Here is a 144179-nt window from a genome sequence, read left to right as displayed (position 1 = left end):
ATAAAAGAACCAACAACGTGTTTACCCAATGCCTTATGAGCGATTGGATCTATGAGTGTCTTGTACATTAAATGAGCTCAAGGTATATCATTATAATAACACAGCATGGTGATCAGTGGTGGTAAGACAGGTGGCAGCAAGATTAAGTACAGGTACAACATGGTGAACAGCCTTGGATCATGCTACATGGCCTGAGATGACCCTCAACGATTTGGTCAGGTGACAACGAAGTCGCAGCATTGGAGAGTATTGAAAACACAGTGTGGTGTGGACTGTGAAGAAAAGCTTTGGGGACACTGCGCCGAACTAATGCTCAAGTAAAGAGCTGGTAAGCAGATGGATCCCTCGTGATGAGATTGTAGCGCATAGCCTGTCAGCTCTATGAGTGGGACAGCTCGTCGAGAGGACCAGCACCAGGTTAGCTCAGTCGGGAAAGGCAAGTGACCAGGGTGTGGGTTGGATTGATTTAAAGAAAGGGAGAGACAAACAAAAAAAACCTGTCATAAAAATTGGGCCAGAGAAGGTGGCAATTATAATAGGCAGCTGTGGGAGTTGCTGAACAATAAATAGAATAAAAAACAAAGATGCCATCACTCTGTGGTGCGTTCCCACCACAACTTGTCTTTGTGAGTGGAGCTTTAGAAAAGCTTGTGAAAATGGCTCCAGCGACATTCATCTCAGGTACCACAGAAGAGGGAAGATCAAAGGGATTTTGTCAGAATGCCCACAAAATTCTCCAGTTTGAATTGGGATGCAGCTAATCTACTATCCAAATTCAAAATGTGCAAACAGTGTACTGAGCTATGGTTTCTTGATTCAGATATGTCTGAACCAGACAAGCAAGCCATAAAAATTCACCTAGCAATTGGGAATAAAGATCTGCACAGGCTGAACACATTAGGATTAACAGAAGAAGAGTGAAAGGATCCCCAAAATATATGGGCTACATTGGAAAACCAGTTCAGGATCAGAATAAACTTCTGTATTCATCAATCAGAGTTCATTTAATTTTGTCAACAGCCTATAGAATCCATAGGCCACTTTGTCAGCAGATGCTGAAAAAAAGATGTATACTGTGATTTTCCTTATAAAATATCGACATTAGAAGAGTTAAGTCTGAGATTTGCAGGTGCAAGATTCTTCTCAAAGCTTGATGCCAAGCATGGTTATTGGTCAGTGCATCTTGAGATGAAATTCCAAGAGTACATTTTGCACCACATTCAGATGTTACTGTTATCAATGATTTTCTTTCAGGTTATCTGTTAGCCAGGATCTCTTTCAAGCCCACATGGACTGTGTTACATGCACTGTACCAGGATGCATCAGTATCGCAGATGATACAGTTGTTGTAGGAAGAACAAAGCAAGAACATGGCCGTAATCTGCATTTTTTGACATAAATGGCACACAATGAAGGACTGGTGTTCAACAGGCTGAAATGTGACATCAATGTGCAGCAGATCGATTTTCATTCTATTTATTCCAGTGCTGGCACATGTCCTGATCCAAGTAAAATAGAAGCTATTAAGGCCATGGCAATTCCTCAAGATAAGGATGATCTTTGAAGATGTCTTGATCTCTTTAATTTCTTCTCTCCATACATTCCCAATTTTGCTCAAATACCATCATCGCTAAGGGAATTGTTAAGAAAGGATGTGCCTTTCTTGTGGCACAAAGACTATCAATACCTCATTGAAGCACTGAAACAATCATTACCAGAAGCATCGACACTGTAATTTTATGATCCTCGGGAGAGAACTACCCTGGAGATAGGTACCTCACAGAAAGGCCTGGGAGCAAGCATTCTATAAAAAGGCAAACTCAATTGCATTTGCTTCAAAACCTTTGCCCGTAACACAATCCAAATACTCCAACATCGAGCAGGAAACATTAGATTTAATATTTGGAATCATGCGTTTTCATATCTATCTACTTGGCAAAAGATTTGTGGTAGAGACCGACCACAGGCTGCTGGAGATGATTTGGTGACCGGTGCATCGCCAAGATTGCAATGTCTCTTGATAAAGATTCAAGGTTATGACTATGAGATTAGGTACAAGCCAGGTAACTTGATGAGTACATCACATTCACTTAGCAGATTGCCTAAGCCAGCAAAACAGAAGACATATCCTTAGATCTACAAGTTGACTTTATTGACATTGAACTTGAAAATGTTCTCCAAATTTATCTGGTACATTTTGCACAACACAAATGCCAGCAGATACAAGAAGACACGCAAAATATTCTACACTACAGAAACTGTGGAAAACCATCATCAAAGGATGGCCTGGTTCAATTCAGCGTGCCCACAAATATATGAGACCAGTTGGCCTTAGCGTGATGAGCTAGGCATTTCCCTATTTTTAAAGGCAGGTCATCATCCCAGAACCTTTGTGACCTTATATTCTTCAACAACTTCATCACTCACCCCCAAAGTTCAAGAGAGTCGGGGGGCAGAGGTGAGTATGGTGGCCATTACCAAGGAGAAGGTGCTAGGAAAACTGAAAGGTCTGAAGGTGGATAAATCACCTGGACAGATGGATTATACCCCAGAGTTCTGAAGGAGATAGCTGAAGAGATAGTGGAGGCGTTAGTGGTGATCTTGCAGGAATCACTGGAGTCAGGGAGGGCCCCAGAGGACTGGAAAATCGCTAATGTAACCCCCCTGTTTAAGAAGGGAGTGAGGCAAAAGACGGGAAATTACAGGCCGATTAGCCTGACCTTGGTCGTTGGTAAGATTTTAGAGTCCATTATTAAGGATGAGATTTCAGAATACTTGGAAGTGCATGGTAAAATAGGGCAAAGTCAGCATGGTTTCATCAAGGGGAGGTCATGCCTGACAAATCTGTTAGAATTCTTTGAGGAGGTAACGAGTAGGTTAGACAAAGGAGAGCCAATGGATGTTATCTACTTGGACTTCCAGAAGGCCTTTGACAAGGTGCCGCACAGGAGGCTGCTCAGTAAGATAAGAGCCCATGGTGTTAGAGGCAAGGTACTAGCATGGATAGAAGCTTGGCTGTCTGGCAGGAGGCAGAGAGTGGGGAGAAGGGGGTCCTTCCTAGGATGGCGGCCGGTGACTAGTGGAGTTTCGCAGGGGTCAGTGTTGGGACCACAACTTTTCACTTTATACATTAATGATCTAGATGAAGGAACTGAGGGCATTCTGGCTAAGTTTGCGGATGATACAAAGATAGATGGAGGAACAGGTAGTATTGAGGAGGCGGGGAGGCTGCAGAAGGATTTGGACAGGTTAGGAGAATGGGCAAAGAAGTGGCAGATGGAATACAACGTGGGGAAGTGTGAGGTCATGCACTTTGGTAGGAAGAATAGAGGCATAGACTATTTTCTAAATGGGGAGAGAATTCAGAAATCTGGAGTGCAAAGGGACTTGGGAGTCCTAGTCCAGGATTCTCTTAAGGTTAACTTGCAGTTTGAGTCGGTAGTTAGGAAGGCAAATGCAATGTTGACATTTATTTTGAGAGGACTAGAATATAAAAGCAGGGATGTGCTGCTGAGGCTTTATAAGGCTCTGGTCAGACCACATTAAGAATATTATGAGCAATTTTGGGCCCCTTACCTCAGGAAGGATGTTCTGGCCCTGGAGAGAGTCCAGAGGAGGTTCACGAGAACGATCCCAGGAATGAAAGGCTTAACATATGAGGAACGTTTGAGGACTCTGGGTCTATACTCGATGGAGTTTAGAAGGATGAGGGGGGATTTGATTGAAACTTACAGAATACTGAAAGGCCTGGATAGAGTGGATGTGGGGAAGATGTTTCCATTAGTAGGAGAGACTAGGACCCGAGGGCACAGCCTCAGAGTAAAGGGAAGACCTTTTAGAAGAGAGATGAGGAGAAACTTCTTTAGCCAGAGAGTGGTGAATCTATGGAATTCATTGCCACAGAAGGCTGTGGAGGCCAGGTCAATGAGTGTATTTAAGACCGAGATAGATAGGTTCTTGATTGGTAAGGGGATCAAAGGTTACGGGGAGAAGGCGGGAGAATGGGGTTGAGAAACTTATCAGCCATGATTGAATGGCAGAGCAGACTCGATGGGCCGAATGGCCTAAGTTCTGCTCCTATGTCTTATGGTCTTATGGGCAGAGTTCAGATGAGAAGACTTTGCAGAGAGACAGTCTATTGGCTGGGTATGGACAATGACATTGAAGTCGTCACCAGGAAATGCAAAGCATGTCAAGAGCTTATGCCAAGTCAGCACTAAGCACCATTGATTCCATATGAAGTTCCTAACCATCCTTCGCCCAAAATTGCATCCAACCTCTTTCATGTGATGGTACTGACTTCATTATCGTCATCGGCTACTTTCTGAAGTACCCCATTTTTCAACAATTGCACAATATGTCACGCACACTCTAAGTGCTATTTTCAGTTTATTTGGTGTGCCTAGAGAGATCATTGTGGATAATTGATAAACTATTTCAAGATATGTGTGAGAAGTGGAATATCTAAAACACTACTTCTTCTCCTCATAACACTAGATCTAATGGCCCAGCTGAATGAATGATTTGCACGGTGAAATCCCTAATTCTCAAATGTAGACAGACCAAGCAACATCTACGCATTGCAATGTTACATTTCAGAGCGACACCTTTTTGTGCAACCATTCCATCACTGGCAGAGCTCATGTCTGGCAGACCAATGTGTACCAATTTACCCACTCTTACACATTTCACACTCTCAGAAACTAAATAGCAACTTTTAAACCTACAAGAGAAGATGACCAATGAGCATGATAAAATGCAGGTACAGAATTGCCAAGTTTACAGTTGGGACAAGTAGTTCACATCCAGGGTCCCACAGACAGTACGGGGCAACCAGTCCAGGTGACAAGGATTTGTTCAGATCCAAGGCCCTATGAAGTCATTACACACAAAGGCACAACAGTGAGGCATAACCAAAAATAAATCAGACCCATTCCAGCTCCTCAACCACTGTATAGTCCGATTGCATCTAAGACAGACTCCAGGTACAATCTGGAACAACATTCAAGAATGAAAATTCCACAGATCACTGTGAGCAATTAAAGAAACCTCCTGACAAGGTTATGATCACAAGATGTGGGTGTACCAGCAGATTACCTCTACGCTTTAGGGACTCATAGATTCATCAGCTCTATGCACTTATGTAATGGTAACTAAACATGAACATGTATTATAAACAGTAATACTTCTTTGGAATGGGGAAAGTATTTTTAAAAAGAAAGGGTGATGTTGTAATATGCCTTTAAAGGATATCAGCATGACATCACTAGAAGGGCATGTGATCCAGTCTTAGTTTCGCTTTTGCTTTGAGCAGAACACATACATACAGCTCTGATGCTTTCAAGTTTTATAGCTATCTATAATCGATCTCATGTGCCTAGTCTCAATAAATGAACCCACAGTGTGTTTACCAAATCCCTTACAAACTATTGGTGCCTTATGTCTTGTACAGTAAATAAGTCCAAGGTATTATATCATATAATAACATGACAACAGCTATCCAAGGAGTCTTAAGCTAAGTGGTCAATATTCTTAGGTTAGATTCGACAGTGGGTGTTTGCAAGCAATTAAACTATGGAATACTTCATGGTTATGGTCCTGTCCTCATTGCTTACGCACATGCTTTTTCCTTCAGGGATCACTGAATAACAGACAGGAAAGCTCTAGGAGAAGAGACTTTGGCTGAATTTTCCTTCTCTAATTGATCGGCACTGAGGTCCATTGTAGAAGCTGTGCTCCCACAGCCGTGGAGATCAGCTAACTCACCAAAATATTTGAGTTCAATGTGGATGGAGCCGGGGCTTCCAGGTCTGTGTGTGGCCCAATACGAAACTGGGCAGTGCAGTTATCCACTGAACCACTGGGGGGAGGGAAAGTGCTTCAAGAACTCTTCAGCAGCTGTAAATAAAGTCTTTCAAGCTGTCGCCTTCCTCGTGAGTTTATATGAATATTATTTCCATGCTCAGCCAGCTGCTGTGGGACTAGGCAGGTGATGTTTCTTTCCAAAGCCCACTACTTGCAAACTCTTGAATTAAAACCCCCCACTATTAGTTTCCCACACATTTAGCAGAAAGACTTGTGAAATGGCTAGTAGACCTAGGGACTGGGCAACATCGTGACCTGAATTTATATTTACAGGCAGGGATGAGACTTTCATCTGTTGGATTCTTTGACAACTGTGACATAAGGTTCCCAAGCAGAATCATACCTTCACTAGGGATAGATATTATTCATATGCAGAGAATATATCTTCAGCTGTAAAGACAGAGAACCCTCATTGATGTATCCCATGATTTTATAACTGTTGTTAGAATGACTTATTATCAGCCACAAGTACAAAACACATTGCCTGGAACAAAAGCTACCTTTGTGTGCCTATATAAATGACTATAAATTTTTAAGTGTCGACTGCAATGCTTGATAAGATGTTAAGGTTTCTAATCTGATACTGGCTACATTTCACACAGCCCATCCCCCAAGTCCAACTCGCACTGTTAGGTACTTTGCATTCAGGGACCATTTCCTTTTCCACAGCTTCAGTCCCTGCAAACTAGACAATTGGCCAGTACTCAAGGTCATTGTTGAGGTTACTAATGAATATTAGTAACACAGAGAGCCCCCAGCACACTGCCCCGTTTAACAACACTGCTGGTATTCTTTATTACAAATACTTGGCCACAGATGACCACCTTTTGGTTTTGATCCATGGGAAAATCAGACAGCTAGTTCAATAGCTTACTGTGAAAGCTTTAAACAATATGTCTATAGATCAAAACCTTGTCAATCCAGGATGCGATTGATTCTTCTGGATAATCTGAAAACATTAGCATATCTTTAGGTTGAGCAGATCAAGAGGCCAAAACCTCAATTGGAATTCAAATTATTGTTATAGAGTTGTTGTTCAGATATATTTTCAGCCACTTTCCAAGATATAACTTGTAACAATGATATAAATAGGAAAATAGATCAATTAATGTTTGAAGCAGTCGTTTGGCCAGGTTTGGATTACATTTGTCACTTTCAAATTTTATTGCACTCCAAGTGCTTAATGGTGGTTTCAGTGTTAGATCTCTGTTGCTAGTGGGGTCCTTCTGAGCTTCCTATGGTTTGTCATTATTTCTTCTTTCTACACTCTGAATTCCTGGGCTCAAGTTCAGCGATACCTTTAAGGATCACAGCTCATCTTGCTTCTGGCTCCTTGCAACTTCTGATTCAAACATTGGGTTCAACAGTTTCTGCTCTTGGCTGCCTCCCCAATTTTCACACGAGCATCTCCTACTTACAGCTTGTTGGTTACCCTGCTATCTTGGAGATGTCTTTATTTTCTGACGTCGTTCAAGGTGTGAGACAATGGGGGAGAAATTGAAACTCATGTCACTAATGTTTCAAATGAAAAGGTGAGGTTCAAGGGATAGATATTGGTTGCAAACTCTCATGCCCCCGCCTCCAGGGGTCCTGTATTTACAAAGTGGGGTCCTAATGTCAGTTATGGGACCCTGATGAAATTTGGTCATCAACTGAGCAGACTTGCACCCCAGTTATCCTAGGTTTTTGGTAGTACTGCTTCATAGTGTCAGTGTTGTGAAGCTAGTTGGAAACATTGGATGATAGAAACAAGAGTAGAAAATTTAGTTCCTTGAACTCGATCTCGCCATTCAATAAGGTCATGGTTGATCAGCAACCCAACTCCAAGTGGTATTGCCTTAGTATTTAGAGAGAAATGTGCATTCTGGTTCCACAAAAATACTCAGGGTATAAGAGACTGACAGCCTAAAATTTGTCCCTTGAAAATCAATTTAAAAAAAAAGGGTGAAATGCGGTTGAATTTCTCCCCCGTTTCTCACCATGAAAGACATTGGAAAATAAAGGCATGTTAGACAGATCCATGATAGAAAGAAGCTGTAAGTAAGAGAAACTCACATGAAAATTGGGGAGGCAGTTAATTAGGCAGTCTCAGTTCAGAGACTACAGGGTGCCCAAGTTTGCTGCCCTCTGGTTTCCTTGCCACCTTGGACCTACCAGTGGGCAGATATTGACCTACTGGATACTTCTGGCACCTTTTTGTTTGAACTTCTTTATTAATCTATGAAATATTGCTCTATATGTTGGAGATGAGATGTATTTGAAATGACAAGGAAATTTCATTTTGATCTAACAAAACACTTTTGAAACCCATGTAATTAATCATTGATTCTGGTTTTGGATTTTTAAGTTAACTCTATGTGCTGATTAGGCCATGATAAGAGAATCCACCTAATATAACAGAAAAAATTGGACAAAAGAATTATGCAAAAACATTTGGTACATGTGCTCAGAGGGCAAATCAATGGCATGACACCAGTCAGAATCCCCCTGAACCAAAGAAAACTCCAGGAGTTTGACATGGGTCTTGGGCCATAATACAACTGGGGCAATAGCAAGTTTTCAGTCTGTTTTTCACCCACGCGATTTTTTTTTTCCAGCAATTTAATGTGTGGGGTGTAAAATGGGCTGTCGATTAACTATATATTTGCACCGTTATTCAAGACAAGTTTTATCCCCTATCACTTTCTACAGTTTCTCTGCAATAGTATTATAATGTAAAAGCATCACTTGTTTGTTGTGAATTTAAAATGGAACAGAGGCAGATGGTTGAACTATGATTGCTAATTTGGGTACTCCTGTGATATATGTTCACACAACACAACATCAAACCAGCAAGAGACCAAGATTACAACCCTTTCAGTTTAACCTTGTGAATATTTTTGCCGAGGAATATCAATGCAATGAAGCATCAGGCACCTCATGCCAACAGGTCAGGTCAATGCAAAGGAAAAGATCTTCTGATGTAACCTCAAAAGGCCATTGTCTCTGGCTGTACGAATATGATATTTTCCCCATTTCCCTGCACCAGCCATGCTGTGGCCTATCTGGCTGTGACAGTCAATTTGGGGAAGTTTTGAGCTGTTACAGCAGGTGAGGAGGGGTCGGAGGACTCCCCTCTTTTCCCTGTCCTTGTTTGACCATAACAGGGTTTTGTTTTGGATAATGATATTGTTGCCAATTTTAGTGTGTACTTAACTATAAAATGTAAAGAACTAGTCAGACAGGTTTTCTTGAGTTTAACAAAGTAGGGGGTTAGTTTCATGACACTAAAAAAACTGACCCGGGTAAAATATTAAAAATACGCCCCAACTTCCGCAAACATGTGCGTGCGCACACTCACACACCCGAAAACCACACCCACAAATACACACTCGAAAACCACACCAACAAATACACACCCGAAAACCACACCCACAAATACACACCCGAAAACCACACCCACAAATACACACCCGAAAACCACACCCACAAATACACACTCGAAAACCACACCAACAAATACACACCCGAAAACCACACCCACAAATACACACTCGAAAACCACACCCACAAATACACACCCGAAAACCACACCCACAAATACATACTCGAAAACCACACCAACAAATACACACCCGAAAACCATACCCACAAATACACACCCGAAAACCACACCCACAAATACACACTCGAAAACCACACCAACAAATACACACCCGAAAACCATACCCACAAATACACACCCGAAAACCACACCCACAAATACACACCTGAAAACCACACCCACAAATACACACTCGAAAACCACACCCACAAATACACACCCAAAAACCACACCCACAAATACACACCCGAAAACCACACCCACAAATACACACTCGAAAACCACACCCACAAATACACACCCGAAAACCACACCCACAAATACACACTCGAAAACCACACCAACAAATACACACCCGAAAACCATACCCACAAATACACACCCGAAAACCACACCCACAAATACACACCTGAAAACCACACCCACAAATACACACTCGAAAACCACACCCACAAATACACACCCAAAAACCACACCCACAAATACACACCCGAAAACCACACCCACAAATACACACCCGAAAACCACACCCACAAATACACACCCGAAAACCACACCCACAAATACACACCCGAAAACCACACCCACAAATACACACCCGAAAACCACACCCACAAATACACACCCGAAAACCACACCCACAAATACACATTCGAAAACCACACCCACAAATACACACCCGAAAACCACACCCACAAATGCACACCCGAAAACCACACCCACAAATGCACACCCGAAAACTACGCCTACAAATACAGCTACAGAGCAGGGGAGGATACATTTGGCCAAGTTAGAGTTTGTAAAAATTAAAAAAATTCACAGTTCATAACTTGTTGTCTTATCTGGCTGCAGATAGGATTCGCTGGTCTTACTTTCAGGGTCGAGGCAGTTTAAATTTGTGGCTAGTGTTTTCTTCTCCTCTGTGACATTAAAGTCTTCCTTTTTAAAATCTCGGTCTTCTGAAAAACGGTGTCACAGGCCTGGATTTTCATCCTCGAGGCGGGTAGCAGGAGTTAGGAAAATTCCCAGCTTGGCCTGCCTGCCTCGGGAGAAAGAGCCACCAAAGGGGGAGATCTTTGTTGCTGACAGGGTGGGTGCAGGATTGGGTTAGGCCGGCCGACCCGGGAATAAGTTTGGAGGCAGCCATGGGGTTCTGCCGGGTGCTGAAACAGGCTGTTTATAAGGTCTGCGTCAGAGCCATGGGACCTTTGGCCAGATTAAATAAAAACAGAAATGCTCTCCAGGCCTTAACTCTCACACCCCACATCCTATGCCCCATCCATGCCACCTCATGCCATCCACCCAATACCTCATGACCCCTTATGCCCCCTATGCCAAGCTTTGCCCTCCACCCATCCCCATGCCCCCTCAAACCCCCAACGCCAAGCTCTGCCCTCCCACCCACCCTGGTAGCCCCTCATGCCCCCTTTGTCCCCTCATGCCCCCTATGCCAAGCTATGGCACTTCCATGCTCATTGACCCACTGCACACGTTCGAGAATCATTGGCCCCTAGAATGTACCATGAGGTGTTTTTATAAAAAGCTTTTAAAATGTAATTCATTCATAACTTTTTCCTATGTTGAAAAAGTCATTTCACTACAAGCTAATAAAGGTGTCAGTCATCTCGACCTCTTATAGTATCAATAACAACAACCATAAACCCTTGAAATCACTTAACCTGTGTGAGCAAGCATTGTGAAATTGTCAACAGAGATCAGAGAGCCTGAGCTATCAATCAAACAATGCTTTCTCGGGAGACAACAAGCTTAGCTCAGGCTCAGCTTTTAGTTGGAGAGAGAGAGGTGGGCAGAAGGATTCCTTTCACTCAACTGTGACTGTTCTTCTTTTGAAAACTATGTGCTTAAAAACACACACAAATAACTTGGCTTGCCATTTGACTTCTCTTACCAACTGCTAGTAGCTCAAACAATAATAGTATATTTCAATGATAACTCGATTAGCTCAGCTGGAGAGCCATCTTAAAAAGCCAAAGTTTTTTGTCCAAGCAACTAACCTTTGAATAGTTCATTCCCAATTGTTGAGTACTGTACATGGCTGCCATTGATGTCTTTGACAAGGCAGGACGGGTATTGTTTACAATTCCCAGGGTGTGATCATTGTCTGTAATTAATTTTGTAGATTGGCTACCTGTGGGAAGTATGGTGATGTGGATTAGGTTCAACCATCTTGATGGGAGTCAATCTCTTGTTTCAACAAAAGTAGTCTTTTTCATAAGTTCAATGTGTGACTCCAGCTGATGAGTTAAAAATTAGCATTTGACATAAGCACATATTTATAACAGTGCTGTGGGCACATGTTGATATGGAACTGGGATTGCCCATCTCATTTGGATCCTTGCAATCACCAAGCAGAGGAAATGGGACTTGAACTCAGACCCCAGAGATGAAAAACCACTACCTAACCCATTGAACACCCAGATGCCCAACACTTGTCAAGTACAATGAGGTTAAAAATGTTGTCCATTGAAAATTAGTTGGGCTGTGAGTTGGATGTACACAATTCTGATAGCGATTTCCTGATATACACTCCTACTGTTTAAAAGTCCTGTGCCGGGAGCACCAGTTCCAAAAGTGATAACTTTTCGATCTGTGGAATATCACACCCTAGACCCAGTGTGAACAGCAGCAAAAGTGTGCAGTGCAAATAGCAGCAGACAAGTTTGTGCGTATATCTTCACGATGTACCCAGGGTGTTAGAATATTTGCATCAACTGACAGACAGTGTTATTGATGTATTGACCTTTCTGGAGATGTCTGTGTAATCATACAAATCTCAGCATCTCATTTCTCCATCTCAGCTTCTCAATCTTGATGCTGTTCTTCACTCACTTGCAAACATGGAGTTTCTTTTTTTGATTTTCTTTTGCTTATCCTTAATAATCACACATTCTCTGTGTTGGCTCCACCTACCCTGGTGACTGTTCTGAAGCTTTCTCTGCTCTGTATTTTCTAAATGCTGTTAGTGGTGGCAGAGTGGTATTATCACTGGATTAGTATTCCAGAAGACCTAGGGTAATGCTCAAGTAGACCCTGGTTCAAATCTCAGACCCACAGCTCTGAAGAACTTGATATATATATATATATGAACTTGAAATGTTAACTTTGTTTTTCTCTCTCCACAGATGCTGTCAGACCTGCTGAGTTTTTCCAGCATTTTCTGTTTTTGTTTCAAATCCCACCATGGCAGATGGTGAAATTTGCATTCAATAAATACCTGGAATTAAAAGTCTGATGGTGACACTGAAACCATTGTCATAAAATACCCATCTGGCTCACTAATGCCCTTTAGGAAATCTGCTGTCCTTACCTGGTCTGGCATACATGTGACTCCAGACCCGCAGCAATGTGGCTGACTCTTAAGTGCCCTCTGAAGGGCAATTAGGAATGGGCAATAAATGCTGGCCTAGCCAGCGATGCCCACATCTCATGAACAAATAAAAAAAAAAGATAATACCTTGCATTATTAAAGTGCTGTGAATATAATTAGTTAAATCACCGTAAGTTCCTTAAGATTAATATTTAGACTTTTCTCCCCTCTGCAGTTTCCCCTTCCCCTCGATCTCCTGATGATACTGACCATGCCAGTACCACAAGTGTTAATTGCCCTTTGATATCTCTCCTGAGTCAGCATTCGCCACATTATATCCGAGACAGTAGGGGCTGGATTTAATACTCCCCCACTGATAGGTTTGAAGGAGATGGGGGAAGTTAAATCCAGCGGTGGCCTGCCTGCTGCATAACCCGCCTGCCCGCTTCCCCCAATGCAATGATGCCAGTGGCGGGGGTTGGTTGGCCATCCTGCTACTGGGCTAATGGAGTGGCCATCTAACCAGCAGCAGGAGAGGTCTACCCCAATTGCCAGCCTGGCAGGCTGCCCTGTGCAGGCTGGTGGTGGGTGGGCAGGGGTTGTCTCCCCTTAACTGGGCCCTGGGCACATCCGAGATCCCCTCCCCCCCAATAAGGTCTAAACACTACCTCACTGCACCCCCCAGGGTGCCCTCTCCCCATTGGCTCTTAAGTCCTGATCCTCATGCCCCTCATTGATCCCCGAACGCTTGCAAAGTTCTGATCCATTGCAGCTCATGCCCTCATTGCCCGAGTGCACTACTGGCAGTGGTCACAGTTCCTGTTGGCTTTACTGGTTCTGCGTAGTACCCTCAGAGGTGGGGCTTCTTGTCCCTGAGGGGCAGTAATCCTGCCTCCAGCCCATTAATGACCAATTGAGTGCAGGACAGTCATTCTTCTCCTGCGCAGGCTTCCCGCCCTGACTTTTGGAGGCCGAGACCATATAATTCAGCCCTGTGCCCTAAGCGGGTAAGTGGAGACTCAAACTGAGTGGCAGGGGAAGAAAGAGGAGCATTGACTGAAATAATGATTGAAAAAATCCCTTTTTAAGGAGGGGAAGGAAATGGCAAGGGAGAATGGAGGAATTTTAACGGGGTGGGACTGGGACTCTAAGGAACCTCATCACTGAGGGAGTAACACCAGTAGGAGTGGATGCACAGGAGTCAAGACTTTCAGGATGATTTGTGTGACCTGGGACGTAGCTAGGGTCAGTTGCAGATATCGGACGGGGTCAGACCAGGGTGAGGTTGATAAATAAGGACATGGATTTTTAAAATTTGACTAAACATTTCTTCTAAAGGCCAATCAAAGGCCAGAATTACATAGAATCACATAAAATAAAGCACAGAAATAAACCATTCACCCCAACTAGCCTGTGTTGGTGTTTATTCTACATACAAGTCTCCATCCATTCCATCTACCCCATCTCAGCCTTTTAGCAAATTTTTCTATTTCCTTTTTCTCTCATGTACTCATCTAGTTTTCTTTTGAAAGCAATTTGCTTCAACCACATTCCATGGTATCGAGTTCCGCATTCTAACCACTGTCTGAATCAAGAAATTTCTCTTTATTTCCCTATTGGATTTATTAGCCACTATATGGGCCCTGCTCTTGGATTGTCCCACAAGTGGAAACCCGTTCATAATTTTAAAGACCTCTATCAGGTCACCTCTAAGCCTTCTCTTTTCTCAAGGAAAAAAGCCCCAATCTGTTCAGTCTCTTCCAATAACTATAATCTCTCGGTTTGGGCACCATCTTTTTTGCACTTGCTCTGGTGCTTCTACATCTTTTTATTTTATGGAGATCAGAACTGTGCATACTATTTGAAGTGGCCTGACCAGGGTCCCATATAAGTTTAACATAACTTCATTAGTTTTAATTCTATACCCTAGAAATAAATCTCAGTATTTTATTAGCATTTCTGTTTGCTTTGCTGACCTGCAAACTACTTTTAATGAATTGTTCCCCTGTATCCTAGATCCTTCTGCCCTTTGACACCATTCAGTTTCTTATTTTCTAAGGTGACGGTGAGGCTTGTATTTTCCTATCAAAGTGCATCACCTCACATTTCTCTTATGTTAAAGTTCATTTGCCACTTAACACCTAAGATGTAAATTTTCTAATGCCTGCTTGTATTGTAGTGCATTCTCCCTCAGAGTTAGATGTACCATGTCCCCCAAACCAAACCACCTCCCACCAAGAGCCATTGTGTGATATTGCCTGCAAGTTTTGTAACTGAGTTGCTTATTCCTAAATCCAAAGCATTAATGTAAATTACGAATAACCGTGGTTCCAACACTGATACTTGTGGAACACCAATTTCTACCTTCCTCCAACATGAATAACTATGCTTTATCCTTACCCTGCTTTCCAATTTCCAAACAATTTTCTATCCATCCAGCTATTCATCCCCTGACTCCAAGAGCTCTAACACATGTCATGAGGCTATGTGATTTCTTTTCTCTCTCATTTTAGAGTTTAATTTTTATTTCCTTCCTAACAGCTCTGGACTGCAGCGGTTCAAGAAGGCAGCTCACCACTATCTTCTCAAGGGAAATTAGGGGTGGGCAATAAATGTTGGCCTTGCCAGTGACGCCCACATCCTGTGAATAAATTTTTAAAAAAACAGCATCAAGTTGGCGTGTTACCTGTATTCCATAGTCTGGACGTAGATTAATCACCCATCACAATCCTGTTTTGGGACATAGCTAATTGAACTGACCAGTGTAGTCAAACAGAAACAGATGAACAATTGAACCAATCATAGGAATCTGCTTATTGCGAAAACTGAGGGCATGAAGACATTGTGTGACATGTGCTTTCTACACTTTATGGCAAGCGTTAAGCAGAGCCTTTTCATCTTAAAATGTTACATTTGAAGACAGCGTCTTGTGAATCAGAGTTTAACCCAAATTTTGGGGGCAGTTGACATGGTCAATACCCTGACACTGAAAGGCTAACTTGAACAAAGAAGAGAAACATCATGAGAAAATGAGTGGAGCAGATAAGCAGAAAGGGAATGATGTCCATGAATAAACATATCTTGAGTCACACTGAAGAGAGAATGTAAATGAGACTGGAAAATTTCCAGCAGCCCTGGTCCAGCTTGTTAAAATTCCAGCAGGAACCCGCTCTAACCTGTAGAGGGTGGATTTGTACTAAGTTCAGCGGATGAAATCTGTTTAGATGCATTACTATGTCTGAAGAGAACACTCCCAAAGAAGCAAATGCTAATATTGATGTGAGAAATGCATTGAAGGTCAGATGACAGATCAAGCCAAGTGCTAGAGATATATTGGGATACAGCTTTCAAGAACTAGCATTCTCAGTGTTGGGAGCGTGCACTGGGAATTTGCACACTGATTTCAGTGTGCTCCAGGTACATTCCCAATTTGTGTTCCCTGCCCGGTGATCGCCAACAGCATCGAAAAACAGGGAGACTTATCATCGGATGAAATTCCCGTGGACTGTGAATCACAAATGCTTGTCCAAATGACCACGATTTGTTGCTCACTGACACTCCACTCAGTTTGGGTTCTGCCAGGGCCACTCAGCTCCTGACTTCATTACAGCCTTTGTTCAAGCATGGAGAAAAGAGCTGAACTCCCAAGGTAGGGTGAGGGTGACTGCCCTTGATAACAAGGCAGTATTTAACTGAGCATTTGGCATCAAGGAGCCCTAGCAAAACTGGAGTAAATGGGAATCAGGGGGAAAGCTCTCCACTGGTTGGAGTCATACCTAGCACAAAGGAAGATGGTTGTGGTTGTTGGTGCTCAGTCATCTCAGTTCCAGGACATCACTGCAGGAGTTCCTCAGAGTAGTGTCCTAGGCCCAACCATCTTCAGCTGTTTCATCAATGACATTCCTTCCAACATAAGGTCAGAAGTGGGGATGTTCGCTGATGATTGCACAATGTTCAGCACCATTTATGATTCCTCAGATACTGAAGCGGTCTGTGCCCAAATGTGGCAAGACCTGGACAACATTCAGGCTTGGGCTGATAAGTAGCAAGTAATATTTGTGCCACACAAGTGCCAGGCAATGATCATCTGCAACTGGAGAGAATCCAACCATTTTCCCATTACATTCAATGGCAGTATCATCACTGAATTCCCCACCATCAACACCCTGGGGTTACCATTGACCAGAAACTAAGCTGGACCAGCCATATAAATACTGTAGCTACAAGAGAAGGTCAGGGGCTGGCAACTCTGAAGAAAGTAACTCACTTCCTGATTACCCAAAGCCTGTTCACCATCCATAAGGCACAAGTCAAGAGTGTGATGGAATAATCTGCAGTTCCCTGGATGAGTGCAGCTCCAACAGCACTCAAGAAGCTCGACACCATCCAGGACAAAGCAGCCTGCTTGATTGTCACACCCTTCATCATCCTCAAAATTCACTCCTTCCTCCATCGATGCACAGTGATAGCAGTGTGTACCTTCTATAAGATGCACTGCAGCACCAAGGCTCCTTCGATAGCATTTTCCAAACCTGCGACCTCTGCCACCTAGAAAGACAAGGGCAGCAGGTAAATGGGAACACCACCACCTGCAAGCTCCCCTCCAAATGACACACCATCCTGACTTGGAAATATATCACCGTTCCTTCACTGTCACTGGGTCAAAATCCTGGAACTCCCTTCCTAACAGCACTGTGGGTGTACCCACACCACATGGACTGCAGCGGTTCAAGGGCAGAAATGTTTCCTCAGTGGGCGGACACGCGCCCGACCTGCTCGAGCGTGAAATGACGTGCGTTGACATCAGCCGAACGTGCCAACGTCAATGTGCAGTCACGCGATAGTTCGGTCGGCGGGCACGCACCGGAGCTGGCAGTGCGCCCGCCGACAATTAAAAGGCTTGTTAAAGCCATTTAAGTAACGAATTAAATCAAATTTTTCACTGTCTGTCCAACCTAATGGCTGGCGGGCAGGCAAAAAAAGGCCAAGCGGCCTTTGCATTTTTTTGGAAACCTCATCCACGGGTGGGATGAGGTTTCCAAAAGCAAATAAAAATAAAATAAAAGCTTTAATTTTTCATTAATAACATGCCCCTGCTCATGTGGCAGAGTCACATGTGGGGACATGCTTCATTACATTTAAAAAAATATTTTTAAATATCTCTTCATCTCCCTAAGGCAGCTCCCTGCCTCAGGGAGATTATGAAGCGCTCACTCATGCGCATGCACGAAATTCGCGCTCAGCCCGCTCACCGTCTCCCCCCTACCCACCCCCACCACCCCCGCACACACAGCGCTCAGCGCTGCTCCTCACGTTTCACGCTGGGCAGGTCTTAACTGGCTCACCAGCGTGAAATCGCAGTGTTGTGCTGATCGTGGGCAGTGGTCGGCTTCCTGACCGCCCCCACCAAGCACCCCTGGCAAGGGCAAAGTTCCGCCCCAAGAAGGCAGCTCACCACCATCTTCCCAAATGACAATTAGGGATAGGCAGTAAAAATGCTGGCCGGCCCATGTCCCATGAAAATAATTTAAAAAAATGATACATTCTTATTCTACAAGGTTCCACACTGAGGGAAGTGTCTCATTGTACAGCCCCTAAGCTTCTTTCCACAGCATACAAAACTGCAAAGGTACTTCTCTTTAGCTAGTCTGATAAACAAGTGCAAATGTAAAATGTAAAACAATGCAATATGAACTGTTGTGTTCTGTTCATAAATCTATTCATCTCCCCACTTTTACTTCTGTCTCTGTGTTTTCTTAAAGATTTAAGTTTCTTTACCATATTTTAATTAATACATCTTTCAAATAAGAATGCCCTGCATCTCCACTGCGTAATTACTCTTGTCTTGTAGCCTGAAGGCACACTTCTCGAAAGGAATTGCCTGACCTGGTACAGCTACGCTAATGGGTTTTGACAGAAGCTCATGCAAATTCTGAAATTGGTTGTCTTATCTTGGCTTCAGACTGTTTTCTCTGTCTTGGAGTCATAGTTGATTTGCTTAATGCTAATGAGCATACAGCTATTTGAATTTTGTCAAAAAAGCATATCACGTGGGCTTTCAGGCTGTGCTTCAAATAACTTCAACTCTTTCCCCAGGAGTAATGGGATGTTTTAATTCTCTACGAACTGTGAGTGTCACATTAATTTGGCATTAGGAAGCACAAGAGACAGGCATCTTGACTAATTCCTTCAAACAATGCGATTTCAAAATGTCCGCAGGTCTGAAATTTTGTCAATATAATATGATAAGCTATTTGTGGTGCTAATTAACAGGAGCCATGCATTCCAAGGAAATGTTTAATTTTGCCCAAAGAGAATTTTTGTTACCGTTTTAATTCTCGTAACTTTTGTAGGCCGAGGCCCAGATTATAAAACACAAAACCAAGGTTGAAAAATGTGGGACAGCAGATTAATTAGATCAGGAAAGAGCGGTTAGGCGACTCTGAGGTTGAGTTTTCCAAGCTAAAAGGTTGCAGGAGGGAGAGAAGATGGAGGAATTTTGACAACAGTGCAGTCTTGATCTCAATACATGGGGGGAGGCAGAGCTGAGGAAGATTTGCTGTACAATATACTCAGGGCTTAGAAGTAAGTTCTGATGGAACATAAGAAGCATGGTTGATGATGAAGGTTCAAAGTCTTTATTTATACCTTCAAGTGTCAGAAATGAATGTTGTCTGTTGGAGCATTGAAAGACATTGATGTGTGTGCTCATTGGTAACAGCCTCACTGGATTGTAATGCGTGGGCTGAATTTTCCCCACTTAGTTTTTTTTCAGACGTCAGGACCATTTTTAGGTCATGAGCCCGATCGCTGGAGCAGCAGGCCATCCAATTGCTCTTTTTCAGCTGAGCAAACCAATTAAGAGCCAGCTTGCCCCAGGCTCCCCAAGCAATTAGGGAGGGCAGGAGGGATGACACGGCCATATCGTCAGAGGAAGGATTTATGATTTAAGAGGCCTCTCTGCTTCTCTGATGCTTCTCTGAAGTTTTTAAGGCTGCAGCAGCCACAGGAATGGTGAGGAGATCTGGGGAGGCTACTTCCTGGGTTTCTCCATCTTACCTGGGGATTTACCTGAGAGAGCTGATGGGCTGCAGTGAGGTGAGCTCTCCTAAGAGCAGGAGAATGAGGACAACCAAGCAGGAATGGACGGAAGTGGCCAAGGAAGTGAGCAGTAGCAGTGTGGCCCAACTAAGTTGGAGACAGTGGATCATGAGGATCCAGGGCCTCAGGAGGACATGGGAGGTGAGTGGAGTAACACTATCAGGTTCCAAGCCTCACATTCTAATTTGTTTAGCGTTTTCCTGCACAGCCTGTCGCAGGTCAGGACATCGGGTAGTTCCACTCATTCCTTTCTCTCTGGACGCACCTCACATCCCCATCTGAACAGCCAAAAATCACACTCACCCTCACCCTATAACCCTCTCAAACTCATGGCTCAGCCGCCATACACAGGCCACTCTGCCACCTCCCTGCATGGGCTAGAAACATTAACTTTGGGCAGAATCTTCCCAGATTTCACTAAGTGTAGTAGCGGGCAGGAGAAACAACATTTTACCTGCTGGCCACAATGGTGGATTCTCGCTTCATATCGTCCCAAACCCGCCACATTAATTATGCATTCCTGGGAAACACGCCATTCCGATGGCGGGCAGGCTCTCATTCACCCATCATGCCATCACCTCTCCGCTTCATCACGCCAGGCCCCATGTTTAAAGTGCAGCTATGTGCACACCTCTCAGTGCTTCCAGCCCCCGACTGCTGCATAGAAGATGGGATAGCCCGGAAAGGCAAAAAACTGCAGCCCCCCGTTTAGTGAAGCGTCCCTCAAGAACCATTTGGACATAGTGGAGGCTCGCCGTGATGTCCTCTACACCCGCTCTGACTGCAGGATGCGCAGCAGCATCACCAATCTAGCATGAGAGGCGGTGGCAGCGGTGGTCAGTGCCAATGTCCTGCAAAAGAGGACAGCTACCCAGGGCCACAACAGGATGAATGGTCTGTTCCGCCAAGGTAATTCGCTCTTCTCATCACTCTCAACTCACACACTCACAAATTCATCACACATCCACAGGGATCTCACACCTCAAGGGACAACACCACTAACTCTCACACGCATCCTCACATCTCCATCAGGCTCATATCCTGTCTAGCTCATGTCCTCATCCCGTCCATGGCTCCACTCACCACACAAATATTCCATGGCTACCATATGTCCTGCTCACACTCTCTCCATCTGTGTTCATGCAGGAGAAGCCTGCTCACACAGCAGGGAGAGGTTCCGAACCGGGGGTGGAGTGGCCCATATTAGGCCCCTCACTCACTTTGAGCAGTGTGCCATCGCGCTGACTGGCGAGGGTGTGGATTGCGTCTGCTGTGATGGTGAGGTTGGCGGCAAACACCCTTGAGAAGATCCTGCACCACGTCATCCCTTTCTCAATGCAACTGCGAATGCTCTCTCTCCTGCTTTTGACTTTGCTGCCATGCACCACCTATCTCTACTTCAGTTCGCAGGGAGCTCTGCCAAGCAACAGACACCCTCAGCCAGCCTGTGTCTCAGTCCCATCCAGCTCCTCACCTCCAGCCAAGGGGACACCTCCTCCATTGAGGAGCTGGAAATAAGCAGCCTGGAAGACCCATCACAGCGCTTTCCCAGACCTGCTACCAGTGCAGAGGCACACACCTCAGTGAGACCTAGATCTAGAGCAGGCTCGGATTCACAATCTGGTGGTCACTGCACAGACACATGTCCAAAGCAGGAGGCAGGCTCGTGCAAGCTCCATTGCACTCAGAGGATTGCTGGGGAAGAGGCATCTGAGAGGTCCGAGTCAGTTGATGAACCTCTCGATTTGGTCTTCCAACTCATCCTGGAGAGCCAGCAGGAGGCAGGGGAACATCACGCAGAGCTGCTGGAAGCCCTCAGCAGAGTGGCGTGCGAGTGGCAGGAGTGTAACTCCATGCTCTCTGATGAAGTGCTGCTCAAATGTGCGTGTATGGAGATCTCATGGGGAGGATGGCAGATGCCATGGGGACTCTGCTCCAGCAGAACGCGGAGATGTGTGCAGACCTGCACTGCATCACGGGAGCCATGGGTGAGTTCCTGCAGTGACAACATGAGAGGGAAACGGGGCACCTTGATGTTGCCCCAGGTGCTCCTTCCCCTCAAGAAGTCAGGCTGGGGCCCCCAGGCATGTAAAGGGAGGAGGAGCAGCAGCTGGACACCCTGCACCATCCACTCAGGAATTTCAGAGGCTGTCCTCTCACTCTGAGTTCCCTTTGCCTGTGAGCCCCTCAACATCATCCTCTGTCACCACAGAGGGAGCAGCTGGCCAACGAGTGATTCTGGAGGGAGAAGTGTGTGTGTGTGTGTGTCAGGGCCTAACCTCGGGCAAGCGCTCTCCTGAGCACGTGGATTCTTCCTGTATCACACTCACCTCAATGTCCTGTGCATTTTGAATGCTGCCTGCTGCTGTTTGCTTTCAGTTGTCCATCTGAGCTGACCTGTATCTCTGCCCACCTGTTGATCACACTCCCCCATGTAGCAGCTGATCTCGCCCACGACTATCGTTTCACTTTCGATTTAGAGAGCATGGTGGTGATACAGTATTTCATTTGCTCCCCCATCCTTTCCCCTCCCCCAGTCTTCCATTTCCTTTCCCCCATAAATGCTGACCCCCCGGCATCACCTTCTACCTCCCCTCCGTGACCCACCAGCCACAACCCTTTTCCTTCGGGGATGTCCAGGTGAACGTGTACGTTCCCTTCCTTCCTGAAAATCCCACCCCCATCCACATTCACCTCCCTGACATCCTCCTTCCTGCCCCCAGGGTCCGTGTCTACCTCCGAGTCTCCACCAACCACCCTCGATGTCCCTTCCACTGATACCGTTGCACCTTCACCCTCCCACCCTACTGCCTCACTCTGCCCTCGGTCATTCTCACTATTCCCTCATACCATGCCCACCCTCGGTTCACTCCCCAGGTGGCAGTTGTGGACCCATCAGAGCCCTGCCTTGCATGTTCACCTGGACTTCCCCCCCTCCGGGCTCCTTCCCCACTTGGAACCCCTTAGCCTCTTGGAAATCCATCCCCCTGGGAACCACTTCCTCCCCTGGAACCCCTTCCTCCCCGGAGCTCCTTCCCCTTGCAACTCCTTCCCCGCCCCCTTGGAACTGCTTCCCCCCCCGGATATCCTTCACCCGCCCCAGACTCCCCCTCCCCTTAGCCCTTCCCCCCGCTGGATGCAACCAGCCGTTTAGCCCTCCCCCCTTCCTGACTCCTTCCGATGCCCTTACTTCTTCCAACACCCTTAGACCTTCCCCCCTCCTGACTACTTCCTCCATCCTCCTACAGCTTTACTTATTCCTCCACACTTACTCCCTCCCCTCTTCGCACTCCTTCCTCCGCCTGTACTCCATCCCCTATCCGCACTCCTTTCTCCCCCTGGACTCCCTCCTCTCTCTGCACTCCTTCTCCCCTCCAAACTCCTTCCATGAACCTTCCACCCCCCAGACGCCTACCTTCCCAGTTGCCATCTGCTCCCATGTTACCCCTCCTCCCCCTATACTACCTCCCCTCTCCCAAGATCCCCCCCATGACCCCTTCCAACCTTAAACACCCCCCCCACCCCGCCGGGCACCTTTGATACCCCCCTCCCAACCTCAACCCCCCAACACCTCTCCCTCTCCCAGTCAATATTAGATCTTCTTCTCCCATCCCCCGAGTACATCTTCTCCTTCCAAACACAGCTGGGCCTTCCTCGCCACCCCCTCGATCATCATCCGCTGTGAGCAGACCCTCAACGGTGACTTTCCAACTTCCGTGAGCTGCTTCGCAGCAGAGCCATGTCCATGAGAATCCACCCAGCATGCCATGGACGCTCCCCCAGGGTCCTGTTGGTGTCGCGCTCCAGCATCTTCTGCTCCTCGGATGTCCACGATGTGAACAAGGTCCTGGCAGGTAAGTCTCGACTTCTGCACGTCACACCTGTCAAGACGTGTTCTGCACTGGCGTGTTTTCCCGCCGACGTGGGCAGACGATTCAGTGGCGGGGGGATGATTCCAGTGGGCTGACCTTATAATGATATGCTGATGTATTATAATGAGGGTCCTGATCTCCAATGGAGGAAAACGCGGCCGGCCGTCGACGGGCTGAGCGGACGATTGCAAACTGGTTTCATGACTTCATGAAACCGATTTCTGGGCTTCTCGGTACATTGGCCTCTTACACTGCTGAACACGCCTGAAGCCAGCGGGCATGGAAAATTCCGCCCTCTGTTTCTCTCTCCACAAATGCTACCAGACCTGCTGGGTTTTTCCAGCATTTCCTGTTTTATATGAGATCACACAGGTTGGCAAGATTCTGGGAAGTGGGGTTATGGGATGCAGGGATCGGGGGGAGCGGGCCTTAAGCAACAGGCACCTTCTCAGGCACTTGCAATGTGTGCCCGCCTGCTCCACTGTGAAGGCAGTCTGGCACCATGAGGATGAAGATGTTACCAGTGGCCTGCCATGACAGACAGAGCCTCTTGAGGCTTCGGTGCTTGCACATGTTGGAATAGCTGGCCCTCTACATGTACACCCTCTGTTGCCGATTTTGCCTCTTCCCACCTGCTCTCCATGCCCATTCCTTCTTCTCTGTGGAAGGGCATGTAGCTGAAGAGAAGACAGCTGGTGCTGTGGCTGGTGTTGCTCCTGCTGTAGCTGGAGCATGTTACAGTGTGAAGCCCCTTTTCTAGACCCTCAGCAGAGGGGGACAGTGTCTTGCATTAATTTCCCCCCTGCTGCTCTGAAGATCGGCAGCTGGAAAGTGCAGCTGAGGGTGGGTGAAGAGCGTTCTCTGGCAGAATCAGTGCTTTGCAAGGCAGCCTTGCATTCCCATTCTTTCAATCCTTCTACAATCCACGTGCCTTTTTGTTACCTTCCCACTACTTCCTGTTGCATCTGTTCTCTCCTACTCCTGTGAACCTTGGTGGTAACCTTGTGTCAGTAGCTCTGACATTTCACCCTGGCCTTTTATACCTTTTTTAGAAAATGTAGGCCTGACTAGAATATTAATATCAATCGGCAAGTGAGAAGGCTTTCTCACACCAGGAATAAACTCCAATGTAGTATTGTAAACAAATAAGACAGTTGGGAAAAGAAAAAGGCCCTTCAACTCATCACTTTATAATTTAAATATTGGAACCATTGCTGAAGCCAATATTTTCAATTTTGTCCTTCACGTTTCATTTGCCAAACTCTAGTGATATTGTTAAAGATTTAACCTAGGTCTCATCAAGGCAATCTTGGCCTACATCCAAATACAAACCCCTCAATTTGGCCAGCCCCAGCAACCTATTGCATCTCTCTTTCAAAAATAAGTCCATCAAATTAAACATTCAGAAGCTTGGGTGGCAGTTTATTCCACAAATTAACAATGATTGAAAGGAAATATTTCATCTTAACTTTATCCTTTGTCACTGGTTTGCTAATTTTAAAATTATGCGTGTTTTGCCACGTTCTATATCTGAAACAAATAATTCACACATTTATCGTTTGCTGTTATTTTTAAAACAGCAGTCATATCACACTTTAATTTTCTTTTCAGTCAGAAAAATAACCTGTCTCCTTAAATTTGTCTTCATAACATAGAAATTCAGGTCTCAGAATCATCTATCGCTTCCATCACTGTCAAGGGCTTCATTACCACAGACCCCATTATCAATGAGACTCCAGACTGTGCAATCTCATATTCTCCTACTGTTCATCATTCTTATTACACAAAGGAAAATATGCGACCCAACAACAACTAGAGATTGGAATAAATGCAGAAAGTGCTTAAAGATGCACAGCAGGTCAATCAACAGCTGAAAATGAAGACAACTGACATTGTGATTCTGACCCTTCATTAGTACTAGCATGGCCAGGAAGGACTAAACAAATGGAGGGACCAGAGAGCAGATAAACAGGGGAAAGGAGAGTGTGAAAGAGAGAATACATTTATGTAGCATCCTGGGATATCCCAAAAAGCTTCATAATCAATCAATTACTTTTGAATTATAGTGACTGCTGTTATGCAGGCTAAACATAGCAACCAATTTGTGCACAGAAAGGCCCCGCTAACAACAAATCAGGTGAATGACCATAAGTCTGTTTCTGGAGGTGTTGGGAGGAAGGATGTTGGCCAGGACATTGGGAGAAAGCTTACTTCTTATTTCAACAGTGCTATGGGATCTTTTACATTGTGGACCAATGAAATAAGAAGGTAGAACCCTGGCTTAGGCTCTGATTTTCGCAGAGTTAGGCTGGCTCTGGAGTCATTTAAAAACGATGGTTGAGCTTGATTCTGGGACTTGGGCCCCTAATCCCAGCACCAGTTATTTTCAACAGTGCAAGCCCATACCTGCCTACCCACCCTGGCCAGCATCCCATAGCTCCCCATCTCTCCCTGCTCCCCAGTAATTTTTTTGGAGTTAGACCAGCTTCTCTATGAAACCTGGTTCACGATCCCTCAGAGGAGTCATGAACCATAGTCTTGATTCAGGAACCTTTTGAAAGGTAAGGTCATGCACCCAAGGCCACTTCCATGTACCCCATGCCTCCTAGATGCTCTCCATGACCTCCATGTTTCCATGTACCTCTATGCTCATTCACCCAGTATAGACTACCAGGTGCATTCACAATGAACACAGGTCATCTGTTTCTAAACAGTTCCCAGATAGCCTTATTATGAATGCCTGCCTGAGCTCCAAGACTCAAAATTGCATTACTTCAGCAAGTGTTCTGTTTTGACAACTGAGTGGAGTGTTTACTTCGTTTGATTGACATCTTTATGTGGTTATCACAAGTTATCCTACTGTTATCTCTTTTTTCAATGTTTGAATATTTATTTGGACAAGATTAAGAGGTATGTACTGGTTAAAGCTTCTGTTACTGATACGATAATGGCCCTGCCTGAATGACAGCAGTTTTTTTTCAAAGAACATTTCCAAATGGTTTTTTGTCAGCATTTCAACACTTGCTATTGCTAGTATATAGCTCATTGGTCCTGTATGTAGATTATACTGAGTGAATGGACATGGAAGTGCCATGAAGATCATAGAGAGAGAGTGGAGGCCATTGTGGGGGTGCATGGAGGGGGCATTGGGATTGGATGGAGGGCTGAAGATGTGTGAGGGGCGAGGGTTAGAGGGCCCAGTGTTTCTTAAACAACTTGGATGAAATTACAGGGAATCGTGGTGGGCCTTCTAACCAGCCCACCTTGGCACTCGTGGGCCTCCATGGTCACAAATGCTTCCGGGGTTGCTGGGTCGACTCTATCCCACCCACATCCCCCATCCCCCCCCACTAGAGTGAAGGTTGGGCACAACAGGGCCCTTTGAACTGAGGTGGGTCTGCTAAATTGGAGAATTTCCCAACTCAATCTACCCACCTCGGTAGTGAAAATGTGGCTCTTAATGTCCCATTAGAAGGATGATGTTGCTCTGAATATAGCGCTTGTTTAGTTCTGTTCTAGACATTTGGGATTATCATATACACAAATATTGGAGTTTAATAATCTACAAATAACTTCTCAATTTCCTAGAACATGCTGTGAAACACTGTGCACTATACAAAGGTTATCTTAGACAGGAGTTACATATCCAAATATATGAAAGAAAAAAAATCACAGGAGCAGTGGATAGAGTTAGAAACAGCTGCAAAAAGGCTGTGCAATATTGGAAGAATCTAATGGGAAAATTTAAAGAGCCAACTCAACAGCTGGGATTTTCCAACCCCACCAGTGGTGGGCATCGTCATGGGTGGGATGGAAAAATTTGGAGAGCGGCACAAATTTTCCTGTTCCTCCTGTGACGATGCCCGCCATTAGCGGGACTGGAAAATCCCACCCAACGTTGTTCAATAGGGTTGCTGTATTTTTGTAAAGTCCAAAACCTTTATAATCTTTAAAGTTAAAACCATCACATCTAAGGCGAAGGAGTGGATACGGTCTCTAGTGCTGTCTTTAGATGTGGAGCATTGTCTCTTCTTAGGTTCAAAACAGATGGCTAAGTGAAGAATCTGTTGAGCAGCTCAACAGTCTATTGCAGGCCACTGCACCATGTAACATCTACATAAAAGTCCTCAGTAAGAAGGCCAACATACAATCCCTTCTATCGAGCATGCACCCTTTCAAAAGAGAGTAACAGCTTCCACTGAAAGGTTTCCCCAAGGCATACAGGAGAGATGGCCTTATGGAGATATGTAAAATACCAAATGGAACGGTAAAGCTTAACCTTGAGCATGCCTTCAAGTTAGATGATAACTACTTGACAAGGGGACATGGGTGCTGTGGTAAATATGGTTTTATTTAGTGTGTAATGTACCTTTAAGAACAATACTTGTTAAGGAAGATCACATGATCTGTAGTAACCAATAAGAGAGTAGCACAAACTACCTCGGCAGTCAGTGTAAAAATGGAGTTGGAGTTGAAAGCACACGTGTAATTGCTGCTGAGTATATTGTAAATAAACTTAAAGTTTCCACCCAAGAAGTGTCTGCAGATCAACTCTATCATTACTAGTACAACTTGGTCACCCTACAACAGGTGCAAACTGGTAAAAGGCAGGTTTGGGCCAGAAGCACATCTTCACCTCAAGTGTTCCATCTAGAATGATCTTCTTTGTGGAGTAGAAACTCAGGAGTAATTGCAGAGATACTTGAATGTTGTGATGCGGGATTAGCTATGTGTCGAAGAATAAACCAAATAGGTCACATGGCTTCCCTCAACTGGACTTTATAAGAAACACAGGCAGGCAGATAAAAAATGGACCTCTTTTTAAAAATAGATGTTTGCGGTCAGATTTTCCTGGCTCCATAAGTCAGGAGTGGAGCTGCAACAGTAAAATAAATGGCCACCAGGTAGTGTGGCTGGGTCTCCTGCCTCCACTTCTGCCCTCCACCATTTTCCCTGAGGGCGGGGGGAAGGAGTGGGTTTCAAAACAGGCCTTAATGAGATATGTAACATTGTTGTGAGCTCATTAAGAGCCCATTCCCGGTGAGTTTTCCAATTTTTAGTGAGATGGCTGAACCTTAGTAGTTGTTGGGAATTAGACCCATCAGTGGATGTGGGAACAGGGCCAGCTGTAAGCCTATGTGAGAAGATGCAGTTTGAAGTGGCACAGGAAAAGCTGAGGATGGCAGATGGGGCCCTAACCCATTATGTAAAAATTCACTAATTTTAAAGAATGCACCACTCGTTTATCCCGAGTTCCAAGCTTCCTGCTGACCTCCAAAATGTGGGAAATTTTAGCTGTGTCAATTTTTGTCCTAAAGCATTCATATGCAAACGACAGCCAATGCAATGGCTGCCAAAGCAAGTCACAACGTGGCCTGATTTTTGTCGAACTCACTCCTATTGCTGTGCCCTTGTCAAGTCATTGGATGGCAGAACCATCCCTTAGGCATACTCACTTTTACAGAATCACTTCATCCAATTCAGGGTCGCAGAAAATTAGAGCCTATCCTGACAGGCAATGGGTGCTAGGCAGGGTACACCCAGGACAGGACACCAGTCCATCACAGGGCACACACTCACAGGCAATTTACCGAGGCCAATCCACCTAACCAGCACATCTTTGGACGGTGAGAGGAAACCAGAGCACCCAGAGGGAACCTGCATGGACACAGGGAGAATGTGCAGCGCTAACCATTGCACCATCATGCCACCCATCCCTTAGGGCAATTGGTCAAAATAGCTACTACATCCTGTTTCACATCGGGGGTGGGTTCTTGACCCAGAATCGAACACACCTCTTGATTCCTGCTCCTAACAGGAAGTGTCCCTTCATGCTTTAGAAACTTTTATACGCCACTTAAAATTTGAACCGTCCAGTGCAATTCCAATGAATTGCAATCCAATCGGTGAGTTTAATTTTCAGATGAGATAGCTGTGGAGTGCACAGGAGAAAGATGCGTTGTTCCTGGAGTTCACACCGAGCTTGTTTGGAGTAATGCAAGAGATTGAGGATGAAGAGGTCAAAGTGCAAATAAGAGATGGGAGGGGCAGGGAAGTTGGTAACAATATCCACAGGCTAAATGATTTTACTGCACAGCAGAGCAGCAATTGAGAGGAAGTTTGTGCAAGATGTGCACCAGTTAAGGCATGCAAGCAGCTAACCTAGGAATGCAGACATTAATGTGGCACCTGAGGCAATCTCATCGGTGGGAACCATGATCAGGGCTTGATGAATCTTGATAGCTAAAATGAATTTTAATGTTACAGTCACAACTGTAGCCAAAGGCTCAGGGTAAAATTCTTAAACTAGCCGAGTAGAATTCATAGCTGCTGTTTATGGCTGCCACTGTCACTTGTTCCTTTATTCTTCTAAAAGGAACGAATGCATGCATTGCAACAGTTACACATTCCTTTCTGGCACAAAAATGCAACAGGGGAAGTGGCCCAACCATGGCTAACAAAAGAAATTAAGGATAGTATTAGATCCAAAGAGGAGTCATAGAAAGTTGCTAGAATAAGTAACAAGCCTGAGGATTGGGAGCAGTTTACTATTCAAAGGAGGATTAAGAGATTGATTAAGAAGGGAAAAATAGAGTATGAGAGTAAATTTGCAAGGAACATAAAAGTGGACTGTTAAAGCTTCTATAAGTATGTAAAAAGAAAAAGATTAGTGAAGTCAAATGTAGGTCCCTTACAGTCCGAAACAGGAAAATTTATAATAAAGAACAAGGAAATGGCAGAGCAATTAAACCACTACTTTAGTTCTGTCTTCATGGAGGAAGACACAAATAACTTCCCAGAAATGCTAGGGAATCAAGGATCTAGTGAGAAAGAGGAATTGAAGGAAATTAGTATTATTGAAAAAGTAGTTTTGGAGATATTAATGGGACTGATAAATCCCCAGGGTCTGATAATCTACATCCCAGGGCAATAAATGAGGTGGCCGTGGAAATAGTGGATGCATTGGTTGTCATCTTCCAAAATTCTATAGATTCTGGAACAGCCCTGGCAAATTGGAATGTGGTAAATGGAACCCCACTATTTAAAAAAGGATGGAGGGAGAAAGCAGGGAATCACAGACCTGTTAGCCTAGCATCAGAAGTGGGGAAAATGCGATAAAGGGTGTGATAACAAGACACTTTGGGCGGAATCATCCCAGATTTGCCTGTTGGTCACAATGGTGGCTTTTCAAGCTATATTGTCCCAAACCCGGCACATTAATTATGCATTCCTGGGAAACATGCCGTTTCCATGGTGGGCGGGCTCTCATTCACTCGCCACGCCATCACCTCACCGCTTCATCATGCCAGGTGCAATATTTAAAGTCCAGCCGCTCGCACACCTCTCAGTGCTTCCAGCCCACGACTGCTGCACAGAAGACATGGCCCTGAAAGGCAAAAAGATTGCGGCCCCCAGGTTCAATGTCACGTCCCTTGAGCGCCTTTTGGACGCAGTGGAGGCTCGCCATGATGTCCTCTACCCCCCGCTCAGGCCGCAAGACGAGCAGCAACATCACCAATCCGGCTTGGGAGGCGATGGCAACAATGGTCAGCACCAATGCCCTGCTGAAGAGGACAGCCACCCAGTGTCACTACAGGATGAATGGTCTCACCTGTTCTGCCAAGGTAATTCACTTTTCTCATCACTCTCAACTCACACACTCACAAACCCATCACACATCCACAGGGATCTCACACCTCAAGGGACAACATCACTAACTCTCACATGCACCCTCACATCTCCATCAGGCTCATATCCTCTCGAGCTCGCATCTTCATCCCGTCCATGGCTCCACTCACCACACAAACATTCCATGCAGTGCCGTGTGTCCTGCTCACACTATCTTCATCTGTTTCCATGCAGGAGAAGCCTGCTCACATCAGCAGGGAGAGTCCCCAGACCAGGGATGGACTGGCCCACATTAGGCCCCTCACTCACTTTGAGCAGCGTGCCATCGCACTGACTGGTGAAGACAAGGACCGTGCCTTTGGTGATGGTGAGGACGGCGGCGAACTCCCTCATTAGGATCCTGCACCACATCATCCCTCTCCCAACGTAAATGCGAGTGCTCTCTCTCCTGGTTTTGACTCTGCTACCATGCGCTACTTACTTCTACTTTGGTTCACAGGGAGCTCTGCCAAGCGACCGACACCCTTAGCCAGCCAGTCCCTCAGCTCCATCCAGGTCCTCACTCCCAGCCAAGGTGACACCTCCTCCGTTGAAGAGCTAGAAATAAGCAGCTTGGAAGACCCATCACAGCGCTTACCCACACCCTCTACCAACGCAGAGGCACACGCTTTGGTGGAATCTAGATCTAGAGCAGGCTCGGATTCACAATCTGGCAGTCATCGCATGGACACATGTCCGCAGCAGCTGGAGCTAGGTTCAGCCGAGCTCCCCGACACTTGGAGGAATGCTGGGGATCAGGTGCCTGTGAGGTCCATGTCAGAGGAAAAGTCCCTAGATTTGACCTTCCAAGTCATCCTGGAGAGTCAGCAGAAGGCGTGGGAACATTGTGCAGAGCTGTTAGAAGCCCTCAATAGAGTGGCACGCGAATCAGTGGAGTGCGTCAGCCTGCTCTCTGATGAAGTGGTGCCCACATGTGCGTGTATGGAGGTCTCCATGGGGAGGAAGGCAGACACCATGGAGACCCTGGTCCAGCAGAACACGGAGATGTGTGCAGACCTGCCCTCCATCGCGGGAGCCATGGGTGAGTTCCTGCAGTGGCAACACGAGAGGGAAACGGGGCACCTCGACATCCCTCAAGCTGTTCTTTCCCCTCAAGGAGTCAGGTCGGGCTGCCTGGTACCTGAAGAGAGGAGGAGCGGCAGCTGGACACCCCTGGGTCATCCACTCAGGAATTTCAGACGCTGTCCTCTCACTCTGAGTCCCCTTTGCCTGTGGTCCCCCTCAACCTTGCCCTCTGTCACCTCAGAGGGAGCAGCTGGCCAATGAGTGATTCTGGAGGGAGAAGTGTGTGTGTGTGTGTGAGCCTCGTGCAAGCTCTCCCACACACGCAGTTCCTTCATGTATCACACTCACCTCAATGTCCTGAGCATTTTGAATGCTGCCTGGTGAGGTTCACTTTCAGTTGCCCATCTGAGCTGACCTCCAGCCACCCAATGATCACACGCCCATGCAACACCTGATCTCGTCCACCATGACTGTCATTTCATTTTCAATTTGGACATCATGGTCTGGATTCTGTTTTTCGTGCGGTTCTCCCATCTTTTCCCCTCCCCCAGTCACCCATTTCCTTTCCCCATCACAGTTGACCCCCCCCGGCATCACCTTCTACCTCCCCTCCTTGACCTACCAGTCACAACCCTCTTCCTTCAGGGATGTTCAGGTGAACGTGCACATTCCCTTCCTTCCCGAAAGTCCTACTCCCATCCACTTTCATTTACCCGACCTCCTCCTTCCCACCCCCAGGGTCCGTGTCTGCCTCCATATCCCCACCAACCACCCTCGCCATCCCTTCTACTGCTACTGTCGAACTCCCACCCTCCCGCCTCCCTCTGCCCTCTGTCATCTCACCACTCCCTCATATCATGCCCACCCTCAGTTTGCTACCCAGGAGGTAGCCATGGACCCATCAGACCCCTCCCTTGCACGTTCACCTGGACATATTGCCTTCCAGACTCCTCCCTCCCCTGGATGCCCTTCCTCCCTCCGGACCCTTTTTCCTCCTGGAACCCCTTCCCCTCCTTTAGTCCTCCCACCCCCCCTGGACTCCACCACCCCCCTGGACTCCCCCATCAACCACCGCATAGTCCCCCCTCCTTCCTGACTCCCTCAGACACCCTTACATCTTCCAACACCCTTAGACCGTCCCCCCTCCTGACTCCGTCCTCCAGCCTTATTTCCTCCTTTAGCCTCACTTCTTCCCCCAGCCTTACTCTTTCCCGCTTCCTGACTCCCTCAGACATTCTCACTTCTTCCTCCAGCTTTACCTCTTCTCCCTTCCCAACTTTGCTTTGAGTTGACCTAATGGAAGGTTTCGAGCTTATGAAGGGAATCGACCTCAGCTGTGTTCTGATCAGTGAGCAAGGACACTTCCTTAAAAATAAATGTGTCTGCATGTTATTGAAGTCAAGAGCGGGCTTAATGGAGATGCACTCCACAGTTGAATAGCCAGCAGGCATTAACTGTCAGTACACAAGAATGATCACTTGGCTGAGGTATTGGAATTAGCTGATACCCACACCCCAGCACTTTCAGGACAAAGAAGGGAGAAAACTGGAGAAAAACCAATGCAGATAAACTGGTTATGTAAGTAGCTGAATTTATTTTAGTCAGGTTACATGATAATCAGCTGTCTTTGTTTCTCATGGTTGTGCCCGTGAGGTTCCATCCCGATTTCTCACAAACGCCAAATGCCAATGTTCTCCAGGAGGTTCAATTTTCTGGTGGGCGATTACAGGTCTTAGTCCTGCAATCAATGGTAGATAAGTAGTACTGCTTCCAAGGTTATTAGAATTGCAGGGCAGTATTTTACAACTTCTGCTTCTTATAAGGTATAAAGAAAAGCTTCCAGAAGAAAAAAACCAAGGAAGCAAAGTTGAAACTTGACTCACGGCAAAAACGATTTTGATGATGTTTCATCTGTGGAGAAGAATCGGACGCCCCTGTTTGCTTGTGTGACAACAGTGACGACACTTCAGAAAGAATTTATTGGCTGTGAAGCATTTTGGGACACCCTAACGACGTGAAAAGGACTTTATATGTGGAACTGCTTTTTTATTTAGAATTATACAAAGTGTGCCTCCCCTGATGGCTCAGTGTCATGTGAGCTGTTGAGACTACAAAAGGTCCATTTTTGGACACTGGGTTGCATGATTTAGCTGCCAAGTCACTGAAGCAGCAGGGGATTAGCCGAATAAAGGTAAAAATAGCCACTTTTCCCCAGTCGTGATCACCAACCAGTGGCCTCTGCTTGAATGTGCAGCTCTGTGGATGCTGGGCGAAGGCAGAGTTGGCCTAGCTATGATGCACCCCGTGATTGAATAGCCTGTCAACAATCATTGCCGAGGCTAACAGACAGGGGTGGAGCTAAGGTCAAATGATTGGGGGGTGGGGGGGTGGGATGCTGCGGGGTGGGAGTCCACGTTTGACTGCTTTGGCACAGCTGAGCCGCAGTGATGTCCTCCAATACCTTGCTGATGTTCTCGTCGACTCAAAACCATAGACCGGGGATTTAATTAAGCAAGTAAATTATTTGCAGACATTGTGGACTTTGTCCTCACAGGCATAATGCTGGCCTCAATGTACTTGGGGTGGGGACAGGTGCACTCCACAGTTGAATAGCCAGCAGGCATTAACAGTTAACACACACATACGAAGAATGATCACTTGGCTGAGGTATCAGGAAGTAGCTGGTAGTAGGAGGTAGGGGGTGAAAGGGGATTTTTAATCCTCCACCACACCCCACGCCCCAAACGCTCCTCTGCTGCAATATGGATGAGATCCTGGAGGGGCAGATTGAAGAAACCATCCCAATTACAGTGGTTGGGGCTGAGAAGACTTCAGAATGGAGCTGGATGATGATCTGATGGAAATGGATTCACGGGTTAGCTAAATATACAGTCTGACGGCAGAATCGTCCTCTCTGGGCCCAAGTTCCATGGAAGGGGCAGGAAGGGAGAGTGTTTTCCATCGCGGAGCCCAGGGTGGAATCACACCAAATCATCCCGACTCATTAACTCTGCAGTGAGGGTTCCCCGCCATTTCTCACTGCTGGGCGGGCAGGATGTCGTGCGCCCTGCCATCATATCTGGGCACCATATTTAAAAGGCACCCGGACAGCTACGTTTATCTCGCTCTTTACAGTGGACCAGGACATGACATGCAGAAGCCAAGAATCACAGGCCCCCAGATTCAGCAATGCATCACTGGAAGTACTGCTGGATGCAGCGGAGCCCTTTACCCGAGGGATGGGAGGAGGATGCCTGCCCATCTCACTACCCAGCTTGGGAGGCAGTCGCCAGGGTGGTGAGTGCCAACTCCGCTTACAGGAGGGCTGCCCTGCAGTGCGGGGAAAGGATGAATGACCTCACCCGCGTTGCCAGGCTAAGTGCACCCTCTACTGCCCATACTCACCTCACTGGATGGGAACTGACATGGGCCTCAGTGGCAAGGCCACTATCTTCACTGCCCAGGCATAAGAGTGAGTCTCATCACCCCACTGAAGTCCATGTAGTCTTCGGGTAGGGAGGTGACTGTGGGTCTCTGGCCCTGCCACATCAAGGGCTCAAATATATGAGGGGGGAGGGGCATGTTGGCAACAGCATTCGCTGCTGATGCCATGCCTCTGTCGGCCTTGTTCTTATAGCTGCAGGAGTTCGCCGCTCTGGAGGGTGATGCCGCAGAACCCTTCTGGATTAGCTGCACTGCATCTTTCACATGGCACACAGTTGCCAGTAGGTTGGTAGCGAAGATTGGCAGCATGTGAACGCCACTTGCATCCCAGTTGCTCTCAAAGCATCTTTTCTCTTTGCGCAGGACAAGTTAACACACAACAGGCATGGGAGAGAGAAGACAGGAGGGGGCATGCCCAATCTCCCACCCCTTACGCCAATCAAAGAGCGGGCTTCTGAGCTGACAGGGGAGGGTCAAGACTGTGAATGTGGAGGCAGCGAGGTTGGCATTCGGCCTCCATCTAATGAGGAACCATGCTTAATATCTTCACATAGAAACCTAAGAGTCGTGCTCAGTGCTATGTTGGAGGCAGGTCATACAATCACTCATTTCCTCCTCTTTCCATTACAGGTGCCAGCAAGAAGAGGGTTAGGCCAGACCCCACACCCCAGTCGAGTTCTAGCTCCAGCTCACAGCGGAGTGAGGACAATCACTATGGTGATTATATTTCACCTTTTGAGCCTTCACAGCACTCATCTGCATCCTTCAGCAGCCCAGAGACACACACACCTTGGTAGGTGCTCAAACTAGTTCAGGCAGGGTCTCATGTTCTGGTGGTCACTGCTCAGACATGCGTCCACAGCTGGAGGAGGGAGGGACACCGCACTCGGAGGACTGCTGGGGAAGAGGCCTCTGTGAAGCCCGAGTCAGATGACAATTCACTGGAAGTGGTCCGGGGAAAGATGCTGGAGATGCAGCGAGAGGCGGGGGAGCATCAGGCAGAGGTGGAGAGGCAGTGGAGGGTGACACATGAGGCGGAGGAGTCTGTCTGCCTGCTGGCTGATGAAGTGCTGCCGACATGTGCATGCACCGAAGTCTCCACGGGGAGGGTGGCGGACGACATGGAGAAGCTGGTCCAGCAGGACGCCCAGTTTCTGCCAGAGATGAGCGCAGACCTGCACTCCATCGCTGTAGCCATCGGCGAGGTTTTGTAGTGGCTCCGTGAGAGGGGGGATGGGGCACCTCGACCTCCCTCCAGGTGCTCCTTTCCCACAAGGAGTCGGGCAGACGCCCTCTGGGTCGTCCGCTCAGGACCCTCTGAAGGTGTCCAGCCCACCTGAATCCCCTTTGTCGGTGACCTCAACAGCTCTGGCCTCTAGGAGCGCAGAGGGTGCACCAGCCCCAAAGCAGGAGACCCAAATTAACCCACAGCCCTCCAAGCTGCGAGGATCCAGAGGACGCCTGCCAAAGTCACCAAAGACAACGGGGTACAGTGGTGAGCAGACTGCCTGCACCCCTGCTGTGGATGTCAGGGAAGCACCTAGACACAGCAGCAAGCAGCATAAAATTGAGAAGTTCTGATTTCGTTATAGTAGCACGGGTGCACTCTCATTGGTCATTGTTGATGCACAGTTGTTAATATGTACACCTACACTCTAAGGAGGTCGGATGTGTTTTTATTGCGTTTATTAGTTTTAAAGTCTGTGCGCACCCCTTATATTCAAGGGGACACCCCTGCCTGGGTCTATGTTCCCTGGAATACGTGGGCACCAGGAGGCATTGATCTTTGCCAGGGCTGTCTCGAGCCTGTACGAGAAGCCTCCCACGCACACTGGTCCTTTGCCCTTTACACCCTATTCGATCCAAATGCCTTTGCATAGTCAGAATGAGTGCTGGGGTTCCCCTTCAGTTGTCCAGTTGAGCTGACCGGCAGCTCCACCAGATGAGCCAACTCCCATCCAGCATTCTCATACCTGGACCTCGAGGCACTGGGTATGTTCGCAGCAGCCATGGTGTGCGTGTCCTTTGAAAATTGCTCCAATATCTTCTACCCTCCACCTGTTAACCACACCTTCCAGGCACCCCCACACCCCCGCCTGTATCACAGTCAACTTCCCCACAGTCACCCTTGAACCTCACCACCACCCCCCAACCCACATTACCCTTCGGCCCATCACAGTCAACCTGCACGTCCCCTCCCTCCCTGAAGAGCCCATTGCAGTCACTGTGGAAATTCCCACCCTTGTCCTTCCCACCCCGAAGATCCATGTATCATATTATGTGACCTCCAAAAACCCAAACCCCTCATTGCAGGACCCTCACCCTCCCATCCTACCGTATGCCCTTGACCCCTTTAACAGTCATAATTCCATTCTACAACCAATTCACTTGCTTTGCCACACAGGATTCATTAATCAATTCCATACGGACCCCTCCCTCTGAACCATAACCCCCCCACTCACAGTCCATTCGCCACCTCCACCCCCACTCACAGTCCATTCGCCACGTCCACCCCCACTCACAGTCCGTTCGCCACCTCCACCCCCACTCACTGTCCCTTCTCCACCTCCACCCCCACTCACAGTCCGTTCGCCACCTCCACCCCCACTCACTGTCCCTTCTCCACCTCCACCCCCACTCACAGTCTGTTCTCCAACTCCGCCCCCACTCACTGTCCCTTCTCCACCTCCACCCCCACTCACAGTCCGTTCGCCACCTCCACCCCCACTCACTGTCCCTTCTCCACCTCCACCCCCACTCACAGTCCATTCGCCACCTCCACCCCCACTCACTGTCCCTTCTCCACCTCCACCCCCACTCACAGTCCGTTCGCCACCTCCACCCCCACTCACTGTCCCTTCTCCACCTCCACCCCCACTCACAGTCCGTTCGCCACCTCCACCCCCACTCACTGTCCCTTCTCCACCTCCACCCCCACTCACAGTCCGTTCGCCACCTCCACCCCCACTCACTGTCCCTTCTCCACCTCCACCCCCACTCACAGTCTGTTCTCCAACTCCGCCCCCACTCACTGTCCCTTCTCCACCTCCACCCCCACTCACAGTCCGTTCGCCACCTCCACCCCCACTCACTGTCCCTTCTCCACCTCCACCCCCACTCACAGTCCGTTCGCCACCTCCACCCCCACTCACTGTCCCTTCTCCACCTCCACCCCCACTCACAGTCCGTTCGCCACCTCCACCCCCACTCACTGTCCCTTCTCCACCTCCACCCGCACTCACAGTCCGTTCGCCACCTCCACCCCCACTCACTGTCCCTTCTCCACCTCCACCCCCACTCACAGTCCGTTCTCCAACTCCACCCCCACTCACAGTCCGTTTGCCACCTCCACCCCCACTCACAGTCCGTTCGCCACCTCCACCCCCACTCACAGTCCCCTTCCCCTTCTGCATTACCCCCACTCACAGTCCCTTCTCCACCTCCACTCCCCCACTCACAGTCCATTCTCCAACTCCATCCCCCCACTCACAATCCCTTCTCCATCTCCACCCCCACTCACCATCCCTTCTCCACCTCCACTCAATCCACTCACAGTCCCTTCTCCACCTCCACCCGTCATTCACATTCCCTTCTCCACCTCCACTCCTCCCACTCACAGTCCATTCTCCAACTCCATCTCCCCACTCACAATCCCTTCTCCACCTCCACTCAATCCACTCACAATCCCTTCTCCATCTCCACCCCCACTCACCATCACTTCTCCACCTCCACTCAATCCACTCACAGTCCCTTCTCCACCTCCACCCGTCATTCACATTCCCTTTTCCACCTCCACCCCCCACTCACAGTCCCTTCTCCACCTCCACCCATCATTCACATTCCCTTTTCCACCTCCACCCCCCACTCACAGTCCCCATCTCCACCTCCACCCCCACTCATAGTCCGTTCTCCACCTGCACTCCACAAAAAACACAGCCCGTCCTTTGTTTGCATCCGTCGCTCACAGTGCCCCTTATCCCCCACAGCCCTTCCCATGCTCCCTCTCCATTCCCCACTGCACACATCCAAGATACCCGCAAGACTTCTGTCTCACCCCTCCCCTCATTTTGACTTCCACACCCATCCCACATTTTTTGTGCCTCTCCTCCCTGCCTTATTCACCCCCCAACCAAAAAGACCATCGATGCAATCCATTACCTGCTGCAACTGTACACCAGCTGCTCGATTTTCCAGCTGCTCAATTCCTGCGGTACATCGATGATTACTTCGGTGCTGCTTCATGCTCTTGTCGGGACCTGGAAAATTAATTAACTTTGCTTCCAATCTCCACCCCTCCATCATTTTCACATGGTCCATCTCTGACACTTCCCTTCCCTTCCTTGACCTCTCTGTCTCAATTTCTGGTGATAGACTGCCCACCAATATCCATTACAAGCCTACCGACTCCCACAGCTACCTCAACTACAGCTCCTCACACCCCGCTTCCTGTAAGGACTCCATCCCATTCTCTCAGTTCCTTCGCCTCCATCGCATCTGTTCTGATGATGCCACTTTCAAAAACAATTCGTCTGACATGTCCTCCTTCTTCCTTAACCGAGGTTTTCCAGCCACGGTGGTTGACAGGGCCCTCACCCATGTCCGGCCCATCTCCCGCGCAGCCGCCCTCATGCCTTCTCCTCCCTCCCAGAAACATGATAGGGTCCCCCTTGTTCTCACTTATCACCCCACCAGCCTCCGCATTCAAAGGGTCATCCTCCGCCATTTCCGCCAACTCCAGCATGATGCCACCACCAAACACATCTTCCCTTCACCCACCCTGGCGGCATTCCGTAGGGATCGTTCCCTCCGTGACACCCTGGTCCACTCCTCCATCACCCCCTACTCCTCAACCCCCACCTATGGCACCTCCCCATGCCCACGCAGAAGATGCAACACCTGCCCCTTCACTTCCTCTCTCCTCACCGTCAAAGGGCCCAAACACTCCTTTCAAGTGAAGCAGTTTTTCACTTACACTTCCCTCAGCTTAGTCTACTGCATTCGTTGCTCCCAATGCGATTTCCTCTACATTGGAGAGACCAAACGCAGACTGTCCGCAAGCATTACCCAGACCTCCCTGTCACTTGCCATTTCAACACTCCACCCTGCTCTCTTGCCCACATGTCTATCCTTGGCTTGCTGCATTGTTCCAGTGAAGCTCAACGCAAACTGGAGGAACAGCACCTTATCTTCCGACTAGGCACTTTACAGCCTTCCGGACTGAATATTGAGTTCAACAATTTTAGATCTTGAACTCTCTCCTCCATCCCCACCCCCCTCCTGTTTCCTCCCCCTCCTTTTTGTTTTTTCCAATAATTTTTATAGATTTTTCTTTTCCCACCTATTTCCATTATTCTTAAATGTATTTCCACCCATTGTTTATTCCTACCTTTTAGTATTCCCTCACCCCCACTAGAGCTATCTGTACCTTATCTGTCCTTCCTTCTACTCTTAATTAGCACATTCCTTTAGATAATATCACCACCTTCAGCTCCTCTTTGATCTTTTGTCTGTGACAGCTTTTGGTTATCTCCACTGGCTGCTTGTCCCAACAAACCCACCCCCTTAAACCAGCTTATATTTCACCCCTTTCCTATTTTTACTTAGTTCTGTTGAAGGGTCATGAGGACTTGAAACATCAGCTGTGCTCTCCTCCGCCGATGCTGCCAGACCTGCTGAGTTTTTCCAGGTATTTCTGTTTCTGTTTTTGCTCAATTCTCCAAATGTTCAATTCTCCAGCTGCTCGATTCTCCAGCTGCTCAATTCCCAGCTGCTCGATTCTCCAGCTACTCGATTCTCCATATGCTCCATTCCCCAGCTGCTCAATGTTCCAGCTGCTCGATTCTCCTACTGCTCGATTCTCCAGCTGCTCAATTCTCCAGCTGTTCAATTCTCCAGATGCTCGATTCTCCAGATATCGATTCTCCAGCTGCTCGATTCTCCAGCTGTTCAATTCTCCAGATGCTCGATTCTCCAGATATCGATTCTCCAGCTGCTCGATTCTCCAGCTGCTCAATTCTCCAGCTGCTTGATGTCCCAGATGCTCAATTCTCCAGCTGCTCGATTCTCCAGATGCTCGACTCTCCAGCTGTTCGATGTTCCGGCTGCTCCATTATCCAGCTGTTCGATTCTCCAGCTGTTTGATTCTACAGCTGATCGATTCTCCAGCTGCTCAAAGTTCCAGGTGCTCAATTCTCCAGTTGCTCAATTCTCCAGCTGCTCGATTCTCCAGGTGTTCAATTCTCCAGGTGTTCAATTCTCCAGCTGGTGAATTCTTCAGCTGCTCAACATTCCAGATGCTTAATTCTCCAGCTGCTCAATTCTCCAGCTGCTCAATTCTCCAGCTGTTCGATGCTCCAGATGCTCAACTCTGCAGCTGCTCAATGTTCCAGCTGTTCAATGTTCCAGATGCTCAATTCTCCATTTGCTCGACATTCCAGATGCACAATTCTCCAGCTGCTCAATGTTCCAAATGTTCCATGCTCCAGATGCTCAACTCTGCAGCTGCTCAATGTTCCAGCTGTTCAATGTTCTAGATGCTCAATTCTCCAGCTGCTCAATGTTCCAGCTTTTCGATGTTCCAGATGCTCAAAGTTCCAGCTGCACAATTCTCCAGGTGTTCGATGCTACATCTGCTAGATTCTGCAGCTTCTTGATATTCCAGCTGCTTGATTCTCCTGCTGATCGATTCTCCAGCAGCTAGATTATCTGGGTGCTTGATTCTCCAGCTGCTCAATTCTCCAGAGGCTGAATTCTACAGCTGCTCGATATTCCAGATGCTTAATTCTCTAGCTGCTCAATTCTCGAGCTGGTGACTTCTTCAGCTGCTCAACATTCCAGATGCTGAATTCTCCAGCTGCTCAATTCTACACCTGCTCAATTTTCCAGCTGCTCGATTCACCAGCTGTTCAATTCTCCAGCTGTTCGATTCTCCAGCTGCTCAATTCTCCAGCTGCTCAACATTCCAGCTGCTCAATTCTCCAACTGCACAATTTTCCAGCTGTTTGATGTTTCAGATGATCAATGTTCCAGCTGCACAATTCTCCAGCTGCTCGACATTCCTGATGCTTAATTCTCCAGCTGCTCGATGTTCCAGATGCTGAATTCTCCCGCTGCTCAATGTTCCAGCTGTTCGATGTTTCAGATGCTCAAATGTTCCAGCTGTTTAATTCTCCAGCTGCTCGATTCTCCAGCTGCTCGACATTCCTGATGCTCAATTCTCCAGCTGCTTAGTGTTCCAGCTGTTCGATGTTCCAGATGCTCAAAGTTCCCGCTGCACAATTGTCCATCTGCTGAAGACTCCAGCTGCTGGACATTCCTGATGCTCAATTCTCCAGCTGCTCAATGTTCCAGATGCTCAAAGTTCCAGCTGCACAATTCTCCAGATGTTCGATGCTCCATCTGCTAGATTCTGCAGCTTCTCGATATTCCAGCTGCTTGATTCTCCAGCTGATCGATTCTCCAGCAGCTAGATTATCCGGGTGCTCGATTCTCCAGCTGCTCGACATTCCTGATGCTCAATTCTCCAGCTGCTTAGTGTTCCAGCTGTTCGATGTTCCAGATGCTCAAAGTTCCCGCTGCACAATTGTCCATCTGCTGAAGACTCCAGCTGCTGGACATTCCTGATGCTCAATTCTCCAGCTGCTCAATGTTCCAGATGCTCAAAGTTCCAGCTGCACAATTCTCCAGATGTTCGATGCTCCATCTGCTAGATTCTGCAGCTTCTCGATATTCCAGCTGCTTGATTCTCCAGCTGATCGATTCTCCAGCAGCTAGATTATCCGGGTGCTCGATTCTCCAGCTGCTCAATTCTCCAGAGGCTGAATTCCAAAGCTGCTCGACATTCCAGATGCTCAATTCTCCAGCTGCTCAATTCTCCAGCTGCTGAATTCTGCAGCTGCTCAACATTCCAGATGCTCAATTCTACAGCTGCTCAATTCTCCCGCTGCTCAATGTTCCAGCTTTTCGATGTTCCAGATGCTCAATTCTGTAGCTGCTCAATGTTCCAGCTGTTTGATGTTCCAGATGCTCAATTCTCCAGCTGCTCAATTCTCCAGCTGTTCAATTCTGCAGATGCTCGATTCTCCAGCTGCTCAATGTTCCAGCTGTTCGATGTTTCAGATTCTCAATGTTCCAGCTGCACAATTCTCCAGCTGCTCGACATTCCTGATGCTCAATTCTCCAGCTGCTCAATGTTCCAAATGCTCAATTCTCCAGCTGCACAGTTCTCCAGCTGTTCTATTCACCAGGTGTTCGATGCTCTATCTGCTAGATTCTGCAGCTTCTCGATATTCCAGAAGCTCAATTCTCCAGCTGATCGATCCTCCATCTGCTCAATTCTCCAGATGCTCGATTCTCCAGCTGATCGATTCTCCAGCAGCTCGAATCTCCAGCAGCTAGATTATCCGGGTGCTCGATTCTCCAGCTTCTGAATTTTCCAGAGGCTGAATTCTCCAGCAGTTCGACATTCCAGATGCTCGATTCTCCAGCTGCTCAATTCGCAAGCTGGTGAATTCTTCAGCTGCTCAACATTCCGGATGCTCAATTCTCCAGATGCTGAATTCTCCAGCTGCTCAATTCTACAGCTGCTCAATTTTCCAGCTGCTCGATTAGCCAGCTGTTCAATTCTCCAGCTGCTCGATTCTCCAGCTGCTCAATTCTCCAGCTGCTCGACATTCCAGCTGCTCAATTCTCCAACTGCACAATTTTCCAGCTGTTTGATGTTCTAGATGCTCAATTCTCCAGCTGCTCTATGTTCCAGCTGTTTGATGTTTCAGGTGCTCAATGTCGCAGATGCTCAATACTCCAGCTGCTGAATCTTCCAGCTGTTCGATAATCCAACTGCTCAACTCTCCATCTGCTCGATTCTCCCGGTGTTCGATGCTCCATCTGCTCAATTCTCTCGCCGCTCAATTCTTCAGCTGCTCAATTCTCCAGCTGCTCGACCTTCCAGCTGCTCAATTCTCCAGCTGCTCGACATTCCTGATGCTCAATTCTCCAGCTGCTCAATGTTCCAGCTGTTCAATGTTCCAGATGCTCAATTCTCCAGCTGCTTAGTGTTCCAGCTGTTCGATGTTCCAGATGCTCAAAGTTCCCGCTGCACAATTGTCCATCTGCTGATGACTCCAGCTGCTGGACATTCCTGATGCTCAATTCTCCAGCTGCTCAATGTTCCAGATGCTCAAGGTTCCAGCTGCACAATTCTCCAGATGTTCGATGCTCCATCTGCTATATTCTGCAGCTTCTCGATATTCCAGCTGCTTGATTCTCCAGCTGATCGATTCTCCAGCAGCTCGATTCTCCAGCAGCTAGATTATCCGGGTGCTCGATTCTCCAGCTGATCAATTCTCCAGAGGCTGAATTCCAAAGCTGTTCAACATTCCAGATGCTCAATTCTCCAGCTGCTCAATTCTCCAGCTGCTCAATTCTCCAGCTGCTCAATTCTCCAGCTGCTCAACATTCCAGATGCTCAATTCTACAACTGCTCAATTCTCCCGCTGCTCAATGTTCCAGCTTTTCGATGTTCCAGATGCTCAATTCTGTAGCTGCTCAACGTTCCAGCTGTTCGATGTTCCAGATTCTCAATTCTCCAGCTGCTCAATGTTCCAGCTGTTCGATGTTTCAGATTCTCAATGTTCCAGCTGCACAATTCTCCAGCTGCTCGACATTCCTGATGCTCAATTCTCCAGCTGCTCTATGTTCCAGCTGTTTGATGTTTCAGGTGCTCAATGTCGCAGATGCTCAATTCTCCAGCTGCTGAATCTTCCAGCTGTTCGATAATCCAACTGCTCAATTCTCCATTTGTTCGATTCTCCCGGTGTTCGATGCTCCATCTGCTCAATTCTCTAGCTGCTCAATTCTTCAGCTACTCAATTCTCCAGCTGCTCGACATTCCAGATGCTCAATTCTCCAGCTGCTCAATGTTCCCAATGTTCGATGTTTCAGATGCTCAATGTTCCAGCTGCACAATTCTCCTGCTGCTCAATCCTCCAGCTGCTCGACATTCCTGATGCTTAATTCTCCAGCTGCTCAATGTTCCAGATGCTGAATTCTCCCACTGCTCAATGTTCCAGCTGTTCGATGTTTCAGATGCTCAAATGTTCCAGCTGCACAATTCTCCAGCTGCTCAATTCTCCAGCTGCTGGACATTCCTGATGCTCAATTCTCCAGCTGCTAAGTGTTCCAGCTTTTCGATGTTCCAGATGCTCAAAGTTCCCGCTGCACAATTCTCCAGATGTTCAATGCTCCATCTGCTAGATTCTGCAGCTTCTCGATATTCCAGCTGCTTGATTCTCCAGCAGCTCGATTCTCCAGCAGCTAGATTATCCGGGTGCTCGATTCTCCAGCTGCTCAATTCTCCAGAGGCTGAATTCCAAAGCTGCTCGACATTCCAGATGCTCAATTCTCCAGCTGCTCAATTCTCCAGCTGCTGAATTCTGCAGCTGCTCAACATTCCAGATGCTCAATTCTACAGCTGCTCAATTCTCCCGCTGCTCAATGTTCCAGCTTTTCGATGTTCCAGATGCTCAATTCTGTAGCTGCTCAATGTTCCAGTTGTTCGATGTTCCAGATGCTCAATTCTCCAGCTGCTCAATGTTCCAGCTGTTCAATGTTCCAGATGCTCAATTCTCCAGCTGCTCAATGTTCCAGCTGTTCGATGTTTCAGATTCTCAATGTTCCAGCTGCACAATTCTCCAGCTGCTCGACATTCCTGATGCTCAATTCTCCAGCTGCTCAATGTTCCAAATGCTCAATTCTCCAGCTGCACAGTTCTCCAGCTGTTCTATTCACCAGGTGTTCGATGCTCTATCTGCTAGATTCTGCAGCTTCTCGATATTCCAGAAGCTCAATTCTCCAGCTGATCGATCCTCCATCTGCTCAATTCTCCAGATGCTCGATTCTCCAGCTGATCGATTCTCCAGCAGCTCGAATCTCCAGCAGCTAGATTATCCGGGTGCTCGATTCTCCAGCTTCTGAATTTTCCAGAGGCTGAATTCTCCAGCAGTTCGACATTCCAGATGCTCGATTCTCCAGCTGCTCGATTCGCCAGCTGTTCAATTCTCCAGCTGCTCGATTCTCAGCTGCTCAATTCTCCAGCTGCTCGACATTCCAGCTGCTCAATTCTCCAACTGCACAATTTTCCAGCTGTTTGATGTTCCAGATGCTCAATTCTCCTGCTGCTCTATGTTCCAGCTGTTTGATGTTTCAGGTGCTCAATGTCGCAGATGCTCAATTCTCTGTTCGATTCTCCCGGTATTCGATGCTCCATCTGCTCAATTCTCTAGCTGCTCAATTCTTCAGCTGCTCAATTCTCCAGCTGCTCGACATTCCAGCTGCTCAATTCTCCAGCTGCTCGACATTCCTGATGCTCAATTCTCCAGCTGCTCAATGTTCCAGCTGTTCAATGTTCCAGATGCTCAATTCTCCAGCTGCTAAGTGTTCCAGCTGTTCGATGTTCCAGATGCTCAAAGTTCCCGCTGCACAATTGTCCATCTGCTGAAGACTCCAGCTGCTGGACATTCCTGATGCTCATTTCTCCAGCTGCTCAATGTTCCAGATGCTCAAAATTCCAGCTGCACAATTCTCCAGATGTTCGATGCTCCATCTGCTAGATTCTGCAGCTTCTCGATATTCCAGCTGCTTGATTCTCCAGCTGATCGATTCTCCAGCAGTTCGATTCCTCAGCAGCTAGATTATTCGGGTGCTCGAATCTCCAGCTGCTCAATTCTCCAGAGGCTGAATTCCAAAGCTGCTCAACATTCCAGATGCTCAATTCTACAACTGCTCAATTCTCCCGCTGCTCAATGTTGCAGCTTTTCGATGTTCCAGATGCTCAATTCTCCTGCTGCTCTATGTTCCAGCTGTTTGATGTTTCAGGTGCTCAATGTCGCAGATGCTCAATTCTCTGTTCGATTCTCCCGGTATTCGATGCTCCATCTGCTCAATTCTCTAGCTGCTCAATTCTTCAGCTGCTCAATTCTCCAGCTGCTCGACATTCCAGCTGCTCAATTCTCCAGATTTTGAATTCTCCAGCTGTTCAATTCTCCAACTGCACAATTTTCCAGCTGTTCGTTGTTTCAGATGCTCAATTCTCCAGCTGCTCTATGTTCCAGCTGTTTGATGTTTCAGGTGCTCAATGTCGCAGATGCTCAATTCTCCAGCTGCTGAATCTTCCAGCTGTTCGATAATCCAACTGCTCAATTCTCCATCTGTTCGATTCTCCCGGTGTTCGATGCTCCATCTGCTCAATTCTCTAGCTGCTCAATTCTTCAGCTACTCAATTCTCCAGCTGCTCGACATTCCAGATGCTCAATTCTCCAGCTGCTCAATGTTCCCAATGTTCGATGTTTCAGATGCTCAATGTTCCAGCTGCACAATTCTCCAGCTGCTCGACATTCCTGATGCTTAATTCTCCAGCTGCTCAATGTTCCAGATGCTGAATTCTCCCGCTGCTCAATGTTCCAGCTGTTCGATGTTTCAGATGCTCAAATGTTCCAACTGCACAATTCTCCAACTGTTCAATTCTCCAGCTGCTCGACATTCCTGATGCTCAATTCTCCAGCTGCTCAATGTTCCAGCTGTTCAATGTTCCAGATGCTCAATTCTCCAGCTGCTTAGTGTTCCAGCTGTTCGATGTTCGAAATGCTCAAAGTTCCCGCTGCACAATTGTCCATCTGCTGAAGACTCCAGCTGCTGGACATTCCTAATGCTCAATTCTCCAGCTGCTCAATGTTCCAGATGCTCAAAGTTCCAGCTGCACAATTCTCCAGATGTTCGATGCTCCATCTGCTAGATTCTGCAGCTTCTCGATATTCCAGCTGCTGGATTCTCCAGCTGATCGATTCTCCAGCAGCTCGATTCTCCAGCAGCTAGATTATCCAGGTGCTCGATTCTCCAGCTGCTCAATTCTCCAGAGGCTGAATTCCAAAGCTGCTCGACATTCCAGATGCTCAATTCTCCAGCTGCTCAATTCTCCAGCTGCTGAATTCTCCAGCTGCTCAACATTCCAGATGCTCAATTCTACAACTGCTCAATTCTCCCGCTGCTCAATGTTCCAGCTTTTCGATGTTCCAGATGCTCAATTCTGTAGCTGCTCAATGTTCCAGCTGTTCGATGTTCCAGATGCTCAATTCTCCAGCTGCTCAATTCTCCAGCTGTTCAATTCTGCAGATGCTCGATTCTCCAGCTGCTCCATGTTCCAGCTGTTTGATGTTTCAGATTCTCAATGTTCCAGCTGCACAATTCTCCAGCTGCTCGACATTCCTGATGCTCAATTCTCCAGCTGCTCAATGTTCCAAATGCTCAATTCTCCAGCTGCACAGTTCTCCAGCTGTTCTATTCACCAGGTGTTCGATGCTCTATCTGCTAGATTCTGCAGCTTCTCGATATTCCAGAAGCTCAATTCTCCAGCTGATCGATCCTCCATCTGCTCAATTCTCCAGATGCTCGATTCGCCAGCTGATCGATTCTCCAGCAGCTCGAATCTCCAGCAGCTAGATTATCCGGGTGCTCGATTCTCCAGCTTCTGAATTTTCCAGAGGCTGAATTCTCCAGCAGTTCGACATTCCAGATGCTCAATTCTCCAGCTGCTCAATGTTCCCAATGTTCGATGTTTCAAATGCTCAATGTTCCAGCTGCACAATTCTCCAGCTGCTCGACATTCCTGATGCTTAATTCTCCAGCTGCTCAATGTTTCAGATGCTGAATTCTCCCGCTGCTCAATGTTCCAGCTGTTCGATGTTTCAGATGCTCAAATGTTCCAGCTGCACAATTCTCCAGCTGCTCAATTCTCCAGCTGCTCAATTCTCCAGCTGCTCGACATTCCTGATGCTCAATTCTCCCGCTGCTCAATGTTCCAGCTGTTCGATGTTTCAGATGCTCAAATGTTCCAGCTGCACAATTCTCCAGCTGCTCAATTCTCCAGCTGCTCGACATTCCTGATGCTCAATTCTCCAGCTGCTCAATGTTCCAGCTGTTCAATGTTCCAGATGCTCAATTCTCCAGCTGCTTACTGTACCAGCTGTTCGATGTTCCAGATGCTCAAAGTTCCTGCTGCACAATCTGCTGAAGACTCCAGCTGCTGGACATTCCTGATGCTCAATTCTCCAGCTGCTCAATGTTCCAGATGCTCAATTCTCTAGCTGCTGAATTCTCTAGCTGCTCAATTCTCCCGCTGCTCGACACTCCAGATGCTCAATTCTACAGCTGCTCGATATTCCATAAGTTAATTTCTCCAGCTGCTCAATGTTCCAACTGTTCGATGTTCCAGATGCTCAATTCTGCAGCTGCTAAATGCCCCAGCTTTTCCATGTTACAGCTGCTCAATTGTCCAGCTGCTCATCGTTCCAGCTGTTTGATGTTTCAAATGTCAAAGTTCCAGCTTTACAATTCTACAGCTGCTGAATTCTCTATCTGCTCGACATTCCTGATGCTGAATTCTCCAGCTGCTCAATGTTCCAGATGCTCAATTCTCCAGCTGCCCATTGCTCCAGCTGCACAATTCTCCAGCTGCTCGATTCTCCAGCTGCTTAATTTTCCAGCGGCCCAATGTTCCAGCTGTTCGATGTTCCTGCTGCTCAATTCTCCAGCTGCTCGCTTCTCCACGTGTTCGATGCTCCATCTGCTAGATTCTGCAGCTTCTCGATATTCCAGATGCTCGATTCTCCAGCTGCTCAATTTTCCAGTGGCCCAATGTTCCAGCTGCTCGATGTTCCTGCTGCTCAATTCTCCAGCTGCTCGCTTCTCCAGGTGTTCGATGCTCCATCTGCTAGATTCTGCAGCTTCTCGATATTCCAGATGCTCGATTCTCCAGCTGATCGATTCTCCAACAGCTCGATTCTCCAGCAGCTAGATTATCTGGGTGCTCAATTCTCCAGCTGCTCACTTCTCCAGCTGCTCAATTCTCCAGCTGCTCAATGTTCCAGGTGTTCAATGTTCCAGATGCTCAATGTTGCCGCTGTTCGATGTTCCAGATGATCAATTCTCTAGCTGCTCAACATTCCTGATGCTCAATTCTCCAGCTGCTCAACGCTTCAGCTGCTCAATTCCCCAGCTGCACGATTCTCCAGCTGCTGGATTCTCCAGCTGCTCAATGTTCCAGATGCTCAATTTTCCTTCTGCTCAATGTTCCAGCTGTTTGATGTTCCTGCAGCTCAATTCTCCAGCTGCTCCCTTCTCCAGATGTTCGATGCTCCATCTGCTAGATTCTGCAGATTCTCAATATTCCAGATGCTCAATTCTCTAGCTGATCGATTCTCCAGCTGATCGATTCTCCACCAGCTCGATTCTCCAGCAGCTAGATCATCCAGGTGCTCAATTCCCCCGCTGCTCGACACTCCAGATGCTCAATTCTCCAGCTGCTCGATATTCCAGATCTTCATTTCTCCAGCTGCTCAATGTTCCAGCTGTTGGATGTTCCTGATGCTCAATTCTGCAGCTGCTCAATATTCCTGCTGTTTGATGTTCCAGATGCTCAATTCTCGAGCTGCTCAATTCTCCAGCTGCTCACCATTCCAGATGCTCTATTCTCCAGCTGCTCAATGTTCCAGATGCTCAATTCTCCAGCTGCAGAATTCTCCATCTGCTCAATTCTCCAACTGCTCGACATTCCAGAGGCTCAATTCTCCAGCTGCTCAATGTCCCAGATGCTCAATTCTCCAACTGCTCGACATTCCAGAGGCTCAATTCTCCAGCTGCTGATTCTTCCATCTGTTCGATAATCCAGCTGCTCAATTCTCCATCTGTTCGATTCTCCAGGTGGTCGATGCTCCTTCTGCTCAATTCTCTAGCTGCTCAATGATCCATCTGTTTGATGTTCCAGATGCTCAATTGTCCAGCTGCTCAATGTTCCAGCTGTTCAATATTTCAGATGCTCAATGTTCCAGCTGCACAATTCTCCAGCTGCTCGCTTCTCCAGGTGTTCGATGCTCCATCTGCTCGATTCTGCAGCTTCTCAATATTCCAGATGCTCAATTCTCCAGCTGCTCAATTCTCCAGCTGCACAATTCTCCAGCTGCACAATTCTCCAGCTGCTCAATGTTCCAGATGCTCAATTTTCCTGCTGGTCAATGTTCCAGCTGTTCGATGTTCCTGCTGCTCAATTCTCCAGCTACTCGCTTCTCCAGGTGTTCGATGCTCCATCTGCTAGATTCTGCAGCTTCTCGATATTCCAGATGCTCAATTCTCCAGCTGATCGATTCTCCAGCTGCTCGATTCTCCAGCTGATCGGTTCTCCAACAGCTCGATTCTCCGGCAGCTAGATTATCTGGGTGCTCGATTCTCCAGCTGCTCAATTCTCCAGCTGCTCAAGTGTCCAGCTGCTCAATTCTCCAGCTGCTCAATTCTCCAGCTGCACAATTCTCCAGCTGCTCAATGTTCCAGATGCTCAATTTTCCTCCTGCCCAATGTTCGAGCTGTTCGATGTTCCTGCTGCTCAATTCTCCAGCTGATCGCTTCTCCAGGTGTTCGATGCTCCATCTGCTAGATTCTGCAGCTTTGCAATATTCCAGATGCTCAATTCTCCAGCTGATTGATTCTCCAGATGCTCTATTCTCCAGCTGCTCGATTCTCCAGCTGATTGATTCTCCATCAGCTCGATTCTTCAGCAGCTAGATCATCCAGGTGCTCGATTCTCCAGCTGCTCAATTCTCCAGAGGCTGAATTCTCCAGCTGCTTGACATTTCAGATGCTCAATTCACCAGCTACTCAATTCTCTAGCGGGTGAAGTCTTCAGCTGCTCGAAGTTCCAGATGCTCAATTCTCCAGCTGCTCAATTCTCCAGCTGCTCAATGTTCCAGCTGTTCAATGTTCCAGATGCTCAATTCTCCAGCTGCTTAGTGTTCCAGCTGTTTGATGTTTCAGGTGCTCAAAGTTCCAGCTGCAGAATTGTCCATCTGCTGAAGACTGCAGCTGCTGGACATTCCTGATGCTCAATTCTCCAGCTGCTCAATGTTCCAGATGCTCAATTCTCTAGCTGCTGAATTCTCTAGCTGCTCAATTCTCTCGCTGCTCGGCACTCCAGATGCTCAATTCTACAGCTGCTCGATATTCCAGATGTTAATTTCTCCAGCTGCTCAATGTTCCAGCTGTTGGATGTTGCAGCTGCTCAATTTGCCATTTGCTCGATTCTCCAGGTTCTCGATGCTCCAGCTGCTCAATTCTCTAGCTGCTCAATGTTCCAGCTGTTCGATGTTCCAGATGCCCAATTCTGCAGCTGCTCAATGCCCCAGCTGTTCAATGTTCCAGCTGCTCAATTCTCCAGCTGCTCATCGTTCCAGCTGTTCGATGTTTCAGATGTCAAAGTTCCAGCTGCGCAATTCTCCAGCTGCTGAATTCTCTTGCTGCTCGACATTCCTGATGCTCAACTCTCCAGCTGCTCAATGTTCCAGATGCTCAATTCTCCAGCTGCCCATGTCGCCAGCTGCACAATTCTCCAGCTGCTCGATTCTCCAGCTGCTCAATGTTCCAGATGCTCAATATTCCAGCGGCCCAATGTTCCAGCTGTTCGATGTTCCTGCTGCTCAATTCTCCAGCTGCTCGCTTCTCCAGGTGTTCGATGCTCCATCTGCTAGATTCTGCAGCTTCTTGATTTTCCAGATGCTCAATTCTCCAGCTGATCGATTCTCCAGCTGCTCGATTCTCCAGCTGATCGATCATCCAACAGCTCGATTCTCCAGCAGTTAGATTATCTGGGTGCTCAATTCTCCAGCTGCTCAAAACGCCAGCTGCTCAATTCTCTAGCTGCTCAATGTTTCAGGTGTTCAATGTTCCAGATGCTCAATGTTGCAGCTGTTCGATGTTCCAGATGATCAATTCTCCAGCTGCTCAATGCTCCATCTATTTGATTTTTAGATGCTCAAAGTTTCAGCTGCACAATTCTCCAGCTGCACAATTCTCCAGCTGCTCAACATTCCTGATGCTCAATTCTCCAACTGCTCAATGTTCCAGCTGCTCAATTCTCCAGCTGCTCAACTCTTCAGCTGCTCAATTCTCCAGCTGCACAGTTCTCCAGCTGCTCGATTCTCCAGCTGCTCAATGTTCCAGATACTCAATTTTCCTGCTGCTCAATGTTCCAGCTGTTCGATTTTCCTGCTGCTCAATTCTCCAGCTGCTCCCTGCTCCAGGTGTTCGATGCTCCATCTGCTAGATTCTGCAGCTTCTTGATATTCCAGATGCTCAATTCTCCAACTGATCGATTCTCCAGCTGATCAATTCTCCAACAGCTCGATTCTCCAGCACGTAGATCATCCAGGTGGTCGATTCTCCAGCTGCTCAATTCTACAGAGGCTGAATTCTCCAGCTGCTTGATATTCCAGCTGCTCAATTCTCCAGCTGCTCAATGTTCCAGGTATTCGATGTTCTAGATGCTCAATATTCCAGCTGCACAATTCTTCAGCTGCTCAATTCTCCATCTGTTCAATGCTCCAGATGCTCAACTCTGCAGCTGCTCAATGTTCCAGCTGCTCAATGTTCCAGCTGCTCAATTCTCCAGCTGCTCGACATGCCAGATGCTCATTTCTCCAGCTGCTCAATGTTCCAGCTGTTCAATGTTCCAGGTGCTCAATTCTCCAGCTGCTCAATGTTTCAGCTGCTCGATGTTCCAGATCATTAAAATTTGCCAGCTGCACAATTGTCCATCTGCTGAAGACTCCAGCTGCTGGACATTCCTGCTGCTCAATTCTCCAGCTGCTCTATGTTCCAGATGCTCAATTCTCTAGCAGATGAATTCTCCAGCTGATGAATTCTCCCGCTGCTCGACACTCCAGATGCTAATTTCTCCAGCTGCTCAATGTTCCAGCTGTTCGATTTTGCAGCTACTTAATTCGCGATTTGCTCGATTCTCCAGGTGCTCGATGCTCCAGCTGCTCAATTCTCTAGCTGCTCAATGTTCCAGCTTTTCCATGTTCCAGTTGCTGAATTCTCCAGCTGCTTAATGTTCCAGATGCCCAATTCTCCAGCTGCACAATTCTCCAGCTGTTCGATTCTCCACCTGCTCAATGTTCCAGATGCTCAATTCTCCAGCTGCACAATTCTCCAGCTGTTCGATTCTCCACCTGCTCAATGTTCCAGATGCTCAATTTTCCAGCTGCCCAATGTTCCAGCTATTCGATGTTCCTGCTGCTCAATTCTCCAGCTGTTCGATTCTCCGGGTATTCGATGCTCCATCTGCAGCTTCTCAATATTCCAGCTGCTCGATTCTCCAGCTGATTAATTCTTCAGCAGCTCGATTCTCCAGCTGCTCAATTATCCAGGTGCTCGATTCTCCAGCTTCTCAATTCTCCAGAGGCTGATTTCTCCAGCTGCTCGACATTGCAGATGCTGAATTCTACAGCTGCAGATTTCTCCAGTTGCTCGACATTCCAGATGCTCAATTCTCCAGCTGATCAATTCTCCAGCTGCTCAATGTTCCAGCTTCTCGTTGCTCCAGCTGCTCAATTCTCCTGCTGCTCAGTTCTCCAGCTGCCCATTTCTCCAGCTGCTCAATTCTCCATCTGCTCGATTCTCCATCTGCTCGATTCTCCTGCTGCTCAATTCTCCAGCTGTTCAATTCTCCAGGTGCTTGCTGCTCCAGATGCTCAATTCTCCAGCTGCTGAATTCTCCAGCTGCTCGACATTCCAGCTGCTCAATTCTCCAGCTGCTCAATGTTCCAGATGCTCAATTCTCCAGCTGCCCAATTCTCCAGCTGCACAATTCTCCAGCTGCTCAATGTACCTGCTGCTCAATTCTCCAGCTGCTCGATTCTCCAGGTGTTCGATGCTCCATCTGCTAGATTCTGCAGCTTCTCGATATTCCAGATGCTCAATTCTCCAGCTGATCGATTCTCCAGCTGCTCAATTCTCTACCTGCTTGATTCTCCAGCTGATCGATTCTCCAGCAGCACAATTCTCCAGCAGCTAGATTATCCGGGGGCTTGATTCTCCAGGTTGTCAATTCTCCAGAGGCTGAATTCTCCAGGTGATCGACATTGCAGATGCTCAATTCTCCAGCTGCTCAATTCTCCAGCTGATCGATTCTCCAGATGCTCAATTCTCCAGCTGCTCAATTCTCCTGCTGATCAATTCTCCAGAAGCTCGATTCTCCAGCAGCTAGATCACCCAGGTGCTCGATTCTCCAGCAGCTCAATTCTCCAGAGGCTGAATTCTCCAGCTGCTCGATATTCTAGCTGCTTAATTCTCCAGCTGCTCAATGTTCCAGGTATTCGGTGTTCCAGATGCTCAATGTTCAAGCTGCACAATTCTCCAGCTGCTCAATTCTCCAGCTGTCCGATGCTCCAGATGCTCAACTCTGCAGCTGCTCAATGTTCCAGCTGCTCAATGTTCCAGATGCTCAATTCTCCAGCTGCCCAATTTTCCAGCTGCTCGATGTTCCTGCTGCTCAATTCTCCAGCTGCTCGCTTCTCCAGGTGTTCGATGCTCCATCTGCTAGATTCTGCAGCTTCTCGATATTCCAGATGCTCAATTCTCCAGCTGATCGATTCTCCAAATGCTCAATTCTCCAGCTGCTCGATTCTCCAGCTGATCGATTCTCCAGCAGCTCAATTCTTCAGCAGCTAGATCATCCAGGTGCTCGATTCTCCAGCTGCTCAATTCTCCAGAGGCTGAATTCTCCAGCTGCTCGATATTACAGATGCTCAATTCTCCAGCTACTCAATTCTTCAGCTGGTGAACTCTTCAGCTGCTCGACATTCCAGATGCTCAATTCTCCAGATGCTCAATTCTCCAGCTTCTCAATGTTCCAGCTGTTCAATGTTCCAGATGCTCAATTCTCCAGCTGCTTAATGTTCCAGCTGTTCGATGTTCCAGATGCTCAAAGTTCCAGCTGCACAATTCTCCATCTGCTGAAGACTCCAGCTGCTGGACATTCCTGATGCTCAATTCTCCAGCTGCTCAATGTTCCAGATGCTCAATTCTCTAGCTGCTGAAATCTCCAGCTGCTCAATTCTCCCGCTGCTCAACACTCCAGATGCTCAATTCTCCCGCTGCTCGATATTCCAGATGTTAATTTCTCCAGCTGCTCAATGTTCCAGCTGTTGGATGTTGCAGCTGCTCAATTTGCCATTTGCTTGATTCTCCAGGTTCTCGATGCTCCAGCTGCTCAATTCTCTAGCTGCTCAATGTTCCAGCTGTTCGATGTTCCAGATGCCCAATTCTGCAGCTGCTCAATGCCCCAGCTGTTCGATGTTCCAACAGCTCAATTGTCCAGCTGCTCATTGTTCCAGCTGTTCGATGTTTCAGATATCAAAGTTCAATGTTCTAGATGCTCAATTCTCCAGCTGCCCAATTCTCCAGCTGCACAATTCTCCAGCTGCTCGATTCTCCAGCTGCTCAAATTCCAGATGCTCAATTTTCCAGCGGCCCAATGTTCCAGCTGTTCGATGTTCCTGCAGCTGAATTCTCCAGCTGCTCGCTTCTCCAGGTGTTTGATGCTCCATCTGCTAGATTCCGCAGCTTCTCGATATTCCAGATGCTCAATTCTCCAGCAGCTAGATTATCCGGGTGCTCAATTCTCCAGCTGCTCAATTCTCCAGTTGCTCGACATTGCTGATGCTCAATTCTCCAGCTGCTCAATTCTCCAGCTGCTCAATTCTCCAGATGCTCAATTCTCCAGCTGCTCAATGTACCAGGTGTTCGATGTTCCAGATGCTCAATGTTGCAGCTGTTTGATGTTCCAGATGATCAATTCTCCAGCTGCTCAATGTTTCATCGGTTTGATTTTTTAGATGCTCAATGTTTCAGCTGCACAATTCTCCAGCGGCACAATTCTCCAGCTGCTCAACATTCCTGATGCTCAATTCTCCAGCTGCTCAATGTTGCAGATGCTCAATTCTCAAGCTGCTCAACTCTCCAGCTGACCAATTCTCCAGCTGCACAATTCTCCAGCTGCTCAATTCTCCAGCTGCTCATTATTCCAGATGCTCAATTTTCCTGCCGCCCAATGTTCCAGCTGTTCGATGTTCCTGCTGCTGAATTCTCCAGCTGCTCCCTTCTCCAGCTGATCAATTCTCCAGCAGCTCGATTCTCCAGAAGCTCGATTCTCCAGCAGCTAGATCATCCAGGTGCTTGATTCTCCAGCTGCTCAATTCTCCAGAGGCTGAATGCTCCAGCTGCTCGATATTCCAGCTGCTTAGTTCTCCAGCTGCTCGATTTTGCAACTTCTCAATTCGCCATTTGCCCGATTCTCGAGGTGCTCGATGCTCCAGCTGCTCAATTCTCCAGCTGCTCAATGTTCCAGCTGTTCGATGTTCGAGATGCTCAATTCTGCAGCTGCTCAAACTCCAGCTGTTCCATGTTCCAGCTGCTCAATTCTCCAGCAGCTCGATTCTCCAGCTGATCAACGTTCCTGCTGCTCAATTTTCCAGCTGTTCGATTCTCCGAGTGTTCGATGCTCCATCTGCAGCATCTCAATATTCCAACTGTTCGATTCTCCAGCAGCTCGATTCTCCAGCAGCTAGATTATCCAGGTGCTCGATTCTCCAGCTTCTCAATTCTCCAGAGGTTGATTTCTCCAGTTGCTCAACATTGCAGATGCTGAATTCTACAGCAGCTCAATTCTCCTGCTGCTGATTTCTCCAGCTGCTCGACATTCCAGATGCTCAATTCTCCAGCTGATCAATTCTCCAGCTGCTCAGTTCTCCAGCTGCTCATTTCTCCAGCTGCACAATTCTCCATCTGCTCGATTCTCCATCTGCTCGATTCTCCAGCTGCTCAATTCTCCAGCTATTCAATTCTCCAGCTGCTTGCTGCTCCAGCTGCTCAATTGTCCAGCCGCTTAATTCTCCATCCCCTCAATTCTCCAGCTGCTCAATTCTCCAGAGGCTGAATTCTCAAGCTGCTCGACATTGCAGATGCTCAATTCTCCAGCTGCTCAATTCTCCAGCTGCTCGACATTCCAGATGCTCAATGTTCCAGGTGTTCGATGTTCCAGATGCTCAATGTTGCTGCTGTTCGATGTTCCAGATGATCAATTGTGCAGCTGCTTAATGTTCCATATGTTTGATTTTTTAGATGCTCAATGTTTCAGCTGCACAATGCTCCAGCGGCACAATTGTCCAGCTACTCGACATTCCTGATGCTCAATTCTCTGGCTGCTCAATGTTCCAGATGCTCAATTTTCCTGCTGCCCAATGTTCCAGCTGTTCGATGTTCCTGCTGCTCAATTCTCCAGATGTTCTCTTCTCCAGGTGTTCGATGCTCCATCTGCTAGATTCTGCAGCTTCTCAATATTCCAGATGCTCAATTGTCCAGCTGATTGATTCTCCAGATGATCAATTCTGCAGCTGCTTGATACTCCAGCTGATCGATTCTCCAGCAGCTTGATTCTCCAACAGCTAGATCATCCAGGTGCTCGATTCTCCAGCTGCTAAATTCTCCAGAGGCTGAATTCTCCAGCTGCTTGATATTCCAGCTGCTCAATTCTCCAGCTGCTCAATGTTCCAGGTATTCGATGTTCCAGATGCTCAATGTTCCAGCTGCACAATTCGTCAGCTGTTCGATGTTCCAGATGCTCAACTCTGCAGCTGTTCAATGTTCCAGATGCTCAATTCTCCAGCTGCTCAATGTTCCAGCTGTTCGATGTTCCAGACCATTAAAATTCCACCTGCACAATTATCCATCTGCTGAAGACTCCAGCTGCTGGACATTCCTGATGCGCAATTCTCCAGCTGCTCAATGGTCCAGATGCTAAATTCTCTAGCGGCTGAATTCTCCAGCTGCTCAATTCTCCCGCTGCTCGACAGTCCAGATGCTCATTTCTCCCGCTGCTCAATGTTCCAGCTGTTCGATTTTGCAGCTGCTCAATTCGCCATTTGCTCGATTCTCCAGGTGCTCGATACTCCAGCTGCTCAATTCTCTAGCGGCTCAATGTTCTAGCTGTTCGATGTTCCAGATACTCAATTCTGCTGCTGCTCAATGCCCCAGCTGTTCCATGTTCCAGCTGCTCGACATTCCAGATGGTCAATTCTCCGGATGCTCAATTCTCTAGCTGCTCAATGTTCCAGCTGTTCGATGTTTCAGATGCTCAATTCTCCATCTGCTCGATTCTCCAGGTGCTTGATGCTCCATCTGCTCAATTCTCCAGGTGCTCAATTCTCCAGCTGCTCAAGGTTCCAGATGCTCAAATCTCCAGCTGATCAATGTTCCAGCTGTTCAATGTTGCAGCTGCTCAATTCTCCAGCTGCTTGATTCTCCATCTGCTCGGTTCTCCAGCTGCGCAATTCTCCAGCTGCTCGACATTCCAGATGCTCAATTCTCCAGCTGCTCAATGTTCCAGTTGCTCATTTCTCCAGCTGATCAATGTTCCAGCTGATCAATGTTCCAGCTGCTGAATTCTCCAGTTGCTCAATTCTCTAGGTGCTCGGTCCTCCAGCTGCTCCATTCTCCAGCTGCTCGTTTCTCCAGCTCCTCGATTCTCCAGCTCCTCGATTCTTCAGCTGCTCGATTCTCCCTCTGCTCGATGTTCCAGCTGCTCGAATCTTCAGCTACTCATTTCTGCATCTGATTATTTCTCCATCTGCTCGATTCTCCAGCTGCTCGATGCTCCAGCTGCTCGTTTCTCCAGCTGCTCCTTTCTCCATCTGCTCGATTCTCCAGCTGCTCGATTCACCAGCTGCTCGATTCTCCAGCTGCTGAATTCTGCAGATGCTCAATTCTCCAGTTGCTCCATTCTCCAGCTGCTGGATTCTCCAGCTGCTGGATTCCCCAGCTGCTCGATTCTCCAGCTGTTTTTTCTCCAACTGCTCAATTCTCCAATTGCTCAATTCTCCTGCTGCTCCATTCTCCAGCTGTTGAATTCGCCAGCTGCTCATTTCTTCATTTGCTTGATTCTCCAGCTGCTCGATTCTCCAGCTGCTCAATGTTCCAGATGCTCAATTTTCCAGCGGCCCAATGTTCCAGCTGTTCGATGTTCCTGCTGCTCAATTCTCCAGCTGCTCGATTCTCCGGGTGTTCGATGCTCCATCTGCAGCTTCTCGATATTACTGCTGCTCGATTCTCCAGCTGATGGATTCTCCAGCAGCTTGATTCCCCAGCAGCTAGATTATCCAGGTGCTTGATTCTCCAGCTTCTCAATTCTCCAGAGGTTGATTTCTTCAGCTGCTCGACATTGCAGATGCTCAATTCTCCAGCTGCTCGATTCTCCATCTGCTCGATTCTCCAGCTGCTCAATTCTCTAGCTGTTCAATTATCCAGCTGCTCGATTCTCCATCTTCTCGATTCTCCAGCTGCTCAATTCTCCAGCTGTTCAATTCTCCAGCTGCTCGATTCTCCAGCTGCTCAATTCTCCATCTGCTCGATGTTCCAGCTGCTCGATTCTCCATCTGCTCGATTCTCCAGCTGCTCGATTCTCCAGCTGCTCATTTCTTCATCTGCTCAATTCTCCAGCTGGTTAATTCTCCAGAGGCTGAATTCTCCAGCTGCTCGACATTCCAGATGGTCAATTGTCCGGATGCTCAATTCTCTAGCTGCTCAATGTTCCAGCTGTTCGATGTTTCAGATGCTCAATTCTCCATCTGCTCGATTCTCCAGGTGCTTGATGCTCCATCTACTCAATTCTCCAGCTGCTCAAGGTTCCAGATGCTCAAATCTCCAGCTGATCAATGTTCCAGCTGTTCGATGTTGCAGCTGCTCAGTTCTCCAGCTGCTTGATTCTCCATCTGCTCGATTCTCCAGCTCCTGGTTTCTCCAGCTCCTCGATTCTTCAGCTGCTCGATTCTCCCTCTGCTCGATGTTCCAGCTGATCGAATCTTCAGCTGCTCATTTCCGCATCTGCTCGATGTTCCAGCTGCTCGATTCTCCCTCTGCTCGACATTCCAGCTGCTCGATTCTTCAGCTGCTCATTTCTGCGTCTGTTCGATGTTCCAGCTGCTCATTTCTCCATCTGATTATTTCTCCATCTGCTCGATTCTCCAGCTGCTCGATTCTCCAGCTCCTCGATTCTCCATCTGCTCGATTCTCCAGCTGCTCGATTCTCCAGCTGCTCGTTTCTCCATCTGCTCGATTCTCCAGCTGCTCATTTCTCCATCTGCTCGATTCTCCAGCTGCTCGATTCTCTAGCTGCTCGATTCTCCAGCTGCTCGATTCTCCAGCTGCCCATTTCTCCATCTAATTATTTCTCCATCTGCTCAATTCTCCAGCTGCTCGATTCACCAGCAACTCATTTCTCCATCTGCTCGATTCTCCAGCTGCTCGATTCTCTAGCTGCTCGATTCTCCAGCTGCTCGATTCTCCAGCTGCTCAATTCTGCTGTTGAATTCTCCAGCTGCTCGATGTTCCAGCTGCTTGATTCTCCAGCTGCTCAATTCTCCAGCTGCTCGATTCTCCAGCTGCTCAATTCTCCAGCTGCTCGATTCTCCAGCTGCTCAATTCTCCAGCTGCTCAATTCTCCAGCTGCTCGATTCTCCAGCTGCTCAATTCTCCAGCTGCTCAATTCTCCAGCTGCTTGATTCTCCAGCTGCTCAATTCTCCAGCTGCTCGATTCTCCAGCTGCTCAATTCTCCAGCTGCTCGATTCTCCAGCTGCTCAATTCTCCAGCTGCTCGATTCTCCAGCTGATCGATTCTCCAGAAGCTCGATTCTCCAGCAGCTAGATCATCCAGCTGCTCGATTCTCCAGCTGCTCAATTCTACAGAGGCTGAATTCTCCAGCTGCTCAATATTCCAGCTGCTCAATTCTCCAGCTGCTCAATGTTCCAGGTATTCGATGTTCCAGATGCTCAATGTTCCAGATGCTCAATTCTCCAGCTGCTGGACATTCCAGATGCTAATTTCTCCAGCTGCTCAATGTTCCAGCTGTTTGATTTTGCAGCTGCTCAATTCGCCATTTGCTCGATTCTCCAGGTGTTGGATGCTCCAGCTGCTCAATTCTCTAGCTGCTCACTGTTCCAGCTGTTCGATGTTCCAGACGCTCAATTCTGCTGCTGCTCAATGCCCCAGCTGTTCCATGTTCCAGCTGCTCAATTCTCCAGCTGCTGAATTCTCCATCTGCTCGACATTCCTGATGCTCAATTCTCCAGCTGCCCAATTCTCCAGCTGCACAATTCTCCAGCTGCACAATTCTCCAGCTGCTCGATTCTCCAGCTGCTCAATGTTCCAGATGCTCAATTTTCCAGCGGCCCAATGTTCCAGCTGTTCGATGTTCCTGCTGCTCAATTCTCCAGCTGCTCGATTCTCCAGCTGCTCGTTTCTCCATCTGCTCGATTCTCCAGCTGCTCATTTCTCCATCTGCTCGATTCTCCAGCTGCTCGATTCTCTAGCTGCTCGATTCTCCACCTATTCAATGTTCCAGCTGCTCGATGCTCCAGCTGCTGAATTCTGCAGATGCTCAATTCTCCAGTTGCTCAATTCTCCAGCTGCTTGATTCTGCAGCTGATCGATTCTCCAGCAGCTCAATTCCCCAGCAGCAAGATTATCCAGGTGCTCGATTCTCCAGGTTCTCAATTCTTCAGCTGCTGAATTCTCCAGCTGCTTGACATTCCTGATGCTCAATTCTCCAGCTGCTCAATCTTCCAGATGCTCAATTCTCCAGCTGCCCAATTCTCCAGCTGCTCGATTCTCCAGCTGCTCCATGTTCCAGATGCTCAATTTTCCAGCGGCCCAATGTTCCATCTGTTCGATGTTCCTGCTGCTCAATTCTCCAGCTGCTCGATTCTCCAGCTGCTCCATGTTCCAGATGCTCAATTTTCCAGCGGCCCAATGTTCCATCTGTTCGATGTTCCTGCTGCTCAATTCTCCAGCTGCTCGATTCTCCGGGTGTTCGATGCTCCATCTGCAGCTTCTCGATATTCCAGCTGCTCGATTCTCCAGCTGATGGATTCTCCAGCAGCTTGATTCCCCAGCAGCTAGATTATCGAGGTGCTCGATTCTACAGCTTCTCAATTCTCCAGAGGCTGATTTCTTCAGCTGCTCCACATTGCAGATGCTCAATTCTCCAGCTGCTCAATTCTCCAGCTGTTCAATTCTCCAGCTGCTCGATTCTGCAGGTGATCGATGCTCCATCGTCTAGATTCTGCAGCTTCCTGATATTCCAGATGCTCAATTCTCCAGCTGATCGATTTTCCAGCTGCTCAATTCTCCAGCTGCTTGGTTCTGCAGCTGATCGATTCTCCAGCAGCTCGATTCCCCAGCAGCAAGATTATCCAGGGGCTCGATTCTCCAGGTTCTCAATTCTCCAGCTGATGAATTCTCCAGCTGCTTGACATTCCTGATGCTCAATTCTCCAGCTGCTCAATCTTCCAGATGCTCAATTTTCCAGCGGCCCAATGTTCCATCTGTTCGATGTTCCTGCTGCTCAATTCTCCAGCTGCTCGATTCTCCGGGTGTTCGATGCTCCATCTGCAGTTTCTCGATATTCCTGCTGCTCGATTCTCCAGCTTATGGATTCTACAGCAGCTTGATTCCCCAGCAGCTAGGTTATCGAGGTGCTCGATTCTCCAGCTTCTCAATTCTCCAGAGGCTGATTCAGCTGCTCCACATTGCAGATGCTCAATTCTCCAGCTGCTCGATTCTCCATCTGCTCGATTCTCCAGCTGCTCAATTCTCCAGCTGTTCAATTCTCCAGCTGTTTTTTTCTCCAACTACTCAATTCTCCAATTGCTCAATTCTCCTGCTGTTGAATTCTCCAGCTGCTCGATTCTCCAGGTGATCGATGCTCCATCGGCTAGATTCTGCAGCTTCCTGATATTCCAGATGCTCAATTCTCCAGCTGATCGATTTTCCAGCTGCTCAATTCTCCAGCTGCTTGATTCTGCAGCTGATCGATTCTCCAGCAGCTCGATTCTCCAGCAGCAAGATTATCCAGGTGCTCGATTCTCCAGGTTCTCAATTCTCCAGAGGCTGAATTCTCCCGCTGCTCGACATTGCAGATGCTCAATTCTCCAGCTGCTCGACATTCCAGATGCTCAATGTTCCAGGTGTTCGATGTTCCAGATGCTCAATGTTGCAGCAGTTCGATGTCCAGATGATCAATTCTCCAGCTGCTCAATGTTCCAAATGTTTGATTTTTTAGATGCTCAATGTTTCAGCTGCACAATTGTCCAGCTGCTCGATTCCCCAGCTGCTCAATGTTCCAAATGCTCAATATTCCTGCTGCCCAATGTTCCAGCTGTTCGATGTTCCTGCTGCTCATGTCTCCAGATGTTCTCTTCTCCAGGTGTTCGATGCTCCATCTGCTAGATTCTGCAGCTTCTCAATATTCCAGATGCTCAATTCTCCAGCTGATCGATTCTCCAGATGCTCAATTCTGGAGCTGCTCGATACTCCAGCTGATCGATTCTCCAGCAGCTTGATTCTCCAGCAGCTAGATCATCCAGGTGCTCGATTCTCCAGCTGCTCAATTCTCCAGAGGCTGAATTCTCCAGCTGCTCGATATTCCAGCTGCTCAATTCTCCAGCTGCTCAATGTTCCAGTTGCTCATTTCTCCAGCTGATCAATGTTCCAGCTGATCGATGTTCCAGCTGCTGAATTCTCCAGCTGCTCAATTCTCCAGCTGCTCGTTTCTCCAGCTCCTCGATTCTCCAGCTCCTCGATTCTTCAGCTGCTCGATTCTCCCTCTGCTCCATGTTCCAGCTGCTCGAATCTTCAGCTGCTCATTTCTGCATCTGCTCGATTCTCCAGCTGCTCGATTCTCCCTCTGCTCGATATTCCAGCTGCTCGATTCTCCAGCTGCTCATTTCTCCATCTGCTCGATGCTCCAGCTACTCATTTCACCATCTGATTATTTCGCCATCTCCTCAATTCTCCAGCTGCTCGATGCTCCAGCTGCTCAATTCTCCAGCTGCTCAATGTTCCAGGTAATCGATGTTCCAGATGCTCAATGTTTCAGCTGCACAATTCGCCAGCTGTTCGATGCTCCAGATGCTCAACTCTGCAGCTGTTCAATGTTCCAGATGCTCAATTCTCCAGCTGCTCAATGTTCCAGCTGTTCGATGTTCCAGACCATTAAAATTCCACCTGCACAATTATCCATCTGCTGAAGACTCCAGCTGCTGGACATTCCTGATGCGCAATTCTCCAGCTGCTCAATGGTCCAGATGCTAAATTCTCTAGCGGCTGAATTCTCCAGCTGCTCAATTCTCCCGCTGCTCGACAGTCCAGATGCTCATTTCTTCCGCTGCTCAATGTTCCAGCTGTTCGATTTTGCAGCTGCTCAATTCGCTCAATTCTCCAGGTGCTCGATACTCCAGCTGCTCAATTCTCTAGCGGCTCAATGTTCCAGCTGTTTGATGTTCCAGGTACTCAATTCTGCTGCTGCTCAATGCCCCAGCTGTTCCATGTTCCAGCTGCTCAATTCTCCAGCTGCTGAATTCTCCATCTGCTCGGCATTCCTGATGCTCAATTCTCCAGCTGCTCAATCTTCCAGATGCTCAATTCTCCAGCTGCCCAATTCTCCAGCTGCTCAATGTTCCAGATGCTCAATTTTCCAGCGGCCCAATGTTCCATCTGTTCGATGTTCCTGCTGCTCAATTCTCCAGCTGCTCGATTCTCCGGGTGTTCGATGCTCCATCTGCAGCTTCTCGATATTCCTGCTGCTCGATTCTCCAGCTGATGGATTCTCCAGCAGCTTGATTCCCCAGCAGCTAGATTATCCAGGTGCTCGATTCTCCAGCTTCTCAATTCTCCAGAGGCTGATTTCTTCAGCTGCTCCACATTGTTGATGCTCAATTCTCCAGCTGCTCGATTCTCCATCTGCTCGATTCTCCAGCTGCTCAATTCTCCAGCTGTTCAATTCTCCAGCTGCTCGATTCTCCAGGTGATCGATGCTCCATCGGCTAGATTCTGCAGCTTCCTGATATTCCAGATGCTCAATTCTCCAGCTGATCGATTTTCCAGCTGCTCAATTCTCCAGCTGCTTGATTCTGCAGCTGATCGATTCTCCAGCAGCTCGATTCCCCAGCAGCAAGATTATCCAGGTGCTCGATTCTCCAGGTTCTCAATTCTCCAGAGGCTGAATTCTCCAGCTGCTCGACATTGCAGATGCTCAATTCTCCAGCTGCTCGACATTCCAGATGCTCAATGTTCCAGGTGTTCGATGTTCCAGATGCTCAATGTTGCAGCAGTTCGATGTCCAGATGATCAATTCTCCAGCTGCTCAATGTTCCATATGTTTGATTTTTTAGATGCTCAATGTTTCAGCTGCACAATTGTCCAGCTGCTCGATTCCCCAGCTGCTCAATGTTCCAGATGCTCAATTTTCCTGCTGCCCAATGTTCCAGCTGTTCGATGTTCCTGCTGCTCAAGTCTCCAGATGTTCTCTTCTCCAGGTGTTCGATGCTCCATCTGCTAGATTCTGCAGCTTCTCAATATTCCAGATGCTCGATTCTCCAGCTGCTCAATTCTCCAGAGGCTGAATTCTCCAGCTGCTCGATATTCCAGCTGCTCCATTCTCCAGCAGCTCAATGTTCCAGGTATTCGATGTTCCAGATGCTCAATGTTCCAGCTGCACAATTCGCCAGCTGTTCGATGCTCCAGATACTCAACTCTGCAGCTGTTCAATGTTCCAGATGCTCAATTCTCCAGCTGCTCAATGTTCCAGCTGTTCGATGTTCCAGATCATTAAAATTCCAGCTGCACAATTACCCATCTGCTGAAGACTCCAGCTGCTGGACATTCCTGATGCTCAATTCTCCAGCTGCTCAATGTTCCAGATGCTAAATTCTCTAGCGGCTGAATTCTCCAGCTGCTCAATTCACCTGCTGCTCGACACTCCAGATGCTCATTCCTCCCGCTGCTCAATGTTCCAGCTGTTCGATTTTGCAGCTGCTCAATTCACCATTTGCTCGATTCTCCAGGTTCTCGATACTCCAGCTGCTCAATTCTCTAGCTGCTCAATGATCCAGCTGTTCGATGTTCCAGATGCTCAATTCTGCTGCTGCTCAATGCCCCAGCTGTTCCATGTTCCAGCTGCTCAATTCTCCAGCTGCTCGACATTCCTGATGCTCAATTCTCCAGCTGCTCAATCTTCCAGATGCTCAATTCTCCAGCTGCCCAATTCTCCAGCTGCACAATTCTCCAGCTGCTGGATTCTCCAGCTGCTCAATTGTCCGGATGCTCAATTTTCCAGCGGCCCAATGTTCCAGCTGTTCGATGTTCCTGCTGCTCGATTCTCCATCTGCTCGATTCTCCAGCTGCTCAATTCTCCAGCTGTTCAATTCTCCAGCTGCTCGATTCTCCAGCTGTTCAATTCTCCAGCTGCTCGATTCTCCAGCTGCTCAATTCTCCACCTGCTCAATGTTCCAGCTGCTCGATTCTCCAGCTGCTCGATTCTCCAGCTGCTCATTTCTTCATCTGCTCAATTCTCCAGCTGGTTAATTCTCCAGAGGCTGAATTCTCCAGCTGCTCGACATTCCAGATGGTCAATTGTCCGGATGCTCAATTCTCTAGCTGCTCAATGTTCCAGCTGTTCGATGTTTCAGATGCTCAATTCTCCATCTGCTCGATTCTCCAGGTGCTTGATGCTCCATCTGCTCAATTCTCCAGGTGCTCAATTCTCCAGCTGCTCAAGGTTCCAGATGCTCAAATCTCCAGCTGATCAATGTTCCAGCTGTTCGATGTTGCAGCTGCTCAATTCTCCAGCTGCTTGATTCTCCATCTGCTCGGTTCTCCAGCTGCGCAATTCTCCAGCTGCTCGACATTCCAGATGTTCAATTCTCTAGCTGCTCAATGTTCCAGTTGCTCATTTCTCCAGCTGATCAATGTTCCAGCTGATCGATGTTCCAGCTGCTGAATTCTCCAGTTGCTCAATTCTCTAGGTGCTCGGTCCTCCAGCTGCTCCATTCTCCAGCTGCTCGTTTCTCCAGCTCCTCGATTCTCCAGCTCCTCGATTCTTCAGCGGCTCGATTCTCCCTCTGCTCGATGTTCCAGCTGCTCGAATCTTCAGCTACTCATTTCTGCATCTGATTATTTCTCCATCTGCTCGATTCTCCAGCTGCTCGATGCTCCAGCTGCTCGTTTCTCCAGCTGCTCCTTTCTCCATCTGCTCGATTCTCCAGCTGCTCGATTCACCAGCTGCTCGATTCTCCAGCTGCTGAATTCTGCAGATGCTCAATTCTCCAGTTGCTCCATTCTCCAGCTGCTGGATTCTCCAGCTGCTGGATTCCCCAGCTGCTCGATTCTCCAGCTGTTTTTTCTCCAACTGCTCAATTCTCCAATTGCTCAATTCTCCTGCTGCTCCATTCTCCAGCTGTTGAATTCGCCAGCTGCTCATTTCTTCATTTGCTTGATTCTCCAGCTGCTCGATTCTCCAGCTGCTCAATGTTCCAGATGCTCAATTTTCCAGCGGCCCAATGTTCCAGCTGTTCGATGTTCCTGCTGCTCAATTCTCCAGCTGCTCGATTCTCCGGGTGTTCGATGCTCCATCTGCAGCTTCTCGATATTACTGCTGCTCGATTCTCCAGCTGATGGATTCTCCAGCAGCTTGATTCCCCAGCAGCTAGATTATCCAGGTGCTTGATTCTCCAGCTTCTCAATTCTCCAGAGGTTGATTTCTTCAGCTGCTCGACATTGCAGATGCTCAATTCTCCAGCTGCTCGATTCTCCATCTGCTCGATTCTCCAGCTGCTCAATTCTCTAGCTGTTCAATTCTCCAGCTGCTCGATTCTCCATCTTCTCGATTCTCCAGCTGCTCAATTCTCCAGCTGTTCAATTCTCCAGCTGCTCGATTCTCCAGCTGCTCAATTCTCCATCTGCTCGATGTTCCAGCTGCTCGATTCTCCATCTGCTCGATTCTCCAGCTGCTCGATTCTCCAGCTGCTCATTTCTTCATCTGCTCAATTCTCCAGCTGGTTAATTCTCCAGAGGCTGAATTCTCCAGCTGCTCGACATTCCAGATGGTCAATTGTCCGGATGCTCAATTCTCTAGCTGCTCAATGTTCCAGCTGTTCGATGTTTCAGATGCTCAATTCTCCATCTGCTCGATTCTCCAGGTGCTTGATGCTCCATCTACTCAATTCTCCAGCTGCTCAAGGTTCCAGATGCTCAAATCTCCAGCTGATCAATGTTCCAGCTGTTCGATGTTGCAGCTGCTCAGTTCTCCAGCTGCTTGATTCTCCATCTGCTCGATTCTCCAGCTCCTGGTTTCTCCAGCTCCTCGATTCTTCAGCTGCTCGATTCTCCCTCTGCTCGATGTTCCAGCTGATCGAATCTTCAGCTGCTCATTTCCGCATCTGCTCGATTCTCCCTCTGCTCGACATTCCAGCTGCTCGATTCTTCAGCTGCTCATTTCTGCGTCTGTTCGATGTTCCAGCTGCTCATTTCTCCATCTGATTATTTCTCCATCTGCTCGATTCTCCAGCTGCTCGATTCTCCAGCTCCTCGATTCTCCATCTGCTCGATTCTCCAGCTGCTCGATTCTCCAGCTGCTCGTTTCTCCATCTGCTCGATTCTCCAGCTGCTCATTTCTCCATCTGCTCGATTCTCCAGCTGCTCGATTCTCTAGCTGCTCGATTCTCCAGCTGCTCGATTCTCCAGCTGCCCATTTCTCCATCTGATTATTTCTCCATCTGCTCAATTCTCCAGCTGCTCGATTCACCAGCAACTCATTTCTCCATCTGCTCGATTCTCCAGCTGCTCGATTCTCTAGCTGCTCGATTCTCCAGCTGCTCGATTCTCCAGCTGCTCAATTCTGCTGTTGAATTCTCCAGCTGCTCGATGTTCCAGCTGCTTGATTCTCCAGCTGCTCAATTCTCCAGCTGCTCAATTCTCCAGCTGCTCGATTCTCCAGCTGCTCAATTCTCCAGCTGCTCGATTCTCCAGCTGCTCAATTCTCCAGCTGCTCGATTCTCCAGCTGATCGATTCTCCAGAAGCTCGATTCTCCAGCAGCTAGATCATCCAGCTGCTCGATTCTCCAGCTGCTCAATTCTACAGAGGCTGAATTCTCCAGCTGCTCAATATTCCAGCTGCTCAATTCTCCAGCTGCTCAATGTTCCAGCTGTTTGATTTTGCAGCTGCTCAATTCGCCATTTGCTCGATTCTCCAGGTGTTGGATGCTCCAGCTGCTCAATTCTCTAGCTGCTCACTGTTCCAGCTGTTCGATGTTCCAGACGCTCAATTCTGCTGCTGCTCAATGCCCCAGCTGTTCCATGTTCCAGCTGCTCAATTCTCCAGCTGCTGAATTCTCCATCTGCTCGACATTCCTGATGCTCAATTCTCCAGCTGCCCAATTCTCCAGCTGCACAATTCTCCAGCTGCACAATTCTCCAGCTGCTCGATTCTCCAGCTGCTCAATGTTCCAGATGCTCAATTTTCCAGCGGCCCAATGTTCCAGCTGTTCGATGTTCCTGCTGCTCAATTCTCCAGCTGCTCGATTCTCCGGGTGTTCGATGCTCCATCTGCAGCTTCTCGATATTCCATCTGCTCGATTCTCCAGCTGATGGATTCTCCAGCAGCTAGATTATCCAGGTGCTTGATTCTCCAGCTTCCCAATTCTCCAGAGGCTGATTTCTTCAGCTGCTCGACATTGCAGATGCTCAATTCGACCGCTGCTCAATTCTCCAGCTGCTCAGTTCTCCAGCTGTTCATTTCTCCATCTGTTTGATGTTCCAGCTGCTCGATTCTCCAGCTGCTCAATGTTCTAGTTGTTCGATGTTCCAGCTGCCGAATTCTCCAGCTGCTCGATTCTCCATGTGCTCGATTCTCCAGCTGCTCAATTCTCCAACTGCTCAATTCTCCAGCTGCTCGATTCTCCATGTGCTCGATTCTCTAGGTGCTCAATCCTCCAGCTGCTCGATTCTCCAGTTGCTCGATTCTCCAGCTCCTCGATCCTCCAGCTGCTCGATTCTCCAGCTGCTCGATTCTCCAGCTCCTCGATTCTCCAGCTGCTCGATTCTCCCTCTGCTCGATATTCCAGCTGCTCGATTCTCCAGCTGCTCATTTCTCCATCTTCTCGATGCTCCTGCTGCTCATTTCTCCATCTGCTCGCTTCTCCAGCTGCCCATTTCTCCATCTGATTACTTCTCCATCTGCTCGATTCTCCAGCTGCTCGATTCTCCAGCTGCTTGATTCTCCATCTGCTCGATTCTCCTGCTGCTCAATTCACCAGCAACTCGTTTCTCCATCTGCTCAATTCTCCAGCTGCTCGATTCTCTAGCTGCTCAATTCTCCACCTATTCAATGTTCTAGCTGCTCGATGCTCCAGCTTCTGAATTCTGCAGATGCTCAATTCTCCAGTTGCTCAATTCTCCAGCTGCTGGATTCTCCAGCTGCTCGATTCTCCAGCTGCTCGATTCTCCAGCTGCTCGATTATCCAGGTGTTTTTTTCTCCAACTGCTCAATTCTCCAATTGCTCAATTCTCCTGCTGTTGAACTCTCCAGTTGCTCAATTCTCCTGCTGCTCCATTCTCCAGCTGCTGAATTCGCCAGCTGCTCATTTCTTCATTTGCTTGATTCTCCATCTGCTCCATTCTCCAGCTGCTCGATTCTCCAGCTGTTCGATGCTCCAACTGCTCGATGCTCTAGCTGCTCAATTCTCCAGCAGCTCGATTCTCCAGCTGCTCAATTCTGCTGTTGAATTCTCCAGCTGCTCGATGTTCCAGCTGTTTGATTCTCCAGCTGCTCAATTCTCCAGCTGATCAATGTTCCAGATGCTCAATTTTCCTGCTGCCCAATGTTCCAGCTGTTCGATGTTCCTGCTGCTCAATTCTCCAGATGTTCCCTTCTGCAGGTGTTCGATGCTCCATCTGCTAGATTCTGCAGCTTCTCAATATTCCAGATGCTCAATTCTCCAGCTGATCGATTCTCCAGATGCTCAATTCTCCAGCTGATCGATTCTCCAGCTGATCGACTCTCCAGCAGCTAGATCATCCAGGTGCTCGATTCTCCAGCTGCTCAATTCTCCAGATGCTGAATTCTCCAGCCGCTCGATATTCCAGCTGCTCAATTCTCCAGCTGCTCAATGTTCCAGGTATTCGATGTTCCAGATGCTCAATGTTCCAGCTGCACAATTCTCCAGCTGTTCGATGCTCCAGATGCTCAACTCTGCAGCTGCTCAATGTTCCAGCTGCTCAATGTTCCAGATGCTCAATTCTCCAGCTGCGCGAGATTCCAGATGCTAATTTCTCCAGCTGCTCAATGTTCCAGCTGTTCAATGTTCCAGATGCTAAATTCTCTAGCGGCTGAATTCTCCAGCTGCTCAATTCTCCAGCTGCTCGACACTCCAGATGCTCATTTCTCCAGCTGCTCAATGTTCCAGATGTTCGATTTTGCAGCTGCTCAATTCACCATTTGCTCGATTCTCCAGCTGCTCAATTCTCCAGCTGCTCAATTCTCTAGCTGCTCAATGTTCAAGCTGTTCGATGCTCCAGATGCTCAATTCTGCAGCTGCTCAATGCCCCAGCTGTTCCATGTTCCGGCTGCTCAGGTCTCCAGCTGCTGAATTCTCCAGCTGCTCGACATTCCTGATGCTCAATTCTTCAGCTGCTCAATCTTCCAGATGCTCAATTCTCCAGCTGCCCAATTCTCCAGCTGCACAATTCTCCAGCTGCTCAATTCTCCAGCTGTTCAATTCTCCAGCTGCTCAATTTTCCAGCTGCTTAATTCTCCATCTGCTCAATTCTCCATCTGCTCGGTGTTCCTGCTGCTCGATTCTCCAGCTGCTCATTTCTTCATCTGCTCAATTCTCCAGCTGGTTAATTCTCCAGAGGCTGAATTCTCCAGCTGCTCGACATTCCAGATGGTCAATTCTCCGAATGCTCAAATCTCTAGCTGCTCAATGTTCCAGCTGTTCGATGTTTCGGATGTTGAATTCTCCATCTGCTCGATTCTCCAGCTGCTCAAGTTTCCAGATGCTCAAATCTCCAGCTGATCAATGTTCCAGCTGTTCGATGTTGCAGCTGCTCAATTCTCCAGCTGCTCGATTCTCCAGCTGCTCGATTCTCCAGATGCTCAATTCTCCAGCTGCTCAATGTTCCAATTGTTCGATGTTCCTGCTGCTGAATTCTCCAGCTGCTCAATTCTCCATGTGCTCGATGCTCCAGCTGCTCAATTCTCCAACTGCTCAATTCTCCAGCTGCTCGATTCTCTAGGTGCTCGATCCTCCAGCTGCTCAATTCTGCAGCTGCTCGATTCTCTAGGTGCTCGATCCTCCAGCTGCTCAATTCTCCAGCTGCTCGATTCTCCAGCTCCTCGATTCTCCAGCTGCTCGACAACCCGGATAAGAGAGGCAAGTTGACTTCCCAACAGCCTCTGGCAGAAATGCCGATCCACCATTATCCTGCCATGACAGTCAGGATCGCAAGTTCCCATCGTTGGTAAACCGAGTTTTCAGCTCCTGCCGTATCGTCCACCTCTGTCCGCCACGAACTCTGCCGCTGGTGGGAGGGGTTGATTCTGCCCTGAGACATTTACTGCTCCATGGGATATACTAGTTCGTGTGCTATAGATGCTGGTGATGAATAGTGGAGATGTGAGGATGGATTATTCTGGAGATTTGCTTCATTATCTTTTGATTCCTGAGTACTTCTACAGAAATTTCCAACAGGAGAGCATAAATTGTTCAGGGACAACCCATGATAATATAGGGTTGTGGGAGGAGGTTAAACAGATGAAATAGAATCTGTGATAGAATGAAGAGAAAGGTTTGCATTTATATAGCACCTCTCTCAACCTCAGGGTGTCCCAAAGTGAATTACAGTCACTGAAATACTCTTTTGAAGTGTAGTAGTCACTGTTGTGATGTAACAACCAATATGCATGCATCCAAGGTCACAAAAATCCAAAGTGACAATGACCAGGTAACCTATTTTTCCTGATGTCCCTTGACAAATATTGGCCAGGACAGTGGGGAGAACTCCCCTACCCTTCTTTGATGCCCTTCTAGCAGGGCAGACAGGACCTCAGTGTTACCGTCTCTTCTGAAAGACGGGACCTCTGACAGTGCAGTGCTCCCTCAGTATTACACTGGAGGTATAGCCTAGATTTTGTGTTCAATTCTGCAGTGTGAGTTGAACCCACAACCTTCTGACTCAGAGGCAAGAGTGCTACCTGTTGATGCGAGGCTGACACCTAAGTAAGTGACATAAATATCAAGCTTGTTGGGCTGAAAGCTTCACCATTACAATTGTTTTTAGCATGCTTTATGTAATCATCACAATGATATACCAAGGTTCATTGTGTAAAATAATATTGCTGTTTTCTAGTATTTCTACTCATTGCTTTCATATAATTCACGTAATCACCAGACCTGAAACTATTTAACAATCTATTATGTACTATATTAATTTTTTAACTATTGTATATTAAATTTTAAGTATGTTGCAGCATTACAAAAAATTCTCTGCAAGTGGGAAATGAAGAATGGTAAAATTATGGCCTCTTTTAATGGGTACATTCACTCTGATGCCTGAATAAAGGTGTATTTTTTAACTTAATCTTTGCCAGTCAGTCAGTTGTGGCCACACAAATTTAAATGCAGTGAATCGTAACCCAACCTTGCCTTTTTTTGAAGATTAGTTCTAGTTATTTTTAATAAGAACAAAATGCCAGGCAACTGAGAGATTCGTCTGTCATTAAAAAAAAAACCTTTACTACCGATAAGGAAAATGTCCATTAAGGCTCTGACATGTGCATAATGTATGAGGCTCAATTATATATAGAATTTTCCATTGGTGATGCCATAGTCCAAAATCTTATGAAGGCTAGACCTTGAGTGCAGCAAACACTAGTGAAGTGAACAGAATGTGCATCAGCCAGACCATTGTCAGTGGCTCATTTTTATCGCTGAGTTGAGGCCTGCTGCATCAGGCTTTTGGCCAAGTTTTAGAATAAAGGAAGACAAGGAAGCCTTGAGGCTTAGTAACTTGATCATAGTCTGGATGGTCAAGATGCTACAATTATCCTTGGAGTCCCTGGGTTAGGGTAGGGAAAAAAATTGAGCCAGGACTTTGACCGTTGTTGGTACTTGCATGGACAGGTTAGGGCGGGTCCTGCTTTGGTTTGAGATGCCCTTCACATATTTGCAAAGCCTGCAGATGTCAACTGTCTAGCTCAAAAAAAAAGAAACCTGTGTCATTGGAAGAGACACAGAAAGGCAGCCAGCACCTGTGGAACTGTTCAGCTCTTTCAGGAAGATCAGGCATCGCTTCAGTGAGATTAAAGCAATGAGTTTTTAGACTCATGCTGAACTGTCAAATGGTAATGTACTGCGACAAATTATCATTCCTAATTTCACTGAAGTGAGCTATAACAACCCTGGACAGTACAATTATTGCTCAGGATAAAACAACTTTAATTGTCAATTAGCATGTCTAACAGCTTGCAAATTTATGTATTATTTTAGTGCTTCATCCCCAACATCCTATCCCCTCCCCCATCACCTGCAACCTCCCCCCCCCCGCCATCTCTGTGGGTTTATAGCTCAGGACTTAGAGCCCTGACGTTGTTAGATCAGGAACTGTCAGTTCAAATCTTATGGGACGTTCAAAGGTTTTTATCTTCATACAAATGCTGTGAAGGAGACTGAGAAGAGTAGCTCTAATATGCCAGGATGAGGACACCCCTCGTCAGCAATGATCTATGAAGGTTTCAGAAAACCTGCTGACTCAGCTGTCTAAGCTGATATAAAAATAAGCAACTTGGGAGAGACCCAAAGGCAGCCAACATTTGTGGTATTGGTCACTTGCATGAGCCATCTCCTTCAGGGAGAGGAGGCTTCACTTCACTAAATGTGGGGCTCAGTTGGAGACATACGAACATACAAAATAGGAGCAGAAGTGGGCCATTCGGCCCCTCGAGCCTTTCATTGAGATCTTGGCTGATCCATCTGTGTTTCGAATTCCACATTCCCGTCTATCCCTGATAACCTTTGATTCCCTTGCCTAACAAGAATCTATCTACCTCCGCCTTAAAAATATTCAATGACCCTCACCTCCACCACCTTCTGAAGCAGAGTTCCAAAGTCGCACAACCCTCTGAGAGAAAAAAATTCTCCTCATCTCTGTCCTAAAAGGGCAACCCCTAATTTTAAAACAGTGCCCCCCTAGTTCTGGACTCACCCACAAGAGAAAACATTCTTTTCACGTCCACCTTGTTGAGACCATTCAGGATCTTATATATTTCAATCAAGTCACCCCTCACTCTTCTAAACTCCAGAGGAAACAAGCCCAGTCTGTGTAACCAACCCTCATAAGACAACCCGCTCATTCCAGGTATCAATCTAGTAAACCGCATCTGAACCACCTCCAATGCATTTACATCCTTCCTTAAAAAAGGAGGCCAATACTGTACATAATACTCAAGATGTGAGGTGGAATCATCTATGCCCTCTGGAGTCGGGCATGTTTGGTGGCGAGAGCAGACAATACGGCGAGAAGGCCAAAAAGTGGTTTTACGGCGTCGTGAAACCAGCTTGTGATCGTCTGCTTAGCCCGTCGAAGGCGAACCGTGTTTCCCACCAACAGACGTCGGGAATCTCATTGCAATACATCTGCATATCATTATAAGGCCAGCACGCCAGACTCATCGCCCCCGTTGGATCATCTGCCACGGTGGCCTGTTGTACGCCAATGTGTTTCGCAACAGCATATAAAAGGAATACACTTTGTGGGCTGCACTTTGAGGGGAACTCGGAGGTGAGTGCTTAGTAACATTGCGGAACGCTTGCAAGGGACGCTGGTTGGACTTCAAGGTTGAGGTGCATGGGTGCTGGGGGGTGCAAAAGCTGTCCAGCGGTTGAGGTGACTTTGATGGGGGGGCGTGGTGAAAAAGGCTGCCCTGCAGTTGAGGTGACTTTGAAGGGGGGGCAAAGGCTGCTGTGTGGTTGAAGGTAGCGCACAAGCATGTGTGGGGTTCCGGGGTTGGGTGCACGAGGGAAGCAAACGTGCATTAGGGACACCTACTATAAAATGACCATTTCTCTGCAGCTGAGACAGTTCAGGCGCTGCCACATTGACGTGCTTGGAGTCGGGCCTCTAACTTATCTGCCCAGTCAAGCAATGCAGAGGCACGAAAGTGCCACCAAATGCTCCAGAACCTTTCACCCCTCAAGCACAGACTGCAGGCTAATGAACATTTTAGTGGACTGCAGAACAGTTGGATGACTGGGCATGTTGTACAATCTCCTTGCTAAAGTTGGCCATGGAGCAGTCACTGGTGGAGGCGCTCACAGCCCCTTGCAATGTCATCATTCAGCTTTGGACCAGTATCCCCCATGATTCAAGCTAACACTGCAACCTTGCAGTGCCGGTTAGGAGAATGCCTGTGCCTGGGCTGAGAGCACAGCATGCAGTCCAATGGGTGAAGCTGCTGCCAATCAGTCGGATGGATTGGGGCAGAGGAAGGTCTAGTCCAGGATAACTTGCAGGTTGAGTTGGTAGTTAGGAAGGCAAATGCAATGTTGGCATTTATTTCGAGAGGACTAGAATATAAAAGCACGGATGTGCTGCTGAGGCTTTATAAGGCTCTGGTCAGATCACATTTAGAATATTGTGAGCAATTTTGGGCCCCGTATCTCAGGAAGGATGTGCTGGCCCTGGAGAGGGTCCAGAGGAGGTTCACGAGAATGATCCCAGGAATGAAAGGCTTAACATATGAGGAACATTTGAGGACTCTGGGTCTATACTCGATAGAGTTTAGAAGGATGAGGGGGATCTGATTGAAACTTACAGAATACTGAAAGGCCTGGAGAGAGTGGACGTGGGGAAGATGTTTCCATTAGCAGGAGAGACTAGGACCCGAGGGCACAGCCTCAGTGTAAAGGGAAGACCTTTTAGAACAAAGATGAGGAGAAACTTCTTTAGCTAGAGAGTGGTGAATCTATGGAATTCATTGCCACAGAAGGCTGTGGAGGCCAGGTCATTGAGTGTAATTAAGACCGAGATAGATAGGTTCTTGATTGGTAAGGGGATCAAAGGTTACAGGGAGAAGGCGGGAGAATGGGGTTGAGAAACTTCTCAGCCATGATTGAATGGCAGAGCAGACTTGATGGGCTGAATGGCCTAATTTCTGCTCCTATGTCTTATGGTCTTATGGTCTAAGGTGGGGTTTTGGTCAGCCATGCAGCGCACTAAACTCTGGCCATCCAAGTGATGGCCAGCACTCTCCGGGATGTGTTAAGGGGCCTTCAGACTTAACCAAGAGAGGTTCTTCATACAACCGTGCCATACCACGCATCTCTCTGTTTCATCCTGCAGGAGGAGTACATCAGGAGCATGGAGCCTGGTGACCTAACTATATGCCTCATGCTGTACTGAGCGCAAAGATGATGGAGAACAGATTGACTGAGGCACCTGGCTGCGCAGAGGGAGGAGCAGCACCCTCTGGAAGAAGGGGCGGCTGGGGCTCCTGTACATGGTGCTGAAGAGCCTCAGCGAGCCATTGCTGGTTGGTGCCTAGCCAGACCCAGGATCTATAGACTCTGCCTTTCATTCCTGCAGATGACCGAGAAGCAGTTTCGCCAAAGACTGTGCAGGTCTAGGGAACTGGTCAGTCACATCTGCCAGCTACTACAGGATTTGGTGCCACGTGGATGTGGAGGGCATCCACTTTTAGTGGCTGTGAAAGGGACAGCAGCGCTCAATTTCTATGCCTGTGGCTCCTTTCAGGGCTCTACAGGTGACCTCTATGGGATATCACAAGCTTCTAACCACAAATGCATCCATGAGGTCACGGATGCCACCTTTGCGAAGGCACACAACTTTGTGCATTTCGTTCAGGACCAGGACAGCCAGGATGCAAGAGCGATTGGATTTGCCAAGATCTTGGGTTTCCCACAGGTGCAGGATCGCAACACGTGGTCAACTGTCAACCGCAAGGGATCCCATTCGCTGAATGTGCAGCTGGGTGCAACCACCACAAATGCATCCTGCATGGTTTCCAGGGATTGTGCACGACTCCTACATTCTCAGTCAGTCTCAGATCCCTGACGACTTCCAGGGTCCACAGAGGCTGCAGGGATGCCTGCTTGTGGACAAGGGCTACCCACACAGGCCGTGGCTGATGACACCCATGCAGGAGCCTCAGACTGCAGCAGAGTGAAGATATAACAAGGCTCATGCTGCAACTCGCAACTTGGTGGAACAAACCATCAGGATGTTGAAAATGAGATTTCGGTGCTTGGACCGGTCTGGCGGAGCCCTGCAATATAGTCCACAGAGAGTGTCATGCATCGTCGTCTTCTGCTGCGCCCTTTACAACTTGGCGCTGCAACGGGGGAACGAGCTGTCTGAGGAGGAGATGCAGGAGCTGGAGGTCTCCTCCAATGAGGAGGACATTGACAGTGAGGAGGTACTCGAAGGCGACAATGATGGTGATGAGGCCCTTGCACTGGCTAGACGAGGCAGGCACACTCGGGAACCCCTCATAGCTGCTAGATTTGTGTAGGATGATGACATGCAGTGAGGAGACCCCATAAGATCCTCACGTTGCACCTGTGAACGTTTGACTCCAGTCTGGCTTATGGCAGCACGAATACCCTCTGTGATAATGCTCCTGTCATGGAGACGCAGTGGAGGCCCTAATAGTCACTCGATTGCAGGAGAAGGATGACGACATGCAGTGAGGATACTCCATAGATCTTCACATAGCCTCTGAGAATGTCTGACTCCTGCTGGCTGAGGGCAGCTCACTTATGCTCTGTGATCAGGGTCATATCATGGAGACGCAGCCATGAAACTTTAGAAGCATCTGATCCTTTGTCTGCCTTCAGCACCTAACCCCTTCAGGAGCTGGAGCACAGCGTCACTGGTCACAGATGCTGAAGAGCTGGGGGCCAACCCCACCTTAAAGGAGCTGAGAGCACTCAGAGAGAATGAAGGAACTCTAGGACGCCTGCCCACTACATTCTGGCAGCAATGACAAGCACTATCGAGGTGCAGGCATCAGTAAGGTGTCCAGTGAGTGTGTAGCCGGACCATCACTTTATTCTGAAGGCTGCACAGAGCACAGGGAAGAGGCCCTGGACTGAAACACTTGCCTTTATCTTGTGCAGAAAGGTTTCACATCTGAGTGACACAAACGCTGCTCATCAGAACAAGGAGCCATAGGCAGGGAGACATTCCTGGGAGTTTATTGACAATAGTGAACATTATGTACAAGTGATTAACACCCATGCCCAGGCTGTGCAATTACATCTAGTTCATGGAGGTGTCAGCTATGGCTCAGTTCATAGCACCCGCGCCTTTGAATCAGAAGGTTGTGGGTTCATGTCCCACTCCCGGAAACCAAGAACTGTGAATGTACTCGAAAGAGTTACATCTAGTTCATAGCACCCTCGCCTTTGAATCAGAGGGTTGTGGGTTCATGTCCCACTCCCGGAAACCAAGAACTGTGAATGTACTCGAAAGGGTTACATGCGATCTGTTGATAACTTGAAAGAGTTACATCTTCTTAACGGTTCCTTTAAAGTTTTTCCTTTATTTTACAGCTGACCTGACTTAGGGGCTGTGCTTGATTTCTCCCTTGTTATTGTTAATTTAGTTAATTGTTTTAACTCTAAAAGAAGTTACATCTTCTTAACCTTCCTAACCTTGCTGCTATATCTCGGTGGTCTCCGGACATCCACAGCGGAGGTGGGGGCAACCTGCTGACTGTGACGTCCTGTCTGTGATGACCTTGATGGGAGTCTTCTGGAGGGCCCCGGCCTGCTTTCGGGGTCCTGCTGTGTGGCAGTGGTACCCTCCTCGGCCTGTGGAGCTGGAACTGGTGGAGTCTCAGGAAGAGGGGATTCGGATGACTCCCGGAGTTAGCTGGGTGGATGGCCCTGGGGTGTGTACCAGCTGATCCTCCTCCCTACGGGTTCCCAAAGGCCCCTGGCTGATTCCTACAGGAGAAGGGGGTAGCTGGAGTGAAAGCAAGCTGCCCCGCACCCACCTTGCGTACACGCTGTTGGAGGTCAACTCCCGCATCAGCGATGTTCCTGAGCTTGCCTTTGTAGTTCCAGTAGCTGTGACATGACCGAGTCCAGAGGCTCATCATCTGACTTGGACTCAGCAAATTTCTGGCTTCCAGCAGTCCTCCGAATGCCAGACACCTGGGAAGTCCCTGCTGCCTCCACCTGCAGCAATGCTCACCAGATTGTGATCCCGAGGCTGCTCCAAAGCTAGGTGCTACCGAGGTGTGTCTCTGCACTGGTGGAAGGGTGTGGGTGAGCGCTGTGATGGGTCTTCAAGGAGGGTGACTTCAGATTCCTCTTCAGAGGTTTCTTTGGGGCTTGATTGGAGGCCCTGGGTCATGGACCTTGTCAGTTGTTTCCCAGATGTGCCTGCAAAAGCAAGGGGAGATAATTAGTGCATGGCAGTGGCCTGTGAAACAGGACACATCACTCACAGCATGGTTGTCTGATGGATGTTGCACTGCTGGATCCTCACTTGGTAGAGCAGCGCCGACCTCACCGTCAGCACAGGAACGGTCCAGGTCCTCGCCAGCCAGCTAGATGGCTCTGTTTTCAAAGTCTGTGAGGACCTTGATTTCAGGCATTCTTCCACTGGTCTGCAACCTCTCCCTCTTGTTGTGTGCCAACTTGTCCTGCATGGAGAGAGTATAAGCGGAATGCCTGCCAGGCAAGATGATAAATGTGCATGGCCTGTGTGGGTGGTGAATGGTCCCAAGGACAGGATGAGGACAATGATGGTGTGTGTGAGAGAGTGAATCGTGATGTCCTTTGAGTTGGCAGTGAGTGAGGCCCCTGTGGATGTGTGATAGGCTTGTGAGTGTGTGAGTTGAGAGTGATGAGAAGAGTGACTTACCCTGGTGGAATGGAGGAGATCATTCATCCTCTTGCAGCACTGGGTGGCCGTCCTCTTTTGCAGGGCATTGGTGTTGACCACCGCTGCCACCGCCCCCCAAGACAGAGGTTGCTGCCCATCCTGTGGCTTGAGTGGGGGACACCTCGACGATCCTCCACCACGTCCAAAAGGCACTCGAGTGAATGCATCATTGAACCTGGGAGCTGCAGTCTTTTTGTCTTTCGGGGCCATGTCTTCTTTGCAGCAGCCATGGGCTGGAAGCACTGAGAGGTGTGCGTGCGGCTGCACTTTAAATATGGCGCCCAGCGTGCTGAAGTGGTGAGATAATGGCGAGCGAATGAGAACCTGCCCATCATGGAAACGGCATGTACCTAGGAATACATAATTAATGTGGCAGGTTTGAGACGATACGGTGTGAAAAGCCACCATTGCGACCGGCAGGTTAAACGTTGTTTTACCCACCCACTACCACTCCACTCATGGTCTCACCAATGCCCTGTATAACTGAAACATAGCATCCTTACTTTTATGTTCAATTCCTCTTGTAATAAAGAATAGCATTCCAATAACCTTCGTAATTGCTTGCTGTACCTGCATACTAACTTTTTGTGACTCATGCACTAGAACACCGAGATTCTGCTGCATCTCGGAATTCTGCAGCTGTTCTCTGTTTAAGTAATACTCTGCTATTTATTCTTCCTGCTGATGTGAACAATTTCACAGTTTCCCATTTATCCTCCATATGCTGTAATTTTGTGCACTCACTCAATCTATCTATATCCATCTGCAACCTCCATATGTTCTCTTCACAACATACTTTCCTACCTATCTTTGTGTCATCTGCAAATTTAGTTACCATACCTTCACTATCCTCACGTAAATCATTGATATAAATTGTAAAAAGTTGAGGCCCCAGCACAGACCCCTGCCGGATTCCACTTGACCCATTTATGCATACTGTCTATTTTCTGCCAGCCAGCCAATCTTCTATCCATGCTAATACGTTACTCCCTAGACCATGAGCTTTTATTTTACACAATAATCTTTGATGTGGCACTTTATCAAATGTCTTTTGACGTGTGATCATGTGGTAATACCTCCAGGAATATGCCCAACCAGAGTTGTCAATCTTACCAAGGATTGAAAGCTGAGACATCTCTGGCCTATGTGACACAGTACGACTCAGTATCACGGTGGACAGTTCATGGACCTACTCAGCTACAAGGGAAGCTTTTGAAACAGATACTCAAATTACATCAGTGATGCTGAGTGATCATCTCTTGAATCCAAATCTGATTAATTTGGGATGCACCCTAACCTCTGCGGCTGTTTCGATGATGCAGAAACTCCATACAATGCCCTTTGTAGATCCAATTGCTCAAAATTGCTGACAAACTAAATACCATGCAGCCCATGAAGATAAAAAGCTTGGGCATTTCCGTCTTATGGGCAGGATCAATGTCATATGGGGAAGGATGATGCTGCAGTCTTGCCCATTTCTGAATAGTTTGGTAACTAACTCTCTAATTCTACCTGTTTGAACATTTATGACACTGCATGTGTTAAAACAACTTGTCCATTGTTCTGACGATACTGAGCTACAGGTGTTTTCACATGCACACTACTTTCAAGTCTGATGCATCAAATCGTACAATAAATTGGCCCATCCTTTTCTATGATGCAACCAGTGGCCTGGATTTTGATTGGCACATTAGAACCTGTTTCTTGGACAATCAACCCTTGCTTTTTTTAAAAAAAAAGATGCTTCACTTCAAAGAAGGTCAATGGGAGCCAGGAGGATGATGTTTCGATGTTTGGAATGAATTTTTAGAAGATTATTGAAGCAAAATAAACTTAAAAATATAAATCAATAAATTTAGGATACGGAGAAAGTAGAAAAACTGAGCATAAAAGTGACACAACTGGGTAAGCAGAATTTCAGCCTTTTATTACCAGGCTGGAGTTTAGTCAGGGCCAGGAGGGTCCCAACAATAGGCCTGAAAACCTGGGGCAATTCTGCCTCGGCCTTTTGTGGGACTCCTGGCTGCATTTTTGACCCTTCCAGCAACTAATTGGTTGCTGCTGGGGCTACTGTTCCTTTAAAGGGCGAGAGCCCACCTCCAAGAGCTGCCAGCCAATTGGAGGGCCAGCAGCGCAGCAATCCCAGCAGCTGTGACCACTGCTAGGCCTGCACCCAGCTGAATGAAGGCAGCAGTGGACTCTCGTAGTGAGGTAAGCTGAGTCAGGGGTCACCCGGGCCAGTCAGGCAGGCCTTTGCAAGGAGGGGCGTGGGGGTGGTGAGGGCAGAAAGGGTGTGTTTTCACAGGGGCAGCCATTGCTGCTGAGGGCCCCTCTGTGGGTCACAGAGTGCCTGATTAGGAGGACCACTCCCCTGAGTTCACAGGAAGGCTGCCAAGGTTCACCAGGAGGTTTCCCCATGTGACAGGGGGACCACCCTGATAAAATGCCAGCGGCAAAGGGGGAAAAGCCCTAAACTGGCCTCTTATGTGGCTTAGTTGGCCTTTTGGAGGATGGGGGAGGACTGACCTCCATCCGTAGAAGGCAGGTAAAATTCAGCCCCAGGCGTTACTTGTCCAGAACTCGTAGAAACAGAGCAGGAGGCATGTGAGGGCCACAGATCAGCTGGACTGCCCCATGCTGTGTGCTACAACTGTGCACGCAAGACTCACCTATAAGTTTTTATATCTTTGATTATGTTGAAAGGTGTTTTAAAATGATATTTTTAAGTTGCACCAAGACTAATCTTACAGTTGATAAGAATGACATTTTGGGTCACAAGATTGATAGCAGGTTGACTGATAAGTTAAAACACTGGGGTCGAGCATTTCACACAGAGGGTGGTAGCAAAGCTGTTGAGGCTAGGGGTCGACTGAAACTATCAAAACTGCAATTATTACATTTTTGTTAGACAGAGGTTACGGAAGCAAGGTGGGTAGGTGAAGTCAATATAGATATCAGCCAACACCTCACAGGTGAAATAAGCTTGAGGGACTGCATGACATACTCTGCTTCTATGATGGGATAACTACAATACAGGATGTTGTGGCGAGTGTGAGTCAGAGGGTGATATATTAGAAGCACAGGATAATCTGGAGTTTCCTGGGAACGCCTGTGTTAGCTACCGAAGTCACATTTTCAAATGGGAAGGAAACGGAATTTTTTGAATGAGCTGTGGTCTGGAAGAGAAGGAGTGAGATTCTTACTTTATCTACTGAAAACATGTCGCTCCTTTCTCCATTTCCTCTTGGGCAGAATTTTGCACCTCGCTTGCGGGCTCAGCGGGGGTGTGTGGGGGTGATTGGGAAGCAGACCGCCGCCCGTGACTGGCACTGCACTGCGCTTTCACACTGGTGGGCAAATTAAGGCCCGCCCAGCGTGGAATGCGAGCGGCCGTGCTCAGTGCTACCTGTGCGGGCGGGAGGAGGAGGGCGAGGGGGCTGAGTATGACCTTCACACACAGAGCTGCCCCAGGAAGATGAAGCGCTGTTTAAAAAAAAAAGATAAGGAAAATAAAAATGTCATAAAACATGACCCCTCATGTGACTCTGTCTCATGAGCAGGGACATGTTTTTAATTCAAGTGTAAAATTTTTATTTGATTTTTATTTGCTTTAGGAAACCTCATCCCACCCATGAAGGAGGTTTCCTAGAAAGTACAAAGGCCGCTTGGCCTTTTTCCCTGCCTGCCAAGCGTAAGGTTGGATGGGCAGCGTAAATTTGAATTTAATTACCTTTTTAATGGCCTTAACAGGCCTTTTAATTGTTGGCAGGCACACTGCTGACTCCGGCGAACAAAATATCGCGGGACTGCGCAATGACATCAGGACACTCAGCCGACATCCATCGTTCTACACTCAGCCGGGTCGGGCATGCGGAAATATTCTGCCCCACGTAAAGAAAAATAAGCATTTGCCCGAAGGATTTCTGAAATAATTCTGACAACCTTTCTCCGAGGCTGTGCCTCTGAGGAAGTGAGAAGGTTCCGAATTTCAAGAGCCCTCAGAGTCTGTTTAATCACCAATGTTACATTTGAAAGCATATACAGGAAATTATTAAGGTTATCCAGAAAAAAAATGTTTCAATTAGAGCAACCCGATGGTAACCAACAGCTGATCTTTTTGTGTGAGCCAGTGTGAGTATTGTAGCTTGTTTCACCTAAGAGCATCGTAGTCAAGCCGTACAGAGGAAAAATAAACAGGGGGCATTGGGCAGTGATCAGAAGCAAGATACTCTGGCTGACCTCCATTCTCCCTCGTTCTGAGGCAAATTACCTGCTCCCTTTTTAGATTATTTAAAATTCATTATCTAAATCTGACTTTCCCACATGCACACGCTTCATACTTTGTATAATAGTACAACATTCAGTGATGGTGAGATTTCTCATGGAGGTAGGGTTCAACGGGTGATAGCATATGGGCAGCCTCCTTTATTTTATTCACTCATGGGGTATGGGCGTCACTGGCTACGCCAGCATTTATTGTCCATCCCTAATTTCCCTTGAGAAGGTGGTGGTGAGCTGCCCCCTTGAATCGCTGCAGTCCATGTGGTGTAGGTACACCCACCATAAGACCATAAGACCATAAGACATAGGAGTAGAAATTAGGCCATTCAGCCCATCGAGTCTACTCCCCATTCAATCATGGCTGATAAGTTTCTCAACCCCATTCTCCCACCTTCTCCCCGTAACCTTTGATCCCCTTATTGATCAAGAACCTATCTATCTTGGTCTTAAATACACTCAATGATCTGGCCTCCACAGCCTTCTGTGGCAATGAATTCCATAGATTCACCACTCTCTGGCTAAAGAAGTTTCTCACAGTGCTGTTAGGGAGGGAGTTCCAGGATTTTGACCCAGTGATAGTGAAGGAACGGCGATTATATTTCCAAATCAGGATGGTGAGTGACTTGGAGGGGAACTTCCAGGTGGTGGTGTTCTCATGTGTCTGCTGCCTTTGTCTTTTTAAATGCTAGCAGTCGTGGGTTTGGAAGGTGCTTTCTAAGGAGCCTTGGTGAATTCTTGCAGTGCATCTTGTAGATGGTACACACTGCTGCTACTGTGTGCCAGTGGTGGAGGGAGTGAATGTTTATGGATGTGGTGCCAATCAAGTGGGCTGCTTTGTCTTGGATGGTGTCGAGCTTAATGAGTGTTGTTGGAGCTGCACTCATCCAGGCAAATGGGGAGTATTCCATCATAGTCCTGACTTGTGCCTTGTAGATGATGGACAGGGTTTGGGGAGTCAGGAGGTGAATTACTTGCTGCAGGATTCCTAGCCCCTGACCTGCTCTTGTAACCACAGTGTTTATATGGCTAGTCCAGTTCAGCTTCTGGTCAATGGTCATCTGCAGAATGTTGATAGTGGGGGATTCAGTGATGGTAATGCCATTGAATTCAAGGGGCGATGGTTAGATTCTTTCTTGTTGGAGATGATCATTGTCTGGCACTTGTGTGGCGCGAATGTTACTTGCCACTTGTTTGTCCAAGTAGGAAATTGTCCAGTTCTTGCTGCATTTGGACATGGACTGCTTCAGTATCTGAAGAGTCATGAATGGTGCTGAACATTGTGCAGTCATCAGTGAACATCCCCACTTCTGACCTTATGATGGAAGGAAGGTCATTGATGAAGCAGCTGAAGATGATGGGGCCGAAGACGCTACCCTGATGAAGTCCTGCAGTGATGTCCTGGAACTGAGATGACTGACCTCTGACAACTACAACCATCTTCCTTTGTGCTCGGTATGACTCCAACCAGTGGAGATTTTCCCCCTGATTCCCATTGACTCCAGTTTTGCTAGGACTCCTTGATGTCACACTCAGTCAAATGCTGCCTTGATATCAAGGGCAGTCATTGTCACTTCACCTCTGGAGTTCAGTTACACTTCAGCCAATGGAATTAATGGAAGAGAAGATTGGTCAAGTGTAAAACGTGCTGCCGATTTATTTTTGCCCATTACCCTACAAGATGTGAAGCAGTCCCATGTGTATATGTGAAAATCAGAATGTTTAGACAATTAGCTGAGGGAACATATTTGTTTCTAGGTGTAGCCTCCTTGTACGATTTGAACAATTACTCTAATACATCAATTCCTAAGAGAAACATCCTTCTTAAATATTCTCTGAACACAATAGGTTAATTATCAGAAACAAGACAGGATGATACTGAATTTGTCTTCCTGGAATCATAGTTAGGACTGGGAAAAGAGAAGAGAGAACCCTCTGTACCAGTAATTCTCTCTGTAGTATTCTCCTTTAACGCAGAATTAATGCTGTGGAAGCAAAAGTCACAGTCCGGAGTAAATCGCGAGAATATTCATCCATCCTCACATTTCCACTATTCAGCCCTGGCCTCCTGTCATCAGCATTCCCTCCACAACCCCTGCAGCATCATGCTCCATGAATCCTGGAACATTTTCATTTCTACATATTTCTATGATCTATATTTCTGTTTCAACAAGATAGCTGCTTGCTTTCTTTGAAGGAGTCAGAGCCAATACTTGCTGTTCGTTTTAAATTGGGAGACCTAAAGCCAATTGACCAATGTCATGAAGGTTGAAAAAGGATGAGAGAATGTACGAAGGAAGCAGAGTGTGTAGAATGACTTACTTAAATATATATTTTCCTGAGAGACAGTTCCCAACAGACTACGAGAGTTCAGTCCATTTTCAGCTGGGGAGATTCCGAAAATAGTTTTACTTCAAAGACGAACACTTGATGGAAGAGAGTAGGAAGAAGAAGAGTGACTGGTAAATTTGCTGGGCTCTGCATGGAATGAACCTTCCTGTCACCCATCACCAAACAGCATTGATTGGGGTCTCTGACCCCCAAACGCCTCACCCTTCTTGCTCTAGGAGCTGTCATAGCAGAGAATAACCCTGCTGTGATGGTGTTTGTACTGACAAAATGAACCTGCCACTGAGAAATTCAGTGAGAAAATACAACATGCACCAGCTATAGAGAAGTTTTAATATTCCAGTCTGCATCAGTCAGCATTAGACATTACAAGATTTTAAATGCTTTGAAGATTAAAACTTATGTATTCGGGGAAAGAGGATAACTAAATCTCTTCTACCAACAGAAATCAAAAAATAAAAAGACTCCTAAATTGAACAGCTCATAAGCTGCTTATCAAAGCTTCAGACATTCCTGCCAGGGAAATGAGTCAGACTGTATACTCATCTTGCTCTAACACACTGCTATCTATAGCAAGGCCTGGGGTAAGTTACACAATATATGGTTAAAGGTTGATAATGAGCACCAACCAGTTGGAACTCACAAAAACCAGACTAGAAAGGCTTAGGTTTGATCTCCATTCTTTACTGAGTGAGCTGATCTTAATATTGAAACCACAATTGGCCTCAGGACCACAGAACTAGGAAGAGGGGAAAAGAATCAGCCATGCTTTCAACTCTAAGCGTTCCGGTGAATAGTCATATTGGTCTCGAAATGTTAACTCTGTTTCCCTCTCCATTGATGCTTCTTTCAACTCCAGTTTGCTATTTAGCGTTAGAAAATTTGCTTATTTAGATGCGTAGCCAGGACAGGCTGTGATAACCACAAGATCAAGTAGCCTGATGATTGCAAACAGTATATTATTTCCCAGCAGGCAGGTCCTTTTACCACTACATGGACTCTTGTATGATGAACCAGATGCTGTCTGGTCCCTGTGGGATTAACTCTAGCATGTCACAGCACCTTTAGGAATGAAGGGGTAAACCATTGTTAGGGAAATACTCAGTTTCTGTTACACAATTCATGTACAGTGGGTCTCATGTTTGCATCACATCTCAAGGACAATTAGGGATGGACAACAAATGCTGGCCCTGCCACTAACTCACATCCCATGAATGAATAATTTAGTTGCTTAGTAGTATAGAACTTGAGCATGCTGTTGAAGCTTTTTGTCTTGCACTCAACAGGACAGAATACCAAACTGGACAACAATTTATACTGCATGAGAAGAGAGTGCTGACTGGCAAGTGGACTCTGATTGGTAGAAACATTGCCATGGTGCAGAACTTTACGTCCTGCGGGCGGACATGCACCCAGCATGATCAGGCGTAAAATAGCACAAGATGACATCAGGCGAGTGTCCTGATTTCATTCCTTGCTCGCATGATATTTCACTCGGCAGGCGCGCACAAAAGTCGGAAACACGCCTGCTGACAATTAAGAGGGCAATTAAGCCCATTAACAGCGCGATTTTCTGTTACTTTTCATAGGCAGTCCAACCTTACAGTTGGCGGACGGTCAAATCGCCAGGTGGCCTTTACATTTTTCATCAAGCCTCATCCAAGGGCGGGATGAGGTCTTGTTATTAAATAAAATAAAAATAAGAATCTGTGGACAGCACTTTTGTCATTTATTTGTTCAGGCGCCTGATTGTGATGCTTGGACATTTTTTTCCTGATTTTCAAAACTTTATTTTATGACTTTTGGGTTTGCAGCTCCCTGCGGCAGCTATCTGCCTGTAGGGAGCCTTCTCTCAGCGCTGGCCCGCGCCTGCCCGCATTGACGTCATCGTCCGCCCTTCGACTTCCCGCACCCCGGCAGTGCTGAGCTTTTCAGTGCGTGCTTCACACTGGCTGGCCCTTAATCGGCCAGCAAGTGTGAAATCGCGGTCGGGGGCTGATCACCGTCAGCGGTGCGTTTCCTGGCCGATTCCAGGCCTGGCAATTGTGCCCGCCCTCCAAGCTGAAAATTCAGGCCTTGGAGAATCAGGGAACAGTTGACAGTCAAGCTTTTGTTTAAATTCAAATTGTCGAATAACTTGTTGTTTACAATTGGTATTCTTGAGGAGTGTCCTGGTGAGGGCAAGATGAAAAGCTTCAACAACATGTCTCTTTTTTCAGCAATTAATGAATCATTTGTTTTTTTAAAACAAATGTGAGAAGCAAAATGCAGTACCTTAGCAAATTTAGACAGCTTCCACCATCACAGCAAGCCTTTGGCAAACACATAGGCTGGAATCATCCACTCCTGTTGGCAGCTAGTCATGATGTGTTTGAGCGGACAATATGGCGAGAAGGCCAAAGATCGGTTTTACGACACCGTGAAACCAGTTTGCGATCATCTGCTCCGCCCATCAATGGAGGACCGTGTTTCCCGCCATCCAACATCGGGAACTTCATGTTAATGTATTTGCATCTCATCATTGTGTCCTCATGCCGGAATCAGCTCCCACCTCCCACGTCGGCGTGGCTTCAGAATGGCGTGAGTTACGGCTGCCTTTAAAAGGCTTGCACCCTGGTGAGCTGAACTTCGAGAGGAATTCGGAGGTGAGTGCACATAACCCTGCGCAACTCTCGCGAGGATGGTGGGGGAAGGAAGGTGGGGAGGGAGGGTGAGGGAAGTGGCCCTGCACTTGGAAAAGCTTGACAAATTGAGCATTCTTCCGCAGCTGAGACCATCAGCAACAGCTTCATGGACGTGCTTGGAGTCGGGCCTCTGAAGCATTCCTGCCCACTCAAGCAACGCACAAGCATGGAAGTGCCACCAAAAGCTCCAGAACGTTTCACCCCTCAGGCGCAGACTGCAAATTAATGTGCGTTTTAGGGGGCAGCAGAAAAATTGGCTGACTCGGCAGGTTGTACAATCCCTTTGTGAAAGGTGGCCATGGCGCAGTCACTGGTAATCTGGCGGTATGCCTCATGGCTTACAGGGAGCAGAGAAGAAGGAGAAGAGTGCAGCACAGACACTTGGCTCAGGAAAAGGAGGAGCACCTCCCTCAAAATGAAGGGGCGGCAGGGGGCTGCTGCGCGCGCAGCTGAAGATCCACAGCGAGCTGTCGTTCGTAGGCGCCTTGCTAGGCCCAGGGTCTATAGACGGCGCTTATCATTTCTGCTCATGACTGAGAACCAGTGTCACTGAAGACTGCGCATGTCTAGGGAAGTGGTTGGTCACATCTGCCACCTGCTGCAGGATTTGGCGTCACAGGGACATGGGGGGCACCCACTGCCAGTGGCCGTGAAAGTGACTGCGGTGCTCAATTTTTACTTCCTTCCAGGACTCCACAGGTGGCTCCACAGCCTCCACCCACAGTTGCATCCATGAGGTCACAGGCGCCACCTTCACGAAGGCACAGAGCTTTGTGCATTTCGACTGGGATCAGGCAAGCTGGAATGCAAGAGCGCTGGGAATTGCGCAGATCTCTGGTTTTCCACAGGCGCAGCGTGCCATCGACTGAACTCGCATGGGGCTCAGATCTCCGTGGCAACAAGCAGTCAAATACGTCAACTGCAACCCGGACCATTACTCTGAAGAGGAAGAGTGCCCTGGGCTGAGACACTTGCCTTTATCTTGTGCAGGAACCAAGGTTTCACATCTGAAAGTTGTGAAAACTGCTTATCATAAAAGGAGCCATATTCAAGAAGACATTCTTAGGAGTTTATTTACAATAGTGAACATTATGTAAAAGTGATTAACACCTGTGTCCATGCAGTGCAACTCCATCTTCTTAACCTTGTTAACCCTGCTGCTAAGTCTTGGTGCCCTCCCGATATTCACAGCGGAGGGGGAGGCAGCCTGCTGACTGCTTTGTTGTCTGTGATGACTCTGGCGGGCGTCCTCTGGAGGGCCGAGACCCGGAGGGCCCCAGCCTCCTTAGGGTATCTAGCTGTGGTCCAGGTGCACCCTCCTGGGCCTGTGGAGCTGGAGATGATGGGGTCACAGGAAGAGGGGATTTGGATCAGCTATTCATTCCCGGAGTCACCTGGGTGGATGGATCCAGGGTGTGCACCTGCCGGACCTCCTCCCTATGGGTGCCCGAGAGTCCCTGGCTGACTCCTTGATGAGAAGGGGAAGGTGGAGTGAGATGGAGCTGCCCCCCACCTTTCTTGCGTTGACACTGTTGGAGGCCAACTATGATGTCAGCGGTGCAGTTCAGCCTGCACAGCAGTGCAGGACTGATGTCCTGGACCAAGGCCTCCATGACATCCACCATCCTGCCAGTGTTGACCTCGGTGTGTCGGCATGCCGGCGCTATCACCTTAGACTGAATGCAGATGGACTCCTCCATCATCCTTTGTAATCTGAGGAGTACACCAGCCAACTGATTGAGGACTGCGTCCAGAGTATCATCATCTGACTCAGACTCAGCAGATTATTTGTCTCCAGCAGTCCTCCGAGTGCCGGCGACCTCAGATATCCCTGCCTCCGCCTGCTGTGGAACAGATTGTGACCCCAAGGCTGCTCACCATCTAGGTCCCACTGAGGTGTGTGTCGCTGCAATGGTGGAGGGTGCGGCTGAGGGTCATGATGGGCCTTCGAAGGTGCTGCCCTCAGGGTCCTCATCCGAGGTGCTGTCGGCGCTGGAGTCAGGGTCAAGTTTGCCTGAGGGCGACGTGTCAGATGTGCCTAGGAGAGAAAGTGGAGATTATTGCATTACACACAGAACAGTGGACTCAGAGTAGTATTGAGAGATGGCTGATGTGGTGCAGGATCCTCACGTGGGTGTTCACTACCGACATCACTGTCGCCACAGGAATGGTCCACGTCCTCTCCAGCCAGCTCCAGCATGCGACTGTCGAACGGAGTGAGGACCTTGATGTCCGGCGCTCCACCTCCGGCCTGGAACTTCTCCGGTTGAATGTGTGTGATCTTGTCCTGCATAAAAACAGTTGGAGAGAGTTTGAGCAAGGCTCATGCTAGGCCAAATGAGAAAGATGACAGGTGTGTGTGTGTGTGCTGAGTGGAGCCATGTACAAGATGAGGAGGCGATCTCCAGAGGAGGTGGGGCCAGATGGACATGTGAGGGTGCGTGTGAGTGGTGATGTCCTTTGAGCTGGCAGTGAGAGAGATGCCAGTGAATTTGTGATGGGCTTGTGAGTGTGTGAGTTGAGAGTGACAGGATGGTTGCCTTACCCCAGTGGCACGGATGAGATCATTGATCTTTTTTCTGCACTGGATGGCCGACCTCTTGTGTACAGTGTTGGCATTGAGCACCTCTGCCACTGCCTCCCAATCTGGAGTGGTGAGACTGTTGGGCCTCCCAAGCCAGAGCGGGGGTACAGGACATAGTGGCGGGCCCCCACAGCATCCAAAAGGTATCCAGGGACGTGTCACTGAATCGGGGGCTGCAGTCTTCTTGGCTTTTGGGGCCATGCTTCACCGGAACAATCCTGGGCTGCAAACATTGAAAAGTGTGCGCACGGCTACAGTTTAAATATGATGTCCGGAGTGAGGAAGCAGTGAGGTAATGGCGTGGTGGGCAAATTGGAGGCCAGCTGCCAGTGAGACAGCATGTTTCCCGTGTCTGTATAGTTTATTAGATGGGAAGGGGATGATATAGCGCGAAAATCTGCCATTGCGGCCAACGGGTAAAATGTCTTTTTTCACGCCCACTTGGTGCAAATCTGGGATGATTCCGCCCATAGGAAAAACCCTGGATATTTAATTATGGGGGGCATTATAGCCAAGCCCTGTCTTCATCCCATATCCACTTCCCAACTGGAGTCCCAGGAAATTTAGCAGACACAGGAACGCTGGCTGGTATTTTTCTTTAAACCCCAGACTATCTGTGCTGAAGACAAATAATAATCTCCCCCTGCTCCCCGCCCCGTGTACCCAGGCACCCAGTCTGACCTGGGACATTCTGGTCTGCATGACCCAGTTCTGGATGAGGATTGAGAGCACAAGGGGACCAGCTCACTGATTAGTACTCTTATTGACTCTGACCTGAAAAATAACCATTGATTTTTCTTTCTTTCTTTGATCACAGTCTTTTACAAATGCTGCTGCGCTGATTGAAATGGATTTCTGCTTTAAGTAAAGTTCAGATGATTAATGGGTTTTCTATAAGCTCCCATTATTATATCATTACTTTTTTAACTTACTTATCCTCTATTAAATGTAGAAAACACATTTAACACATTTAGCACAATAGTGCTCTACCTCACAAGCGACTATAGAATAAAACGCCAATGCCATTTACATGTGTCTGTAATAATATTTGGCATCTTTAATTTTGCAGAAAGTTCAGCATTTGTTTGTAAGTACTTTTTAAGAAGCCCATGTTTTAACTCCTCTCAATGGTGCAGTGATACTGTCTCATACAGACCCAAACACCAGACAACAACACTGCAGGAGAACAACTGTCAGATGGGGCCTCCATGCATGAACTAAAACTTGTATGCGATGCAAAGCAGCCTGGAACATTCCATTCCACCAGGTGGAAGAAGGACCGCTCACCTGATCTTTGCTGCACAGCCCACGAAAGCAATGGCCGATCAGTGGTGTGCTCTGAATAAGTGCTGCCATCTCCCCCTATTCCCAGCATTGCCCAACCCTCACTCACATTGGCTTCAAACTACGATTCATAAATTCAAAGCCAAAACCAGGCCTGAAGTGCGACTGAGATGCCTACAGCAGATACTTAGGAATCACCACTAACTGTATCCCACCCCTCCCTGAAAATGACAACCGTTTCACTTGCCTTCTCAAACTGATAACCACCAAATTTGTTCCCCGGGGCTTTTGAGAAACTTTCATCCCCTGCTAGACCCCGGAAGGTGAACAGCTCCTGGAAGAAGACAAGAAAAGTGAAGAACCTGATGTGGCTGCAGCATTTCACACGTCTCTTGATGAAGGACATCTCACAAGATGGCGGGAAAAATAGGGGAAGATTGACTTCATGCATTCAGGCCTGGTGGAAACTCCTACGCTGCCTGGGACCAGCCAAGCAACAAACACAACAGCGGCTCAGAATCAATGCTGATGCCACTGCTTCACAGCTCCAAATTCATTCAAAGATAACGGCCAACAGGAAAGATAAGCGGACGGTAAAAACAGCCCTGATGCAGTCTCTCAAGACTATCCCAGAGCAGACAGACTTCTCAAGCCCTTACACACAAGAGGAAGTGGACAGCGCCCTGACAATAACCAAGTTAGACAAAGCAGCAGAATGGGATTCACCCAGATTTCGTGAAGAACATCAGGTCACAGGGAAGGAAGCGGCTAGCAAAAGCTGTTTACCAACATCCAACAGCACAGGCATCATTCCAAACATCTGGCATCAATCCAACACAGTGACCATTGCCAAGCCAGGGAAACCACTCAGCTACCACTCACCTCCTGCCCATCGCCCTGCTCTCAATAAGACTTGAGGCCTTCGAACGCCTCCTACTAAAGACACTGAGTCAAACCCTGGAAGCAGTGATGCCCCCTCCACTAGGCAGGCTTTAGCGTAGGCCACAACTGCTTGGAGCAGGCACTGGCCTCACAAATTGAAGACCGTTTCCAGAAAGAACTGAAGACAGTAACAACCTTTGTTGACTTAGCCTGTGCCTATGACACCGTACAGCACACAGGCATTCTACAGAAACCTTTCAAAATCAACTGCTGTGAGAAAGAACTCAAGGACAATGAGAAAGCACTCACTGAAGATGTATAAACTCTTGGAAACATACTTCAGAAAATGGAGCATTCAACCATATGCTGCCAAGACTGTCGCTTCAGCCTACCAGCTGAGTGACTCAAAGGTCAGTGAAGAATTTCATGTCCAGTTTTGTAGCTGACCATTCACCCATGAGCCAATGTCAAAGCAGTTTGGCATCACTTTTGACTGTACAGTGACCTACCGGCAACACATCCAGAACACTGGAGCCAAGGTCAAGATGAGAGTAAATCTCATACAGAAACTGGTGGGTACCACCCAAGAGCTAACACACTATGCACTGCTTCACTTGGCCTGGTCTACCCAACAGCAGAATACTGCTGCTCAGCCTCACTCAAGGGCCACCACACAAATATAGTAGATATCTACCTTCAGGAAGCCATGAGGATTATTTCTGGAATGTTGAGGCCAAGACAGATCGAGTGGCTTCCAGTGCTAGCGCGTATTGAATTTCCTGATGTCCACAGGGAAAACATTCTCCTCAAAGAACACCACTGCTGACAGCTAACAAAGCTCTCCTATTGACAAAGGACCTCAAAAAAGCCCCACAGACCCATCTGAACACACTCCATACCCTACAAATGGACGACAGCCCCACCTCTCAATGACACACCTCGTGGTTGACTGCAAACATCACCAAATGCAACCTGGTAACTGACCCAAGCGGTGAAGTCCCAGGTTTTAACCTTCCATAAAAAACCTGAACAACCGTCAGCCACTTGAGGAAGGGCCAAGGAAGATGTGACCACTTGCTCCACAACTGGAACACGAGGAACAGTTCAAATTGTGACTGTGACCCTCCAAGACAGATCATCGCCCATAGACTGAACTTCTGCCCTGAGAGATCTATTCTTGGTGGCATCACAACATGGCATCAGCTGAAGCTGTTGAATGGGTTGTTAATGTTGACCATCAAACTATAACTACCAGCTACACAATTATGTTCTTCTTAGCCAGTCCCTCGGGATCGAGGATGCCTTGCTTCGCTCCAGTTCAATGGGTTCTGAGATGGCTGATAGGTCCAACGCGTGATCTGCAGACTCTGCCACACGTGGAGCAGATGATGTTTGGAAGGTAAGGCAGATGAGTTGATGGCAGTTTTGTGCACTCTCTCTGACACCTCAGCTTCACCTCTACACGTGCTGATGAAGTTTCCCAATGTGTTCGTAGCCTTCTCAAATAAGCCTTCTCTATTTCGACCGGTCACAAGCCAGGGACTCCCATGAGTCAGCGGGGATATCTGATCTCTTCAGGGATGTTCTCAGGATATCCCGAAAGTGTTTCCATTGTCCTCCTGGGAGTTTCCTACAACGACCGAGTTCTGAATAGAGCAGTTGCTTTTGGAGTCTGGTGTTAGGTTTACGAATGACATGTTCTGCTCAGCAGAGCTGGTTTTGAGTGATTAGCACCTTGATGCTGGGCATGTAGGCTTGGGAGAGAGTGCTGCTGTTGCCCTTCTTGACACTGTATTGGGCGACCCTATGAAGGTGGTACTTCTCCAGTGTTTTGAGGTGCTTGCTGTAGGTTTTCAAAGTCTTTGAAGCAAATAGGAGCTTGGGGATCACTGCTGCCCCGTAAATCATGACCTTACTTTTGGGATTGAGATCCTGGTCCTCAAATACTCTTTTCCTCAATTGACCGAATGTTGAGCTGGCTCATTGGAGACAATGATGAATTTAATGAAATTATGAAATAATGAAACCTATGAATGCTTTCATTGAGAGGAGGCTCCCAAGAAATGGAAATGGTCCACATTTTCCAGGATCTCATCATTGATCTGAATCGATGGGATTGTATATTCAGACCAAAAAAACACTGGGCAAGAAATTGGGCCATTTGCATCCATTTTTGGGGCACTATTTAGAACTCGAAAATGGCACCCACAGCATTTGTAAAGACTTGTGGGTGAATTGTGCTGGATGCCATAACCAGTGAAGGTGTTAACTCACACTCAGTGAATGACTACTGGAAGTATGAAGAGAGGACAGATCACGACCTTAACGAGAGTGCAATGCTGATTTGATGCCAGTGGTGCCATTTTGGAGCTCAACCCTTCAATCTGCTCCATCTTCTAATCTTGTGCAGCTGAACACACTTGCAGTAGCAGAGAGGGCCACCACCAACAACTCCCCTGCTGCGCCTCCCCCCAACAACCACACCACCACCAGTGCTATTTAAAGGAGTTCTCAACTCCTTACAGGTTAGCTATTGATTAATTTATTCTGCTGTTGTTTCAATTTCTACAAATATTCATTGCTTTTGATTGTTTAAAGTTTAGAAAATCCACAGGGAGTAATGTAAGGCATGTGTTGAAGGAATTTTGCTGACTTCAAGGCTTCTGCACAAACTAGTTACTCCTGGGCATGAGTGCACTAGTAGGCATTCCACTGGAATACAGCATAACTTGGAGAGTGACGAGAGGTCACACAGTGTAGGACAAGCTGCTGGAAGTGGGAGGAGGAGGTGAGGAAGAGAGGCTCATAGCAGGAGGTCATGTCTACCCAGGATGCTCAAGGAGCAGTTCTCCTACCTGAATCTCGGCAAGGAACAATGTGTGAGATGCCGGCACTTCTCTAATTATGTCCTTGCTGAAATCTTCCACCTGCTGCAGCCATGACAGCAACCTCAGAACAGTGTAAGGACTGCATTGCCAGTGCTTGTGAAGGTAACTGTGGTGATGTGACATCTTTTTTGCATTTTTCCTGGTTGGAGTTGGGGACATTTGGAATATCTCAGTTTTCCATCCACTCTTGCACAAGGGAGATAACTGAGGATCTCTAATCAGTTAGAGCTAACTACATTTCATTCTCACTAAGATAAAAGTAAAATACTGTGGATGCTGGAAATCTGAAATAAATACAGAAAATGCTGGAAAAGCTCAGCAGGTCTGGCAGAAAGAGAAAGAGAAACAGAGTTAACGTTTCGAGTCTGTATTACCCTTCAGAGCTAAAGAGAAATAGAAATATGATGGATTTTATACTGTTTAAGAGGGGGTGGGGCAAGTCGAATGAGATAGAAGGTCAGGGTTATGTGGCAGTTAAGGAGAGATTGACAAAGATGTCATGGACACAAAACAAAGGGAGTGTCAATGTTAGTGGTAAAGAGTAAAGAAGTTTGCTGATAGTGGCATGAGGGTAAGATAGCAGAAAGTATCAATAGCAATTGGTGCAGCAATCCAGGCAGGCTTTGAGATCCTGTTTGGTTTCAACTACAGCTGCAGGTTGAGGGGTTTCCCCTTCACAGTCGTGGCCCAGCTGCTGATTCCATTTTTTATTTACCTTAAAAAGTAGGAGAGAGGGCATCTCAAAGTGGTGACACCCTCTTTCATACTTACTTGAAAGAGGCCTGTTGTTTCTACAGCGCTGGAGGGTCTCCCAGTGGCCCTCCAGCTTGAGAGCCTGTTCACCACCCCACACCCCCGCAACCAATAATTGGACAGTGAGCTCACCCACCGGCCATTAATTGTCCATTTCAGGGAAAGTTACAGCCAAATGACTGTTCCCCACAAGGTGGGCCTCTGACTCCCATCTGACCCTGACATTGGAGTCCTGAAGCCCACAGGGAAAATCCTGTCCAATGTCTCTGTAATGGTGTTGCAATCTAAACCATTTATCTCTATTTTTGCTACTAGCTCATCTATCTTGTACAAATGCTGCATGCATTCAGATAAAGAGACTTTAATTTTTTAATCACTATGCTTTGCAAGGACTTTATTCGCTGATGCATTGTTACCATTAAATTAGTTGGTCCTTCCTATCCCACTCTGCTTGTCTTTATCTAAATTGCTACACTGCTCTCTTGCCTTGACTTTTCTCTTTAGATTTTTAAATCTTCCTTCATCTGACTGCTCCAGCTCAGTTTAAAGCCCTATTCACAGTCCTAGAACACTGATCCCAACCCAGCTTAAGTGGAGCCCATCTCAACGGAACAGCTCCATCCATCCCCAGCCCTAGTGCCAGTGCCCCATGAATCAAAACACTTTCTTCCCACACTATTCTTTGAGCCACACATTTAATTCTATAATCCACTTCACCTGATGCCAATTAGTGTGTGACTCAGGTAACAATCCAGAGATTAATACTTTAAGGCTCTTCATTTTAATTTGAACCCTAACTCCTCAATCTCGCTCAAAAGAACAACATTCCTAGTTCTATCTATCCCATTGGTTGCTGCATGGTGCAATCTGTTTGGGTGGTGCCCCAGTCATGGTTGAATAGTTAGCAATGTAGCAAATGCAGCAAGACCTGGACAATGTCCAGGCTTGGACTGACAAGTGGCAAGTAACATTCGTGCCACACAAGTGTCAGGGAATGACCATCTCCAACAAGACAGAATCTACCCACCGCCCCTTGACATTCAATGGCATTACCATCACTGAACCCCCCATGGTCAACATCGTGGAGGTTAGCATTGACCAGAAACTAAACGGGACTAGCCACATAAATACTGTGGCTACAAGAGCAGGTCAGAGGCTAGGAATTCTGCGGCAAGTAACTCACCTCCTGATTTCCCCAAAGCGGGTCCGTCATCTGCAAGGTACAAGTCAGGAATGTAATGGAATAGCCCCCGCTTGCCTCGATGAGTGCAGCTCCTACAACACTCAAGAAGCTCGACACCATCTAGGACAAATCAGCCTGCTTGATTGGCACCCCTTCCACAGACATTCATTCCCTCCACCACCCACGCACAGTAGCAGCAGTGTGTACCATCTACAAGATGCACTGCAGAAACTCACCAAGGCTCCTTAGGCAGCACCTTCCAAACCCACGACCATTACCATCTAGAAGGACAAGGGCAGCAGACAGATGGGAACACCACCACCTGGAAGGTCCCCTCCAAGTCACTCACCAACTTGACTTGGAAATATATCGCCATTCCTTCACTGTTGCTGGGTCAAAATCCTGAAACTCCCTTCCTAATAGCACTGTGGGTGTACTTACACCACAGGGACTGCAGCTGTACAAGAAGGCAGCTCACCACCACCGTATCAAGGGCAATTAGTGATGGGCAATAAATGCAGGCCCAGCCAGCAGTGCCCACATCCCGTGAATGAATAAAAAAAAAAATTCAAACTGTGAGGTGTGCATGTGAGACTGGCAACAGTGCTAAGTGTGAGGGTGAGATGAAGCTCTGACTGTGAAGAATGAGTTGTGCTTGATAAAAATTGTTGGTAGCTGAGCAATGAGGAGTGAGATAAATTGAGCAGTATGTGAGGCTAATGGTTCATTTATAAGGATATGACCTTTGAAGATACATTCATTGATCTTGACAACTCCTATAAGGTCATTCAACCTCTTGTGGCACTGCATCCAGTTCCTCGGGGCGACACTTCTTGTTTTGACTAGGACATCTATCTATTTCTATTGCCTTCACAGTGTCCATCTGGAGGGCCTCTTGGCCCCTGAGAGAAGAGGACCTCTCCCCTCTTGTCTACTTCCTGCACCAAGGCCTCCAATGCTGCGTTGATCAACCTTAGAGGATGCCCTCGATTCCGTTATACCACTATGCAGTGTTCTTCCTGCTCAGATACTCTTTCTCAGCAAACTCCCAGAGCCCGCTGCAGCCAGAACATACCTCCACTTTAAGATGTGAAGGTTGGCTTTAAGTAATGCAAGCTCGCATTAAGTGGTGCTAACCTCTCACAGTATTATGCCTCCTGCTGAGGCATGAAGCCACTCAACAGTGTGCTTAACACTGCCTGCATGCCATATTCATGGTAATAAGCAGGTAACATGAAGTTTGCATGCTGCTTGCTTTGGAGGAATGAGCAGGGGTTAATCATCCTTGTGCCTATTTTCAGTCCTTATCAAATTCATGGCTGCTGTCTCTGTTAAAATCCTTGAATTATACTCTTATTTAACTAGAGTTTGGGCAGTAAAGATGAACTCCTGATTTTAGGGCACAGAGAGCCCACTCACAGGAGTGACCAATGACACTGAAGCCAACAAAATACCTACTGTCATCTGCGAAATTTGTAGCATCCTTGCAGTAACTGATCTTGAAGTGTTTAATGCTAACATTGGCTGGCTGAAATGGAAAAGTGATCCATCTCATTGATATCATAGTCTATAACACAATTAACTATCTTGTTTAGGAAGTCAAAACAAATGGAAAGTAAATAAACTGTCATCCCAATAGGCACCAAAATTACATGTCATTCTTGTATAAATATTACAGCAGCTGTTTAAATTCCCTAAATTATCCCTTATCTACACTATTCATTACTTTTCCCTGAAGTGTTGATATATGCCATCATTTGAATTAAAAAGGGATGTCTTGCTGTTCCTGAGGACATAGATTGGCCTTTTGAGTGGGGAGGGACTAGGTTACATTTATGAGTAGAGAGCAGATGTGTTGGTGTTTGAATAGTTGGAGTTTAAAAAGAGAGTGAATGTGTGAAGTAATGCAACTGTAAATATGAAGTTATGAGAGAATCCATGCCTAATTAAGGAATTATAAGATTAAAAACAGTGGTTCTGCTATGAAGTAGGGATTAAAAATTAAAGGTAGAGTTCATCTGCTGGACTAAAGAACAAGAATTTATTAGGCTTATAAACATGCCTAGGCATAATTGTGTGCTCAAGGATAGCAACATTCTATAGCATAGAATATGGTTTATCCTCATACAAGACAGCCCTGATAAAACAAGAACTTGCCTTTTCATATCCTAAGCAAGACATTGATAAATTGTAAAATGCTACAAACTAGCAATGGATAATCTTAAGGATTACCCTAAACAACTTGTTAACCGTATCCTGGAAATTTGGTGTTGCAAGGAAGTGACCAGTATCTGCACCTCTCTGTATGTTGTTTGATTGAAGGATGTTGATGAAAAGCAAAGGATTTAAAAAAAAATGTTCATGGGATATGGGCATCGCTGGCTAGGCCAGCATTTATTGCCCATCCCTAATTGCCCTTGTTCAGAGGGCATTTGAGAGCCACATTTAAGAGTCACACGTAGGCCAGATCAGGTAAGGACAACAGATTTCCTCCCCTAAAGGACATTAGTGAACCAGATGGGTTTTAATGACAATCGGCAATGGTTTCATGGTCATCATCAGACTTTTAAAAAATTCAAATTTCACCACCTGCTGTGGTGGGATTTGAGCCCAGGTCCCATGGACATTACACAGCATCTCTGAAATGCTAGTCTAGTTACAATACCAATATGCCACCACCTTGTCCAGCATAAGTCCTCAACATGCTTCTTGCTGGTTTAGCTCTTTTAGGGTATAAATATTGGAACTACACTGTAGGATTTTTAGATTCATTGGATTCATTACTGTTGTAGTGTAGTGACAATATTTCTCCCTTTAATTATTCTTGCTAGGCTCGGTAGCTTCATACTTGAGAATTTAAGGTAAATACTACATTAAATGTTGATGGATATCTTAAATATCTCTCTGGATTTCCTAATTCGATCAAGATGGGGGTGTGGCGGTGTAGTGATATTGTTACTAGGCTATTAGTCCAGCGACCTAGGAAAATTCTCTGGTGGACCTGCGTTTAAATCCTACCATGGCTGATAGTGAAATTTGAATTCAATAAAAAACCTGGAATTAAAAAGGTCTAAAGATGAATATGAAATGATGTAAAAATCCATCTGGTTCACTAATGCCCTTTAGGGAAGGAAATCTGCTGGCCTACATGTTACTCCAGACCCAGTTTGGTTGACTCTTAAATGTCTTCTGACATGGCCTGGCAAGCCACTCAGTTCTCAAGGGCAATCAATGCTGGCTTAGTCAGCAATGCCTGCACAAAAATATACTTTTCCTAGAACTGCCAATGTTGTGATTGAATTACCATCAAGTGAATTGCATGTTCAGTTTTTTTTTATTAAACTCTTATATAATTTAGAAAATATCTTGTCTCATATAGTATTCTGTACCCAAACTCAAAAACCCATCTCCGTACACTCTTTAGTTGAGAGATACATTGTTGAAGAGAGATGCCTGGACCCTTATAATATCTGCGTTGTTATAATCTAGCCAAAACTTGTTAAAAAGTCTATGTGGAGGACGGTAACATTCTCTGTTAGTTCCTTTCCTTCGGGGGGAGTTAGACCAGTGCTTCAGACCCATTCAGGTGTCTGTGAAGCCTGTCTTTCTGACCTTAAGTGAGAGTGACTATCTGAGGAGTACTCCTGATCTGGAATAGTCCCAGGAAAGGCGTAGGATTATAATCCACTTCAATGTGAGTTTGAATAGTGAGTGAACATGTTGGCGTTTGCGTGGAGTGAATGTATTGGAGTTTGAATAAAGAGTGGATATATTGGAGTTTGAATGGAGAATGGATGTGTTGCTCCTTGAGTAGAGTGAATGCATTGGAGTTTGAATACAGAGTGTATGTGTTGGAGTTTGAATACAGAGTGGTTGCATTGGTGTTTGAGTAGTGTGAATGTACTGGAGTTTGAATAGAGAGTGGATATATTGGAGTTTGAATGGAGATTGGATGTGTTGGAGTTTGAATAGAGAGTGGATATATTGGAGTTTGAATAGAGAGTGGATATATTGGAGTTTGAATAGAGAGTGGATATATTGGAGTTTGAATAGAGAGTGGATATATTGGAGTTTGAATAGAGAGTGGATATATTGGAGTTTGAATAGAGAGTGGATGTGTTGGAGTTTGAATAGAGAGTGGATATATTGGAGTTTGAATAGAGAGTGGATGTGTTGAAGTTTGAATAGAGAGTGGATATATTGGAGTTTGAAGAGAGAGTGGATATATTGGAGTTTGAAGAGAGAGTGGATATATTGGAGTTTGAATAGAGAGTGGATGTGTTGGAGTTTGAATAGAGAGTGGATATATTGGAGTTTGAATAGAAGGTGGATGTGTTGGAGTTTGAATAGAGAGTGGATATATTGGAGTTTGAATGGAGATTGGATGTGTTGGAGTTTGAATAGAGAGTGGATATATTGGAGTTTGAATAGAGAGTGGATATATTGGAGTTTGAATAGAGAGTGGATATATTGGAGTTTGAATGGAGATTGGATGTGTTGGAGTTGGAATAGAGAGTGGATATATTGGAGTTTGAATAGAGAGTGGATATATTGGAGTTTGAATAGAGAGTGGATATATTGGAGTTTGAATAGAGAGTGGATATATTGGAGTTTGAATAGAGAGTGGATGTGTTGGAGTGTGAATAGAGAGTGGATATATTGGAGTTTGAATAGAGAGTGGGTATATTGGAGTTTGAATAGAGAGTGGATATATTGGAGTTTGAATAGAGAGTGGATATATTGGAGTTTGAATAGAGAGTGGATATATTGGAGTTTGAATGGAGAGTGGATATATTGGAGTTTGAATAGAGAGTGGATGTGTTGGAGTTTGAATAGAGAGTGGATATGTTGGAGTTTGAATAGAGAGTGGATGTGTTGGAGTTAGAATAGAGAGTGGATGTGTTGGAGTTTGAATAGAGAGTGGATATATTGGAGTTTGAATAGAGAGTGGATATATTGGAGTTTGAATAGAGAGTGGATATATTGGAGTTTGAATAGAGAGTGGATGTGTTGGAGTTTGAATAGAGAGTGGATGTGTTGGAGTTTGAATAGAGAGTGGATATATTGGAGTTTGAATAGAGAGTGGATATATTGGAGTTTGAATAGAGAGTGGATATATTGGAGTTTGAATAGAGAGTGGATATATTGGAGTTTGAATAGAGAGTAGATATATTGGAGTTTGAATAGAGAGTGGATGTGTTGGAGTTTGAATAGAGAGTGGATGTGTTGGAGTTTGAATAGAGAGTGGATATATTGGAGTTTGAATAGAGAGTGGATATATTGGAGTTTGAATAGAGAGTGGATGCGTTGGAGTTTGAATAGAGAGTGGATATATTGGAGTTTGAATAGAGAGTGGATGTGTTGGAGTTTGAATAGAGAGTGGATGTGTTGGAGTTTGAATAGAGAGTGGATGTGTTGGAGTTTGAATAGAGAGTGGATATATTGGAGTTTGAATGGAGAGTGGATGTGTTGGAGTTTGAATAGAGAGTGGATATATTGGAGTTTGAATGGAGAGTGGATGTGTTGGAGTTTGAATAGAGAGTGGATGTGTTGGAGTTTGAATAGAGAGTGGATATATTGGAGTTTGAATAGAGAGTGGATATATTGGAGTTTGAATGGAGATTGGATGTGTTGGAGTTTGAATAGAGAGTGATATATTGGAGTTTGAATAGAGAGTGGATATATTGGAGTTTGAATAGAGAGTGGATATATTGGAGTTTGAATAGAGAGTGGATGTGTTGGAGTTTGAATAGAGAGTGGATATATTGGAGTTTGAATAGAGAGTGGATATATTGGAGTTTGAATAGAGAGTGGATGTGTTGGAGTTTGAATAGAGAGTGGATATATTGGAGTTTGAATAGAGAGTGGATATATCGGAGTTTGAATAGAGAGTGGATATATTGGAGTTTGAATAGAGAGTGGATGCATTGGAGTTTGAATAGAGAGTGGATATATTGGAGTTTGAATAGAGAGTGGATGTGTTGGAGTTTGAATAGAGAGTGGATGTGTTGGAGTTTGAATAGAGAGTGGATGTGTTGGAGTTTGAATGGAGAGTGGATATATTGGAGTTTGAATGGAGAGTGGATGTGTTGGAGTTTGAATAGAGAGTGGATATATTGGAGTTTGAATAGAGAGTGGATATATTGGAGTTTGAATAGAAAGTGAATGTGTTGGAGTTTGAATAGAGAGTGGATATATTGGAGTTTGAATAGAGAGTGGGTATATTGGAGTTTGAATAGAGAGTGGATATATTGGAGTTTGAATAGAGAGTGGATGTGTTGGAGTTTGAATAGAGAGTGGATATATTGGAGTTTGAATAGAGAGTGGATATATTGGAGTTTGAATAGAGAGTGGATGTGTTGGAGTTTGAATAGAGAGTGGATATATTGGAGTTTGAATAGAGAGTGGATGTGTTGGAGTTTGAATAGAGAGTGGATATATTGGAGTTTGAATAGAGAGTGGATATATTGGAGTTTGAATAGAGAGTGGATATATTGGAGTTTGAATAGAGAGTGGATATATTGGAGTTTGAATAGAGAGTGGATGTGTTGGAGTTTGAATAGAGAGTGGATATATCGGAGTTTGAATGGAGATTGGATGTGTTGGAGTTTGAATAGAGAGTGGATATATTGGAGTTTGAAGAGAGAGTGGATATATTGGAGTTTGAAGAGAGAGTGAATATATTGGAGTTTGAATAGAGAGTGGATATATTGGAGTTTGAATAGAGAGTGGATGTGTTGGAGTTTGAATAGAGAGTGGATGTGTTGGAGTTTGAATAGAGAGTGGATGTGTTGGAGTTTGAATAGAGAATGGATGTGTTGGAGTTTGAATAGAGAGTGGATGTGTTGGAGTTTGAATAGAGAGTGGATATATTGGAGTTTGAATAGAGAGTGGATATATTGAAGTTTGAATAGAGAGTGGATATATTGGAGTTTGAATAGAGAGTGGATGCGTTGCTGTTTGAGTGGAAAAGAGATAAATTGGTATTTGAGTTGGGAGGTGGGGCGATGGGTTGATGATTGTGCTAGAAGGAAATGGGTTAGTGTTTGAGCTGAGGGGTATTGTTTACTCTGCAAGACTCTTGGGGGCCTCACTACCCTCTTAAAGTCCTCACCCCATATTTTGGTATCAACGACAAGAAACAAGCTATGGATACAATTTCCACTTTATGTGGAAAACCTTTATTAACCCACTTAGCAATTGTATATAGTTACAACACCAGTTGCTTTGTAAGACCCGCAGGCAGGAGCTTGTCGTCTGAGTAGTCGGTCTGCTGGTTGAATTCTTCAGTCAAATTCCAGTCACTGTCCAAATCAAACTTCCTGGCTGCAGCCACAATGTCCTTGAGAGATGTGGCTTTATACCCCTTTCTGAACCTGGTCTCTCAGCTTATAAGGTAATGTCTTAAATCAAGTCACCCAATTGGATGATCAACCCCACCCTGGCCATGCAAAGACAACCTGCACATGGTCATTTCCTGCTCTCAGCAGGAGTGTCTCCAGGTGCCTGCCAGCAATGGATGTTATTTCTGTATCATGGTAAGGCAGGGAGAACGCCATTCACACATACCCGGGAGGCCATTGTCTCAGTCAGTTTCTGTAATCAGGGTATTTGGTGATTAGCCACTGCCCAAATGACAGTTCCTGACACATCTCTGTGTGTGCCTGTGTGTGTATATCCTTTATGTTTTAAAAAGTTCTATATAAGCCTCAGCACTGATGTCTTTGGTCAGAAGTCTTCGCCTGTTATCCTCCGCATTCCATATTCCTACCATCCAGTTCTGAGCTCAAGACGTTGGTCGATCTCACAACTGGTTACATTTTGACACAGTTATTAAGATAATTCATATTAAAAAGAAATGAAGAAGGGCCTTACAGCATCACAGAAATAGACAAAATATCGAAATGGCTTACAATTCCTTTGTCAGAATGGGATAATTTACATTTTTATAGGCCTGGGCAAGTCAAGTGCGGCACACAGAACAATGGGTACACACGTCCTGATATGCTTTCCCCAATCTTTTTTTATATAAAATGTTGAGTGTCTCATATTTCAGATGACTATTCTATGGTGTTTGAAAAACTGGGTTAGAGATGTTAAGGCATATCTAATGGTAGTTTTGAAATTAAGAAAGGTTTTGATAGGTTAAATAGTGAAGGATTATTTCCACTGATTGGAAGGGGGCGGAAAATCAGGATTACTACTTGAAGAATGAAAGTGGAGATTTGATGATTTTTTTTTCACAGAGGTTTGTTGGAACATGGAACGCTTAAGTGGCTATTGCCACGGAGACCGTAACCTCATTTAATAGGGAATTGGATAAGTATTTTGAAAGGAGGAGTGTAAAAGGATTTAGAGAAAGGGCAGAGCAATGTGATTAGAGTAGATAGCTCTAGTTGAAGAACCAACATCAGCACAGGTACAAAGGGATCAGTAGCTTTCCTCTGTGATGCAAATTCTGTGACTTTCTAAGAAGACATTTTATTGAATTTTTTGGAGATTGTTAATATTGCCTTGCTTTTTCCTCATTGAAATAATCTCACATCTGCTTCTGGCCATGATAGATTTTTGGAGCAAAGCATAGATTGATTTTGGTGTTCCATCAATTTACTTCAGGATCAGCAAATTGGGGCTTGACTTTGTATGGTGGGACTGATTATCTCACTCTTCCATCCCATAAGTTCTGTGCTGAGCTATGCTAGGCTTTGATTCTATGAGCGGGGCTATTCTCCAGTAGTTCCCTCAGGTTGCCATTCTGCAGGAAGTGTCAGCAGGCCACACATGGGCCTGAATAATACACTCTGAAAAAGGGAGCAAAATGTGCATGCGCCAATGTATTATTGGGCTTGAAGGCGTCAGGTCACTTTCCAGGTGTCATCATACCAGTCTGAGGTAATACGGTTAGTGGGCGGGTCTGGAAATCAGGGGCCTGCCGGGACTATGCAAATTGAAGATAATAGGCTAGCTGTGCTCTTTAAAAAGGCAATTGACTGCCATAATACGTGCAGGATGGAATAAAATGCCTTCAGAGTGGAATTTATGCCAGCCATATTTCCATGTTTTCATCAGGCAGGCTGTAATGGTGGGTTGTCTGAGGGCAGAGTTAAATCTTGGCTGTTCAGTGTTTATTCAGCAAGAGAATTTAAACGGGGAAAGTTTGGAGACTCTTAGCATGGATCAGTTGAATGCTGTAGCTAGGGAGATACAGTTCAAATTGCCCAGCAGAATCGAAAGAAGTGAACTAATCTCGGCTTTGGTAGAACATCTGGATCTCACTTCACCAGTAGAGCAGTTAGACGAAGAGCTCAGTCATGACTCTGAATTCCTTCCGCCAGCCAATATTGAGCTGGAAAAGCTTAAATTGCAGCTAGAGTTGAAGGAAGTTCACAAATAGGGAAAGAGAGAGAAAAAGGGAAGCTCAGGAAGGAGAGAGAGGGTGGGGGCGGAGAGCAAAGGAACAGGAAAAGGAAGGAGAATTCCAGCTCCAAAAATTGGAAATGGATCTAGCAGCTCAAAGGGAGAGTGAGGCCAAACAATTGGAAGTGGCAAGAGAAAATCTCTATCTACCTGGTAGCACCACCTAACCCAGAACCACTCTCTGAGGCCCTTAGGTATGCGAGATTCCTTCCCATATTTGAAGGCAGTGATGTAGAGTCATTTTTTGCCACCTTTGAGAAAATAGCAAGACAACTAAAAGGGCCCTCAGAGATATGAGGGAAAATTTTCTTCCCGTCGGGTGTGGGGGTGGTGGGAGGGTTGTGTGGGAACAAGCGCAGGCAAGCACGCTGCTGATCGCTGCCTGTGATTGTCTGGGCGCCACCATCTTATGTGGTGGGCCAATTAAGACTTGCCCAGTGTGACGCATGCCTGGAAGCGCTGAGCTCCCTGTGCGGGCGGGGGGGTGGGGGGTGGTGATGCCTGAGTCGGGGCCTATGCTTTTTTGCACACAGATCAGCCTCAGGGAGATTAGTTTAAGTTTAAAAAATTTTAATAAAGGAAAAAAAAATTTTTTAGGGCATGTCCCCTCATATGAAACTATGACATGAGCTGGGACATGTCTGTGAATTTATTAAAATTTTTTTCATACCTTTAAAATCCTTCATGAAACCTCATCCCGCTCGTGGATGAGATTCCATGAAAAATGCGATGGCCACCTGGGCTCTTTGCCTGCCCACCAACCCTAAGGTTGGACGGGCAGCTCAGTTTATTGTTTTAATTGATAGTTAACTGTCCGAGTTGGCTGCGCGCCAGCTGAACTGAAAATCTGAATGACGCGTGGTGACTTTGGGACGCACGCCCAACGTCACTGTGTGTCATTTTACGCCTCGGCGAGCAGGCCCTGCCCCCACTCGCCGAGCCGAAGATTCTGCCCATGGACATTTTTAATTAAAAGGCAGCTGTCAGGGAGAGCCCAAGAGGTGCACTCCTGATGTGTCCCTAAATTATGAGCAGGCTAAGGCTGGCATCCTAAATGCTTGCGTGTTAGTCCCAGAGGCATACTGCCAGCAATTCCGGAACGCTCGTAAGATGCTAACCCAAACCTACATCCCGCTTGAATGGTTGAAACAAATTGTGTTTGACCGATGGATAAGATCCCTAAAAAATCCCATGCATCTATGAGGGGCTGTGTGAGCTCGTGCTGTTGGAGGAATTCAAAAATTACCTACCCTCCAATGTGCGAAAACACCTAGAGGAGCAGAGAACCCTCACAGCTAGAGGTGCAGCAGTCACAGCAGACAGCTATGACCTCACCCATAGGCCTGGAAACTCAGGCAGACCCTTTCCAAATCATACCCCATGAGCCTTGGAAAGATAACCAGGGCAATCTAGGTGGAAAGGCCCCCCCACTTAGAAAAGAAAACGCAAAAGAGGGTGCAAGGAGCCCACAGGCAGCCCGATAGGAGAACTCCCAGAGGCCGGTGTGTTCTCATTGCAATAACACAGCCCATTCCAGACCCGAATGCTGGAGATTGAGAAGCAAGCCATTTGGCCTAGGAGGGCTTCACCTGAGTAGACCCCGAAGGATGCCCCAATGGATAATGCAGCGGAACAGGCAGGGATCCTCATTCAGAATTTACCCTTCCCAGGACATGGCACTCTGTGTGTCTGAGCCGAACAAACTCCCAGAGAGTTTCTGAAGTTTGTCCTGTCAGGAACAGTGACCTGCTACCCATTGCAAAATGTGAGTGAGTCCATGGTACTTCCCTGGGACACAGGGGCCACTCAATCTTTAATGTTGGAGGGAAACTTAAACCTTGCCCCCCCCCCCCACCCCCGAGTCCTCCCTGAAGGCCACAGCACTGATCAGTGGAGTGGGAGGAGGATCTGTGTTTGCACCCCTGCATAAGGACCACCTGGAGTGTGACCTTGTTTCAGGCCCTGTTACCGTAGGAATTGTCCCTAAACTACCAGTAGAATCAATTTGCTCCTTGTCTGGCAGCCAGGTGTTAACCAGCAACAGTAATGAGGCCCATGCCAAGCATCAGAAAACTGCAGAAGGGCAGAAAGCTGGAGAATGTCCCAAGGCCCGAAAGGGTGAGATAGTACCCATAGACCTTGAGCAAGAGCTGCTCGAACGTAGCAAGGCCGAAGCCAGGCTGGCAAAAGCAAAAGAGTTCCAGAGAGGGCCCCTAGAATTTGAAATAAATTCCCCAAGAATGCCAGAATTAAATAGGGACCAGAGAAGTCCTAGAGCAGGGAAAGAAATAGTAAGGGAGATGCCCCACATAGCCAAAGAGCCTGAAAAAAGACAGGTTATTAAGCCTGGAAAGGAAAAGGTTAAGGATTTGCCTGAAGTATGGCTAGTGGAAATCTTCTTTCTGACATTAAATAGGGCCAAAGAACATTCCCGAACTAATGAGTAGATAGAGAGTGCGATGCCTCCCCTGTCGCAAAGCCACATGGGAGTGTAGCTGGAACTGCACTTCCACCTGAGGACAGAAGGGTTCCAAGGGACATAGAGCAAGTTAGGAGAGCGCCCGCTCCAAAGCCAAAGGCCCCAGCTAGGAAGCCATTTATTGTTTTCGCCAGTACCTTTATTACAAATTTAATTGCGGACACGAAAATTCCCAAACTGGCCTGGAAAGAGTGAGGCTATGCCTCACTTGGCTGAAAATCTGCCAAGAGGTACAGCAAGAGCTGCCTACCCACCAGAGAGCAGTCATGTCCCAAAAGACACAATGCCTGCCTTGCACTGTCCAGCAGAAGGACCCCAACCAGATTGGACTCCATGCTCACCTACCATAATGCAGAATCACAAAGTGACTGGACAGAGTTAATCCCTTATTTAAAATGACCCCATAAACTCCCATCAGGCTACAAGCACTATAGCCCTCCCTGGTATGGATGCAGGAGAGGCCCCTGCCAGAAAGCCATCTTCCTGTTATCCCGGCCCGGAAAGGCTGGCCCAAGTTCTGGATCCATCTGTCCGCTTGTTGCCATGCCAACCCAAAGCATCAAGCTACAGAAGCTGTGCCTCTCCAGTTGTGCTGGCACCTGAATCGGACCCTGTACTGGAATTCCCTACAGAGGCCGAAGCCTCTTTAAAACATCCCACTCTCCTGACCCTCAGACTACCCACAGTGCCTGGGTTTGAACAATTGAACCCCCAGTTTACCAAAGTGAACAGGCGGGAGCTAAGCTGGATGAAAGCAGCTCAGCCCTATGATCCCAGGGCCCGGCACCCACAGAGTGAGATGTCCAGCATTCTCCTGCAGGTCGCCCAGAGCTGCTTGACTATCACTCGCCCCCTGAGTGCTAACCACCCTGTAAAACCCCCTGGTGCTTTTGAATACTTAATCCGGAGGTTGGATTGCTTGACCCCCAACAGAGGGAAGTCAGAACTCCAGCACTGAATAGACTTCCCCAAGCAGATGAATTTCAAATCCTCCCAAGTCACCCAAAACTTCCCAAATCCCAGGGCCAGACAAGGTCCTTGTTGATACCCTGTCTGGGGCTTAAATGACAAAAAGAAAAAGCAACAGGGAACCCGGCATCGACCTAGGCACCAGAAATGACAACGGCAATTGCAGCCCTGTCGACCCTGCAAAGTCCTGGAGGCTAATGTCAAAAGTGGGAGAGCTGTCTCACAGACTAGTCAAACAACAGCCTGACATATTCATCCTCACAGAATCATACCTTAGAGATAATGTCCCAGACACCACCATCACTATCCCTGGATATGTCCTGTCCCACCAGCGGGACAGACCCAGCAGAGGTGGCGGCACAGTGGTATACAGTCGGGAAGGAGTTGCCCTGGGAGTCCTCAACATCGACTCTGGACCCTGTGAAGTCTCATGGCATCAGGTCAAACATGGGCAAGGAACATCCTGCTGATTACCACATACCACCCTCCCTCAGCTGATGAATCAGTGCTCCTCCATGTTAAACATCATTTGGATGAAGCACTGAGGGTGGCAAGGGCACAGAATGTACTCTGGGTGGGGGAATTCAATGCCCATCACCAAGAGTGGCTCAGTAGCACTACTACTGACCGAGCTGGCCGAGTCCCAAAGGACATAGCTGCTAGACTGGGTCTGCAGCAGGTGATGAAGGAACCAACAAGAGGGAAAAACATAACTTGACCTCATCGTCACCAACCTGCCTGCTACAGATGCAGCTGTCCATGACAGTATCGATAGGAGTGACCACCGCACAGTCGTTGTGGAGACGAAGTCCCGCCTTCACATTGAGGATACCCCCCGTTGTGTTGTGTGGCACTACCACTGTGCTAAATGGGATAGATTTCGAACAGATCTAGCAAATCAAGACTGGGCATCAATGAGGCGCTGTGGGCCATCAGCAGCAGCAGAATTGTACTCAAAACACAATCTGTAACCTCATGGCCTGGCATATCTCCCACTCTACCATTACCATCAAGCCAGGGGATCAACCCTGGTTCAATGAAGAGTGCAAGAGGGCATGCCAGGGACAGCACCAGGCATACCTAAAAATGAGGTGTCAACCTGGTGAAGCTATAACACAGGACTACTTGCATGCCAAACAGCATAAGCATCAAGTAATAGACAGAGCTAAGCGATCCTACAACCAACGGATCAGATCTAAGCTCTGCAGTCCTGGCACGTCCAGTTATGAATGGTGGTGGACAATTAAACCACTCACTGGAGGAGGAGGCTCCACGAATATCCCCATCCTCAATGATGGAGGAGCCCAGCACAGCAGTTCAACAGATAAGGCTGAAGCATTCACAACAATCTTCAGCCAGAAGTGCCAAGTGGATGATCCATCTCAGCCTCCTCCGGAGGTCCCCAGCATCACAGATGCCAGCCTTCAGCCAATTCAATTCACTCCGCATGATATCAAGAAACGACTAAAGGCACTGGATACTGAAAAGGCTATGGGCTCTGACAATATTCTGGCAATAGTACTGAAGACGTGTGCTCCAGAACTTGCCACCCCCCGCCTAGCCAAGCAGTTCCAGTACAGCTAAAACACTGGCATCTACCCAGCAATGTGGAAAATTGCCCAGGTATGTCCTGAACACAAAAAGCAGGACAAATCCAACCCGGCCAATTACTGCCCCATCAGTCTACTCTTGATCATCAGTAAAGTGATGGAAGGGGTCATCAACAGTTATCAAGTTATCAAGCGGCACTCGCGTAGCAATAACCTGCTCACTGATGCCCAGTTTGGGTTCTGCCAGGGCCACTCAGTTCCTGACCTCATTACAGCCTTGGTTCAAACATGGACAAAAAAGCTGAACTCCCGAGGTGAGTGTGACTGTCCTTGACATCAAGGCAGCATTAGCCCTAGCAAAACTGAAGTCAATGGGGATCAGGGGAAAAACTCTCTGCTGGTTGGAGTCATACCGAGCACAAAGGAAGATGGTTGTGGTTGTTGGAGGTCAGTCATCTCAGCTCCAGGACATCACTGCAGGAGTTCCTCAGGGTAGTGTCCTAGGCCCAACCATCTTCAGCTGCTTCATCAATGACATTCCTTCCATCATAAGGTAGAAGTGGGGATGTTCGTTGATGATTGCACAATGTTCAGCATCATTCGCAACTCTTCAGATACTGAAGCAGTCCGTGTCCAAATGCAGCAAGACCTGGACAATATCCAGGCTTGGACTGACAAGTGGCAAGTAACATTCACGCCACACAAGTGTCAGGTAATGACCATCTCCAACAAGAGAGAATCCAACCATCACCACTTGATGTTCAATGACATTGCCATCACTGAGTCCCACAATATCAACATCCTCGGGGTTACCATTGACCAGAAACTTAGCTGGGCTAGCCATGTAAATACTGTGGCTACAAGAGCAGGTCAGAGGCGAGGAATCGTGTGACAAGTAACTCACCTCCTGACTCCCCAAAGCCTGTGCACCATCTACAAGGCACAAGTCAGGAATGTGATGGAATACTCCCCACTTACCTGGATGAGTGCAGCTCCTACAACATTGAAGAAGCTGGACACTGTCCAGTACAAAGCAGTCTGCTTGATTGGCACCACATCCACAAACATTCACTCTCTCCACTACCGATGTACAGTAGCAGCAGTGTGTACCATCTACAAGATGCACTGCAGGAATTCACCAAGGCTCCTTCGACAGCACCTTCCAAACCCATGACCACCACCACCTAGAAGGACATGGGCAGCACATAAATGGGAATACCACTGCCTGGAAGTTCCTCTCCAATTCACTCACCATCCTGACTTGGAAATACATCACTGTTCCTTCACTGTCGCTGGGTCAAAATCCTGGAACTCCTTCCTAATAGCACTGTGGGTGTACCTACATCACAGGGACTGCAGCAGTTCAAGAAGGCAGCTCACCACTGCCTTCTCAAGGGCAACTAGGGATGGACAATAAATGCAGGCCCAGCCAGTGAAGCCCACATCCCATGAGTTAATATAAAAAATAAGATCTGGCCAGGCTGGACAACTGGCCCGCATCTAACCTGATTCTGCTGGAAAGATTTTGTATTATCGCCCACAGAGCTGATTGAACCTCTGTGTGCCTACTTCACCTTGGGACATCAAAACCACCAGAAAAGCAAATATTACACCACTGTTTTTCAGCCAACCAAACTGTGCGAAAGAATTCTTCATTGGGCTTTCATTTTGGACTCTGGACTCACATGAAACCATAATTCTTATTTTTATTGTGACCTTTGCCCTGAACCCCTTTCTTTCCCTATCCCTCTTTTATTGTATGAATGCAAAAAGGGCAGATGTTGCGAAACCCCTTTCCTGCGTTTTTGTGTGTGTGTGTGTGTGTGTGTGTAAAATAAACCAACTCTCTTATTTTACCTTATCTCGCGTTTGCTCTGTGGTTATTAATAGAGGATTGGATCACTCCAAACTGAAGGGTTGTGGAACATATGCCACCACTTACAAAAGGGGGAAATCAAAAATCAAAAACACCTTTCTGTTTACAGATGGAGAAATCGGGGCTGTTTTAAATTAAACTCCCTCCTGCCCGTAACAAGCCCTCCTGCTCTGATTGGGCAGGATACTCAGTCTGCTGCCCAGGGCTGACCCAATGATCTTAGCTGCCCCAATTGACACTTTATATTTCATCTTTGGGTGGCAGGTTTGGAAGTCTGAAGGCTGGCCGCTTCCGGGTGCACTGCTCTTGCACTGCACTGGCATGTATTATTCAGCCTATGAGTTCTTACAACAAAGCCCAACCTTGTCCTCAGCTGATATCTGCATGTGCATACTTCTGGCAGGTTCAACTGGATAATGGACAAGAGTAGGAACACTAATGATTTTTCCCAAGTAGCATGGAGGTTAAATGTTGCATCCCAACTCAATCAACCAACTCAACACAGACCAGTGATCAAACTTTCCCATTCATTTACCAATGAAGCCTATAGGAAGCCAGCACAGCCTTAGTTAGTGCCCTGGCCAATAATTCAGCCTATGAGAGGACTTGAGTTTACTTGTCAGTTGTGATCTCTCTGATTGGTGGAGCACATTCTGTTGCTACACTGTCCGACGGCTCTAAAGTCTCTGCTTGGGAAAGCCAGATTGGGACTTTCGTGGGCAGCTCATTCAGATCCTGGACAATAAGCTGCAAAAGGAAGTTTTTCATCACTTGTTGAAAAATGCTAAGCATTGCAATGGGGGCAGGAGCAGCAGTGATGCATCACATCAGTATTTTAAGTGATTATACAGATAGCTCCATAAAAACAGATGGCTCAGCACTGCCTTTTCAAGGCAATTAGGATTGGATATTATGACATAGCCGATGGTAAAGACGGAGTTGTTCAAATCCCAGAGAGAAACTTGAAACGACTGTCATGACCCATTTTTGCAATTTATATGTTTTGAGATGTAGGCTTTGAATTGTGTAGTAATAAGACCATCGAGTCTCAAGACGTTTTTATAAAACTAAATTAAACATTTATTAATACAAGAAAGATTGTAAACACATACGTATTTCTACAAAAGTACTACTATAGTAACCACAAAATCCCCTAATTAATCTGACTCTCAGTTACAACCTGCTTAGGCAATGGTAAAACTCATAGGGCTGAATTTTCTGGCTGACACACGGGTGGCGGAGCCCACAGGTCAGTGCTTAAAATGTCGCGCAAGCGTCCCGATGTCAGCGCGCAGCATCGTGATATTTAGGTGGGTGGGCGCGCTATGCAGCGCGACGCGCGCTCGCCATTAATTAAAGGCCTTGTTAAGGCCCTTAACTTGGCAATTGGCGCCGATTTTGAGGAGCCCGTGCAAACTTCGGCTCGGCACACAGGCCCAACGGGCAGGCGGGTAGGTGATTTTTTAACAAACCTCATCCTCTGGCGGGATATGTGGGCTCAGAGGGGTTGTTCATGTTTTTTCTGAAGTATTTAATGCAGAAAGTGTTTTAAACTTACCTGTGTGATTGTTACCAGTTCAGATAGATTTCCAATAGCTTTCTCTATACTTTGAAGCTTCAGCTCACCAGTCTGCAGACAGTAATCTTTATTGGGCCTGCAGCTTTCCGGAGACCTCCATTTAGCCTGGGTTTGGGTTCTGACATCTCCACTGGAGGGAGCTCCTCTGAGGAGGAAGGGAGGGATAGAATAAGGAGGAGGCCAGGAGTGGACAATCAGCCTCCAGGGGAGCCACCTTTGGAAGGCCAGGCGTAGGCACAAGTGGTGCAGGGCCAAGAGGTTGTCCAAGGTGGAAGGGGCCGCAGAAGACGCCACTATCCTGCTGCGAGGGTATACAGGCGGCGAAGCAGCTACCTCAATATGACAGGTGCAGTGCCGAAGGAGGTTCCTTCTGTCAAGGGAAACAGTCAACTACATCTATCAGATGATTGGGCTTGAGATCTCCCCTAACTGTGTGGGTGGATACAAGTCACAGTTGCAAAGTCAAGGTCACCGTTGCCCTCCACTTCTATGCATCTGGCTCCTTCTGGGGCTCTGTGGGTGATCTTTGCGGTGTCTCCCAAACAGCTGTCCACACTTGTGTCAAGCAGGTTACAGATGGGCATTGACCTTCATCCACTTCCGCTGTGACCGGGCAAGTCAGACACAGCGAGCCAGAGGCTTCGTGGCCATTGCTGGCTTCCCCCGCATCCAGGGTGCAATAGACTGTACACATGTGGCCATCAAGGCGCCAGCAGGTGAGCCCAGTGCCTTCATCAACAGGAAGGGCTTCCACTCCACGAACGTGCAGATAATGTGTGTGATCACAGGATGCAGATTTTACAAGTCTGTGCAAGGTACCCAGGCAGCTCCCATGACACCTACATCCTCAGACACTCCCAGGTGCCGGGGCTCTTCAGTGCTCCGGCTCGGCTGGATGGTTGGCTGCTGGGTGACAAGGGCTATCCCCTGCGAAGGTGGCTCATGATGCCAGTACGCCATCCAAGAACAGAAGCTGAGCAGCGGTACAATAGGAGCCAGGGCACCACAAGGGCTGTGGTGGAGAGAACCATCGGTCTTCTCAAGATGCGCTTCCATTGCCTGGACCGCTCAGGGGGCGCACTCCAGTACCCCCCAGATTGTGTGTCTCTGGTAGTGGTAGCATGCTGCGCTCTGCACAATCTTGCGCTGGAAGGGGAAGATGCAGTTGACAATGAAGACCTTGATGCCCTGGATGAGGCTGCACATGATGAACCCAGCAGTGGCTCAGAGGGTAAGGAAGCACATGGCGATGATGAGGGGCAGCACGCTGACCCGCTACTACACCAAGGAGGCAGGGACACCCGGGACACTTTAATCCAACAAACCTTCAGCTAGCTCCACACATATCGATCAGCAGGACCAGCATTGCCTGGCGCTTCCACACGTGGCACTTAGGTGCTACATCTTCCACCTCATCAGCTGCAACTAAAGGCTTAGTACAGAAACGTCAATGTCCACTCAAACACTCATGATATGTCTGTGAAACATACAAGTGCAGCACAAAGGAAACACCCTCAGCCATGGTCAGAAAAGTGGACTTTATTCCGTCCAACATCAAATACAAACGTCGCTCAGACGTACATAACTATTTTTTCCCTAATCTAGGGCCAACACAAAATCACCAGTGACATACCCGTGGAGTGCCTAAGGTGCCTTATGCTTACGTTTACGGGTGCTACATCTTGGTGCCGCCCCATCGCTCGGAGTGGCTTGTGAGACAGCCTGCTGACTCTGCTGCCCTGTTGGCCTCGATGACCTTGGCGGGCATCGTCTGGCCCGTGGAGCCTATGCTGGTCCCGCCTGGGAGGGAGCTGCCAGTTCCAGAACTGGCACCTCCCCAGTTGTCGCAGCCTCAATGGATGCAAAGGTCACTGGCAAAGAGGCGGAGGAGCTGCTGCCCTCATCCGGAGCGCCCTGAGAGGAGCTCGCAGCGACGACAGGCAGCTGCTGCGCTGACATGAGGTCACATTGGACCTCCCTGCTCACCGCAGATACACGGGCACCGAGTGGTGACACTTGGTGCCCAGAACATCTCCCATGTTGGGAATGACCACCTGTGGCCATTACCGCTGTGAGGGCTTGCAGGTCAGAGTGTAACCCAATCAGAAGAGTCTCAATCCGACTGAAGCCCCTCTCCATGAGAGTCGCCAATCTCTCAATGGAGGAAGCCTGAAGCTCTATCCTGAGGTTCATGCCTTCACTGACACTCTGCCTGGACTCCTCCACCACAGAGGCGAACTGAAGCACACCCTCATGCAACCCTGCCAGATGCTCCCGCGCACCCTGCCGCTTGTCCTGCAGCTGCAGCACTGGTGACATCTCCAGAGGCACATCATCACTGCCAGACTCAGCATGTGCCTGGTCCCCTGCAGTCCTCTGGCTGCTGGCACCATTGGCACTCTCTGTCTGTGCCATCTCCTCCAGCGATTGTGAAGTGCCCTCTCCACTGTGCCCCGGGACACTAGCTGACTTTACATTCCCCACTGAAGTGTTTGTCACTGCGCTGGTGCCTGGCTGGCTGAAATGATGTGCCGCAAGTTGCAAGTCTTGGCGCTCAGGTGTGGAGGGGGGGCTCTGGACTTGTTGCTGGTGGCCATGTGGTGGTGATGCTGAAATTAACAACAAGGACAGTGCATCAGTTAGCGTTCAGTCAGTAACACCTTTCATCCCTATCCCTCCCAGCCTCATAAGTCATTCACCCTTCAAGAACCTAAGGAGATGAACATTGGTGGGGTGGTAAATAGTCAAGAGGAGGCCCAAACATTACACGCGCATACAGACAGGCTGGTCAGATGGTCTAAGGAATGCCACATGGAATGTTATGTGGATAAGTGTTCGGTTAAGCACTTGGGCAAGAAAAGCAAGGTACGGGAATACGTGAGTAATGGTAGGACCATGGGAAGTCACGACGATTACAGGGACCTTGCTGGGCAGACCCGTTAAGGTAGCAGAACAGGAACATAAGGCGTTTAACAAGGTCGAAGCCAAATTTGCCTTTATTAGCCGAGGAATAGAATGTAGGAAAAGGGAGGTCATGTTGCAAGTGCAGAAAACGCTGTCGAGGCCACATCTACACTTCTGCTCCAGTTGTGACCTGCACTTCATGGGAGGGATAGCATTGGTGTGGAGAGAGTGCAGAGGTTCCTGACCTGGATGCATGCTGGCCTGGAGAGTTGGAGTTATGAGGAAACATTGCATACACTTGTGACATTTGCCGTGGATCACAGGAGATTGACAGGTCACATTATTGACCTTCATACCATTATGAGGGACATAGAACGGGTGGACACAAGGCAACATTTCCCCTTGGCGCAGGGATGACTAACATGGTGGCATTTATTTAAGTTGAGTGCCATGAGGTTGACAGGTGAGGTGCTGAGGACCTTTTGGACAGAGTAATGTGGGACGCACTGGCTGAAAGGGTGGTGGAGGTACAAACCCTCCTAGGATGCAATAAGTCTTTGGATGTGCAGCAGTGATGCCATGGCATGTTAGGCCATGGGGATAGTGCTCACAAATGGGATAAGGCGACTTTGGAAGGTGCAAGAGACGCGCATCCTCAAGGGGCTGAGGGACCTTTGTGTATGGCCCACACATCTGACTGTATCAGCCTGTGAATGAGCAGTGTTGCAGCCTTAACAATTGCAGTAACCATCAGTGCTTTGGATGGTGGGGAGACAGAGTGGATGGGACTGTGGCCCTCAAATACCTGCCCGCTGCACCCCAGCCTCGCCGACACCTGGTGCCCTGGCCGCCTGCCTCCTCCCCAGTTCATGGCCTGCTCTTCATACATGGTGAGGCGCTGCAGCACGGCGTGCCCACCACCAGTCCTCTGGCCCTCCCGCTGATTGTGCTCTGTTTTTGCCTGCAGAACATCGAAGAGCATTTATTGGGGCTGATCGCTCATGTACTCTGCACACGCACGCTGCACCCCAACCACAGTGGCCCATCTGAGGCCTCCAGCGGCTCCTGTCCACACTACTGGTGATCAGTCCCCAGAAGATAGTACGGCTGGTCCCAACCCCCTCCCCCAACGGACACCTAGGACACATTTGGCGTCCATCACTTTGAATAACACATGGGTCTTAGCGCCCATGGCAAGGAGGCGCAACTAAGTGCGGCGCTGAGGCCAGCAGGTGGCTCTTGGCCATGACACCTTGAGGCTCCCCTTCCACCATCTCATCACCATCAATAAGACATGTGTTGGAGTTCTGAGTATGTATCTAGCTGCCTCCCTTGCAGGTTGCCCCCAGACTACTCAAATGCGACAAACACCAACATATGCTGCGGGGAGAACCCATCTTCTCCTCAACCACTAAGGCTGATGTAAGCATGGTCACTTTCTGTTTGCCCACCCAGCGTGCACCAAATGCCCAATGCAGTAACGACACTAAGACGTGGGGGGGTGGGGCGGGGGGCGGCTCTAAGGCTAAGGCTACCTGTTGGGTCAAATGGCCAAGGCCGACATGGTACTCACCCTTCCAGAGCGCAGCAAATCATTGAAGCGCTTGCGGCACTGCGTCCTGGTGCGCCGCACATCATCATGGGCGCTTACAGTCATCGCCACCTCCTGCCACGCCTGCCTGGTGACATGGGGGGCCCTCCTCCTCCCATCCTCTGGATACAAACTATCCCGATGGTTGGACACCTCTTCGAGGAGGACAGCAAAGCAGGCATCTGAGAACCAAGGGGCATAGTGGCCCCCCGCTGTCCTATCCTGCAGCCTGCCCCCCTCCTCCTCCTCTGCCCTCAAACCACCATGTCCTTCTCTATGAGCGGCCATGGTGAACTGCCTCAAGGAGGCTGCCTGGCCACTCTTTATACAGACTGCGGGTCCCCATTGGAACTGGCAGTCTGAACACGACCGCCACCGATTCGATTTTCCCGTTGTACGCGGGAGTTGTAAACCCGCTGGGCTGGCCTTAATTGGCCCACCCACGCAAAACGGCAGCACGGCCCGTTTCGGCGGCGGCAATTGGCTGCCCGCCCGCCGCCGCGTTGGTCGGGCCCGCCCGCCCGTCAAGGGCAAAATTCAGTCCATAGATTTAACAGACTCTGGCAAAGCACAACCTGGACATTCACATTCCAAATGAATTTCTTTCAGCTCTGGGTTCCTGCAGACAGACTTGAGGCTGGAGGCTTCTCACACTTGTTGGATCTTAAAATGCATCTCTCTTACACACAACTCCTTTCTCCTTTATACATAGCTTTCTCTTTGAATGTAAATTTTCTGTTGTATCACTAGGCTTTTAACTTTACCTCTTCTAACAATCACACCCTTTCAGCCCACCAATTTCATTGGTAAACTGGGAAAAAATAAAGACATTGCATGGTGCCTTCTAGCAAGATGTAAGATTTCACCCGCAGTCTTGAATGGCTTCTTCTAACAAATGCAAATTTACACTTTACCTTCTACCCTCCTTACGTTTAGCTGATTAACATCTCAAAACTACTATACATCAAAGAACCCAGACTAGCTGGCTTTAATCCAGTTAAGACACACACAGCTGTATTTTGCCGTCGGCGAGCAGGGGGTGGGGCCTGTTCGCCGACACGTAAAATGACACTGGATGACGTTGGGGGGAACCCCCGATATCATCCCGCCCCATTTAAATTTTCAGGAAGGTGGGGGGACAGCGCGATCAGCTGTCCGCCCGCCAACCTGTCAAAGACCAAGTGAGGCCATTGACAGGATCATTAAAACAATTAAAGGACCTGCCCGTCCAACCTGGCAAGCAGGCCAGGAGCCCTGGTGGGAACTAGAAAAAACATGAAACCTCATCCACCGACCGATGTAGGGATTTAAAAAGTTTAATAAAGTTTTAGTGAAATTTATTAACATGTCCCATCTCATGTGACATTGTCACATGAGGTGGACATATTAAGGATTTTTTTCCTATTTTTCATGTTTTTACAACTATCAGTGATCTCCCTGAGGCAGCACTTAGCCTCAGGGAGATGTGCGCTATTTCGTGCGCATGCACGAAAGATTGCACTCTTGCATTTGGGGAATTCCCCCCCACCAGCACAGGAAGTGCATAGCGCTTCTTGGTGGATGTTACGCTGGGCGGACCTTAATTGACACGCCCACTTAAAATGGCGGTGGGGCCCGCTTCTCCGCCGGAGATTGGGTTGGGCCCGCCCGCCCAGTAGGCAGCAAATTCTGCCCATAGACACAGACCCCATTAGAACTCTATTTTAAAATAATTTCCAATAACATAATTATATCTCTTCAGGACAATGGACAACAATTGCTGGCCTTGCCATAGACACTCAAATCCCATGAAGGAACAAAAAAAATATGAAGGGACTTAGCCTGACCACCAGTATCTCACAGGCCAACACCCCAGCTCTAGTAATAAGGAATGCAATACCACAAGTTACCACAAGAAGTTTGACACCACCCAGGACAAAACAGCCCACTTGACTGGCACCACATTCACTACCTTAAGCATTCAGCCCCTCCACCACCAATGCAAAGTGGCAGCAGTGCGTTCCATATACAAGATGCACTGGAGCAGCTCACCAAGGTTTCTTTGACAGCACCTTCCAAACATGTGACCTCTACCACCTCGAAAGACAAGGGCAGCAGAAGCATGGGAACAAAACCATCAGAAAGTTCCCTTCCAAGCGGGGAGGTGATCATTTGTATTGTCGCTGCACTAGTAATCCAGGGACCTAAGGTAATGCCCTGGGGACCCCGGTTTGAATCTCACCATGGCAGAATTCAATGAAAAAACCTGGAATTAAAAGTCTAACAATGATTATGAAACCATAGTTGATTGTTGTAAAAACCCATCTGATTCACTAATGTCCTTTAGTGAAGGAAATTGGCTGTCCTTGCCTCATCTGGTCTGTAAGTGTCTCCACACCCAGAGCAATGTGGTTGACTCTTATAATGCCCTCTGAACAAGGGCAACTAAGGATGGGCAATAAATGCTGGCTTAGCCAGCAACACCCATATCTTGTGAAGGAATAAAAAAAAGGTTCAGTCCATCATATTATTCAAGAAGAATAAATACTTGAAAAAGTATTGAGGGGAACAGAGAAGGAGCAGGGATGGCTGAAACTTAAGTGAGAATGATTTTTAAAAATAAATATCTCTAAACTGCAGCCCATTCTTTATCCACCTCAGACAAACCATTTTTACTTTTAGGGGAATTTGTTTTAAGTGCTTGATATGGTCCATTTGTTTTACTCAAAATTCTCTTGCTCCAGGTTTTTGGTACAGCCTCTGCACAATCTTTTACTCAGATCATTTCATAAATCTTAAATTTTCAGTATGCCAAATTCGAGCAGGCACAATTGTAAAGCAAACTCAGTGCTACAGTGGACATGCCTTATAACTTACATTTTCACGAGTGTTACAGCTCTGAGATTTGAATGATAGATACCACAGATGTACATTTGTCAAATAGAAGAATGAACTTTAAAGATGCTTTGACAGGGAAGATCAGACTTGGAGCCACTTCTCTTTTATATGACTCCTCTGTGTAATTTATTTGTATTATGGAAAGCCAAAGTATCCTTTCTAACAGTTACTTGACTTAGAAGTCTGTATTATCAATAAAAGGTGTATATGCAGGTTCCCGTGAGATGTATTTATTTAATGTTTACTTCTTTGAGTTTGCAGTGGTTCAAGAAGGCAGCTCACCACCACCTTCTCAAGGGCAACTAGGGATGGGCAATAAATGCTGGCCCAGCCAGCGAAGCCCACATCCAGTGGACGAATAATAAAAAAACCCATCAAACTGAGATATGGGTATTGATGAAAGGAATGCTAAGCATTTCAGGTATGGCACGGTCAGTGGGAGACAAAATGCACTCTGTACTCTGCCCCAACAATATCAGCACTCAACCTTACAACAGTGCCCAGTTACTACAGAACGTGACATTTTTCTATTCTCCAAACCAGCCATCCTATTGCCTGATTAGATATACCTGTGCTACATCTCCACTGAAACGTATCAGCTCTCTGCTCTCTTTCATGTGACTTTTTCTGCCAGCAGGTAGTGGGAGATTATAGGCTGGTTTTAACTCCACAGCTGGAATTTTATGCCCCCTCCCACCCCCCACCACAACTGCGGACAGGATGGAAGGGGCCATAAATTTGGCCGCCATGTTAGTGGCACCATGCTTGCCATCTACCTGCCTCCACCCGCTTCCGCTGCATTTTTACCAATAGCAGGGGAGGTGTCAGGTGGCCTGCTTGCCCAGGGGCCAATTGAGGCCCTTTGCTATCACCACTGGTATTTTACCCATGGCAGGGGAGGCTAGCACCAAGTGTCCAGCCTGGACTGAGCAAGGTGGGGAGCATCCTTTTTTTGGCCCCCCAGTGCCTACTAGAGACCTCTCCAAGGTGTTCCTCCCTGCCCATGGGCAGAATTTTGCTGTCGGCGAGCAGGGGGTGGGGCCTGCTCGCCGATGCGGGATGATGTCGGGTGGAACCCCCGACATCATCCCGCCCCATTTACATTTTCAGGAAGGCGGGGGTCGCAGCAAAATCAGCTGCGGGCACGTCGACCTGTCAATGGCCAATTGAGGCCATTGACAGGGTCATTTAAACAATTAAAGGACCGGCCCGTTCAACCTTAAGGTTGGCGGACAGGCCAGGAGCCCCGGCGCCAAATAGAGAAAACATGAAACCTCATCCAGCGGCGGGATGAGGTTTCATGTAGGGTTTTAAAAATTTTAATTAAGTTAATCTGTAAATTACGGACATGTCCCAACTCATGTGACATTGTCACATGAGGGGGACATGTTAGGGAATTTTTTTTTCCTAATTTTAATATTGTTCAAAGTGGAAGCGAGCTCCCTGAGGCAACACTTAGCCTCATGGATATGTGCGCTCTTTCATGCGTACGAAAGTGCATACTCTCGCTTTTAGGGAATCCCCCCAGCCTGCACAGGAAGCACATAGCGCTCCCTGCCGGACGTCACCCTGGGCGGGCCTCAATTGGCCTGCCCACGTAAAATGGTGGTGGGGCCTGCTTCTTCGGCGGGGATTGGCTCCCCACCCGCCGGAGATTGGGTCGGGCCCACCTACCCGACAGGCAGACAATCCTGCCCCATGTTTCCCTGTCACCCTGTGCTGGCCATCACAGCCCCCATTCACCTTGCTGGGGTCTGCCAGCCAGACCACCAGCAAGACCAGGGCTTACCTTCATCTGGGTTCCATTGGCATCTTTTCCTCTGGGATTGTTGCAGTCCCAGCAATGGCCACTGCTCTCCAGGACGCAAATTTATGGAGATCCTTGGCTCCTTCTCAACCTCCCTGGTTGAGTCCGATGGAATGCAAAGCACCATGTTTGGCACTGGCTTGGTTGCAGATGTTGTCAGAAAGGTGACATATTTACACATAAAACCACTGCAGAATCTTTGCCAAGGCTTACTCCCTTAGCTTCCAGCTATCCCGAGGTATTCACTAGGCAGTCGGAGTTTGGTTAATGAGCGCCAGGGTGAGTCTGCATACTGGTGGACCTGCGCACTGCATGCCTGGGGGTGCCAAACCTCCTCCGAGTTCTTCAGGAGCTCTTTAACCTGGGGCTACCATGAGGAGGCACAGCTGCTGGTTGTGCTTCCTCCCCAGCCTTCCATCTTTCTTTGCTTCAACTGTTTATTTATTGTCTTAAAATATGCAATGATCTCTGCCTCACCTACTCCCTGTTGCAAAGCAATCCGTGATCCTGCAATCCTCTGCATAAAAATATTTTCCTAACCTCTAGTCTTTGTGGCAATTATATACTGTAGACCTCTCATCAATCACACACTAACAAATGAAATATTATTTTCTTATTCACCCCTTACCCTCATGTGTGCCTTTGTTATCTCTAGACTTAACTATTCTAATGACTGGCTACCTATCTTCCATCCACCATAAATTTGAACTCATACAAAACAACTGATACCTGTAATCAAATTCTCACCAAGCCCCATTCACACATTCACCCTTGTGCTTGCTGACTTACATTGGCTCCTGGCCCAGCAACACCTTCATTTTAAAATTCTCAACCTTGTTTTCAAATCTCTCCATAAGGCCTCATTCCTCCTTATCTCTATAATCTCCCCCAGCACTAAATCCCTCTGAGATCTCTGATCTTCCAATTCTGATCTCTTGTGCAACCCCGGTTTTAATTACTCCACCACTGGTGGACGTGCCTTCACCTGCCTAGGCCCTAAGCTTGTAATTCCCTCCCTAAACCTCTTGGCCTTTCTACCTTACTCTCTGCCTCATTAAAAGCTACCTCTTCAACAAAGGTTTTGGTTGTCTGTCCAAATATCTCCTTTTGTGGCTCGGTGTCAAATATTGTTGATAATACTCCTGTGAATATATATTTGAGATATCAGTTTTGTATAGCTATAGTAAAGGCCAGAATCTTCTGCCCCCACAGGGGGTGAGGAAGGAGGTGGGCAGGCCTGTGAATTTGGCGGGTTGGCATCGGGACCAATACCCAATACTCTCCCACCTTCATTAATATTAAGTTCTGGGTGGGAAGGCCCATGGTCGACCTTCCCGCCCTGCCTGCACTTGAGTCCCTGAAGTGGACAACTGATGGCCACTTAAAGGCCTCTTTCTGCCTCCACTGCAAACTTCCGAGCTCCAAACGGGCCTGCTGATATGTAGCCTGCATGACTGATTAAACTGTGCATGTCAGCTGGAGTTGGGAATGGAGGGGGGTCCCTCAATCTGCACTAATCTGTGCATGGACATGGGGCAGGGATGTGGCCGCTGACAGCCATCCCCCTGCCGTTATACTGACCCCCATAGCCACCCTCTCCCTGTGACCCCCGCCCCCCCCAACAGCACTTATCATTTCCCGAGTCGCTCTGCGGTCCTGGGATTCCAGGGGGTGTTGTGCTGGCAGCAGCTGCGGCCTCCTCCGTGGCGCTGCTGAGTGCAAGGGCTGCCGGCCTCTGATTGGTGGGCAGCTCTTGGTGGACAGGAAGCATCTTCAGGGGCTCGCAGTCTGGTGGAAGGCCCGCTGCTGTCCACTTAACTGCCTGATGGGCAGAAAGTACGGTGGGCCTTCCTCCTTAGAGTCAGCGCTGGTGTTTTGTCGCTTTTTCAGGCAACGAGCGAGGCAACCACTGAGAATGGAAAATTCCGGCCAAAGAGTCAATGCAAAAATGATGAACCAGATAGCCTCTTCTGTGCTGTAAATTTATATTGCTCTATGAATTTTCCAACTGTAATTATTTTAAAGCTGGCGGTTTATTTTAAGTGAGTTACTAAAATAATGACAGCTAGAAAACCTAGGCTCTTGGTTGCATTGTTCAAACAGTGCTCACTATGCATGCACAAGCTGCATTTCCACATCTTTCCTACACTTCAATTCTGATCTCGTACTCAGAGATAGCCCTTTGCCGTCTCTAATCTATCATTAGAATTCTTGACAGTGCTAGTGTCAGGTACAAAACATGGAGTGGATCAGTTCAGTATAAGAAGTCTCAGATTTACATCCTGGGGAGAATTTTCGGCTTGGTAAGCCCGCTCGCCGAGGCGTAAAATGACGCGGGGTGACGTTGGGTGTGTGTCCCAGCGTCACCGCGCGTCAGTTAGATTTTCAGTTCGGCGGATGCGTAGACTGTCAAAGGCCTGTTAAGGCCATTAACTAATTAGCCCTATTGAGAAAACTGCCCATCCAACCTTAAGGGGTAGGCAAAGAGCCCAGGCGGCCTTCGCATTTTTCATGAAACTTCATCCACAGACGGGATGAGGTTTCATGAATGTTTTTGAAGTCTTGCAAAAAATTTTAATAAAATTAATATACATGTCCCAGCTCATGTGAGAGTTTCACATGAGGGGACATGGTCTAAAGATTTTTTCTCCTTTATTAAACTTTAGAAACTTTAAGCTAATCTCCCTGAGGCACAGAGGTGCCTCAGGGAGATTTCTGTGCTCTTTTGCAAGCAATCCTGACTCAGGAATACCGTTCCCCGCCCCCCTACACGCACAGGGAGCACACAGTGCTTCCGGGCGCCCGTCATGCTGGGCGGGCCTTATTTGGCCTGCCCACGTAAAATGGTGGCGCAGTCGATCAGGTCAGTCCATGCCTGCGCCCGCCCCCACACAACCCCCCTGACGCGGGGAAAATTCTACCCCTAGGGTTAAATTATGATGTAAGGCAGAAAAATCTAGAGCTGTTTAGCAGTTGAGAGGGGATCCTGCAGACAAGATGTTAAATGACATTGGTAAAGTTAATTTGAGGGAATCCTTCAGGATATGTTGGGATGTCAGTGCAAAGAGATATAGGTTAAAACTGGTGAAAAGAAGGTTTAAGATCGATGCCATGAAAATTTTCTTTGCAGTCACAATGATGTGGCTTGTGCATGTGTGATATTAATCTTTAATTTCATCAAGTTGATCAACTATATATTGAACTGCTGAAAAAGGACTGTTAAAACAAAGACGACTGCCACAAGTCACCTGATTTCTGATATTACATTTTCTAGAATGTTCCAATATGAATTACAATCAAGGCATTCCAAGAGAACCTCTTATGGAATTTCACACCCACTGATATCAAGAACTACTTCAAAGGATGAACTAAAACTGTACTGGATCTCACCATTTGCACTTTTGTAAAGCTACCTTTCAAACAGAAACAGAAAGTCAATAGCTACATCGGTGTTCTTCCCATCTCATCAAGATGGATGATTGATCATTTAGGAGTTAATGTTTGGGACATTACAAAATCTAATCACCTGGGCGATAAAACATTAGCCATGGTCTGTCCAAACATGAGCTAATTAGTAACCTTCTGAATCATTGTGGGGAGAGAGGTCATGTGACTAGAATAGCCATTTTTGAAAGCCTTTTAATACAACACTTAAACTGCTAAACAGGAGTCTGGAAGAAGGCCAATGGAGCAGCAATGATCTCACTCCTCTCCTTCTAAATTTCAAGACCCTATTCTACTACAGTTTGCAATCCAGCACAGAAATAAAGAATTTTCAAACAAAAAGAACAACAGGTACAAAATCATCGACTTTTGGAAAAGACAGGTTATGTTTAGAAAAGAGACTGTCCCCAGAAATTATGGTTTACATGGGCTTCAACTCCACTGAAATTTCAAGACCACTGGAAAAATTCTGTTTCAGCCATGGATGCCAGTGGAGGGCTCATAAACAGTGAACTCTCTTTTTTTATCAGTGAATTTTAATTTGACCAGAAATTAACTGTATAACATGTAATTTTGTGTGTGTGTGTGTCTCTTTATGTGTGTGTGTGTGTGTGTGTGTGTGTGAAGGTTGGGACATGGGCTCAGGTGGGTTTTTATCACAATAAAACCTAATCCTTTTGCATCTTAAATTCAAGAATGACCACCAGACTGGTTTCTTTGATATCAGCATGTAAATTGTTAAGTACAGACATTGAATTAATACTTTCCATCCTTGTAAATTCACAAAACAACCCTGTTACGGTCAGACCTGGAGTGTTAGAATAGGGAGCTATTAAATTAGGGGGTGATGTTTTCTTTATTCTGGGCAGATGATGTAAGGTAAAGGAAATATACAGCTTGCATTTATGTAGCACTTTTCACAATCTCAGGCTGCCCCAGTAATGAAGTATGTTGAACTGTAATTGCTAATGTCAATTTGCATAGAGCAGGGTCCCACAAAATCAATAGTCTGTTAATCCCAAATTTGAGAACGGTCATCAGCAAAAAGGGGGAAAATGCAAGGAAGGTTTTGCAAAAATAACAAGAACCAGAATGCTGTGGGCTGTATCTGTAGATTTTGCACAGAGGGAATCTCCCATTAATGGAGTAGAGTGCAGGGAGCATTACTTTGCAACTACTATACCTGATCTGGAAATGCTTGATACTGATGCTGGGGCTCTAAAGTTAAACTATAGTTTCTAAATCTTTGTTGCCAGAATGTTGCTCAGAAGAAAAGAAGAAAACTTTTTTTCTTAAAATAATGACTTGAAGAGAGGCAACACCTTTATTTCACTTAAATGGAAGCGATTCAGTAATTGCTTCAAGTTTGCTCTATTTTTCAAAAAAAAACCCACAGGGCAAGCATCCTTTTCACAAATGGCAATTAAATTGATGGCTGAGTGCGATTTTCCTCTGGGTGATATTGTGAAACCTGAACTTGTTAGTGGAAATGAAAGAAATCTGCCTATCAGCTCAAAATCTTAATAGTGCTCCCTTCACGCTTCTCCGTATCTGATCAAATCCAGTCGTGCGGTGCTCAATACTTGTGTCTCATGGCCTGCACGGAAGGGGAGAAATTGGCAATTTACCTGCAAAGTTCAGTCTGCATGTAAAGCAAGTCTTAACGAGATTCTGTTTTTCCAGTTGAAGAATGTGGTGTTCTGTTTGGATTCTTGTGTCTGAACTCAGGGAGAGAGTGCACGGCTTACTGTTAAATATAGGAGTTATAAATAAAGTCTCATAGTACTGTCTTACAACAAGTTGTTCTATCAGATGACAGCATGTCATCTGTCTTATGTGACCTTTCTTCGCTGCCAGGGTCTTATAAAAGGACTCCATGCCTACATCCTGAGCCTCCCTCCTCTTCCGCTGGATGTTGTGGGGGAAGAGGATGAGGCCTGGTGCTTCTGTGACCTGCACTTTTGGCCAGGAAGATTCACCAGGTCCTTGAGGGCAGCCATTTATTATTTAATAGGCTTGCTCTAGGCACCACAACAGATATCTCAAAATGGCAGAAGCATTAATATTTCAGTGTAGCTGGCCAGGAAAAGCTGCGTGACATTCATCAAAAGACGCACAAAGTCTTACAGAACACTCAAGTCGCCAGAGAGCTTGGTAATCTGCAGCCCATGAATCATCTGATAACATCCAGTCACTTTGTTGTTTATTGTACGGCACAGCCATTTCCAAAGCTTGCCGTGCTGTAGTATGAAAGCAGAGTTGGATCCCTCAGTCACTCTTTAAATAAAATTCTAGTCAAGGTGTCAAGGCTACAAGCAAAGAGAGATAGATAGTCCTGTCACATAGTGCGAAGATAAATGTCTTTGCGTGTTTCTAAGGTGATTTCAAAGAGTGCAGGTGGTATCAAAAATATTGCTTTGCAGCAAGATCTGTAAAGAGTCACCCTCACCTGCTCATGAATCTCGGCTACAGCTGATTAAAAACCTAGCTGTAAATATTCTAGACTATATCAGACATTGGATATAATGCTTTGGCCTGACAGTCTGCTATGTTGTACTGCTTGCATATCACCTTAACCCTTTCTGGCTGTGCAATTGTTCCCATTTAATCAAACTAAAAGTAAGGATAAAACGGCTAAAAATCCGCAACCTGAATTAGGCTCGGACCTAGATTCTGGGTTCCTTTGGCTGTTCCCGCAGGGACTTACTGGGAGCGAAGCCTCTGCCCACTCTGAACAAGGTCATTGAAGGGAAGGCGAGGCAAGGAACCCCTGTGACCTCAGCCGGGTAACAACAGTGTGTCAACATGCCAAAGCAGATGAGCTAAACCAACGCCAGACACAGGTGGAGACCACCTAGGTGTTCAGTTCTGGACTGTGGCCTAGATCCTCAAAAAGGGGACCTTAATCCATTTAATTAACTCCAAAGAAGGCCAATGCTGCCATTTGGGCTGGGCAGGTGAAAATTCTGCCAGAATCATAAACAGTGTCCCTGTTGGAAAGCAGACACTTCAAATGCTGGATGAAGATTCCGATTGAGTTTGGCTATGTAATTCTCCATAGTCCAATTGTCTGTCAGCGCTCAACCTTTGGGCTCATACATAATGAATCACCACTTGGTGCCTGGAGAATTGAGCACTGGACTAAGTCAGTGCCTTGAACGGTAGAAAATTGGAATTTACCTTTTTAAGAAGAAGCAAGGTTACATTTTTCAATATATGTTGGAAGGGGAGACAAGCAAGATAGATGTTAGAATGGTAAATAGCAGGAACGCCTGCTCCTTGTAAGTCCTTTTGTACATTAGCTTTTCAGATAAGATTTCTTTCTGAAGAGGGCAGGTTATCTTTACTACACAACATGACTTAGCATCCCTCCTTGAATTTTTATGTCCTTGGGTCCTTGAGATCATACGAACAATCAGATTCTAATCTCTTGGAAAGACAAATGCTCCTTTCATCATTGCCTGGGAAAAGAAATTTAACTGTTGAGTGCCATATCTGTTCTGAAACGGAATATATTTTTCTTTCCAGGTTTCTTTCCTTCTCTTGTGATTTATCTATGTTTATTAGCTATTTTCTGGTATCTCAGTGAAGTGGCCATTTTTCATCTTTGAAGCTGCACAGTGAGTATTCGAAGGTTCTTTCACAATGGAGAACCTACAGCTTAGCCTGTGTCTTACCCAGAATCTTCACTGATATGCACTCAATAATAATCGGTGATTTTGTTTGACCTTCTTAGCCAAGGGGTCACTGAGGTCAACTGAGGTTCAGTTACTTGGCACAGACCAAGGATTGAACCTGGTACAGCGTTTTCCTGTTTTGAATGGCTCAGTCATGCACCAAATTTGCCAGATAAGCTATTTGGGAGCTCAGCATTGTTATTTTTTTCAACTTTTTTCAAGAATGTTGTAAATACAGATATGCAGATTTTCCTCAATGAGATACTGCTAGAGGAGAGACAGCCTGCTGGGACCATCCTAGCACTAAGATATGTACTAAAAAAGTACCCAGGGGTAAGCAGAAGAGGCTGAGAATACTTGCTGCAAAGCTAACATGATGTTGCACTCTGATCTGGGTTTGTCACTTGGTAATATGCAATTTCTCTTCCTGGGGCTAGAAAAACAGATGTTTATGTGTGTAATAATTGGAGATGGTAGGAAGGCTGGAGACATTTTTAGCAAAAGGTTTCACTTTAACAGGAGGAGAATGTATTGTTAATGATTTCTCTGTGAATGTCACTGCTATCGACATGGGAAAGTTCTCTAAATACTAATCTGCCTGATTTGGAGATTGAGCTTATTCAGCAACCTCAACATTTTCAGTATTTGGGCCTTTGTCTTCCTGCAATTTCAAATTTTGGATCTTTTTCTTTGGCCTGATTTATGGCTTGGACTTTTACTTTTCAAGCAGAAGTGGGTGCACCCTAATGGATTAAATTACCCCACACCTTGGTCATCAGTGGGTGAAATTGTTGACCAGTACTTCTGCACTGCCCACCTGTGCCAGTGCAAATGGCACCATGGAGTTTATTGCCAATAGTCTATGTTCCTCAGCATATTCTTTTTTTGTAATATAAATAATTATTTATAAAATATATTTGATAAGGAAGTTTATGATCATAAGACAGTTATGGATGAAGAAAGTCTTTGGGCTCATTTTAACCCATCCACATTGAACAAGAGAATACGCTCTCGCAGCTGCTGAAATTTAAATATTCAGGAACCTAAAGGCAGATCCTGATAACTGAAGCCAGCATGAGTGTTTTCCCAAGCCCTCCAGGAATTAAAAATCCACTCAATTGCCAAGAATCAGGTGATTACTTGCCACCTCACTGGACAATTGAAATTTGGGGCTTTTAATGAACAAGCTTATTTTCTCAATATATTCATAGTCATTCCTTTATTCCCCATTACCTAAATGTTGTAGATTTTCAATCATCTGCCTTTTCAATTTCCTGAGTTATATGGTTCAAGAGCTTGCAACCCCTGCAGTTGCAACCATCTGCCAAACACAAACTCACATCTCTAAGTGGGTAATCATCCATTTAGTAAAGTCAACATAAAAAAACTTACATTTATATAGTGCCTTTAACATAGCAAAATGCCCCAAGGTGCTTCACAGGAGTTTTTAATCAAACAAAATTTGACACTAAGTCACATAGGGGGATATTAGAGCAGATGACCAAATGCTTTGTCAAGGATATAGGTTTCAAGGAGCCCCATAAAAGAAGAAAGAGGTAGAGAGGCAAAGAGGTTTAAGCTGAGAATTCCAAAGCTTGGTCCTCGACAGTTGAAGGCCTGGCCATTAACGGTGAAGTGATTAAAATCAGGTTTGCTCAAGACAACAGCAGTTATTACATAGGTTTGTAGAGCTGGAGGAGTTTACAGAGAGGCGAGGCCCTGGAGGGATTTTAAAACAAGGATGAGAATCTCTATTAGGATGTTATTTAACCTGGAGCTAATGTGGGTCAGCAAGCACAGGGGTGATAGGGTGAATGGGACTTTGTGCAATCTAGGAATATGGGCAGCAGATTTTTGGATGAACATGTTTCTGGAAGGCGTATGATGAGAGGCCAGCCAGGAGTGCATTAGAATAGTCAAGTCTACAGGTATGGGAGGGGCCTCAGTAGCAGATAAGCTGAGACAAGAGCGGAGGTGGGTGAGGTGGAAATCGGTGTCTTAGTGATGATGCAGATAAATGGTTGGAACCTCATCTTAGGGTCAACAAGGTTGTTTTTACTAGTCAGTAAAATTAATTTAAAAGTCCTACTCTCTAGATGGGAAAATGATGCTGACTTTGTGTTTGCATCCAGTGGTTCAGTGCTGAAAGGAGCTTAAAATGTATGTAATTGTAGCTTTTATAACACGGGTCCTCTTTCTCATTTGATTTCAGAATTTAGAATGTCTCTCAGCCCCATAGGTTTCAGCTAAAATAAAAGCTAAATACTGCGGATGCTGGAAATCTGAAACAAAAACGGAAAGTGCTGGAAAAGCTCAGCTGGTCTGGCTGCGTTCTGAAGAAGAGTCATATATGGACTCGAAATGTTAACTCTGTTTCTCCCTCTACAGATGCTGCCGGACATGCTGAGTTTTTACAGCATTTTCTGAGGTTTTATTTCATAGGTTTCAGTTGTTCATGTAATTCCTTTAAGTTCAACCAAAAATTGAGAAACTTAAGATTTATAAATTATTGCAGCTGGGTCATTCGATAAAATGAAAAGAGGTCATATTGAGCCATAAAATAAACATGCTCATCTATCTTGCAGTTCAAAATACAAATCATCTCCTACAGTAAACACTAAGATAAATTGACTATTAGTTTATCAAAGTTTGTACTCTCACTAGATATGGTGCCATTATACTTTCCTAGGATAAGGTGACTTCAGATTGATTGTCAGTGTTATCTGATGTCCATTTAGTAAATTAGACTGCTCTGAATGCACACAGTGTCACAAAGGCAAACAGATCTATTTAAAAATCTCTAGGAATGTTTTAAAATAGGCAGTGGGGAGTATTCTTCTGGACTGTCCATCTATTTTAAAATGTGGCAAACTAAGTCCTAAAGAATGGAGGAGGTTTGCTTGATTCCCTGGATGAATATCTCATTTTAGTCTTTATCACCAGCCATTCAATGCTCTTTAGGTCAAACTGCCATGTCATGTCCTTTTCAGTGCCAGCAGTTTTAGTTCTGATACTCCTGGTTTTGGGGCTGAACGCATTTATAACGTGTCAACTTATTATCAAAATCTGGTTTGTACCATTTAGCAGCTCCTTTTGTCGGTCAAGATGGTATTCAATGGCCTTATGGTTTCCTCCCAGGCCGGCTTCTTGATGTGTGACTTGGTGAGTAACATTCTTCTGCTGATGATGGCCACCCTCTTCTGTAGCAAGAACCAACTTCGACTTAGTAAGTCACATCTCCTGTTTTCTGCACCACCACATTGTAATTAGCCGCTTAGCACAAGTGGATTACTGCCCATGTTGCTATAGGGGCCACCAGACTGATCTCCTGTTGCTCGGAGTACTACACTCTGATACCTATGACTCAGCTCTGAATGAGCAGTGTAAACGCCACTAGTTGTGAGTCATCTTGTTGGTGAAGAGAGACTGCTGTAGTCATGTATGGACATTAGTTAGAAAGACTTAAATGGAATCTGAAGACCCAACTGAAGGAAGTTTGGACATTCTCAATGTTACAATGCATGAGTCACAGGACTAACAATGTGACCGATATAACTGCACCATCAGAGCAGCATTAGCAGGGGCAAAAGAAAACCAAACCAGCAGGGGAACAGGAAAAATATGCTCGAAGTGAAGACAACTGATGAACAGGGATAGGAAGCTTCATGATGGAGTAATAGGAAACCTCCACCTTCCTAGATGTCAGTTGTGGCTCAGTTGGTAGCGCGCTCACCTGTGAATCAGGGGGGTTGTGGGTTTAATTCCCACTCCAGGGCCTGAATTTTCGATCCCCAGTCCGGAGCGCAGAGTCGAGAAATCCCTGGCTTCGCAAACCCGACCCGGGCAAAAGTGCCCTGGGTGGTCTAAGTTGGGTGCGGTTGAGGGTAGGGATTGGGTGTTATAGGGAGCCAGGCCAACCACCCTTGGAAACTGTATGGAGGTAGCCACAGAAGCTGCTGGCTGCGGAGGTGGTTTGTATGAAAGTCCACCTCAGTGGTCTGAGTCTTTGTCCCAGCAGTAGGAAAAATGATTAAACAAAAAACTGCCCTTGTCCCTTACACCCCCTCACATCCCTAATTCTCCCTGTTTCCCCATCCATGCAACCTCATGCCCCCTACCACCCCCCAAAGTCCCTCATACCCTACATGCCAACCTATACTCCTCTACTTAACCCCATGGCTCTTCATACCCTCCATGCCAACCTATGCCCCTCTACCCAATCCCCATGACCCTTTAACAACCCTGTGCCTCTCCATGCACCCCCAAAGCCCTTTATAGCCCTTATGCCAACTTAGTGTCAACATATGTCAACACAGGCCCCTCCACCCACCACCCTTTGCCCTTACACCCACCATGCCAACTCACCCACTATTCACCACAGACCAACCTCAGAACCCATGCTGAGATGAAATGAAATAAAGTTCCAAGTGTCCATTGCAGACTTTATTTTTATAAAAAAAACATAAAAAACCATTCACTATTTTAAATTCTTTCAATTACATATTTCAAGTGTTTACTCCCTTATAAAAACAAGCATTTGTATCCATAGTCCTGCATCAAAGACTTTATAACCACTTGGAGATGTCAATCAAATTGTGAACTGACAGGTACCACACTGTCATGTTATTAGAACAATATAATACATTGGGCTTATTTACTGTACAAGACACAAGGCACCAATCGCTCATAAACAATTGGGTAAACATGTCGTGGGTTCATTTATTAAGACTCAACACGTGAGAACAATTATACATAGGTATAAAGCTTGAAAGTTTATGTGTGTGTACTCTGCTCAAAGCAAAGGTGAAAGTATGACTGGATCACATGGCACGTTTTTCTTCTAGTCATGCTGATATCCCTTAAAGGCAGATTATAACATCCCTCTTTCTTTTTAAAGATACTTTCCCTATTCCAAAGAAGTATCACTATTTACAATACATATTCATGTTTAGTTACCATTACACAAATGCATAGAACTGATGAATCTATTAGTGTCTAATGTGTATAGGTAATCTGTTGGTATGTCCAAATCTTGTGATGGTAACTTTGCCTGGAGGTGTATTTAATTGCCCACAGTGATCTGTGGGATTGCTTTCTTGGCTGTTGTTCCTGCTTACATTTGGGAATTTGTCCTAGATGCAATTGGATTGTACAATGGTTGAGGAGCTGAAATGGGTCCGATTTGTCCTTGGTTATGCCTCACTGTTGTGCATTTGTGTGTAACGACTTCATAGGACCACCTTGGCTCTGAACAAATCCTTGTCACCTCGGCTGGTTGCCATGTACCTTCTGTAAGATCCTGGATGCGAACTTGTTGTCCCAACTTTAAACTTTGCAATTCTGTAGCTGCATTTTTATCTTGCATGTTGGTCATCTTCTCTGGTAATTTTAAAAGTTGCTCTTTAGTTTCTGAGAGAGTAGAATGGGTAAAAGTAGGTAAATTGGTACGCACTGGTCTGCCAAACATGAGGTCTGCTGGTGATGGAATAGCTGCATTTAAAGATGTTGCTCTGAGATGAAACATTGCAATGTGTAGATCTTTTTGGTTTGTCTACATTTGAGTAGGGATTTCATCTTGTGAATCATTCATTCTGGTAGGCCGTTAGACCTAGGGGAATGAGGAGAAGAAGCAGTATGATTGATATTCCACTTGGATTACCAATAAATTGTGAACTGCTCTCCATAATGATCTCTTTAGGCACTCCAGCACTTAGAGTGTGCATGACAGTTGTACTTGATGTATTGTGCAATTGTTGAATAATGGGGTATCTGGTAAAATAGTCGACGATGATGATGAAGTATGGACATGAAAGAGGTCGGATGCGATTTTGGACCAAGGATGGGTAGGAACGTCATATGGAATCAATGGTGCTTCGTGCTGAATTGGCATATGCTCTTGACATGCCTCACACTTCTTGACGATAACTTCAATGTCATCATTCATTTGTGGCCAAAAGACTGTCTCTCTTGTGGGTCTTCTTGTCCGATCTCTGCCTGGGTGTGAGTGATGAAGTTATTGAAGAATATCAGATCACAAAGATTCCGGTATGATGACCTGCCTGCCTTTAAAAATAATTCCCTGGGAGATGCTTAGCTTTTCCCAGTAAGGCCAAAATGGTCTCAGATGTTCATGGACATGCTGAATTGAATCAGACCATCCTTCAATTATGGTTTTCTACAGTTTCTGTATTTTAAAATATTTTGTTTTTTCTTCTTGTCACTGCTGGTTTTTGCACTGCGCAAAATGTACCAGATTAATTTAGATAACATCTTCAAGTTCGACGTAAATGAAGTCAACTTGTAGATCTAATCATGTATGTTCTATTTTCACTGAGTTAGGCAATCTGCTAAGTGTAACCAATGTGATCATCAGGTTACTTGGCTTGTACCTAATCTCATAGTCAGAACCTTGAATCTTTATCAAGAGACGAATCTTGGTGGTGCACTGGTCAATGGCTTTTGCCAAATCATCTCCAGTGGCTTGCAGTCGGTCTCTACCATAAAACTTTTGCCAAAGGGATAGGTATGAAAACGCATGATTCCAAATACTAAAGCTAATGTTTTCCACTTGATTTGGAGTAGTTGCATTGTGCTATGGACAGAGATTTTGAAGTTTGCCTTTTTGTAGGATGCATGCTCCCAGACCTTTCTGTGAGGCATCTATTGCCAGGGTAGTTGCCTTCCTAGGCTCATAACATGCAATGTTGATGCTTCTGCTAATGACTGTTTCAGGGCTTCACAGAGATATTGGTGGTTTTGTGCCATGGGAAAGGCACATCCTTTCTTAGCAATTCCCTTAGTGATGAAGATTTTTGAGCAACATTGGGAATGTATGCAGAAAGGAAATTAAAGAGATCAAGACAAATTCAAAGATCATCCCTAGCTTGAGGAGTTGGCGTGGCTTTAATAGCCTCTATTTTACTTGCATCAGGACATGTGCCAGCACTGGAATAAATAGAACGGAAGAAATTGATGTGCTGCACATTGATGTCACATTTCAGATGGTTGAACACCAGTCCTTCATTACATGCCTCTTGCATCAATAAATGCAGATTGTGGTCATGTTCTTGCTTTGTACTTCCCACAACAGCTGTATCGTCTGTTGCATCCTGGTAACAGTGCATGTAATGCAGTCCATGTGGGCTTGAAAGAGATCCTGGATAACAAATAGTCTGAAAGGAAGTAATTGAAAACAGTATCATCTGAATGTGGTACAAAATACAGTAAGCTCTTGGGACTACATCATGAGATGTACTGACCAGTAACCATGCTTGATATCAAGCTTTAAGAAGAATATTGCACCTGTTAATCTTGGATTTAACTCTTCTAATGTAGGTATTTTGTTAGGAAAACATATCAAATCTGTGCTTAAATGCCCTGGATCAAGGCACACTCTCAATGATCTGTCCTTCCTTGTGACACTTAATTGAGTTGCGCCAACCTGTGTGCTCTTGTACTCTTCTAATGATGCCATCTTTCACCATTTTGTCTAGTTCAACCTTCAGTTTGCCTTGTTTGTGGATGCTGCACTTATGTGGTGGATCAAATGAAGGACTTGGATTATCCTGCAAGTGTAATATTGCAGGTCTCTCCAAACTGAAAATTTGTCGAAACATTCTTAGCTTTTATAACACGGGTCTTCTTTCCAATTTGATTTCAGAATTTAGAATGCCTCTCAGACCCATAGGTTTCAACTAAAATAAAAGCTAAGTACTGCGGATCCTCTGCTTTTCCAGCATTGTCTGTTTTTGTTTCAGATTTCCAGTATCTGCAGTATTTAGCTTTCATTTTAGCTGAAACCTATGGGTTTGAGAAGCATTCTGAATTCTGAAATCAAATGAGAAAGAGGACACGTGTTATAAAAGCTATAATTACATAAATTTTAAGTTCCTTTCAGCACTGAAACACTGGATGCAAAGACAAAGGGCAGAATTTTGCTGTCGGCGAGCAGGGGGCGGTCGCCGATGTGTAAAATGACGCGGGATGATGTCGGGCGGAACCCCTGACGTCATCCCACCTTATTTAAATTTTTAGGAAGGCGGGGGCGCAGCAAAATCAGCTGCAGCCTGCTGACCTGTCAATGGCCAATTGAGACCATTGACAGGCTCATTTAAACAATTAAAGGACCTGCCCATCCAACCTTAAGGTTGGCGGGCAGGCCATGAGCCCCGGCGGCTAATAGAAAAAACATGAAACCTCATCCAGTGGTGGGATGAGGTTTCATGCTGGATTTTCAAAAGTTTAATAAAGTTATTATGTAAATTATGAACATGTCCCATCTCATGTGACATTGTTACATGAGGGGGACATGTTAGGGAATTTTTTTTTTTCTATTTTTAATATTTTGAAAAGTGTCAGCGATCTCCCTGAGGCAGCACTCAGCCTCAGGGAGATATGCGCTCTTGCGTGCGCATGCGCGAAAGAGTGCAATTTTCCTTTTAGGGAATCTCCCCCGCCTGTACAGGAAGCGCATAGCGCTTCCCACCGGACGTCATGCTGGGCGGGCCTTAACTGGCGTGCCCACATAAAATGGCGGCAGCTTGCTTCTCCGGCGGG

The sequence above is a fragment of the Cetorhinus maximus genome, chromosome 13, assembly GCF_964194155.1.
Source record: "Cetorhinus maximus chromosome 13, sCetMax3.hap1.1, whole genome shotgun sequence".
Lineage (NCBI taxonomy): Eukaryota > Metazoa > Chordata > Chondrichthyes > Lamniformes > Cetorhinidae > Cetorhinus > Cetorhinus maximus.
This window is presented reverse-complemented; position numbering follows the sequence as displayed.